The 141,395-nt window shown below is 48.8% G+C and overlaps 5 protein-coding genes across 6 annotated transcripts; 4 read left to right on the forward strand and 1 right to left on the reverse strand.

The window, feature by feature from the left end:
* The first annotated feature begins 1,450 nt into the window (after positions 1 to 1,450).
* Bicral (BRD4 interacting chromatin remodeling complex associated protein like) lies at positions 1,451 to 64,546 on the forward strand. 2 transcript variants are annotated; one of them, XM_028887177.2, is made up of 12 exons: positions 1,451 to 1,549; positions 28,723 to 28,768; positions 29,219 to 29,267; positions 29,356 to 29,424; positions 32,089 to 33,765; positions 51,609 to 51,714; positions 52,708 to 52,808; positions 55,058 to 55,116; positions 56,072 to 56,217; positions 57,195 to 57,289; positions 58,104 to 58,206; positions 60,896 to 64,546. In XM_028887177.2, the coding sequence occupies exons 2-12, from the start codon at positions 28,728 to 28,730 to the stop codon at positions 61,675 to 61,677; spliced, it is 3,228 nt and encodes a 1,075-aa protein (XP_028743010.1). In that variant the 5' UTR covers positions 1,451 to 1,549; positions 28,723 to 28,727; the 3' UTR covers positions 61,678 to 64,546. The 2 variants fall into 2 exon arrangements, with proteins under 2 accessions (XP_028743010.1, XP_037055900.1); XM_037200005.1 differs by lacking the exon at positions 1,451 to 1,549 and adding an exon at positions 14,932 to 15,598.
* A 27,670-nt stretch (positions 64,547 to 92,216) lies between these two features.
* Rpl7l1 (ribosomal protein L7 like 1) lies at positions 92,217 to 98,356 on the forward strand. The gene is made up of 7 exons (XM_028887214.2): positions 92,217 to 92,524; positions 93,373 to 93,481; positions 94,456 to 94,616; positions 95,504 to 95,641; positions 96,713 to 96,822; positions 96,989 to 97,208; positions 98,048 to 98,356. The coding sequence occupies exons 1-6, from the start codon at positions 92,484 to 92,486 to the stop codon at positions 97,195 to 97,197; spliced, it is 768 nt and encodes a 255-aa protein (XP_028743047.1). The 5' UTR covers positions 92,217 to 92,483; the 3' UTR covers positions 97,198 to 97,208; positions 98,048 to 98,356.
* Positions 98,357 to 100,827: 2,471 nt separating this feature from the next.
* C16_21H6orf226 (chromosome 16_21 C6orf226 homolog) lies at positions 100,828 to 101,575 on the reverse strand (the record flags this gene model as incomplete). The annotated part of the gene is made up of 1 exon (XM_037200065.1): positions 100,828 to 101,575. A coding segment is annotated over one exon (423 nt), but the record flags the coding sequence as incomplete, so codon positions are not given.
* Positions 101,576 to 110,693: 9,118 nt separating this feature from the next.
* Positions 110,694 to 119,262, forward strand: Ptcra (pre T cell antigen receptor alpha). The gene is made up of 4 exons (XM_028887233.2): positions 110,694 to 110,866; positions 114,782 to 115,102; positions 117,279 to 117,323; positions 117,991 to 119,262. The coding sequence occupies exons 1-4, from the start codon at positions 110,788 to 110,790 to the stop codon at positions 118,161 to 118,163; spliced, it is 618 nt and encodes a 205-aa protein (XP_028743066.1). The 5' UTR covers positions 110,694 to 110,787; the 3' UTR covers positions 118,164 to 119,262.
* Positions 119,263 to 123,900: 4,638 nt separating this feature from the next.
* Cnpy3 (canopy FGF signaling regulator 3) lies at positions 123,901 to 138,136 on the forward strand. Its single transcript, XM_028887218.2, has 6 exons — positions 123,901 to 124,127; positions 128,355 to 128,478; positions 132,629 to 132,725; positions 136,076 to 136,198; positions 136,619 to 136,736; positions 136,983 to 138,136. The coding sequence occupies exons 1-6, from the start codon at positions 123,992 to 123,994 to the stop codon at positions 137,201 to 137,203; spliced, it is 819 nt and encodes a 272-aa protein (XP_028743051.1). The 5' UTR covers positions 123,901 to 123,991; the 3' UTR covers positions 137,204 to 138,136.
* Positions 138,137 to 141,395: the final 3,259 nt, after the last annotated feature.

A 141,395-nucleotide genomic window follows, 5' to 3' on the forward strand; every position in this document is an offset into this window, starting at 1 on the left:
AACATAGTATGGCAGCTTTGACACATCTATTTTGTGAAGTGTAGTTTAATTACATGCTTATATAAGTAAGCAAGGTGTGTATTTGTACGTGTGCTGGGGTTGAACCCAGGGTCACACATTCGTAGACCATGCTTTACCACTCCCCGGACGGCCAACTCTGCCAGTAAGGTCTGCTTTTGTTTCCCACTAAAGGATGTAGAAACCAGACAGTATTTTAAAGAATTTAAATCTGGGATATATTTATCTAGAACTCACCAGACACATGTTTATCAACAAGACCTCACCAACTAACTTCAGATATCCTTAGAAGAATTTTTAGGCTTAAATCGGTATCTTTACACCTGAATTACATTCACGAACCATTCATATATCACCTATTTCTGGTATTTCTTTAAAACAGGTGACAAGAACCCTCCCCCCATAGCTATATTTTGTGGGTGTTGGTAATTAGGCTACAAAGAACTCTTATTATGAACGCTTATTCAAATGTTTTTCGTACTACTAGGTGGTTTAAGAAGTCTCAACAATTTGAAATTTAAAACAGGTGGTAATTATGGTTAGGCCAAGGGGTGCTAAAAGGTTTTGTACTTTCCTTTTTAAGATTGGGGGTTATTTAATGCAAACTTCACGAACACGAAGCTAAAAGATAGCAATATAAATAAAGAAGGCAGAGGGAGGACTCAGCTTCTCAGTCAATAGTTTTGTTTTCCTTTTTAATCTTCAGGTACAAGTTTCACAGGTAAGATTTCACAGCGTTCCAGAGTGGAAGGGGATATTGTAAAGTTGAGTAGGACACAAGGAACTTAGTTATCTGCCAAGTAACTAAGTTAAAAGGGATGCTTTAGTTTTAAAAAATATGCAAAAAAAATTTTTTTTTACTGTGCTGGCTCTAACTGGAGTTCTAAACCAATTTTTATATTTCCTTACCCTCCCCTCCAAGTTAAGCTAAAACTGGTGTGTGTGTGTGTGTGTGTGTGTGTACACGTGTGTGTACAGGGCCCCTGAGGAGAATCAGCTCACATCTTGTAGATGGGGGAGGAGGGAGGGTACACAAATAAACCTGTTTCTTGAATAGACCTCAATACATTTCAAAGTGTTCCCCCCCCCAAAAAAAAAAAAATCCAAAAGAAACAGAAATCAACAGGCTGGGAGCTTGTGTTTTTTGGTTTGGTTTTGGGTTTTGGTTTTTTTGAAAAAAAAATAAAAAATAAAAAAAAAATTTAATTTAAGAAATCCTAATCTTTTCTTTTTTTTTTTTTTTTTTTTCCACTAGGCAAGAACCGAAGTTTGAGGTAGACGAGCGGGCGAGCCGTTCGCCCGGGCGCAGAGCATGAAGGCCGGGCGGGCGCGGGGAGCGGGCGCCCGCCGCCCGGCGCGGGGGTGAGCGAGAGAGAGAGCGGAGCGCGTGTGGCCGGCGCCGCTCGGCCTGGAGCTCCCGCGCCCGCGCCCCGCGCCCCGCGCCCGCCGCCGCCGCCGCCGCCGCCGCCGCCGCCGCCCCTGGTGCGATGGCGCAGAAACCCCGTTGACAAGGCACTGCTTTTTCATGACGGTGAGTTTCCCTTTGAGTGTATTATAATTTTGTGATAAAAATTTCAAGGAGAAAAAAAAAACACAACCTCCTTCCTCTGCCTCTTTTTTCCTTCGGGGAGGGGAGAAGCGAGGGAAGAAGGAGAAGGGGGGGGGAGCCGGAGATAGATCTCCAGCCAGACAGAAAAGAAAGAGGAGCAAATTAAACACCGAGTTGCCAAAACCAGGATATTAGGTTTCAGCCCAGAGAGCTATTGGCTAAGGCTGTGTTTTTTTTTTTTTTTTTTTTTTTTTGGGGGGGGTGGGTTTGTGGGTGGGTGATGGTGGTGGTGGGTGGATGTTTAATGGACACGGAGAAAAGAGGAATCTAGTGTGGATGCCTCTCCCAGCGCCGCCGGGGCCCTGGGAAGACCAAGTTCAGTGTCTCGGGCGGGGGCGCGGGTGGACCGGGGGCGGCGGCGCCGGGCCGGGGGGCGCCGCGGCGGCCGCGTGGGGGGCCTGGCGCCTGCCCTTTTTTCCCCCCCCTTCCTTTTTCTTCCTTTTTTTTTTTTTTTTTCCCTTTCCCTATCCGCGGATGCAAATTTCTAGAGCGGGGAGTGGGAGAGCTCGGGGAGGGGGGGTGGGATAAAACAGGAGGGGAGGCGGCGGCGTGGCGGTTGGCGGTGGGGAGGGGAGGGGAGGGAGCCTTTTAATGACTCATTGATTGAGCCGCTTTCAAATTAGTTGTGTGCGCCGAGTGTGTGCGAGTGTGTGCCTTCCGCCCCCCGGAGCCGCCCGGGCGCCGCGGAGGAGGGAGCGGGGCTCGGCGCGGGGAGGACACGGCGCCGCGGCGGGGCCGCGAGCAGGGGGCGAGGGAGGGCCCGGAGTGACGGCGGCCGGGCAAGAAAAATCAGCTTCCCCAATCTCCTCCCCTCGCCGCTCGCACACCCCTTCCATCCCCTCTCCCGCTCCCTCTCTCCGAGGCTCTCTGGGTGTCGACCGCGTCTGCTCGCTTCCCGGCAAAATGGAGCCCGCGGTCGGCCCGGGAGAGGGGAGGGAGGGAGGGAGGGAGGCGGTGGGGACGGCCCGGAGCCGGCTGCTTTCGTGCCGGCAGCTCCGTCCTTTCCACGGCCCCTGCGCGCCGGGGAGAGGCCGGGGCCCGGGCCGAGGCCGGGGCCCGGGCAGCGCGGGGCGGCCGGCCCCCTGGGCCTCATCCCCGGCCTGGCCCGCGGCGCCTGCCCGCCCGCACCGGGTGGCCCGCCGGCCGGCCCCGAAGCACCGCGGAGGAGCCGCGGCCCCGAGCCGGGACCTGCCGGTCGGCTGGGCCGTGCGGGGCCCCCGCGGGGCCGGTGGGAGCCGGAGGACCGCTTTTGTGTTTTTGGTTTTGTTTTGGTCTTGGTCTCGTTTTCCACGTTCGGGGCCGAGAGGGGTTCGCGGCCCCCACCTTGCGGGGTCGCCCCGAAGGCAGCTTCCCGGGGTGGGGGCGGAGGGCGCTAAGATGGCGCTGGGCCTGGCCTGTGGCCAGGGCTGGTGGCGCAGTTGCTCGGCGGCCGCCATCTTCCCTGGCGGCGGGCGGCGCCCCGTGGGGAGGCCGGGCCCGGCGCCGCCGAGCCGGGGAGCCCGGGCGGATGGAGCCCAGGCCGCGGCCGCCACGACCCCAGACCCTGCGCGCACAGGGCCGGCAGCGGCGGCGGCTCGCTCTCGGTCAATTGTGTCAGGCCGAAAATAGTGCGATGCGGCCGGGTTCTTCACTTAGGGGCCCCCTCCCCGCGACGCCCCGCGTCCTGCCGCCTTTTCTCCCTGGACCTCGGCCCGACGGCGTAGGTCAGGGTTTTGAGACCCCCCTGGATTATTGGGGTTAGAGTCCGAGCTTCCAAAGCCAAGGTCGGTCGGCCTTCCAGTCACAGGCTCCTGTACTCTTCATTTTTTCCGTGTATGTTTAGTTGGTTGTGTTGTAAAACAGCCCGGAAAATATCCGGGTCTAGTCGTCAGATTGTGGGAACGTGAGGGTTACTAGTGATTTCATAGTACTTCAAAAATAGGAGAAATTCAAATAAGCTTCAGTGCACTTTTTCACTTTCTAAAAAAAAAAAAAAACGATTGTTTATATAGATAAATACCAGGGCGGTGAATTGTTACCGGAGAGCAGTCTGGAAAGGTCAGGAGGTATCGAGAGATGTAAATAGTTAATTTTCTAGTGGCTAAAAGCAACATAGTGGCGTTGGTTTTCTTTGTGTATCTGAATACAATGCTGTAAGTAGTGTATGTTAGGAGCCCTGCAGTAAATCCGGCCACATTGAACACTTGTATTCCAGAAACTGTTTGTGCTTTAAATACTTCCTGTTCATTCTTTCATCCCCAAATGCTGTTTTATTAATCTAGTTCGAGCCATTTTAAGCAGCAAGATTTGCATTCCCCAAAAAGATCCACACCCATGATTTCTGAATCTGAGCATCAAAATTAACCGAGAGATGTGTTAAATTACAGATTTGTTACCTCCATTATTTGTCAAAACCAGCTGTGTCCGTCAATAATGTGGGTAGGCAACTTGAATTTTAACGTGGTGCTCCCACCTCCAGAACTGAAATTCTGACCTGCTTCTCAGGGATAAGTCTAAATAAGAGTCCATTGTTCCAGAGCCCCCCCCCCCCATTTGGAACATCCTCTAACTAGACTGTACACTGTGTTGCTTTGTTTTATTACCGGTGATGAGGGCGTTGCAGCATCAGATTGAGGTCCATATTTTAGTTTGGGTTACTGCTCACATCGATTTTTAATTTTCCTTTCTTCCTGACATTTATGAAGTGATTGAAAACATTTTCTTATAGAAAGAAAGCTGCTTAGATATCCTGAGGCTTAAAAACCTTAGTACTAGAACTTGCTTCTGAGTCTTGTTACTGGAGGTTTTTTTTTTTTGTGTGTGTGTGTGTGTGTGTGTGTGTGTGTGTGTGTGTGTGTGTAGGATTATGTATGTGCGGTGCAGTGTGGAGGTCAGAGACCAGCCTGTTTAAGTCCCTTCCACCACGTGGGTTCTGAGGCTTGGACTCAGTCACTGAACTTGGCAGTAGGTCACCTCTTCCCTCTGCCATCTCTGCAGCCCTGTTACTGGAGTTCTTAGGGCAAGAGCCCTGTCTCTGACAGTCCCGACAGTCCAGACTCCCCGACACTGGTCATAGTACACCAATATCAGAGGCCAAGGGCGGTGACAAGCTTATTCCTTGTGGTCTCATTGGGAGTAGGAACTAGGGACAGATCAAGGGGCCCATGACAATGAGTACATCTTCCAGGTGCTGCCACTACCCACTGAACTCCACCCCAGCCAGCTTTGAGGTTAAACAGGAAGAGCTGGGTCAGGAAAGCGCGGGGTGGGGGTGGGGGGTTGAATTAAGGAGATCTGTTCAGGTGTTGTCTGCTTCTGACCAGTTCCTTGGGCTCCAGGGAGCCACCTCCCCACCAGTCACTGGCTTTAGGCGGTCCTACAGGCCCACTGCCCTGGGGGGGAGTTAGAGGCCCAGCCACAGAGATGCTTGTCAGTCTCCTTTGTTCCTGGGATTCGAGGTGACTCAAGGGGAAAGATTAAGGAGGTCACAGAGCCAGAGAGAAACCAGGTAGCCAGGTAGTTAGGCCAGAACCTGCCCCCCTTCAAGTCCACGTAGGCCAAACAGGCAAGACAGTCATGTAACTGAAAAAATAGCAAGACTTAACACACAAAACGCCAAAATAAGCCGGGTGTGGTAGCACACTCCCTTAATCCCAGCAGAGGCAGAGACAGGTGGATCTCTGTGAGTTCCCTGGTCTACAAATCAAATTCCAGGACAGCCAAAGCTGTTTCTCTATCTTTGTCTTGAAAAACGACAAAATAAAACAAAAAGCCAAAAGTATATAAACAAGTTTATTTCAAAGTCTAGTCTTTGGCCAATACCCAGCAGAGCTTTAAACGAACTGGCTTATAGGGAAAGAATAAGTTAGTAGTGTTAGTGGAAATCAAAACGAGATGTCTAACTCTGGGAATTTACAGCCGGGGGGGGGGGGGGGGGGGAGGGGAGGCAAGTCCTGACAGGGATTGGGAATGGCCATTTTCTCCAGTAAGAGTTTCTTTGAAGAGATGACCTGGGCTGAGACTTGGATGAGCTTGTTTTGGCTGAGCAGAGTGTTAGACCAATGAGGAAGAGGAGGGTGTGGGAAGGCTGCTTTGGGGCTTTGATGAGGCCATATGGGGACTTTGCACATGTCGGAATTGCAGTGAGAAGCCATTGCGGTTTGCATTAGAGCAGGGCTGTAGTGTGTGTGTGGGGGTTTGAACTCAGGCTCCATGCATGCTGAGGAGCAGTCACCAGGGAGCTACATGCCAAGTTCTTGGCTTTTGTTGTTTTGAGACAAGGGGTCACAGTACTGTTATCTCCCATCACGTGGTTCTCCTGCCTTGGGCTACAGGTGTGAAAAGGCTCCTGTCTTTATTTTATAGACATCACTGGCTGCTGTACGAGGCAGAATTAGAAAGTTTGCAGAGTAATATGCTGACTCTGGAAGAGAGGGAGGAATCTTCAGAATGCCTTCATGTTGGGGCCGAGGCTTGGGGGGCAGCTGGTGCCACCTGACATGTGTGGAGAAGGCTAGGACTAGGTGGTGAGGGGTGCTAATGGGAATTCATACGGAAGCTGTAGGGTTGCTAAGTATTGAGAGTCAAGGAGAGGGTACTGAAGTTGGGCTGTGTGTAGGTGGTAGGTGTGTCCCAGGACTAGCCAAGGTCATCACAGCAGTTTCCAAGAACAAGTTCTGAAGTCTGTAATGACTAGGTGATAAAGGACAGTAGTTTTTCCTGTTCGGGGAGGGGATGGCTGCCTTGATCAGGTGCTGCTGAGAAGTTAGGCGGTGGAGAGAAGTATCTGTGTGCCTTTGGCACCACGGGAGCTTGTGTGGTGTGGGGGTAGAAAGGCTAGTTGGAGTGTGTTAGTTAGATGAGAGGTGTGGGGAGGCTTAGTGGGAGACCGTCCAGCGAGCCTGGGGAGTGTGCATAGATGGGGTGGAAATGGTGGGAGGCAGAGTTACGCCTCCCTTTGTGTATATGATAAGAGAACACTTGTGCCGCGGTGTGTGGAGGTCAGGGTCAGTTCTCCCTCCACCTTTCACATGGTTCTGGGGATCAAACCCAAGTCAGCAGGCCTGGGCAGCAAGGGCTTAGCCTCCTGAGCATCTTGCCGACCCAGAAGTTCATTTTCACATAAGCTTAGAGTACCTACCCAAGAGGGAAGTCCAGTAAAGGGGCATAACTCGTGAGAAAGTGACGGAGCATTCCCAACCTAAGAACCGGCCTGTGGAAATGGGAGGGAGACAACAGGAGCGGAAGGCAGAAATGTGAGCAGAGATTCAAGAGCTCTTGTGTTCTCTTGGGTGTCTGTGTGAGAAAGTCAAAGCCAGGCCAAGAGCTTCCAGGAGGAGTGGATGACTGGCTTCAGAAGGAAACGTTCGTCATCTGGGCTCTGGGGCAAATGGGACCTAAGAGAGCCTTGCTGGGCGTGGTGGCTGCCAGGCTGGAGCGTGGGGTCAGGCATCTAACAGTGAAGAGCTCTGTACTGCTGGGCCATCTCTCCAGCCCCACATTTGACCTGATCTTTGTTTGCGCAGTCACATTAGGGGGAAGAGAGGGGTGGTAAAAAAGAAAGAAAGAAAAAGCATCTAAAGGGATCCAAGAGAAGTGAGTAAAGCCCTTTGACTCTTTGCTTTTTCTTTGAGTCAGCTGTTAAGTTTCTCCAGGTTCCTGGCCCCGGAACTGGCTATAGAGTAAGCATGGAGGGAAATTAGAAAAAAAAAAATGTCCTCACCAGTCGTGACTTGTTTAATTATCAATTTCTAATAAAGTTGTTAATTGAACACTTCCTGTTCTTGTGGCTTCTTTGGCTCACTGACTGCAAACACACAAACACTACATTAGCTCAGGAGTCAGGTAGGTGTTGCCCCTCAGCGTGGCTTGTCTCAGGTTCTCCAAAATCCACCTCCCTTGAATCATCGGGAACTCAACATTGTTCCTGGCTAGAGCTTAAACATTTCACAAAGAAGGAAATGGGGAGAGCAAGAAATATTGTTTGTTAGACTTTCATCCTGCGTCACACCCTGCGGCTGTTTAATAGATGCTCAAGTTGCTGGGTTCGGTGGCACATGCCTTTAATCCCAGCTCTCCGGAAGGTGAAGCAGAAGTTTGAGGCTAGTGTGGTCTGCACTGTGGCTTCTAGGCCAGACAAGGCTACATAGTGAGACCTTGTTTCAAAAACAAACAAGTAGATTGCTGAAGACTCCGGATGCTCAGGTTCTACCCCGTTTCTGCGTCAGGAAGAGAACAGGTGACTTAAGGCCCATTGCTGAGACTCCTGTATTATTACATCTTTTTTTTCCTTTTTCCGGAGCTGAGGACCGAACCCAGGGCCTTGCGCTTGCTAAGCAAGCACTCTACCACTGAGCTAAATCCCCAAGCCCACATTATTACATCTTGCAATTTGTGTTAAATGGAGAGTTTTGAGGTCTTACAAATTAAAATTTCCCTAAGCCAGGCACAATGGCACTTTGCTGTGGTACTGGCTGAAAAGACCCAGGGTCCAAGCTGTTTAGGAGGCTCAGGTAGGAAGATGACTTGAGGCCAGCCTGGACAACAGTTTAAAAAAAGTAAAATCCAGGCTGCTGAGATGGTTCAGTGGCCAAACCAGCTGCCTGCCAACCTGATAGCTTCATGGAAGGGAAGAGCACACTTGCCAGGACAGGCCCTCACGGAGTAATAGTGACTAGTTTTCATCCTGAGCCCTGGGAGGAGTCGGCTCTCAGCGGGACGGGCCTCCCCCTGGCCTGAGCCCCCACGCCCAATGTACGCGGTGCGGGATAAGCCCGGGCTTCAGGCCTGCTTGTCCACGGTCATTGCCAACCCTTACTATGTAGGTCTGGCTGGCCTAGAACTCAGTTCATACCAGAGACTGGACTCAAACACAAGTCCTCCTGCCTCAGTTTCCTGAATGCTGGGATTACATTGGTGCCTGATTGAAAGTCTATTTTGGTTTTGTGGTTTTGTTTTGTTTTTTAGGATTTTATCTTTTTGTTTTTTGTTTTGTTTTTTTTTTTTTTTTTTTTTTGAGACAGGGTTTCTCTGTGTAGCTTTGCGCCTTTCCTGGAACTCACTTGGTAGCCCAGGCTGGCCTTGAACTCACAGAGATCCCCCTGCCTCTGCCTCCCGAGTGCTGGGATTAAAGGCGTGCGCCACCACCGCCCGAGGATTTTATCTTTATGTTATATTTTGCCTGCATTTATGTATGTGCACCATATTCATACAGTGAGTGCCCTTGGAGGCCAGAAAGGTCCCAAGATCCATTGGAACTGGACTTACAGGCAGTTGTGAGCTGCCGTGTGGGTGCTGGGAACTGAACCTGGATCCTCTGCAAGAGCAGCCAGTGCTCTTAACCACTGAACCATCTCTGCAGCCTGGTTTTGTGGTTTTGATTTAAAGTTACATTTAGCTTTTAGTATAAATGAAGCAAACATTTGTATTTTTCCTTGAAGGCTGGAGTTTCCTAGAAGTGCAAATAAGTATACTTAGAAATAGACTAATTAATTCTTACTTGTGTTGATATTCTGATTGCAGATCTGTGAACATGTGACTTTAGAAATTGTGGAAGTCCAACCTGGGTTTCTCTAGGTGTGATCACACATGAGAAATAAAGGCTTACACTGAAATGTGCTTAGAGCTGCATCCGCTCTCCATCCCTCTCTTCTTGAGAGTGTATCCAGCCTAGGCTGGCCTCGAACCCTTGGCAGCCCTGCCTTAGCCCCCGGTGCTGGGATTGTAAACTTGTGTCAGCATACCTGGCTTTCCAGATAGCTTTTTTTTTCTCTTTTAAGCTGGGTGTGATGTCACACACCTTTAATCCCAGCACTCGGGAGGCAGAGACAGTCAGGTCTCTGAGAGTTCAAGGCCAGCCTGGTCTATATTAGTGAGTTCCAGGACAGCCAGGGCTACACAGAGAAACCCTGTCTTGGGGAAAAAAAAACAAGAAAGTCAAGAATTTTTGCGTCACAGTGTGTGCAGGATTCATTTTCTGTTACAGCATATATGATATACATGAAACAATATAACGGAATGGAAAGAGTAATCCCAAGAAAAATGGGGTAACCACGCTGTTTGAAAAAGAGGGCCTAGAGAAGCTTAGCTGAATGTGAAACTGCACAGTAGTGTCACGCACCTTGATATTTTATCACCTAAAATATGCGTGTCTCGGCCTGTGGGGATGGAGAGAACTACTTGCTACCCAGGTGGGTCAACCAGAGTTCAGATCCTCAGAACCCAAGCAAGCGCTGGGTGGGCGTGGTGGCCACCTGTAATGCTAGTTGTAGGAAGGTGAGCAGCCTGGCTAGTCAGATCGTTAGTGAGCTTTCAGCTCAGTTGAGACCCCACCTCAGTGAATAAAGGTGGAAAGCAGTAAGACTCCACTGTCCAGTTTACACATGCATGCACACGTTCATACCACACATATAACACATGCAAATAGAAACTAGCTTGTCTTTGATAGTGAGAAACTTTTAAATAAAGTCAGCTTGTCCATATGGATTCAACTGCTGGTGGGAAATATTCAGAAAAAGCTCACACTGACGCGTCATCTTTTAAGTACTACATTTAACAGCTGTTTACATAACAGTCCCTCTGTATTTGAAGTTGTAAGCTGTCTCGAGATGACTTAGGGTGTGTACAGAAGGGACTGAGGCTGTAGCTGAGTGGGTGGAGTCCTCGGGTAGTGTGCACAAAGCTCTGATGGAGGCGTCTCCAGCATGCGTCATCCAGGTGCACACCGGGAAGGGAGCTCAGAGCTTCAATCCCCTGATCATGGCAATGACTTGGATTTACATATATTCATCTTCAAAGTATTTTTAGCTCATGCCTTTAACCCCAGCACTTGGGAGGCAGATGCAGGAGGATGTCTCTGAGATCAAGGTTCTACATAGTGATACCCTGCCTGAAAAAAAATTTTTTTCCATCCTTTTAAGTTTACTTTTAAATAACCTAACTTTTCTTACACTATTCTGTAGGTTTTGATTTCTTGGTTGGCTAGTTGGTTTGTTACCAGGGATCAAACCATGCCAGGAAAGTGTCATATCAGCAGCTGTAACCCCATCCCCAACCGGATCAAATACTTATTTATTTGTATTTTTTGTAAGTTTATCTTATTTATTTATTTTTTATGTGCACTGGTGTTTTGCCATGGATGTCGGGTCCTCTGAAACTGGAGTTGCAGACAGCTGTGAGTTGCCATGTGGGTGCTGAGACTTGAACTCTGGTCCTCTGGAAGAGCAGTCTGCTGAGCTATCTCTCCAGCCCCTATTTGTAATTTTTTAAAATTACATTTTATTTATTTTTGTGTGGGTAAAATTCAAGAGTGGAAGTTAGAGAGCAACTTGTGAGTGTTGATTCTCCTACCGTTTGGGTCCTGGGGATTGAACTCAGGTTGTCAGGTTTGGAAGTATTATGTAGCTCACCTGGGACAGGAACTGAGGTGCAGATTTAACCTATCAAAGCAGACACTGGTCACCAGGTTTTCCCGGCATCCATCATCCCTACCTGTTAGAGCCCTCCTGACTGGCATGCCTGCTTCCCACCCTAGACTTCCTGTGGGCCTCCAGGCTGCTGCACCTTGTCCCCTCTCTCCTCCCTCCCCTCTCCTCACAGGCCCAGCTCAGTCAGGGTCACTCCACTCTGGACTCTCCCAGAGGTCCCTGCCTCAGGCCATGCTCTCCCTTCATCTGTGGTAAACCTTCTCCTCTCCATACCCAGGAGCGGTCATGTCCTTTCCTTTCCCTTTATTTATGTTTTCATTCATTTGGTGCTGAACCCAGGATGAAAAAAGAAAAAGGGAAAGAACATGGCTGGTCAGTGGTCCTGGCCGTGACTACTCAGTGATATATATACAGTGGTGGTACGGGTGAGGGCGAGGAGAAAGAGCCTTCATCAAGGTGGCATGGGAGCCTCTGCCCAGTCATCCGTTCATTCAGCAAACACTAAACAGGTTTACCAGGCACTCTTGTGGCCTTTCAGGGTGTTTCCAGGAATCACTAACCTGCATCTTGTACTCTCATGGGAGAAGCAGAAGAATCTGAGTTAAAAAAAAAAAAAAGTGGTGTGCTGTGGGGGTGATAGAGGTAGAAGATGTAAGAGTTGACCAAGTATCGGGGAGGCCCGCAGCTCTGGAGGAGTGGGGTTCCAGGCAGGCAGTGTGGAGTACGAGGCCTGCCCGAAGAGCATGCCCGGTGAGTCCTGGCCTTGGCTGCGAGTGGGGGCACCAAGGGTCTGTGTCTGTCACTACAGACATTTATTTTAGCATGAAAAAGCTAATTTAGCTCTTACAGGAGGGAATGGGGTTCTTTGGGGAACAGTTGTTTTGAGGGGCACTCTTTAGGTGGGACAGAGGACAGATTTTAAGGGGGAAGGGACAAAGGCAGAGGGACCTTGGTCTGTTCACCTCAGAGATGAGAACAGCTTTTACCAGAGATGTCTGGCGTGGAGCCTTAGCCAGGACAGGAGGAGCAGGAGGAGGAGGAGGGTTGTGTTAACCTGAGGAGATGATGGCCACGCAGAGGATTCACATGGGAGAAGTTAAGGTGAGGTGGAGATTGCTTGAAAGAGGCAGGTAGTGGGAAGCTTCTGTGCGGAGAGGGAAAGGAGCATAGGAGAGAGGCAGCGGCGGGAGCGCACTGAACGTAAGGCCACACAGCAGAAGCTTTTGCATATCACAAAGTCAGAATTTTCAAGCAAGGGAGAAACTTAAACAAAAATCACTGTAGTCAACAACATCGGGGAACAGACGGCCCTGAGTTCGTCCCACTGTGTCAGCTCTCTGAAGAAATAGACTTTCCCTTTTTGTGCGCTTTCCACACTTCCTGCGTGTAAGTGGAAAACATTGTGGATTTCACCCCCCCACACACCAGGTTCATGGCTGGTGAGGTGACCCCATGAATTAAGCACTTGGTGTGCAAGCATGAGGACTGGACTTGGGGATCCCCAGCACCCAAATAAACCCAGGAGGCAGGGGCAGTCCCCAGAACAAGCTGGCTAGCTGGTCTAGTTGACAGGCCAACTCTGGGTTCAACTGAGAGACCCTGCCGCGATAAATCAGTGGATATCAATTAAGGAAGACTCCTGATAACAACTTCAGACCTCCACATGTGCACGCACATGAGCACAAGTTCCACACACATGTGCACTCACACATGGAAACACAGCCATACATATACCCCATATACAAAGAGCAGAGAGCACAAATCAAACTCAGCACTGAAGACGATGCTCAGTCCTTTCCTAGTATTCTCGAAGCCTTGGGTTCGAACCCCAGCATGGCATAAATTGGGTGTGGTGGTGCATGTCTATAATCCTAGTGCTGAGGAAGTGGAGGCAGGAGGATTCTATATTCAAGGTCATCTTTGGTTATTTAGCAAGTTCAAGGCCAGTCTGTTGGGAGCCTTCAGGTGGTGTGGCAGAGACAAGACAAAACAGCTTTGGGAGTTGGGCGAACTGCAGGTACTAGTTCTGTGATGACTGAATGGTTCTCAACCTTGACCTAGCTTCACATCCCCCAAAGTGTTTAGAGATGCAGTTCAATGGCAGAGCACACGCTCAGCATCCCTGAGGCCTTGGCTTCAATCTGCAGAAGCAACAGGAAATGATTTGGGTAAATACTTTTCACCCCACCTCCTTTGCAGTTGAAGGGATGGAAGCCAGGGTTGTGTGCGTGCGTGCCCGACAGTGCTGTGCCTTACGCTGTACCCCGCCAGCCCTGTACTCACACCCTTGTGATGAGTCCCTCCCCCTGCCTCCTCCTCCCCCCTCTTTTTAGATTTGTTTCATTTTATCTGATGGATGTTTGGCCTACATGTATGTGTGTGCCACACTTTTATGCCTGGTGACCATGGAGGCCAGAAGAGGGTGTCAGATCCTTTGGAACTGGAGTTACAGAAGGTTGTGAACTGCCACGTGGGTGCTGGAACTAAACCCAGGTCCTCTGCAAAAGCAGCCAGTTAGTTAAGAGTAACCACTGAGCCATCTCTCCAGGCCTTTCTTTTCCCCTCTCCTCCTCCTCTTCTTCTTTTTTTTTTTTTTTTAGTTTTTTCAAGACAGGATTTCTCTGTGTAGCTTTGCGCCTTTCCTGGAGCTCACTTGGTAGCCCAGGCTGGCCTCGAACTCACAGAGATCCGCCTGCCTCTGCCTCCCGAGTGCTGGGATTAAAGGCGTGTGCCACCACGCCCGGCTCCTCTCCTCCTCTTCTTGAGGCAGGGTCTCACTATGTAGCCCAGGCTAGCCTTGAGCCTCACTCTCCTGTGTGAGCCTCCCATATTGCCAGCCTGTGCCACCATGCTAGCTCAATTCTTCAGTCTTATAAAAGATTTCCTCCTTATTTGTAAGGAACAACAAGGAGATTAATATGCCTAAGCCATTATTTTCTTTCTTTTTTTGTTATTGTTTTTCGAGACAGGGTTTCTCTGTGTGTATCCCTGGCAATCTTGAAACTTGCTCTGTAGACCAGGCTGGCCTCCAACTCACAGAGATCCACCTGCCTCTGCCTCCCAAGTCCTGGGATTAAAGGCGTGCGCCACCACTGCCCAGCCCAGTATTTTCTTAAACCAAATTCTCTGAATTTCTAGGCCTAAATTCTACTGTGGCCAGTAGTTACATGTGGCTGATAGCCCTGAAATGTGGTTGACAGCACTTTCCAAGTATAAAGTCCACATAAGAGTCTGAAGGCAATACAAAAACCAAGAATGCCAAGTATCTTGCTAACACGTGGATTACATGTTCTAATGAATGTCTTAGATATATGCTAGTCTGTTTATAGTTAATTAAACTTTACGTTTGGGGGCATTGAACCAGGGAGTGGCTCAGCTGTAAAACCACTTGCCCTGGGGCCTGGATTCCTGAGCTTGAGTCTGCACCCGTGCACAAGGCCGGACGTGGTGGTTTGTACACGTGATCCTAGCACTCCGGTGGCAAGGTAGGAAGAGGACAGGAGGATGGGACAGAAGCTCATGGGTCAGCTGGCCTGGAGTCTGCAGCGCCTCCAGAAGCAAGAGAGCCTCCCTCAGCAGGGTGAAGGCACTAACTGACTCCGTACGTTGTCCAGTGCCTTCCCCAGACAAGCGTGATGTCCGTATTCATTCGCTTGTGTAGCACACACTCACTGTCTCCTAACCCCTTCCCTCTCTCAATAAACAGAAACGTGAGGGCACTACCCGGGCGGTGGTGATGTACACCTTTCATCCCAGCACTCAGAGGCAGAGGCCGGTGAATCTCTGAGAGTTCGAGGCCAGCCTGGGCTACAGAGCGAGATCCAGGACAGCCAGGGCTACACAGAGAAACCCTGTCTGGAAAAGCAAGAACAAAAGAGGGGCACTGAGAGGTGGCTCAGAGCAGGCTATGTGCTTAGCATGTGTCAAGTTCTGGGTTTGACCCCAGCACACACACAAAATGGCTACTAGAGAATTTAAGCTTATACATACAGCTCTCACGTGTAACCTATTTCTGATGGGAAGGAGGCCACACCAGGCCTTCTGGGAGCTAATAGGTGAGCAAGTGGAGTTGGAGGAAAGGCAGGCTCTAGGGAAACTAACTTTCATCGAGCAGATGGGCACTTTGCCCTGTGAATGCCATGGAGAGGAGGCCTGTGGTGTGCAGCATGTCTCCAGTGGGATCTCTGCCATCCATTTGGTGTGCTGGCCTGTACCTGTAGTCCAGCTACCCAGGAGGCTTCGAGGAAGATCACTTGAGCAAAACCCCCATCTCAGAAGGAGGACGAGGCTTGCTCTCCCACAGTCTTCCACAGTTTAGACTTGTTGCTTCTCTCAGCCCTTCTAGAATTTTCTCCTAATTTTATAGTATTCCTTTTTCTCATAGATTTGACATCTTCCTAGCAAAAGCACCTTATATTAAGTTAGAGAGTTTTTTGAATTCTATTTTTTCAAATACTTTAAAGCATTTGTTTATTTTGCTGCACATAGAAGTCAGAGGACAGCAGGAAGGAGCCTTCTGCCATGGAGGACTTCGAGATTGAATTCACATGGTCAAGCTGGTCAGCAGGTGCCTCTGTCTGCTCTCTCTCTCTCTGTCCCATGATTTTAGATTTGTTTGCTTATTTTGAGGTAGAGTCTCACTGTGTCACCCTGTGTGTGGAGGTGGTAGTGTATCTGCAGAGGGACATCTGCTGGAGACAGGAAGGCAGTTGGGTTCAACACGACTAAGTAGCCAGTGTTGGAATGTGACCCCGAGTAGTTTATTTTAGGCATATTTAAGCACAGCACAATTTGGTGAAAAATTCCTGGTTGGTAAATAACTCAATCCTGTGTGCACAGTAAAGCTTAATATATGACTACATCAAAACTCTTTGTAAAGTACACGTGACATTTTCCATAAAGATGGGGGTCTATAAACTGACTACATGTGATACCTTCCTTAAAGATAGGTTCTGTAGATTGACAAGCTCACGCTAAGGGTCTGGGGGGAGATCCAGTGTGCTCTCTGCCACACAGATAGTGCAAAGGTCACCAGGCTGTTCACCACATCTGCTCCCAGCCTTCTGGGTGGAGAACAGGCTGTACACCCCTTCCTGAAGGGACCAGCCCGTGTGTTGAACATCCCTAGTTCCCTAGTACTTCTGTGTGCCTCCCACAGCTCTGGCTGGACCGGGACTCCCTGTGTCGTCCAGGCTGCCCTTGAGCTCTCAGAAGTGCCTCTGCCTCCTGAGTGCTGGGATTAAAGGTGTTGCCAACAGGCTCGCCTGTTGTTACTTTATTTAAGGCAGATTATTATTATTGTGCAACACAGGCCAGCCTGGAACTCATAACCCTTATCCTGGCCTCTGTCATGCTACATTACAAGCGTGCTAAATCATTTTTAAAACAGTTTTAAAGTCCTCTCATGTTTCTTCTTTAAAAATGGATTTTGCCACACATCATCCGTGAGTCTGCCTTTAGGAAGGAAATCCTTGGCGATGCCTTTCTAGAATGGAATTCTGTTAACATTTTTGGTTGTTTTCATAGGGCCTGTTTTTCTTGGAACACACTGCAAAACCAAAATATTTTACGTGTTACTCATTGACAGAGAGCACTAGGATTGGAGACTTTGCACAGCCAGCCAGCTCCCTAACCAAGGCTTCGTTTGGAAGGCAGTGTCATTTATAGGCCCCTGTTTCCAGCCTTCTCCCCTCTGAGGCAGGGTCTCTTGCCCAGACTGGCCTCGAACTCCTGGTCCTCCTGCCTCTGCCTCCCAAGTGTCAGAATTACTATTTCTGTAATAATTACCTTTGTACTTTTCCCGTTTTATTTTATGTGTGTGGGTGTTTTGTCTTCATCCGTTTTTGTGTGCCCTGGGCATGCAGTGCCCACAGAGTTCAGAAGAGGGCTTCCTTGGAACTGGAAGGACAGATGGTTGGGAGATGCAGTGTGGGGGCTGGAATTGAACCTGGGTCCTCTGCGAGAGCAGCCGACACTCTTAACTCTAATCATGTTTGTATGTATGTGCATGTAGTGTAGGCAATGTATATGAGTGGACATGTGCACCCTTGGGCACATGTGCAGAGACCAGAGGATGCCAACAAGTGTCTTTACCTGTTACCATCCACCTTAGTTTTGAGACCGGCTCTCTCTGAAACCTTGAGCTCACCACTCACGATTTTGACTGGGTTGGCTGCCCAACAAACTCGTGTTGTCTACCTGTGTCTGGCTTTTTTTTTTTTTTTTTTTTTTTTTTTTTTTAATGTGGGTGCTAGAGATTTGAATTCAAGTACCATTGCTTTTACACAAGCACTCTCACACACACTGAGCCTCCTCCAGCTCTGGAATTCTCTTAATAACTTAGCTTTGATGGTGTTTCAGTGAACTTTAGGCTAGGGTGGGCTGCTGGTAGTGATCTCCCTCCCTTTTTCCTACTTATAACTGACATCAGGTACAAGTGTCCCTATATTTTTTTAAGTAGAAAACCTGGAGCTGATGAGATGCCTCACTTAGGAAAGGCACCTGCCAACCCTGAGGTCACTAACCAGGACCTGAATGGTAGGAGGAGAGATTCTATGATTCCCTTGGGTTGTCCTCTTACCCTGACATGTGCGCTGTCGCCCATGTACAGGGATGTGTGGGCATGGGTGTGTGTGTGTGTGTGTGTGTGTGTGTGTGTGTGTGTGTGTGTGTGTGTATGTGTGTGCATGGGTGTGCACGCTATTCCTGCCCCACAACTACCAAGGCGTATCTCCTGTCCTGACACCTGCATCTTATTTTATTTCCCTTTGTTTTTTGAGACAGGTTTCTCTGTGCAGCCCTGGCTGTCCTGGAACTCACTCTGTAGACCAGGCTGGCCTCGAACTCACAGAGATCCACCTGCCTCTGTCTAGCGAATGCTGGGACTAAGGTGTGCACTCCCACCACCAGGCCCTATTTTTCCTTTTTACTATAGATGACTATAACTGTGAAAATATAATCATGCTAATTTCTAACGTATACAACGTCATTATTTCATAAGAAAGCCATGCATTTGAAGTAGAGTAAGGTAGAAAACACCAATTATTAGATATTGGTTTATTGATGTATTTGGTGACTTACTTAACCTTCTGCTTGCCCTGCCTATTTGCCAAGCATGATTTCACCTGCCACCTGGAACAGGATGACCTGCAGGAATAGTGGAAACAATGAGTTGTTGCCCTTAACAAGCAGCATGCCGGCTGCCTCGTAGGCTTCTGTAAAACCCTGCTTGCTTGCCCGCTCCGCCTTGGGATTTAGAGTATGAAATGAAACTAGAAACATGCCTGGGATGGAAGCCTTTCAGGAGCTGTCCTGGTTTCACTCCCCTGGACCATCCACTCTCCCCACCCTATGGATGAGTTCGGGGGCCTAGTCCAGGAAGATTCTCACAGCAAGTTCGTTCACCTGGAAAAGTTAGGGAGACACAGCCAGGAAATGTAACCCCTTTCATGATGCAAATGTTAGTGTTTGTGTGTGCACTGACTGCGTGGTGTGTGTGTGTGTGTGTGTGTGTGTGTGTGTGTGTGTGTGTGTGTACGCGCGCGCACATGCGAGCGCGCGCTGCCTGGGGAGCATGCCTGCTACAGTGCGTGTGTGGAGTCAGAGGACAGCTATGTGGAGTTGGCCCTTCCACCTCCTGTTGGCTCTGGGGATTGAACTCAGGTCTCCAGGCATGTGTGGAAAGCACCGTTACCCACTGAGCCATCTTGCCAGCCTCTGTAATGAGTCCCTGCATGCCCCTCTTCCCAAAGGTGACGAGCTCCTTAGAAGCAGCAAGCGTCCCAGGAGGTGAGGTCCTGTAGTTACAGACTTAACAGCCCAGAACCACCACAGGGCAGAGGGTGCGATGACCACGCTTTATCCTATACAACATTAAAATGCTCCTTACTCTGATGCTGGGATGGTGGCACGTGCTCTTGATCATAGCACTCAGGAGGCAGAGGCAGCAGATCTCTGAGTTCAAGACCAGCCTGGTCTACATAGTGAGTTCCAAACAGCCAGTGCGATATAGAGAGACCCTGTCTCAAAAAAAAAATAAAAGTTTATCTCATGGTTTCTATTGCTGTGAATAGACACTATGACCATGGCAGTTGTTATGAAGGAAAACATTTCATTGTGGTGGTGGCTTACAGTTCAGAGGTTTAGGCCATTATTGTTATAGTGGAAAGCTTAGCAGCATGCAGGCAGACATGGTGCTGGAGAAGGAGCTGAGAGTTCTTATATCTTGACTCACAGGCAACAGGAAGTGGTCTGAGACACTGAGCATGGCTTGAGCATATGTGAGACCTCAAAGCCACCCCCACAGTGGCACACTTCCTCCAAAAAGGCCACAATACTCCAACAAGGCCACACTTCCTAATAGTGCTACTCCTGTTGGGGGCCATTTTCTTTTAAAGCACCACAAAGTCACTTTGTAAGTAAATGGATATTGTTATGAATTATTGTGCGGGGGACCTCCGAGGGTATCTTGTGCATGCAGGGAAACATGCTGGGCAGATGTATGCCATGCCATAATTCACAACTCAGACGCTGCATCCACGTGGAGAGTTTATTATAATAGAGATGTGAAGGAGAGAGAGAGAGAGAGAGAGAGAGAGAGAGAGAGAGAGAGAGAATATATATGGCAAAACATCCATACACAAAAATAGGTTTTTAATTAAAAATGACTCAGCACCTGGTAATATAAATTTAACATGTACAGATGTGGTGGCCCAATGAGGTGGCCCTTAACTGTAGTCCCAGCCAATCGGGAGGCTGAAGCAAGATCATTTGAGTTTGAGGCCAGGCTAGATTCTAGAGACTGTTGTTCAAATTTCTAAAGATCTTATAAAAATAAAAACAAAAACCCGGACTCAGATATTGGAGTAAATGCTGAAAGATCAGAGAGACAAAGGAACAAGCCACAGCCACCTCTCACCGACTCCACAAATCCTCTGCCTCTGCGTACTCACCCAAAAGGCTCCAGCCAAAACGCCTCTCCTGGCCGAAAGGGCCGCTTCTGCCGAAAAGCCTCTAGTTCTGTCTCCTCACACCTTCTGTACCTTTCTCCACCCAGCCATCGCTTCCTGGGATTAAAGGTGTGTACCAGGCCTGGAGAGATGGCTCAGCAGTTAAGAGCACTGGCTGCTCCTCCAAAGGTCCTGAGTTCAATTCCCAGCAACCACATGGGAGCTAATAACTGTCTGTAACTCCAAGATCTGACACCCTCACACAGACATACATGAGGCAAAACACCAATATAAAAGAATAATAAGTAATTTTTTTTAAAAAAATGGTGTATAGCACTACACTCAGCTAATTAAAAAAAAAAAAAAAAAAAGGTGTATGCCACCACTGCCTGGCTGTTTTCTCTCCTAGACTGAGTCAATCTCATGTAGTCCAGGGTGGTTTTGAACTCACAGAGATCCAGATGGATCTTTGCCTCCTGAGTGCTAGGATTAAAGGTGTGTGCCACCACTGTCTGGCCTCTATGTTTAATCTAGTGGCTTGTTCTGATCCTCAGCTAAATTTTATTAGGGTATACAATATCACCACAAGAGACCCTGCATTAAAATAATAACAACAACAACAACAACAATAAACGAAAGAAACGTGTCTGAGTTGGGCAGTGGTGACACATACCTTTAATCCCAGTACTCAGGAGGCAGAGGCAGGCAGATCTCTGTGAGTTCAAGGCCAGCCTGCGCTACTGAACAAGTTCCAGGACAGCCAGGGCTACACAGAGAAACCCTGTCTCCAAAAAACAAAAAAGAAAAAAAAAGAAAGAAAGAAACAGGTGTCTGACATCCACTCAAGGTCAACGTAGGTTAAAGTAGCAGGAAATGCCTCTCATAGTGAGCAGATCATAAATGGAGACTTTGTGGAGGGAAATGGTTAAGTCACCACTATTTTACATAAGCTTTAAAGCTCAGACAGTGTGCAGCAGTCTGAGGCCGTGGTTTCTCTCTGACCTACAGCACCACAGAGAGGGGAGGGACCACAGGGGGAGAATGAGCTGTATTAAATGAGAGGACTAGTGCGGCCCAAAGACCTGAGTCACCTCTTCAGTGCACCCCTAAAAAGCCAAGCGCAGCGGCTCGTGCTTAGAATTGCAGCCCTAGAGAGGAGAGACAGGGAGAGCCTTGGGACCTCGTGGCCAGCCAGCCTTACTACTGGGCAAGCCTTAGGATAGTGAATGATCCTGTCAAAAAATAAACAAACAAATAAGTAAGGAAACAAAGACAGAGAGCAGTGTCTGAGGAACAACACCAAGGTTGTCCTCTGGCCAGCACACACACACCACACACCATACACACACACACACACACACACACACACACACACACACACGCACACACACACCACACACACCCCAAACACACTGCAACACACACCACACACACACACACACACACACACACACACCCCACACACACCGCAACACACACCACACACACATCACACACACACACCGCAACACACACATACAACACACCACACACACACATACACACACACCCCACACACACACCGCAACACACACACCACACACACACCGCAACACACACACACACCACACACCACACACACACACATACACACACACACACACCACACACACACACACCACACACACACACCGCAACACACACACAACACACACACACACACACACACACACACACACACACACACAGAGCTCTAAACTCCTAGAGATCAAAACAGTGTTTAAAAAGAAAAATACAGTAGGCAGAGGGCCAGGAAGGCAGCTCAGTTGGTAGAATGCTTGTCCGAGGCCCTGGGGTCCACCCCCAATACCACATGAACAGTTGTGGACATGCACACCTGTAATGTACACACACACAGCTCTTCAGAAGGGGAGGCAGGAGAATCAGAAGTTCGGAGTCATCCTGGGCTACAAATTGAATCCAAGTCCAGCCTGGTCTACATGACACTGTCTCATCAAAAGAGAGGGGAAGAAAGCAAAGGAAGCAAATAGAGAAACCACTCGGTGAGTTTCTAACACATGAGACACACAAAAGAGAGAACTGACACAGGGTTCCAAGTGTGAGTCCCTGGCACCACCAAAAACAAACCAACCGCACACACACACACACACACACACACAAACCAAAAATACAGGGTATAGTGGTTCACGCCTATAACCCCAGTCCTGGAAAGGCTGAAACAGGATGATTGCCAGGAGTATGGGCCAGCCTGGTCTACATAGTGAGTTCCTGCCTCCAAACAACAGCAGGTACTGGAGAGATGACTTAGTGGTTAAGAACATGGTTGTTCTTGCAGCGGACCCAGGTGTGGTTCCCAGCAGGCAGCATTAGCATTGATTGTAGTCAGTGGATTTATATATGTATATGTATATATGTGTGTGTGTGTATGCATGTATATATGTGTGTGTATATGTTTATATATATACTTACATATATACACACACACATATAATAGGAAGATAGGAGGGGAAGTGTTGGGGGAGTGGAAGGGAGGAGTTGGGGTGGATATGATGAAGACATATTATACACATGTATGAAATCATCGAAGAGTAAAAAGAGATGGACCAGTGGTTAAGAGAACTTTCTTTTTTGCAGAGGACCCTGGTTTGGTTCCCAGCACCCATATGGTAGCTCACAACCATCTGTTGTTCCAGTTCCAAGGGCCCTGATCCCCTTCTGAGCTCCATGGGCTCCTGCACACACACCACACTCACACAAGTGAATAAATAAAAATCAACCTTAAGGACTTAGCATTTAAGCACACTGGCTGCTCTGGCAGAGGATCCAAGTTTGGTTCCCAGCACCCACATGGTGGTTCACAGCTTCCGTAACTCTAGTCCTAGGGGATCCCATGCCCTCTTCTGAACTCTTTTGTTTGTTGTTTTTCAAGACAGGATTTCTCTGTGTAGCCTTGACTGGCCCTGTAACTCCCCAGTGTTTGAACGCATACACCACTACCGCCTGGCTTCTTCTGAACTCTTGGGGCACAAGTCACTCATATGGTTCACAGACATACATACAGGCAAAAATAATTTTAGACATAAAATAGTAATAATAATTTTTAAAACCTTAAAGATATTTTTAAAGACAGACTGTAGTGGCACACGCCTCTAATCCCAGCACTCTGGAGACAGAGGCAGACAGACAGTTTGAGGCCAGCCTGATGTACATACAAGTTCCAGGACAGCCAAGGCTACATAGAGACACCCTGTCTCAAAAGAAAAAGAAAAAGAAAGCAGGAGGCAGCAGCTGTCTGGGTGTCTGGGTGGTTTTGTTTGTTTTACTCTTGTTTATCTGTCGTCAACTGACAGAGGCTGCAGTTATCGGGAACAGGAACCTCAGTGAGAAAATGTCTCGTCATGTTGTCTGTGGCGCATTTTCTTGATTAATGATTGCTGGGGGGGGGGGGGCGAGGCCCAGCTCACTGTGGGTGCTGTCACCCCTGGGCAGGTAGCCTGGGTTGTGTAAGAAAGCAGGCTGAGCAAGCCACAGTGGGCAAGCCAGTGAGCACACTCCTCCATGGTCCCTTCTGCTCCTGTCCCCAGGATCCTGCCTTGATTTCTGCTCTCCATGATGGATTGTGATGTGCAAGTGTAAGCCGAAATAAGCCATTTTGAAATAAGCCCAAGTTGCTTTTGGTCATGGTCTTTATCATAGCTGAGACCGTGGGTAAAGGTCTCAGAGCTGAGAAACAGGATTTTGAAGACTCTGGTCCTGCCCGTCTGCAGCCCAGCAAGGTCTCTGGGTGGCGCCCCTGCTGCTGCTCAGCCCACGGCCAGCAATGAGCCAGCGCATTGAATTTCCTGCTTTGATGAGCTAGCCTGCTGTGGTGGCTCTTTGGTGGTCTTTTAATGTCATTGTCTCTAGGATGTATTTTTGGAAGGAAAGGAGCAGAGAGCTGGATGTGGCAGCTTGAGGTGGAGGCCGCAGGATCAGGAGTTCAAGTTCCCCCTTGGCTCCATGGCGAGTCCAAGGCCAGCAAAGGCAGCATGAAACCCTGTCACAGAAAACATCACCAGGCAGGGCAGGATAAGCGGGGAGACAGTTCCACTCATCTTTGCAAAGTTCACATGGTGAAGAAGTTGAAATTGTAGCCTTCCAAGGTCAAGCATTGTTTGTCCCCAACTGCCATCAGCGTAGAATTTCAGAAACACATGGATCTGATGCATTCGGCTAGTGGGCTTGAAATGCTGCTTTTGCTGCTGTTGTTTTGGGACTAAGTCTCTGGTAGCCCAGGCTGGCCTTGAACTTGGTATGTAACCAAGGATGACTTAGAACTCTCTGATCTTTAAATACTAGCTTTAATATTTTCTGACTTCGAAGCCAAGCTGCGCCCCCCCCCCGTCTCTCCCCCCCACTCCCCATCCCACTCCCCATCCCCACTTCCCCTAGGATCAGCCCTGCCACATAGAGCTGCTGTCGCCGAGGCGTCGCCATGCCCAGTCACCTGTCGTGGACTAAGAAACAGTTTCCACTCGTCTATTTGGGAGTCTCCCCTAGAGAAGGCTCCGTCTTTCATACAACACAGCCTTACAAAATTCACATGGTGTCGGTGGCCCATCCTGCCACTGTGGGGCTGTACGTGAATGTGGAAAGACCTCAACCAAAGTTCGGAACCAAGGAGGAATCCAGAGAGAGTGAGCCCACGGGGAGGGCCTGGGACGGCTCGTGGTCAAGTCCCTTTCTGACAGGCCTGATGTTTGATCCCTTGATTCACATGGTGGGAGGCAAGAATCACACATGAGCCATGACACACACATGCTATATACACACACAATCCTAAAGAAATACATTAGCTAGTTAAAAAAAATCAACTGGGAGCCAGAGAGATGGTTCAGTACGGAGTGCCTGCTGCTCTTTTAGAGGGCCCAGGTTCACCTCCCAGGTTAGGTTCCCAGCACCAACATGGCAGCTCACAACCTGGATCTGTAACTCCAGTTCCAAGATCTCTAACACCCTCTTCTGGCCTCTCCAGGTACACATGTGGTTGGCACACATACATACTTGTAGGTAAATACTCATACATATAAAAATCTTTAAAGCAATTAAGTTGGGCAAAGCTTTTTGTTTTGTTTTTATTATGGGTTGTGCACATGGAGGTAAGAGGGCAACTTTGTGGAGTTGGGTCCCCTTCCACCTTTCTGTGGGTTGTGTGAATGAAACTCGGGTCGTCAGGCTTGTGTGACAGATGCCTCAACCCACTGAGACAGCTTGCAAGCCCTTCTTTTGCTGCTGTTTGAGATAGGATCTCTGTGTAGCTCAGGCTAGCCTTGAACTCAGAGATCCACCTGTGTCTGCCTTAATAGTGCTGGGATTAAAGGTGTGTGCCACCATGCCCAGCCACTGGTCTTTAAAAAGTAGAATTCTCAGGGTTCCCTGACCATGAAGGCTCATACATTCTACCCCCCAGTCCAGAGAAGGCTGCCTGCCTGGTTGGGCTGTCTTTCCAGTCAAGTGTTTGGTGTGCCTCATTGGTTTGGTGGAGCAGAATAGACAATGACGTACATTCATCTCATGGCATAGTTGCACAGCTGGGCACACCTGAGACCCTGGCTTCCATCTCATTATCAAATAGGTGTGTATAATAGTTGTGTTTGGACTCCTCAGTGGGTAGCTTTGTCACCTCAAAGTCTGGGGTGACAGATAATCTCAGTGCTTCTGGTGCTAATGGGACTGAGTTACCTCACAGCATCTGTCAAGTAGAGGAGCTAGGTAAGGGTGTCAGCAGGGGAGGAGGGGAACTGGGAGAGGTGTGTGTGTGTGTGTGTGTGTGTGTGTGTGTGTGTGTGTGTGTGTGTGTGTGTATGTGTGTATGTATGTGTGTGTGTGTGTGTGTATGTGTGTGTGTGTGTGTGTGTGTGTGTGTGTGTGTGTGTGTTTGGAGGCGGTCAACCTTGGGTAACATTCCTCAGAAGTTGCCCACTTTATTTTTGAGACAGGGTCTCTCCCTGGGGCCTGGAGCTTGTGGCTTCTGCTAGGAGGGCCACCAGCCAGTGAGGTCCCCCCCCCCCATCTCTGTGCTCCTCAGCATGGGGGTGACCAGTGCGTGCCACCATGCCCAACTTACTCTGTGGGTCTGGAAATAGAACTCACCAGCTGAGCCATCTCCTCAGCCCCCTCACTCACAGTTTTCTTAATTAATTTGTATCAGAGCCTTAGGTACTTTATTTATTTCTGTGATGCTGAGATCAAACTTCAGCATCTCATGTGCTTCTTCTCATATGCTGGACCACTGACCCTATCCTCAACTCTAGAAATTCAGTTTAGAAGGACCATACATGATGATGTGTACTTAAAAAAAAAAAAAGATTTATTTATTATGTATACAGTGTTCTGTTTGTATGTGTCCCTGCAGGCCAGAAGAGGGAGCCAGATCTCATTACAGATGGTTGTGAGCCACCATGTGGGTGCTGGGAATTGAACTCAGGTCCTCTGGAAGAACATCCAGTGTTCTTAACCTCTGAGCCATCTCTCCAGCCCCAATAATGTGTACTTTTAACCTCAGCACTCTCAGGCAAAGGCCAGGGAGAGTTCAAGGCCAACCTGGTCTACATAGTGAGTTCCAAACCAGCCAGGGATACATAGTGAGACTCTGTCTCAAAAACAAACAGACCAAACATAAGGATAATAAGGATACAGGGATACTCCATTTAAATAGCCTTGTTGAAGTAAATAATACACGTTTTATAGGCCGAAAGATACATGGTAATTGGACAGTTTATTCCATGTGATTGTGATGTCTGGAAATGAGATGTGGTTTATGATTTGAGCTAATGCATGTTAGATATTGGGATTTATTATGGGTTTCTTTTGTGTGTATGTTTTCTGTCTTATGGCATTTGTTTGTTTGAGGCAGCTTTTTAATGTAGCCCTGGCTGTCCTGGTACTCATTAGGTAGATCGGGCTGTCCTTAAACTTGCATTAAGCCTCCTGCCTCTGCCTCCCAAGTGCTGAGAATACAGATGTGTGCCCCTGTGCCTGGCTTGTATGACAGATTGGCATATCCCTTTGATGATAGTTTTCCTGTTTCCTTCCCAGGCCTGTTTCCAGAAGTCATGTGTTCAGGAACATTCGTGCCAGCATGACCTCAAATGACTTAAGCCCGGGTCCCAGAGCCCATTTCCCATGCTGGCTGTTCTTAGTTTTGGCCATCAGTGTTGTCTTGTGTACAGGTCCCCTCTCTCCGCCCTCCTCACCCTGGGTTCTACTCAGCCGGTGTACTCAGCCCAACCACTCAGCAGCCCAGCAAACCCAGCTACCCCAGGAAGGCCCCTCAACAGGAGTACTTACCCTTCCATGCTCTTCCAGAGTAAAGAAAGTACCCTTCCCTGTGGGAGGGAGGGACTTCTACATCTGTTAGGCCTTGCGATTGATCTGGGGGAACCGAGGGGAGAAGGGAGTTTGAACAGGGAAAAACCTCTCCTTAGGACTCTCTCTTCCCTCCGCCGGCCCTGGGCATGCCCCTCCTCTGGGCATGTCTTCAGGATTTCATTCCTCCGTCCAACTGCCGTTCACAACTGCCCTTTCCAACTGCTCCAGAACTCTTGGCCCTGGCGTTCTGTGATGTAAATTATTCCACGCATGGCTTGAAATGGGTGAGAAGCAGGGTTGCCAGGTGTCGGATCACTAGTGTAAGTTGACTGGCTCTCGGGGGAGAACCTCTCCTAGAATTTGTTGAGTGGTTACTGTCTGGGCCAGAGCTGTGCTGGCCAGGCTTGGGGCTGCTGCGGGCAGGGAGGGGGAGCTCTGGGCTGGAGTCGGGGGAACCTCTGCTGGAGGTTTTCTACTTTAAACACTCTCAGTCCGCGATGGATTATTCAGCGTTGAACTTGGACAGTATTGCTGCACTGGGAAGCAGCCGGGCCCTGCGGCCAGAGCCCGGGCCGCCCGCAGCACAGCGCTTCCTGCTCTGTCCCCGGATGTGGGAAGAACCCGCTTTCTGCCTTCCTAGAGATCGCCAAAATACGTTGAGAAATCTAGATTGCTCTCCGTGTTCAGAAGCGTCTAGTCACATCACTGAAAGGCTTCAGAGTCTGTGAGAACTTTTCTAAAGCAAATTTTCTCTCCCCTTGTCCATCCATATTTGATGGAGTTACTCTAGAGTCCCATAGGGAGTCCACATGTGAGAGATTGCTGCCAGCTATCTTAGATTTTTCTAGAATCTTTTTACCCATAAGTAGAAAACAAGCTATAGTAAATCAATTGAAGTCAAAAACTTGTTCAAGTGACTGTAAATTTTATGTATTTTACCTTTATTTTTATTGGCTTTGTTTTTGAGATAGGGTCACATGTAGCCCAGGCTGGCCTCAAACTTGTCATGTAGGCAAGGGTGGCCTTGGCCTCCTGATCTTCCTGTCTCTACTTCCCAACGTCTGGGATCATAGGTGTGTACCACCAGGCCTGGCTTGCTTGCTTATTTACTCTTTATTTATTTATGAGCTGGGGTCTTGCTGTCCAAGGCTGGCCTTGAACTCTTGAACTCAAGTTCCCCTCTACTCAGTCCTACCTGAGTAGTTGGGACTACTGGCAAATGACTCTAGGCCCACCACCCACAGCATTTGTGGAATGACACACTTGATAAGGGGCTAAAGGAACGCTCACGCGTATGCCCGTTACTCTGACAGGAAAGCTCAGGCTGTCACATTGTGTCGCACGCACACTGCCGGCCGCTTCGTCAAACTCACTCTCGTCCCTCTCTTTGCAGTTGTCATGGATGATGATGACGACTCGTGTCTCCTTGATCTTATTGGGTAAGATGCTCTTCGGAACCCAGGGTGGACCACTTGTGTGAGGTTTGAGGATCGAAAGCAGCTCAGTGGGAATCTTGAAAGCTGCTTGCTGGGCTTTGAAACTAAAAAATAATAATTAACAGTGGTTACAGCAGAGAGATAAAAGAGAAAGCTTCACATATACGTGTAATTCAGTAATCCATTTCTGTTTGGTTAAGTCCCAAGATGCCAGGCCAGGGTGTTCCTTATGGTTAGAGGGCCGGCCTCCACAAACCAGGTCCTGAGTGGCATCCCTGGGACTGAGCAGGGGCTGCTTCCAGGAGGCAGAAATGAAGAAATGACATAAAATAGGGAGCTCAAGCTCAAGCTAATAATGTCGCTCTCTTTTTGCCTTCTTAAAAGCATCAGCAACATATTTAAGTATGATCAAGAGTGTTCATTTGTTTTCCCTCTCTTTCCTTTCTTTCCTAGAGACCCACAAGCATTGAACTATTTTCTGCACGGACCTAGTAATAAGTCGGTAAGTGACACTTGAGTATCTCAGACAGACTTCGCCTTTGTCTCCACACCCTGCCAGTAACCACCATGTTGAATTCGCCCCTTTGCAGAGCAGCGATGACCTGACCAGTGCAGGATACTCTGCAGCCAATTCAAATTCGATCTTCGCCAACTCCACGGTGAGTACTGGAAACAGAGCGCAGTTGTCTGCCTCAAAGAAATCTTGGAAACTTCAATTTTCTTTGTAGCATGATAAGAATCATTACCTCTCATTGCAGTTTACAAGAGAGGAAAATCTCTTAATTATGTCAGTGTTTTCTTAATTAAGTCAGGCTTATATGATTATTACCTCACTAGTTTCTTTTTTTTTTTTTTAACATTTATGTATTTTATGTGTGTGTGTAGGGGAGGAGGTGTCATGTTTTGCCCATATGTATATGTGCAGTGTGTGCATGCCTATATGTACATGCAGAGGTCAGAAGGACAACAACCATAAGTCAGATCTCTCATTCCCCCATGTGGGTCCCAGGGGTTTTGAACTCAGTTCTTCAGGCTTGGCGACAGGCGCCTTTGCCCACTGAACCACCTCTCTGGCCCTACATTTCAGTTTCTTAAGCTTCCAGCCTTGTGAAAGGACTCCAGTGTTGTATGTGAGGAAGGCATAGTAAAATGTGTTCAATCTTGTTTAAGGAAGCTGGTTTTTTGTTTTTGTTTTTGTTTTTTTGGTTTTTGATTTTTTTGAGACAGGGTTTCTCTGTGTAGCTTTGTGCCTTTCCTGGATCTTGCTCTGTAGACCAGGCTGGCCTCGAACTCCCAAAGATCTGCCTGGCTCTGCCTCCCGAGTGTTGGGATTAAAGGCGTGCGCCACCACCACCACCACCTGGTCGGAAGCTGTTTTTAATTATAGTTACTTACAAATAATTTTAATCTGAAGCAAAGAAAAAAATAATAACTAATGCTTATTGAGGGTGTAGCATGCACCTGTGACTGAGGACTGGTACAAACTGCACTTAGTGCTCACAGTACCTCCAGGAAGTGGTTTACCATTAGCTCTGTTTTGTAGACGAGGAGGCTAAGGCACAGGGAGTTTTTACTCAGCCTAAAATTACACGAGGCACGTAGCTGGGATTCTGACTCCGGCCCCAGCTTCTGGAGCCTGTGTTGTTAAGCTCTAGGAGAATTTAGACAGGGTGGGACCTGAGGAATCTTAAGATCACTGTGTGTAAGAGCTTAGTGGGTGGGGGCGCTTGCTGTGCCAGAGTGAGGACCTGAGTTCAAATCCCCAGGACTTGAGGACTAAAGCGCCAGGCCTTACTGCGAAAGTGCCTATCACCCCAGTGGGGGGTCTGCGATGGAAGGATTGCCGGGGCTTCCTGGCTGCCAGCCTGGCTCCAGCTTCAGTGAGACCCCAGTTCAAGGGCCTGAGTTAGAGGGTGCTGGAGCAGGACACCAGACATCTTCTGGCCTCCAGCCATGTGCACCAGGACCCGTGTGTGCATCATGCTACACACACCATACACATACACAAGAGAATTACTGCTTAAACTTGTATTACCTTAGTCTTTTCCATCACACTCTTCCACAGATGATGGTCTGCTATGGGACTGCTCAAATCTTTGTCCTGCTGTGCCCCTTCTGAGTCATGTTAATCTTGGGTGTATCTGTAAATCTCAGTAATGTCCTGTTTTCTCAGTAGGAAAGCACAATAACAAACTGTCTCACAGTGGTCCGTGGAAACCACTCGGTGTAGTCAACAACGTGGACTCACCACCATCATCACAGTTTTATGTCCCTCATCTGGAGAACTCCATGGCATGCAGAGAGTCTGTGGCCATGCTCAGGTCCTTCAAGTATCTCAGGGTATTATCTGATCACATTATACGAGACCTCTTGACCTGCTTCTGTGGCTTCAAAGCCTCCCTTCAAAGCACATGTCCTGGAGACTTGTGGCTCATTGTCCTTTTTATTTTTCTTGTGGTTCTGGAGATCCAACCCAGGACTTCACTCATGGTAGACAAAGGCTCTAACCACTGAGCTACAGTCCCACCCCTTCTTTTCTGTTCTCAAGGCTGGATTTCACCCTGTGTCCCAGTAGGCCCTCAAGCTCTCAGTGATTCTCTGACCTTAGCCCCTAATGTGAGAGGTAGAGGTGCCGGCCACCCTGCCTGACCTCCACCTTCATCCTGCCCTCGCTCACGTTCCCCATGAGTCTCCAAGATTTACTGTGAGGTGGGCCTGCCTGGTTTTCTGTCTAATCATTTAGCCCATAATGCCTCATTAGCTAGGGACTCAGAATTGTTAACTTTTTGCAAATCAAAATACTTGTTTTTTGAGGTGTGTGTTTGTTTGTTTGTCTGAGACAGGGTCTCTCTTCACAGTCCTAGCTGTCCTGGAACTGGCTGTGTAGATCAGGCTGGTCTTGAAGTTGCAGAGCTCCACCTGCCTCCAGAGTGCTGGGATTAAAGGCCTGTGCGCCACGCCCGGGTTCTCTATTTACGTGTGAGACAGTCTCACAGTGTAGCCCAGGCCGACCTCGAACTCTTGACAGTCCTGAGCTTCGGTTCTGAGACTCCAGGTGTGAGCTACCACATCTCAGCCTGCTTCTCACATGTTCCCTATAAAATAATCTGTCAAAGCAATGAAATACAACAGGACAAATAAGGCAAGCAGTTGGGAGTGAGTCGTGTCTTACGGGGGGCTGCAGGTTCCAGGCCAGCCTGAATAAGACCGGGGTGCTCTGGAAACCTATCATTAAGCTTTATTTATATTCATTCCAGAGTGAGATTTTACGGTTTCTTCTGAAGGTTCCATGTGCCTTGTAACATGCTGTTTCTGCTTTTCAGAACGCTGACCCTAAATCGTCCCTCAAAGGTGTAAATAGCCAGCTTGGAGAAGGGCCCAGTGATGGACTGCCACTTTCAAGTAGTCTTCAGTTTCTTGAAGATGAACTTGAGTCTTCTCCTCTTCCTGATCTCGGCGAGGACCAACCCTTTGATATTCTTCAGAAATCCTTGCAGGAGGCCAATATCACTGAGCAGACGTTGGCCCAAGAGGCGTACCTGGATGCCAGTATAGGCTCAAGTCCACAGTTTGCACAAGCTCAGCTCCATCCCTCTTCATCAGCATCCTTTACTCAGGCTTCTACTGTTTCTAATTACTCAGGTCAGACACTGCAGCCTATCGGGGTGACTCACGTGCCTGTTGGAGCATCGTTTGCAAGCAATACAGTGGGTGTGCAACATGGCTTTATGCAGCACGTGGGGATCAGTGTTCCCAGCCAGCATTTGCCTAACAGCAGCCAGATTAGTGGCTCTGGGCAGATACAGTTAATCGGGTCATTTGGTAGTCAGCCTTCCATGATGACTATTAATAACCTAGATGGCTCGCAAATCATATTAAAAGGTAGTGGGCAGCAAACCCCAACCAATGTGAGTGGAGGGCTCCTGGTCCACAGACAGACTCCTAATGGCAACTCGTTGTTCGGGAACTCCACCTCCAGTCCGGTAGCACAGCCTGTCACCGTTCCATTCAACAGCACAAATTTTCAGGCGTCTTTACCTGTGCATAACATCATTATTCAAAGGGGTCTCGCACCAAATTCAAATAAAGTCCCAATTAATATCCAGCCAAAGCCGATCCAGATGGGTCAGCAGAGTACGTACAATGTGAACAGCCTGGGGATCCAGCAGCACCATGTACAGCAGGGGATCTCCTTCGCCTCCGCAAGCTCCCCCCAGGGCTCCGTGGTTGGTCCACACATGTCTGTGAACATTGTCAACCAACAGAACGCCGCGAGAAAGCCTGTCACCTCCCAGGCCGTGAGCAGTACAGGGGGCAGCATTGTCATTCATTCCCCCATGGGCCAGCCTCACACCCCCCAAAGTCAGTTCCTTATACCTACCAGCCTTTCCGTCAGCTCCAACTCGGTACACCACGTCCAGACCATAAATGGGCAGCTGCTTCAGACTCAGCCCTCGCAGCTCATCTCTGGCCAAGCGGCCTCAGAGCATGTCATGTTGAATAGGAATTCTTCTAACATGCTCAGGACCAACCAACCCTACTCTGGACAGATGCTTAACAACCAGAACACCGCTGTCCAGCTAGTGTCTGGGCAGACTTTTGCCACCTCTGGAAGTCCAGTGATCGTCAACCATGCCTCTCCTCAGATGGTTGGAGGACAGATGCCCTTGCAGCGGGCATCGCCGACAGTATTACATCTGTCACCGGGGCAGAGCAGCGCTTCCCAAGGAAGACCAGGCTTTACCGCCATGTCCTCGGTGACCAGCATGTCAGGACCCACGCGGTTCCCTGCTGTTAGCTCGGCCAGCACTGCTCATGCCAGTCTTGGGTCCACAGTGCAGTCTGGGGCATCGGGATCAAACTTCACGGGAGACCAGCTGCCACAACCAAACAGGACTCCGGTCCCGGTCAGCGCGCCCCATCGTCTTCCAGTCTCTTCTTCCAAACCTACCAGCACTTTCAGCCACACCCCGGGAACGCAGCAACAGTTCTTCTGTCAGGTTAGTGCCGGTCACGTGGTTCGATGGGCAGGGAAGCCGGAATTTTTGTTGTATTCACTCAAATACCATTTTCTCCTCAGGTGAGACTCACTTATTAACTTGAGTTTCTCAGTTTATGGTTGACTGTACTTCCATCTTTTTTTTGTTGTTGTTTGTTTGTTTGTTTTTAAAGATTTATTTATTTATTATGTATACAGAAGAGGGCGCCAGATCTCATTACAGATGGTTGTGAGCCACCATGTGGTTGCTGGGAATTGAACTCAGGACCTCTGGAAGAACAGCCAGTGTCCTTAACCTCTGAGCCATCTCTGCAGCCCCTGTTCTTCCTTCTTAAGGAGAGCTCTCAGCCCATGGGGCATTAGAGTGAACACCTGGGATGAGACGGATTTGGGGCCAGTGAGATGCTCAGTAGACACTCGGTGCCAAGCCTGACGCCCTGAGCTTGACCCCTGGGACCCCCATGGTGGAAGGAGACACCGCCCCCCAGCGTTGCGCTCTGACATTGACACACGTGCTGGGTGTCGTACTGTCTGTCAGTGAGACGGAACACCAGGACCAAAGGCGGCTGAGGAGGAAGGGTTTGTGCGGCTCCCCTTTCTGTCACGCCCATCACTGAGGGAGTCAGCGTTGTAATTCAGAATAGACCTGGAGCCAGGAGCCAGGGCAGAGGCCATGGAGGGAGCTGCTTACTGCCTTGCTCCCCATGGCCTGCTCAGCTTGTTTCTTCTTTCTTTTTGCTTTTTGTTTGTTTGTTTTGTTTGTTTGTTTGTTTGTTTTGAGACAAGGTCTCACTACATAGCCCTGACTGTCCTGGAGCTCACTATGGAGACCAGGCTGGCCTTGAACTCACAGAGATCTACTTGCTTCTGCTTCCAGGGTGCTGGGATTAAAGGCGTGCGCCACTATGCCCAACTTCTTAGCTAGTTTCTTATACACCCAGAATTACTTGCCCAGGGATGGCCTCGCCCACAGTGGGCTGGGCCCTCCTACAGCATTTAATCACCAAGAAAGTGGCCCATAGACATGCCCCCAGGCCAGTCTGATGGAGGCCATTTCCTCAGGTGATTTCAACAGATGACTCCAACTTGTGTGAGTTGACAAAAAACTACTACAAAGTTGCACTTGTGTGCACACGCATATAAACACATACAAATAAGTGCAATATATATGTAAGACGAATTGCTAAACGGTCTTATTAATAAAAAACCCAGAGCCAGATCTTGGGGTGAAAACCGAGAGACCAGAGGAATAGGACCAGCCACAGCCAACCTCACCTCACCAACTCCTCAGCTTCCAGAGAGACCTGCTTCCTGCATACCCACACCCATATATATGCCTTTCTGTCCCTGCCATCTCACTTCCTCTCCGCCCAACTACATCACTTCCTCTTCCTGCCCAGCTCTGTCACTTCCTGTCTATCTATACAGTTAACTAGTGTTGGAATTTAAGGCATGTGCCACCACACCTGGCTCTGTTTCCAGTGTGGCCTTGAACTCACGGAGATCCCATGGATCTCTGCCTCCCGAACGCTAGGATCAAAGGCGTGGGCTACCACTGCCTTTGTTTGACCTCTATTTTAATCTAGTGGCTGACTTTCCTCTGATCCTCAGATAAGCCTTATTAGGGTGCACAATATATTGGGGGACAAATATATCACCACATACAAAATTTTTAATTCTTGAGTTTGAATCTAGGTTTTATTAGGTGAATGACATGCACCCAGTAAAATGATCCCTATAGACTTCATTCTTGTGAGTGAAGTGGGGTAATATCTCCGTGCCGTGGAGTTTACGGGAGGCAAGCTGTATCTTTCCAGGGCACTGTCCTGAGACACGTGGTTCAGTGGGAGCTGCTCCGTGGGTCAGACACGTGGTTCAGTGGGAGCTGCTCCGTGGGTCAGACACGTGGCTCAGTGAGAACTGCTCCGTGGGGTCAGACACGTGGCTCAGTGAGAGCTGCTCTGTGGGGTCAGACACGTGGTTCAGTGAGAGCTGCTCCGTAGGTCAGACACGTGGCTCAGTGAGAGCTGCTCAGTGGGGTCAGACACGTGGTTCAGTGAGAGCTGCTCCACAGGGTCAGACACGTGGCTCAGTGAGAGCTGCTTTGTGGGTCAGACACGTGCCTCAGTGAGAACTGCTCCGTGGGGTCAGACACGTGGTTCAGTGAGAGCTGCTCAGTGGGTCAGACACGTGGTTCAGTGGGAGCTGCTCCGTGGGGTCAGACACGTGGCTCAGTGAGAGCTGCTCCGTGGGGTCAGACATGTGGTTCAGTGGGAGCTGCTCCGTAGGTCAGACACGTGGTTCAGTGGGAGCTGCTCCGTGGGTCAGACACGTGGTTCAGTGGGAGCTGCTCCGTGGGGTCAGACACGTGGTTCAGTGGGAGCTGCTCCGTGGGTCAGACACGTGGTTCAGTGGGAGCTGCTCCGTGGGTCAGACACGTGGTTCAGTGGGAGCTGCTCCGTGGGGTCAGACACGTGGCTCAGTGAGAGCTGCTCTGTGGGGTCAGACACGTGGTTCAGTGAGAGCTGCTCCGTAGGTCAGACACGTGGTTCAGTGAGAGCTGCTCCGTAGGTCAGACACGTGGCTCAGTGAGAGCTGCTCAGTGGGGTCAGACACGTGGTTCAGTGAGAGCTGCTCCGTGGGTCAGACACGTGGCTCAGTGAGAGCTGCTTTGTGGGTCAGACACGTGCCTCAGTGAGAACTGCTCCGTGGGGTCAGACACGTGGTTCAGTGAGAGCTGCTCAGTGGGTCAGACACGTGGTTCAGTGGGAGCTGCTCCGTGGGGTCAGACATGTGGTTCAGTGGGAGCTGCTCTGTGAGGTCAGACACGTGGTTCAGTGAGAGCTGCTCCGTGGGGTCAGACACGTGGCTCAGTGAGAGCTGCTCCGTAGGTCAGACACGTGGTTCAGTGGGAGCTGCTCTGTGGGTCAGACACGTGGTTCAGTGGGAGCTGCTCCGTGGGGTCAGACATGTGGTTCAGTGGGAGCTGCTCTGTGGGGTCAGACACGTGGCTCAGTGAGAGCTGCTCTGTGGGGTCAGACACGTGGTTCAGTGGGAGCTGCTCCGTGGGGTCAGACACGTGGTTCAGTAGGAGCTGCTCCGTAGGTCAGACATGTGGTTCACGTGGCTCAGTGAGAGCTGCTCCGTGGGTCAGACACGTGGCTCAGTGAGAGCGTGCTTTACCTAGCTGGGGCCCTGGGTTCCAGCCTCAGCACAGTAACAGGCACCAAGCAAGCTAATTATTGCTGGTCCTCCTCCCACGCGGGAGGACTTGCTACTCAACCTGCTTCCACCCACACATCTACCTCCTCCGTCATCATCTCCACAGCCTTCTCTACATTCAGAAGTCTCTAGAACTTACATTGCTATATCAGTAATTGAGTGTCAATCTTTTAAATATACAGACACCGATCTGTGTACCTCTGAGGACTCCTGCACTCAGGTGTACAAATCCACACAGAGGCACACACATAGACTTAAAATAAAAATAGGGATGCTCAGCCATTAAGAACATTGGCTGCTTTTACAAAGGACTGGAGTTCAGTTCCCAGCACCTGCATGGCAGCTCCCAAACTCTCTGAAACTCCAGTCCTGGGAATCTGACACCCTCTTCTGGCCTAGATGGGCACCAGACACACAGGGTGCGTAGACATACACACAGGCAAAACACCATGCACACTAAAAAAAGACAGATCCTCCAGATCAGGAAAGGAGCCTGATCGTGCAGGCTTAGTTCCCAGTCAGTCCCATTTCTCAGCAACACCCTGACAACAAAAGAAGAAAGAAATCCTTTCGTTTAGTATGTGGAGTCCAAGGCCTTGGCTCATCTCACCACCATGCTTTAAAAGCTACAACAGATTCTCCTGTTTGGCTGCTGCTGTTTTTACCGGGTTGTTTCTTGACATACTTATTTATTTTGGGGTGGGACACACATCAGCTGTGAGCACCTGTGGAGGTCAAGGGGAAACTGTAGGAGTCCCCTCACCCCGGGAATGAGACTGAAGACCCAGGCTTGGTAGTGCGTGCCTTAACTGGCTGAGCCATCTCCCCAGCTCTAGTTTTACTACATGTATTTATTCCTGTGTGAGTGTGAGGAGGGAGGGGGTCAGAGGACAGTTTGCAGGGGTCACTTCTCTCCTTCCTCCACGTGAGTTCTGGGGATTCAGTTCAGTCATCGTCAAGCTTGGTAGCAAGCCCTTCACCTGCCATGTGGTCTGTTTATGTGTGGGGTGTTTTGCCTGCCTGCATGTCTGTGCACTGCTTCCCAAAAGCATGCCTGGTGCCCAGCGAGGCCAGAAGAGGGTATTGGAGCTTCTGGAATTGGAGTCACGGATGGCGTAGCCACCGTGTGGGGGCTGGGAACCAGACCCTGGTGCTCTGCAGGAGCAGCAAAAGCTCTTAACCACTGAGCCAGGGCTCCAGCCTCCAGCCGCACTTTCTTGCTGACCCTGTGTTTTGTGTTTTAAGACAGGGTCTCACATGGTAGCCTAGGCTGGCCTGAAATTTTCTATGTAGCTCAGACTGGCCTTGGATTTGAGCAGTCCTGTTTCTGCCTCCTAAGTGCTAGGATTATAGGCATAGGCACCATGTCCTCCTCCATCAGTCTCTGTCCTTATGTTTTAGAAAGGTATGAAGCAATTGTGTGTGTGTGTGTATGTGTGTGTGTGTGTGTGTGTGTGTGTGTGTGTGTGTGTGTGTGTGTGTGTTTTCTGAGACAGGTTTTCGGTGTGTAACAGCCCTAGCTGTCCTGGAACTTGCTTTATAGAATCAGGCTAGCCTTGAACTCAGAGATCCTCCTGCCTCTGCCTCCTGAGTGCTGGAATTACAGGCGTGTGCCCACTGCCCGGCAGAAGCGGTTCTTTTAACAGTGCCCCTGGGTTTGGATTGCTATAAGTACACTTGGAGTATCGTTTTCCGGGTTGTCAGATGCTGTGCCCTCCAGACTGTCAGTGTGATTGGTCCTGACCCTGGTCCTGACCCTGGTCCTGAACACTGGGTGCCCTTCTGCTGGGTATGGTGGTGCACACTGTGATCCCAGCATTGGGTGATGGAGGCTGGAGGGTTGATCAGGTGTTCAAAACTAGACATGGCTACATAGTGAGCTTGGGACCCCGCTGGGTCACCTGAGACCCTGATTTTCACACATAGAAATCCTCGAGGCTCCTTTCAGAGTCTGCACTAGCCCACCCTGCCAGTGGCCACCCTGACTTTCTCCAGTGCCCAGATGCTCTGCACTGAGAGTGAATGCACTCGGGTGGGCTCCTCCTCCTCACTGGGCTTTAGACCCACAGGCTCTTGTTCTACACAGTGGGCACAGGCTGGCTGATGTTGCTTTTATCCCAGTCTATCCCAGACCGGGCTGATGGTACCCTCCACATGGTCTGCTGTCCCTCTCGCCAAGCGTCCTTCTTGATTCGAATGCCCTTCACCAACAAAACACTTCATTCTGTATTCATTATTTGATTTCTCTGCCCCTTCCCTGGAATCAACACTTTGTTTGTTTGTTTGTTTGTTTGTTTGTTTTCTTCAAGACAAGGTTTCACATAGCCCAGGGTGGCCTCAAAGCTGTAGTGTGGTCAGGATAGCCCTGGATTCCTGATCCTCCTCCAAGCCCCACCTCCCAGGTGCTGGGATATAGGCATGTGTCACCACGCCTGCCTGGAATCTTTTTGTTGTTGTTGTTTTTGTTTTTCGAGACAGGGTTTCTCTGTAGCTTTGGAGCCTGTCCTGGAACTCACTCTGTAGACCAGGCTGGCCTTGAACTCACAGAGATCAGCCTGCCTCTTGCCTCCCAAGTGCTGGGATTAAAGGCGTGTGCCACCACTGCCCGGCTTTTTTTTTTTTTTTTAAAGATTTATTTTTTTATTATGTATACAGAAGAGGGCACCAGATCTCATTACAGATGGTTGTGAGCCACCATGTGGTTGCTGGGAATTGAACTCAGGACCTCTGGAAGAGCAGTTGGTGCTCTTAACCTCTGAGCCATCTCTCTACCCTCCCCCCCCCCCCTGTCTTTTTTTTTTTTTTTTTTTTTTTTTTTTTAAAGGAGAATCCTATTCTGATGGAGACAGTGTATCTAAAACCCAACATCTGGAGCTGGGAGTAAAATTGAGCAGTAGAGTACTTGCCAAGCAGGCCTGGGTCTGGTGACCTCAACCATGTACAGTTGAGGGGTGTGTGTGTGTGTGTGTGTGTGTGTGTGTGTGTGTGGTGTGTGTGGTGTGTGTGTGTGTGTGTGTGTGTAGAGGTGGAGTGCAACTCAGTTGTACATGCAGAAGGCCCCGGATTCCATCCCCAGCCCCACCAAACAAACTGAGCCGTGTGTGTTTGCTACTGATGTTCTCAAAGTGCTGAAATGGAGGTTGTGCACATATCAGGACTAAGTCAAGCCGGGCGGCGGTGGCGCACGCCTTTAATCCCAGCGCTTGGGAGTCAGGGGCAGACGGATCTCTGTGAGTTCAAGGCTAGCCTGGGCTACCAGAGAGTTACAGGACAGGCTCCAAAGCTACAGAGAAACCCTGTCTCGAGAAAACAAAATAAAATATAGTGGTTTCCAAAAATTTAGGGGAAAGCTGATAATTTTCAGTGTAAATGTAAAATCCTTAATAAACAGCTTGGGAGAATTATGAGTAAAGACAGTATGACAGATTAGAAACAGAGTCCCCTCCTGCTTATAAACCCCCAGAGGAGAGCTACTGCAGATTCAGGGCAGTCTGGGCCAAGAGTGAGAGACCCCGGCCCAGAGAGAAGCCAGCAAACATAAGCTGTGTAGCAGATGAAAATGCAGAGTGGTACCCAGTAGTCGAGAGCTTCCAGCCTGTGCCCACTGCACATCTCCTCCTGTGGACTTTAGATTCCTTATGACACAGCCTGTCCTTAAAAGCTGGATGACAGGAAATGACAGGCTGTTCATCACACTGCAAACACTTCGCTCCATTATGGAACTTGAAATAATATATATTGATAAGCTTTGGCTTTTTGGTTTTTTGTTTGTTTCTCTGTGTATCCTTGTTTTGGTTTTTCGAGACAGGGTTTCTCTGTGTATCCTTGGCTGTCCTGGAACTCTCTCTGTAGCCCAGGCTGGCCTCGAACTCACAGGGATCTGCCTGCCGCTACCTCCAGAGTGCTGGGATTAAAAGGCGTGCGCCACCCTGCAATCAGCTTTATTTTTGTCATAATCAGTTCTCTGTTTTCACCCAGAGCATGGCTATTTCCCTACCCCACCTCAAGTGGGAGGAGCCTATTGCTGACTCCCCAGTTTCTTGTACATAAAGCTAACAAGAAGCCTCTCTCGGCCAGAAAGATGCTCAGCGGTTAAGAGCACTTGTTACTCCAACAGAGGACCTGAGTGTGATTCCTAGCACCCACCTGGAGTTCTAAAAGATTTCAGAAAAAAAGAAACAACACCCACAAAGAAAGTTTTATCCTGAAGCTTCAGAATAGTTCTTGTGACTTTTATGCAAGAAGATCAGGGAAGTAGGTCACTGGTGTAATTCCCAGGCTGTTCCTGCCGTCTTTTTTCAGAAATTCTACCTGGAGTGAGGGAGCGAGGGACATGGCTTTGGGGGCAGCACGTGCTGTGAGGTAGTAAGTAGGTCACCTGCCATTTCTATCCACAGGACCCAGAGTGACTCCTGCTCTACAGTTACTTTGTAAATCTCCTGTAGACATCATGGGCTGTTGTGATGAACAAAAACACCATTATCCACGCATGTAGTGTTTATGCTTGTGAGAATTTAAATTTAGCAAGTGTTTTTTAAAGATTTATTTTTATTATTTTTCATTTTGTGCATGTATGGGTCAGTGTAGGCACATGAGTACACGTGCCTGAGCAAGCAGAGATCTGAGGTCCCCTGGAGCTGGAGTTGAAGGCACTCGTGAGCCACCCAGGGTGGGTGCTGGGGACTGAACCCAGGTCCTCTGCAAGAGCAGTAAGTGCTCCTCACTGCTGAGCCGTCTCTCCAGCCCATAATCCAGCATTTTAATAATAGAAATGGTTGATATTATGGGTCAGTGAGAGCTCAGCAGTTAAGCGCTTGCTGAGCAAGCCTGGCAACTTGAATTGACCCCCGAAACCCACTCCGAAGAGGAGTCCTCTCAGCTCCACACATACACACGTGCACACTGGCACGCATGTGTGCACACACTAGTAATATATTTTTAACTCGGCGTTGCATTCCGTCTAAGTACTTCATGAGCTTGGTCCCAGGCTCTCCCATGGGATGGGGAGGTATTGAGTCGTAGTTTCCTCCCCGGCTCCCCGGCCACCACTTGCTAGGGGTGTCCCATGGAGCCAGCTTCCTGTGAGTCTCATCCCCACTCTCTGTAATGGGGAGGCTCTAGAGCCGCAGAAATTGGAAGGCTGCAGCAAACTGTTCACCCATGTCTCCGTAGCCTCTAGTCTAGAGTATTTGTTTATTTGACCTGTGTCCATGTGTGCCTGTATGGTGTGCACACATACAAACACAAACACACTTTTTCCTCTGAACCATTTCAAAATCCTTTATAATCGAGTGACTGTAAATTCTTCAGCAGGCATCTCCAGAGAACAGGAACTTGTCGCCGTTCTGTGTTGTCGCTGTCAAAGAAATTTAGTGTTGACAGCAAAATAATGTCAGATTTCTTTGAGTCAAGACATTAATGCCATTTACAAGAGTTTTTTACTCAAAATTCAACCAGAAAATACTGTTTGCACATTGGTGGCTTACATCTTTAATCCCAGTGATTAAGAGCATCTTGCTGCTCATGCAGAGGAACTGAGTTCGATTCCCAACATTCACATAAGACAACTCACAACTGTTTATAACTCCAGCTCCAAGGAGCTCTGACACTTGTGGCCTATGTGGGCACCTTCACTGACATTATTCTCTCTCTCCCTCACACACACACACAATTAAAAATAATAAAAACCAACATTTTATAAAAGCCTTAAGGGCCTGCAAGATGACTCAGCAGGTAAAGGTGGGTGCTGCCACCAAGCTAAGCTCAATCCCTGGACCCCACACAGTGGAGAGAGAAAACCCAGGCCCACGGGTGGTCCTCTGATCTCCACATGTACACTGTGGCATGTGCTCCGTATCCCTCCACAAATGTAAGAAAATAAAACAAGTCCTTGAACAAAGTAGATAAAATAGTGTAATGAGCCTGGCTCTTCAGTCAGCTATTGGCTGTGGCCCCGTGAGCTCATGGCTGCTCCTGTTCATCTGGACCTCACCCACTGCCCTCCCCGCCCCCTTGCTCTTTTGAAGCTAACCCACGGTCTAGAGAGCATCTCTGACCCTGCTGTGTCCCTGCGACTTAACATGCCTGAGTTTGACTGTGGTGAGCCAGTGGAGCTGGGCCCTGCTTCGACACGTCTTCCGTTCGCAGGCTTGGTTGAGAATGCCCTGCCTCAAACCGAGAACCGGTCATCCTCCATGGAGCCAGCCCTGTGAACTGAAGCCTTAAAGCCAAAAGTAACCCCCAAGCTTGACACTGTCTTCTGAATGACTCAGAATTTAAGTCCGTGATTAAACCAGATGATTGGTATGAGAATTTAGCTTGTCAAACGAAACTATGAGAGGCCCAGATCTCTTCAGGGCTCCCAAAGCTTTAGTAGATTTCAAGTCCCTGGGAGCCACAGCCAGCATGCACCCTCCTCCGTGGCCTTGGCTGTGAGGTGCAGGTGTGAGCAGGCTGATTTCCCTACCCAGGTCTCCAGCCTGCCTCTCTCCAGTCCTACCCTCCTCTCTTACTGTGTCTGTAAGCTTGCTTTTTCTCCCATACTTTCAATAAGTCACCAGACCCTATAAAAAACCAGACCCTATAAAAAAAATTGTTTGAGGTGGGCGGTGGTGACACACGCCTTTAATCCCAGCACTCCGGAGGCAGAGCCAGGCGGATCTCTGTGAGTTCAAGGTCAGCCTGGGCTACAGACAGAGAAACTGTCTCGAAAAACTTAAAAGAAAAAAAAAAGAAAAGAAAAGAAAAAAATTTTTTGAGACAGGTTTTCTCACTGTTACAGCTCTGGCTGGCCTCAAACTCACGGAGATCCACCTGCCGCTGCTTCCTCAGTGCTAAAAAGTGTACCACTACACCCAGCTTTAAATTCTTCTCTGAAAATGTCTCATCCACTCCATGAATGTTGGAAATATTGACTAACCAGGACAGTGCCGGGGCTTAAGCAAATTCTTTTTTGTCCTTTCTTGGAGCCGCACACAGCTCTGCAGTGAGTCCCACACCACAGTGCGGGAGGGGCGCAGTGCCCACACGGCCGCCTTCCTCCTCCTCTGCTTCTCTCTCCGTTTCCGTAGTCAACTCTGCAGTGGGCTGTAGGGAACCTTCGTGGGAAAGCGAGAGCTGGGTGAGGAAGCCCGGCTGAGTCATCCTTGCCTGTCAGTGAGTGGCTTGTGGTCTCAGCCTCTCTTTAGTTCTCTCGGCCCTAAAATGAGGAACTTAGCCACACAGTAGGGTCATCGGGGAGCCTCTGAAAATGCGCATGCCTGGACCTTATCCCCATAAATTCTGATCGGAACTGCCTGGAGCAAGGACCTTAGGCACCGGTATTTTACAAAAGCTCCCCAAGTGACTTTAAATGCAGTTCAGGGTGGAGGGCACAGAGTTAGCCAATCCCCCAGCCCATTCTGGCCCTAATGGGACCTCATTAGACAAGTGTTCCTCATCAGTGACTGATGGGCCCGCTTCCAGAACACCAATCCTAACCCATCTGCCTGGTGACCTGGGCCAGGCCCTCTGGGAGCTTTCCACTCCTCGGAAGAAGCACGCAGGGCTGGCCTGCACTCAGGGTCCTCTGAACAGGCCAGACACATAGGTGGTGCCTTTGACCCAACACTGATGATATCCACAACCTGCCCTTTGTTGTGGATACCATTCACTCTGCTTCAGCCACCCTCCTCCTCAGGCTCCGCCCCAAATACCTACAAGTTCAAGGCTCTTTTGGTTTCCTCTCCCTGTCTTTTCATTTGTACTGACCGCTAAGTATGTGGCCCCAGGCTGTGTGAGGTGTTTTCTCTGATCACTGACTCAGCACTGAGTATTGCCACACGACAGTCCCTGGAATATAAAACCCTGTTCAGGAACCCAGAGAAGCCAGGGTTCACATACACTTTAAAACACGTGTCAGGTTTGGGCAAATTCTAACAAAATCGGACAGCACAAGACAGTGCTGGCTGATCTGGGACCTCCTGTTGTTACATTGTGTGTGTGTGGCCACACATGCATGCCACAGTGTGAGTGTGGGGTCAAAGGGCAGCTTGCAGGAGCTGGTTCTCTAACCCCCTGTGGGCCCCAGGGGTCACACTCAGGCTTGGCAGCAGGAGCCTTCCCTGCTAGGCCATCTCCCTGGCTGCTGATCTGTAAACTTCTAAAGGAAGGAAGGGGTAACAAGACAAGAGGGTCTAGGTGGAGAATGTTCCAGAAAGGAGATGTGAAAAGTCTGGGGAAGGAGAAGGTGTGTACCCTGGGGGAAGGAAAGCAGGTCCAGGTGATGGGAGGAAGGTGACTGGTGGGACAGGTGTGCATGTCCTGTGGGTTTCACAGGTCGCGTTCAGAGCCGTGTTGTGCCAGGTGTGAACCTTTAATCTCAGCACTCAGGAGGCCGAGGCAGGCAGATCTCTGGGAGTTCAAGGCCAGCCAGGGCTACACAATGAGAGCCTGTCTCAAAAACAAAACAAAACCACAAAAGAGCCTGTGTTGCTGGGTACGGTGGCACACGCTTTCGATCCCAGCACTCAGGCAGTAGCAGGCAGATTTGGTGAGTTCGAGGCCAGCCTGCCCTACATAGTGAGTTCCAAGACAACCAGGGCTACATAGTGAGATCCTGTCTCAAAAACAAACAAGTAAACAAGAAAGCCAGTGCCATAGGCCAGGCGAGGACACACACCTGTATGTGGTCCAGGCACTTGGGAATTGGCAGGTAGACACCAGATCAGGAGTTCAAGGTTAGCCTCGGCTACAGAGCCACCTCAGCTTGAAGGCCCCATGGGCTGTGTGAAACCCTGTCTCAAAAAACAAACAAAAATAGCCATTGTGTTAACCTAAATGTGAAATAGTGAAGACTCGTGTAGCCTTATGCTGGGGACATGGTGCGAAGTACACGGATTGGGAACGATGAAGTTAGAACTTGGGACTGGCTGCCATGGTGGAAGAGCAATACCACAAGATCCTAACGGTGACAGAAACAGGAAAGGAAGTTGCTGAGCTTCAGGTGTGATCGTCAGGTCTGAGGTAGCCAAAGGACAGTGGGTGTTAAATAGCCACAAATGTGAGGACCGAGAGGGTATTGATTGAGCAGCGTATAAATTGTGAGTGACGGTGACAGTGGGTGTGAGGACGGGGACAGTGGGTGTGAGGACGGGGACAGTCGGTGTGAGGACGGGGACAGTGTGAGGACGGTGACAGTCGGTGTGAGGACGGGGACGGACAGTGTGAGGACGGGGACAGTGTGAGGACGGGGACAGTCGGTGTGAGGACGGGGACAGTCGGTGTGAGGACGGGGACAGTCGGTGTGAGGACGGGGACAGTCGGTGTGAGGACGGGGACAGTGTGAGGACGGTGACAGTCGGTGTGAGGACGGGGACAGTCGGTGTGAGGACGGGGACGGTGTGAGGACGGTGACAGTCGGTGTGAGGACGGGGACAGTCGGTGTGAGGACGGGGACGGTCGGTGTGAGGACGGGGACGGTCGGTGTGAGGACGGGGACGGTCGGTGTGAGGACGGGGACGGTCGGTGTGAGGACGGGGACGGTCGGTGTGAGGACGGGGACGGTCGGTGTGAGGACGGGGACAGTCGGTGTGAGGACGGGGACAGTCGGTGTGAGGACGGGGACAGTCGGTGTGAGGACGGGGACAGTCGGGTGTGAGGACGGGGACAGTCGGTGTGAGGACGGGGACAGTCGGTGTGAGGACGGGGACAGTCGGTGTGAGGACGGGGACAGTCGGTGTGAGGACGGGGACAGTCGGTGTGAGGACGGTGACAGTCGGTGTGAGGACGGGGACGGTGTGAGGACGGGGACAGTCGGTGTGAGGACGGTCGGTGTGAGGACGGGGACGGTCGGTGTGAGGACGGTCGGTGTGAGGACGGGGACGGTCGGTGTGAGGACGGGGACAGTCGGTGTGAGGACGGTCGGTGTGAGGACGGGGACAGTCGGTTTGAGGACGGGGACAGTGTGAGGACGGGGACAGTGTGAGGACGGGGACAGTGTGAGGACGGGGACAGTGTGAGGACGGGGACGGTGTGAGGACGGGGACAGTGTGAGGACGGGGACAGTCGGTTTGAGGACGGGGACAGTGTGAGGACGGGGACAGTGTGAGGACGGGGACAGTGTGAGGACGGGGACAGTCGGTTTGAGGACGGGGACAGTGTGAGGACGGGGACAGTCGGTTTGAGGACGGGGACAGTGTGAGGACGGGGACGGTCGGTGTGAGGACGGTGGCAGGTGACAGTCGGTGTGAGGACGGGGACAGTCGGTGTGAGGACGGGGACAGTGTGAGGACGGGGACGGTCGGTGTGAGGACGGTGGCAGGTGACAGTCGGTGTGAGGACGGGGACAGTCGGTGTGAGGACGGGGACAGTGTGAGGACGGGGACGGTCGGTGTGAGGACGGTGGCAGGTGACAGTCGGTGTGAGGACGGGGACAGTCGGTGTGAGGACGGGGACAGTCGGTGTGAGGACGGGGACAGTGTGAGGACGGGGACGGTCGGTGTGAGGACGGTGGCAGGTGACAGTCGGTGTGAGGACCAGGAATGGTAAGCTCAGCTCTCAGGACCGGGACACGGTATGCATGCCAGAGGGAGCGCGCATGTGGGAAGTCAGGGGAGCCGGGCCTGAGCCGGGGTCAGCAACTGGGAGGCTCGCTGTTCAGTGCAGTCAGGTTCAGTGGACCGAGTCAGGTGTGGCAGCTCATGGCTGTGATCCCAGCACTTGGGAGACTGAGGCAGGGGCCTGCTGTGAGTTCAAGGCCAGCCTCGCTGTTCAACGATGCCCTTTCTGAAGAAAACATAAGGGGGTGGAGAGATGACTGAGGACTGAATTTGGGATCTCAGTGCCCAAGTAACAAGTCTCGTGTGTTCGTCACACGCTGTGACATCAGGGGGTGGGAACTAGAAGATGGCTCCCTTGCAGCCTAGAAACTCTAGCCTTGAGGTAAGAGGCAGGGTGATAGGAGGACAGCCGATGCTCTCCTCTGCCTCTGCACGTGTGCGCAGGCTTACACATGGTGTGTTTGCAGGACACACACACACACATACACATACACACACCACACACACCACACACACACACAACACACACACACACACACACACACACACACCACACACACACCACACACACACCACACACACCACACACACACACACACACACACACACCACACACACACACACACCACACACACCACACACACAACACACACACACACACACACACACACACCACACACACACACCACACACACACCACACACACCACACACACACACACACACACCACAGACACACACACACACACACACCACACACACACCACACACACACACACACACCACACACACACACACACACACACACACCACACACACACACACACACACACACACACACACACACGTGTGCGCGCGCCAATCGGTTTTGGGTGGTTTTGTTTTGCTTTGTTTTGTTTTTTTAAGTTTTTAGTTTTTCAGAACAGGGTCTCTCCACATAGCCCTACTGTCCTGGAACTCCCTCTGTAGACCAGGCTGGCCTTGAACTCAGAGATCCACCTGCCTCTGCTGGAATTAAAGGCTTGTGCCACCGCACCCTGCAGAATGGGTTTTTTGAAACGTCAAAGACCACTCCTAGTGACACACTTCTCCAACAAGGCCACACCTCCTCATCCTTTCAAATACCGACCCCCAGTGTCCAGGTATCTCTAAGCCTATCAAGGCCATTCTCATTCAAACCGTCACATTTTTTAAATGTCGACTCATCCTCTCTTGTCACCTGGAGCTCGTCCCACTGATCAAGTTGAATGGATTAGTCACTCTCTGCTGCTGTGATAAAATACTACGACCATGGCAACTGAAAGCAGGGAGAACGTATTTGGACTTAGAGTCCCAGAGTGTGAGTCTCTTATGGCTGGGGGAGTGTCAGTGACGGCATGGTGGCCCAGGCAGGGAGCTCAGGACCACATCTCACCCAAAGCATGAAGCAGAGAGTGAATGGATTAGGAGAAAGAGGCTGTGAATCTGAGAGACAAAGAGGCAGGTCCATGAGAGGTGCTGGAGGAGGAGAGGGGAGGAAACGATGCAGTTATATTTTAATCTCAAAAAAATGTGAGAGAGAGAGAGAACAGACGGAAGAGTAACCTGCATGCAAGCATTCTCAGAGCAGCGCCCCTGCCTCAGGAGACTTGGGTGGTGCCTGGGACTCAGTAGATGAAAGTCACCCTTATAGCTTGGAGCAAACTTTGTTTTTATTTAAAAAAAAAAAAAAAAAAAAATCTAGCATTCGCCAGCTTCATCTCCTACTGTATTTACTAGACACGACCTGGAACGTTCCCTGGCTATCAAACAAACAATGAAACAAAATGGGGTAGAACTGTAATGAGAGCCAGATGGAGTTCACCACGGGAGCAAGGAGAGGGGCTGGAGCCGGGGGGATGACCTGAGGGGGGCTACTGCACCCACATCGGGCCATTCAAGCCCTCCCGAAACTCACTCCAGCTCCAGAATAGTCAGCGCCGCCTTTGGGCCTCTACAGGCACTTAAACTCTCATGGAGCGTACTGGGCCTGTGTGTGTGTGTGTGTGTGTGTGTGTGTGTGTGTGTGTGTAGATACACATAAATTAACAAATAATAAAAATAGCCAACTGTGGTGGCACACCCCTTTAATACCAGGACTAGGGAGATAGAGGCAGGCATATCTAGAGTTCAAGGCCAGCCTAGTGTACATAGTGAATTCCAGGATAGTCAGAGCTACATAATAGACCCTGCCTTAGAAAACTAAAAATAAACAAGTAAACAAATAATAGTAAAAACAATCCCTAGCCCGGCGGTGGTGGCGCACGCCTTTAATCCCAGCACTTGGGAGGCAGAGCCAGGCGGATCTCCGTGAGTTCGAGGCCAGCCTGGGCTACCAAGTGAGTTCCAGGAAAGGTGCAAAGCTACGCAGAGAAACCCTGTCTCGAAAAACCAAAAAAAAAAACAAAAAAAAAAACAATCCCTAATGTCGGGGCCAGACCACCTTCCCCAGGAGAGATTCCCACCAGCAGTGCCCTGCCCATGCCATCCCATCTCTGCCCCACAGTATAACAGTCACAACAAGTGTTCCATTCCCCAAACAGAGGATGCAGTCTGTGCCACTGTGGTAGTTAGGTTAAAAAGGGTGGGGTTATAGCTCAGTGGCATAGCACCTGTCTGTCTTGTGCAAGGTTCTGGGTTCAAGTCACAGTATGGCAAAGAAGAAAACTGGGCCGGACGGCACACACCTGCGATCCCAGCTGCTTGTAAAGCTGAGACAGGAGGATCAGGAGTTCAAGGGCCTAGGACGGCGGCGGTGGCGCACGCCTGTAATCCCAGCACTCGGGAGGCAGAGGCAGGTGAATCTCTGAGTTCAAGACCAGCCTGGACTACAGAGTGAGTTCCAGGACAGCCAGGGCTACACTGAGAAGACCTGTCTTAAAAAACAAACAACCAAAAATACAAAAAAAAAAGAAAGAAAGAAAAAAGACAACGGATCATTTCCCACTCATTTACTGCACATGAGCTAACGTGGTATTGGTCCACTGTAGACCGAGACAAAGCAGTTCTCTCCCTCCTCTGCATGACTTATGAGAGCAGCATGGCATCGGGATGCTTAAAATCGGTTAGGGCATTGGTTTAGTTCTTTAAAATACCGGGAACTTCATTTTTTAAAAAAATTGGCCAGGTGTGATAGTCCATGTATTTAATCCTGCTCTCCAAGCAGAGGCAGAGAGAAGTCTGGGACTTCCAAGCCAGCCTGATGTACAGTGTCAGGTCAGCCAAGGGCTACCTGCCCCCCCACCCCAAAAAAAGAGAGAAAGAAAAGAAAATTGCACGAGCTTATAGATTTTAAAGGATATACTCTGAAACTCTCCCGGTGTGACAGAAGAATGTTTTTAGGGTTCTTTTTGTAATATCTAACTGGAAGTGACACCAAGCAAACATTATGACCTTTGGTTGAGGGACTGGAGAGACGGCTCAGTGGCTAAGAGCATGCACTGATCTTGGGGACCTGAGTTCGGTTCCCCAAAGCAGCGTTCTGTGGCTCCCACTGCCTTTAACTTCAGCAGCTCCTAGGCCTCTGGCCCTCTTCTGCCTCTGCAGACACTGCACTTTCAATACAGTGTAATACAGGCAGGTAATTTAAAAATAAACAATAAATCTTTAAAAAATGAAGCTCGTCTAGCGTTTGTTTGTATTTTCTTTATGAGACGGTGTTTGTATGATGGCCTGGCTATCCTAGAACTCATAGAGTTCCACCTGCCTCTGCCTCTTGCTCAGATTAAAGGCATTCGATACTTCAAATGGCTTGTGTGGCATTTTAAACTTACCTGTTGGGGCTGGAAAGATGGCTCAACAGTTAATAAAAGCATCTTGCTTTTATTGCTCTTGCAAAGGCCCCAGGTTCAGTTCACAGCAACTACATGGTGGCTCACAACCATCCATAACTCCAGCTCCAAAGGATCTCATGTCTTCTGGCCACCGGGTACACGTGTGGTACACAACACATACACATAGCAAAACACTCTAACACATTAAATAAATCTAAAAAAAAAAAAAAAGTGATCTGTAATCTGTACTTATAACGGTGACATTAACCTCTTTCTTGGCTCTTTGGTCTACAGGCTCAGAAAAAGTGTTTGAACCAGACCTCCCCCATCCCCTCGTCCAAGAGCACAGACAGCCTGAGGCCGCCACAGATCCCTGGACTCGTGAGCACAGCACTGCCAGGTCAGGAGCCTTTGCAGAAGTCGGCTGCAGTCTGCCCCGCCCTCTCTCGCCGCCTCTGTCTTCCTGAGTCTCCCCTGGTCTCTGAATTCGCCCCATCGTCCCTTTTCTCTGTACCCTTCCCGCCCAAAGACTGGAGCAGCGTGTTCCTGCAGCTGCAGGGCTCCATCACTTGTGAGGTAGAGCATACCGCTCAGAAAGAAAAGAGCACTTCTGAATTACGAGACATTGGATTGTATAGAAGGGATGAGCTCTGGTTTTGATGAGCAAGGCTCACAGACCTTTGTAATTGGCCCCATGTTCTCTGTGAGTGTGTGTTCAGAGGTCCCACTCTCCAAACTGGAAACATGGAGGTTGTATCCTGTCTTAAGGCACTTAACGCCTGCTGGACTCCATTCTCACTAAGAGTAAAAGCAGCCTTTTGTCTGCGACTTCATATAGTAACTGTTCTTACCGCTCCACACATGATCAGATGGGGGGGGCCTAGAGCGTCCTGCTGAGCTCCCCCTCTGGGCCTCCTTCCTGCAGGTGTAGTTTGGAGTTCTGAAGTACTGGCAGATTACAGGCTGAGGCCTATTTCTCAGACCATAGACAACTAAAAACTGCATGTGGCATTCACAGTTCTGTTTATTATCATGGATTAAGTTGGGTCTATTTGTTGCCTCCTCAGAGTTTAATAGCACCGACCTCTGCCTCCATAGCTAATAGATCAGAGTGTCCCCGCTCCCTTCCTCCCGACAGGGTTTCGTCAAGAAATCCCTTTCAAGCTGGGTATGGTGGTCCACACCTCTAATCCCAGCACTCTGGAGGCAGAAGCAGGATAATCTCGGTAAATTCAAGGCCATCCTTATCTACTTAGCAAGTTCCAGGCCAGCCAGGACTACATAGTGAGACCTTGTCTCAAAATAACAAAGAAAGAAGCCCCTTTCAGAATGCACATACTGGACCCGACTGTCTGTCTCTGATAAGCTCTGTCTTCTACATTCGTTCTAATAGGACAGGATTCTGGAAGCAAAGTTATGCCAGCATCCTTGGGGACCGCACAGCCACAGCAGGAAAACTCAGTTGGATCCTCCCCTAGCCAGACAACTGTGCAGGTAGGAGGCGGCTTGCATGTCTGCAGCGGCCCTTCGTGGCTGGAAAGGAGGATTGTGTAGTCTCAAGAAGATTGGTAGTTGGTGTCCAGCACTGTGCATGCAGCCAGTCTGTCTCCAGGGGCATGCAACCGTTCCCAGGAGGCCAGGCCTGGTCACATTCATGTTTCCAGGATGAATCTTTCTCAACTATTCCTGACATGTTTCTGGTGCCTCATGAATCCTTCATAGATCAAGGGCTGGAGTGTTGTGGAGCACCTGCCTAGTGTGTGCAAGGCCCTGGGTTTGCTATCTAGCAGTGGTGCACGCACGTTTGCACACACACATGCACACACAGACACAAAGCACACACCAGTACCCTACACATAGCAGACACTACACCAAGTAAATGAATGCACTCACCGGGGTGTGGGCTGCCCTGGCTGGCACTGTCAGCTTGACTCAGTGCATCGTCGGAGAGGAAAGCCTCGCCTGAGGAACTGCCCAGCTCAGATTGGTCTGTGGGCGTGTCTGAAGGGATTGTCTGGATTGTCCTTTCTGATGGGGGCCCAGCACACCATGAGTGATGCTGTTTTCTGGGCAGGTGACACTGAGCTAAGTCTAAGCTAGAGAACAGCCAGCAAGCAGTGTTCTTCATGGTTCCTGCCCTGACGTCCTTCAGTGATGGACGGTGGCCTGAGAGTGCAAGCCACATAAGTCCTGTTCTTCCCTAATTTGCTTTTGCTCGGAGATCTTACCAGAGCAACAGAAAGGAAGCTGGAACAGGGCTAGCTTGGGTGTAAAGTAGTTACCTAGTCTGTGCGAGGCCTCAGGATTGATCCCCAACAGTGACACACACACACACACACACACACACACACACACACACACACACACACGCGCGCCCACATATACACACATGCACACACATATACACACATGCACACACATATACATACATGCACACACATATACATACAGACATACACACGCACACGCATACACACACACACACACACACACACACACACACACGCACGCACGCGCACACACACACACGCACGCGCGCACGTACGTACGCACCCCAGTAGCTAACATATGCTGGACACATAAAAGCTGCACACATAGGGTTGGGGTTTGTAGTTCTTCTGTCGTTTATGGGACAAAGAACTTGGCAAGCAGCTTGAGGAAGGAGGGGTTTGGCTCACACTTGAGAGTGTAGGCCCTGGGGACGGCACGGTAGCAGGAGTGTGAAGCAGGGGTGGGGTTGTGTCTGCAGGCAGGAACAGGAATGAATGCTGTCACATCCTCCTTACTCAGCCCAGGACCCCAGGGCATGGGGTAGTGCCACTCAAAATCAGGGTCTCTCTTCACACCCTCCCTCCCAGGTGTGCCCAGAAGTTACTTTCTGAGGGGATTTGGGATCCTCTCCAGTTGATAGTCCAAAATGACCATCACGAGGGTGTAACTCAGTAGTTAGCATTTGCTTAACATGCGTACAGCCCGGGGTTCAGTCCCCAACACTGCACAAAGGAAAAATCACAACAGTCATCATGTCAGAAGTGGCTGTGGTACCACAGGTTTGTGACCAACCTGATCTACACAGTGCCTTCCAGGACGGCCAGGTGTACATAGCAAGACTCAAAAAGCAAGCAGTGTGTCTGTTCATTGTGATGGGAGGTTTGTTTGTATATAAGGACAAGACATGAATGCATGGAATAGCCATTTCTGTGGTCTTTTGACCTACCTTTGTGCCATATAAATCTCAAGGCATTTCACACTACTAGTCTTGAAAAGGAAGGGAAGCTATTTTGTGTCTAGCTTTCTAAGACCTTGGTTCTTCCTCAAAATTTGCTGATTAATAGCTTGCTGGAAATTACTGTACAGCTTTCTGTAGACTTAACCCTGGTACTCTTTTTTTTATTTTTTTTTTTTAAGATTTATTTATTTATTATGTATACAGCATGTATGACTGCAGGCCAGAAGAGGGCACCAGATCTCATTACAGATGGTTGTGAGCCACCACGTGGTTGCTGGGAATTGAACTCAGGACCTTTGGAAGGGCAGTCAGTGCTCTTAACCTCTGAGCTATCTCTCCAGCCCCCTAACCCTGGTACTCTTGACTACAAGGAAGTCGGCCATGATTGCTTGTTTGAGTTTTCAGCACAACGCATTTGAAGTCTTTGTTGATAGGTAACGGGAATCACTTGGAGCATAGCAGCCTTTATCTATAACTGTATTTTGTGATTTTTTTTCCCGTGTTCTGTTATTAGGTGGACGGTCATTCGGGACAGAAAAGGCCTGCCGCCAAACAGCTGACTAAAGGAGCTTTGTAAGTTGTGCTTCGGAAGGCCAATTAATTCTCAGTTTTTCTCAGGGTGTCTTAGGGTCCCTTGTTTTCATTAAACACACCACACACCTCACTATAATGGTGAGTTTGTTAACCTTTTTTAAAATGGGCTTTGAATGACTCACACCTTTAATCTCAGCACGTGGGAAGCAAAGACAAGTGGATCTCTGGGTTTCTGTGAGTTCAAGGCCAGCCTGATCTACACAGTGAGACCCTGTCTAAAAAACCACTTTTTCTTTTAAAGAAATTTGAGAGCTGGGGAGATGTTAGTTAGTTGTCAAAGGTTTGCTCTGCAAGCGTGAAGATGTGAGGGTTCAATCCCTGACCCATGTTCAACAAGCCAGGCACAGCAGCTAGCCCTCTAATCCCAGACTGGGAGGCAAACACAGGTGGAACCCTGGGCATCTCGGGCTGGCCAGTCCAGCCTGCTTAGCCAGTTGTTGGCACCCAAGAGAACCAGTCTTCAAAACACAAGGTTGAGGCCCATTGGATGACTCAGCAGCAGAAAGGTGCTTGCCGCCAAGCCCAGTGGGCTGAATTTGATCTCTGGGGCCCACACATGCAAGGGGAGATCGGACCTTTACATGAGTGCCTTGATGCACGGGCACACTCCCACAAGGGGTGGACGTGTGTCGGTGACTTTGAAAATCTCTTCCTGCAGTTGCTTTCATCAGGACCTGTAAATAGATGAGACAAAGTGCACTGTTTGCTCTTTGGCTCTTGAAGAGAATGCCTGTCTCTGTGAACAGCCGCACACTGATGCCTGGTGGGAACAATGTGTTCTTGAGGTCAGGGTCATGGGAATAATATACAGACTAAAAGTGTGGAGAATGCAGTGCCCCTGTGCTGTAGAAATGAACGGCATTGCTAATAAATGGTTTGACTAATCGATTTCCTGAGGTGGCCTTACCTGACCATCGCTGCTTCTCCTTCAAAGCATCCTGCAGCAGCTACAGAGGGACCAAGCCCACGCTGTGACACCTGACAAAAGCCAGTTCCAGTCACGGAGCGACACAGTGCAGAGACTGCTGTCCTACCACGTGTGCCAGGGCTCCACGCCCACGGAGGAAGACCTGAGGAAAGGTGAGCGCCACGGCCCTAGGGTGTAACTGGTTTCCTGCTTCCTCAATGCCCCAGCCCGTGGGTAGGGCTGTGACTTGTTCTTAATAGTCCATGACGGGATCTCCAGCTGTTGACAGGGGCAGCAGTGACGCAGTCCAGGCTGCCGACTGTGGTGGGATGACCTTCTCCCAGGTCCTTGCAGGGCACATGAACTTGACCCTGACTGTTGTACCAGGAACAAGTTAGCTCCCTGGGGTCCCAATGTAAGTGTCAGGCCTTGTCTGGACTTCAGGAAACTGACAAGATTAGGGACAGAGCCCCTTCTCCAGCCCAAGAACCCCACCCGTTCTAGCACCTGTACCGGTTGTCTGTCTAAGTCCAGTAGCGGGGATTTGGTGCCACCCCACTTTCCCTCCCCCACCCCAAGCCCTCCAGGATATCATCTTCCTCCACTCCCACTGGTCTTGATCCTTCCAGGGTCTCCTGACCCACTGGGGCTTCCGGGGAGTCTCAGGAGTGGCTTCCAGAGTCAGCAGTAAAGCGCTGTGAGGATTCTGAGGAAGGGTGAATTGGAAAATGGGACATTTCTCCAGACTGAAAGTCAAAACCCAGAGCTTGAGATCGTGACCCGCAAGGGGTTGTGGACTGGTGTGTGTCTTCCCAGGCTGACAATCGGACTTGACTTGTTCAGCTCTTTCTGTCTGCCCTGCTTCTGGGAAGGAACAGAGCTGAGGGAACCAGCTCATGAGCTGTCCAGTGCTCTTCCGTCGTGGTCTGCTCAGAGCAGCGATAATGGGCTGTTGGTTTCCCGGGCTGAGTTCCCCACCACACACAGTGCAGGGACGTCAGGCATCTGTCTGCAGCGTGCTTAAGCAGAGAAGGCTAATCAAGGGGGTGTCCGGAGGGTGTCCCGCTACGGGTAGGTTGTGGGAGTGTCGGTGCCGGTCTCAGGAAACAGACCCGCCTCTCTGATCGTTTTCTCTCTCTCTTTTTTTTAGTGGACAATGAATTTGAAGAAGTCGCCACTCAACTCCTCAAAAGGACCCAAGCGATGCTGAACAAATACAGATTCCTGCTCCTAGAAGATGCCATGGTAAAAGTGTGCTCCCAGCATGGCTGCCTGAGCAGTTCAGCTGGCCCCGAGGCACAGAGAGATGGTTCAAGGCCTTCCACACCCAGACCGTAGTTTATAAAGAGAGATGTTTGTGGTTGGAGGAAAACTTCACACTTAGCGATCACTGAGAGTGATGGCAGCAGATGTCTTTGACAACCATTTCTGATTAAAAAAAAACAAAACTTCTGAGCCATCTAATACGACTACCTCACAGGCATGGTGGCACACACTTTTAATTCCAGCTCTCAGAAGCAGAGGCAGGTAGATCTCTGTGAATCCAAGGCTAGCCTGGTCTACAGAGTGAGTTTGAAGCTAGCCAAGATTACATAGTGAAACCCTGTCTCTAAAAACCAGCTCAGGTACTGGTGGTGGCACACACCTTTAATCCCAGCACTAGGGAGGTAGAGGCAGGTGGATCTCTGTGAGTTCCAGGACAGCCAGGGCTATAAAGAGAAACCCTGTCTTGAAAAACTAAAATAAATAAGTGAAAACCAGTTCTATCATTTGAGAAAGGACTATTTACAGCTGGTCGTGGCTTGTGACTATAATCCCAGCAGATGGGAAGCTGAGGCAGGATGATCACTACAAGTTTGAGGCCAGCCTAGGCTACATGGGACTGACTGAAAACAGCAGCAAATGTCATAGCTTCCTTTGTGTAGCCCATGTGTGATGATGGAACTCTAGAGTATCTAGACGCCAAACTCTGACTTCTCGTTGCTCATTTAGTGCCCACACACAGTGGTCACTGTCCCTTGATAAGAGCATCTGAAGTGACTGGCTCTCTCCTTTTCAGAGGATCAACCCCTCTGCTGAGATGGTGATGATTGACAGGATGTTCAACCAGGAGGAAAGAGCTTCCCTGTCTCGGGACAAGCGGCTGGCGCTCGTGGATCCTGGTAAGAAATGTCAGGGTACAGGTCTGGGGGAACAGCCCTGATAGTCCCTGAGCAGTGTGGCCTTTGGGAAGGGAGAACAGCTAACGCAGTTGAGAGCGGTCGGTGACCATCCCAAGAGTGTCTCTGGTCTACAAAATCCAAATGGAATTTTACATTCCGTTAAATGACTGCTTTTCCCTGTTCAACTTCGAATCCTAGTCATGCTAATCTGTGAGAATAAAGAAGTCAGAGGCTTCTCGGTGTCTAAGGAAACCCCAGGGAAGCAGGGCACGGGGGTTGTAGTGCCTGTGCAGGTACTTTTCTCTGTCCCACCCCGTGAGCATTTTAGAGTCTCCAAACCTGCCCCCACTTGTGTTTGTTCTCGTTTGCTTAGACAGAGTCTCACTGTGCAGCCCTGGCTGTCCTGGAACTAACTCATTATGTAGACCAGGCTGGCCTCAGACTCACAGGGCCTGTCTCTGCCTCCTGAGTGCGGAGATTAAAGGTGTGCGCCATTACACCCAGCTCCAAATCTGTCCTTTTAAATCTTATGCTAAAAATTTTCTCTCTGCTCAGTTGCCCATGTTGCTCTCAAGTTCATGTGTCTAAAGTGATGCTCCTGCCTCTGTCCCCTGAGTAGCTGAGATTAGAAGCTGTAAAGTCATAAACACCATAGTAGTCCAGGGATCATAAATCTCACCTGTATTTATACCATCTAAAAATGGTTTGAGAAGTCACATGCTAGAAAGGATTTCATATTCTGATGTTCTTTTTTATTTTATTCTAGCATGTTTTTTATTTTAAAAATGTGTGTGTGTGTTTGTATGACAGAGAGAGAGAGAGAAAGAGAGAGAGAAAGAGAGAGAGCTCGAAAGGGGGCCCCCAAATGCATGTGCCCGTCAGACGACAGCTTGTGGGTCCCAGAGCTTGAACTCGGGTCATCAGACCTGGTGGCAAGCTCCTGAAGTCACTGAGCTGTTTAAGATTTAACTTAAATGTAAGTGTGTGTGTGTGTGTGTGTGTGTGTGTGTGTGTGTGTGTGTGCGTGCGCGCGCGCACAGGTATGGGTGCCCACAGAGGCCAGAAGAGGGTTTTGGATGCCCTGGAATTGGAGTCACAGGCAGTTGTGACCCCCACACGTGGGTGCTGTGAGCTCAGGTCCTCTGGAAGAGCAGCAAGCACTCTTAACCACTGAGCCGGCTCTCCAGCCCCTGGAGTTTTTATCTGATTTTAATCTTTAGAATAATATTTGACTACGTTACCTTGATAATTTAGTGGATTCATTTACCTGGGGTAGCTGCTTTGATTTTATTCTCCTCCAATGTCTTGTCTTTTTCTTTTCTTAATTGTTTAAACTTTTATGTGTATGGTTGTTTTACCTACCTGTATGTGTGTATGCTGCATTCATACCTGGTGCTCACAGAGCCCAGAAGAGGGCATCAAATCCCCAGGACCTGGAGTTACATTTGGTGGTGAGCCACCGTGTGGCTGCTGGGATCTAAACCAAAGTCCTCTGCAAGAGCAGACAGTGCTCCTATCTTTTTTTCCTTAAGTTTTTGTTGTTGCTTTGGTTGTTTATTTGTTGAGCTCTGCTGCTCAGACTAGGCCAGAACTCATGATATAACTCAGACTGGCTTTGAACTCATAGTAATCCACCTGCCGCAACCTCCCAAGTACTGTATTACAGGCGGGTCCACCATGCCTAACTCTTCCTTATTGGTACATAAATATCAAGGTTCTGCTTTAGGCCTGCTTTGGCTCAGGAGGTTTACAAATATAATGTGTGGACTGATAGGCTAATGGACACATCTGGAAGAAATACTGTGTATGTACCAGGAGCCTCACGTCCTTCTAAAGAGGACATTAGAGGATCTGTTTCTATCCCTTTCTGAGAGACTGAAATCTGTGCCTTTGGTAAATGAGCTTCTGATAACCACGCCACTCTGTCATCATTGTCACACCCTGAGGAAGCAGGCAGTGTCTGTCATGTGGAGCCCTTGTCACACTTTAGCCAACTCTGTCCCCGGGAGCTCCCGTTTGGAGGTGTGCTGTGTGCTCTGTGCTTTGGAGATGGAATCGCTTCTTCCTTAGAGCCTGCTGCTGTAGCCTCAGGTCCTCGCAAAGGCTTCCCCTGGCATTCCCTGGCTCCCGGAACCTGACGAGGGTGCGGCCCATACACTCGGACATGGCCCCTCCATGGCCGGTGTCCTTCCAAAGGGATGTCGTTTCCTGTGCCTTTGGGCCGTTAGTTTCATGATGGGGGGCGGGGAGATCTGGGGGAAGCGGCCCAGCCCTCACACCTGGCTGTAAGCGCCCTTATGCAGAGCCGAAGGGCGCCCACCCCCTTGGCACAAAGGCTGCTCTAAGGAACGAAGCAGGTTGAAGCCATGACTTTTATCCTCAGAACAGCAGTTAACCAAAGGAAAATGGAGGGACAGGCATGTCGCCCTCTTGGTGGAGCGCCTCCTTTGAGTGCACAAAACCCTGGGTTAAGCTCCCCGAGTAGAAGCTGGCCCCGAGCCTGGGCTGCTCTGAGAAGATGCCCCTTGGTTAAACTGTCTCTGCATGAGTCTGTGGAAGTCCTGGGCGGGCAGGCGGGAGGAGCAGAAGCCCTAGTGGCCAAGGGACTGCTCTCCGCTCCTAGTTAGGGGGCTTGTCGTGGGCCAGGCCTCACTTTGACCATTAAAGCTCTTTCCCATCTCATTCCCAGAGGGTTTTCAGGCCGATTTCTGCTGTTCCTTCAAACTTGACGAGGCTGCCCCCGAGACACCACTGGACAGGAGTGACCAGCATCGCAGCAGAACCAGCTCGCTGCATCAGGGGCCCAGGGCCCAAAGCAGAGACCGAGCCAAGCCGGGCATGGCAGAAGCCGCGAATCATGACCAGTTTCATCTAGTGCCTAACCACGCCGTGGTCTCTGCAGAGGGAACCATTGCTAAAAAGTCGGAAGGCCACGGGAGAACACTGAAATATGACAAAGGGGGCTTAGGCCAGTACCGGGGCGCACCTGAGGACAAGGGCAGCCGGAGGGACCCCGCCAAGGCCAGCGGGTGCTCTCCAGGCCCCGAGGGCCACCGCAAGACTATGCCCAGGCCGGACCATGGCTCCGAGAGCAAGCTCCCGGGCACGCTGGCCAGCTCGCACCTGGAGATGCCGTGCCTCGACTCCTTCCAGGACAAAGCCCTGAGGAATTCCCCAAAGAATGAGGTTTTACACACAGACATCATGAAAGGGTCGGGTGAGCCCCAGCCGGATCTCCAGCTCACCAAGAGCCTGGAGAAAACCTTTAAGAACATTCTGGAACTCAAGAAGGCGGGGCGGCCGCAGAGCGACCCCGCGGCCAGCGGCGCCGTGGACCTTGACTTCCCCAGCTTTTCTCCAATGGCTTCGCAGGAAAACTGCCTGGAAAAGTTCATCCCGGACCACAGTGAAGGCGTTGTAGAAACGGACTCGATTTTAGAAGCCGCTGTAAATAGTATCCTTGAGTGTTAGTAGCAGCCGCCCTCCCCAGACCCCGCCCCGGACCAGTTACATTCTCTCCCAGCAAAGCAAATGGAAACGTCTCCTGTCTCCAGCCTGCTTGGTCCTCCATCACAGGCTATCCTTTCTAATCTCGACCCTGTTCTTTTGAAGAGCAATACACGTCGTCGTGGCTGCAGGGAGACCCTCAGTAAACCCATCTCTCTCGAAGGCAGCCCGATAGGCCCCACACATTTCAAGTGTGACGAAAGTGCTTATGGCCATTGTTGTCGTTCGTTTCCTTGTTTTGTGGTTTGTTGGTTTTTTAGCACTGTCACTCGATGAGACCACAGTACACTTGGCCCTGGGTAAAATTTTGACAATCATAAGTCATTTCAAAAGAACAGACTTATTAAAGAAAAATCAAACAGGACTGATAGAAGCTACTTTTTTAAAGAATTTCTCACTGCAGCTCTAATCTAGTGGTTTTGTTTTTGTTTGGGGAAAAGGGTATTTGTGAAGGGAAGTCCGCATGACTCCTCCATGCTCTCTGAGCAGTGGGGGCCAGTTGCTCTGCCTGGAACCCCACGGCCCTGGCCAGCTAAGAGGGCTGTAGCATAGACGCAGAGCATTTGTAGCCCTGGCTCTTGAACATCCGAGTGTTTACTGATGCTGCTGAAGCAAAACTACCCTTGTCTTCAGCACATCCATGTTGACTTCCGTCTGAGAAAGATCTGTTCTTAGCCCAGGTATACAAGCTCTGCCGAGCTCAAGGGGGAACAGTGGGAACCAGTTCAAAGGTAGCAGCGAGCAGGCTGGGGAGGCTGCTGGAGCCGCCAGGGTCGCAGTGCATGTAACTTGAAAGAGTTTGCATTTTATAATCGGGTGAAGTCAGCATACCTTGTGTCTTTGTTGCTGAATTCTGTTTCGTTAACCTCTTTACGTCCTCGCCCTCAGCAAATAGCCAAGCCTCAGGAGTGCTGGCACCCAGAACTGTCTTCTGTTTTTTCAGTTTAAACTTTGGAAGGGGTCTCTGGCCTTCTTTGTGCTTCCTGTTTCTGAGAACAGTAGTCAGCACTGGCATTGGTCATTCCCGACACAGTAAACCAAGGGCAACAGCTGGCATGTCACCACGGAAAGAGAGGACCGACCCCCACGTGGGTGGCCCACGTTCACGGTAGCCAGCCTTCCCATTTCCCCTCGTGGGCCTGTCCCAGGGCATGATGTTTCTGTTACGGCTTTCATTCTCCACGTCATAACCATTGCAGGGAAAGTCAGGTCCCGGGCCGTGTTTCCACACGCTGCTCCTGCCACAGCACACCTGTCTCACCCTCTGTTCATCCCCCAGCTCTGTAAAGGCACCCATTGATCTCCACATTACTAGATCCCCAAATGGAGTTGTTCCCGTGGTCATCATGTTGAGTGTTTCTCTTCCAGACTGGCCTGCAGTGGAAAGGAAGGGTTTTGATTTTTTCAAACAACACAGCAACAGTCTAGGCATGTTGGCACACACCTGTAATCCCAGCAGTCAGGTGGCCGAAGCAGGAGAGTCACAAGTTCAAGGCCAGCTTGGTCTACATAACACACCCCTGTCTTTAAAACAAAAGAAAAGAAATTGAGCAACAGCAGACTGTATGTTCCCTCTTTACCCCACTGTCCACTACATCAAGAAGCCCTGTGAGACAGCCAGTCTTCCAGAGAGCCTTGCACCCTCTCCCAGCCCATAGCCCAGCCCGTCAAACTAGGAGAGCCTGGCTATCTTAGAGTTACCCTTTTTTCCTATTTGTGCCAATGTCCAAGATGCTGACTTCCCGCCTGTATTATAACACATTAGAAAGATGAGTTGTTTGCCAGTTAGAATTCTCTGTTTGGGCCACCCTGGGTTAACAGCCTGCCCTGATCCCTCTGATGTCACAGGCTCTTCTCATAGCCTCCTGGTTGCCTAATTCAAGATGGCCCCTGGACGCCTGCCTGCCCATGGCTACTAATGAATTACATGAATTATTGCAAATCAGTGGATCTTGAGACAAGAAAAGTCTCGTGTGTATTTGTTACCTCCTTCCTCCTCCTCCAACCCCTCCTACCCCAACCCTAGCTTTCCTATTTGTCAAAGTACAGGGCTTCTAAGCCCTAACATTGGTCCCACAGTGGAAAGCCTAACGTACCAAAATGAAACTTGTAAATTTTTGTGTCCTTGTATGTAAGTTTACTTTTTATGGAGGAAAGACTCTGGATAATGACAAATGAAGATTACAAAATGTATTTTACCCCTGTGATTAGGTTACACCACGCGGGTCCTAACTCATGGACGAGCGCCCTCTGGCGAAGGGAAGCACCTGCCCCAGTGGCCAGCATTTGGTGTTTAGGTTCATTAGTCAGTTGAGTCCTTGTGCTCAGTAACACAAATCACTTTTTCTTTTCTTTGTTTTTAATCTGTTTGTCGTTGTGGGAAAGTATGGATTTGTTATTACGCATTGATTTTCTGTGTCCTTAAGTACTGCCTAAAGATGAAGCGAATTTTGAACTGGCAATTACGAAAAGGAAATCCTTTAGCTCTGGAGAATTTAGTCGACTCTGTTAGATTAGGGAGGCCTCACAGGCTGGCCGGCGCAGAGGACGGTCACTCACTGTCAGTGTGGTGTGGGCTTTATTCGCTTAAATACTTCATTTGTATAGTATGTCTCACTTGAAATTGCTTTGTATACATTTTGTAAAAATATTTATAAAATGTTTTGTAAAAAAAAAAAAAAAAGTATAACAAATTGCAGTTTATTTTGTTATGTTGGATAAATACTGTTAAACCAGTCAGTACCTATATTGTTAATCCATGGTTAGGAAATGTTCAGTTGGAGATTACAAAATGAAACAACCATCGCAATACAGCCAAAGATCTGGGAAACTGCGTCACTCTATTGTCTTGATTTTGTAACTACGATTGGCTCTGTCCCAGACAAGAGGAAACGTTCAGTGGGCTTCTGTGGAGACATTGAACACATCAGAAAGCCTCCAGGGAGAGGACAGCCTCTCAACTTCCGCTTCTCCGCAGTGACAGGTTAAACCAAGTTGTGAGTGAAGTTGCCCCCCCCCCCCCCACTGCTCACCTGGGTCCTTAGCTAAGGAAGGAAAGTCGGGATCATTTCGGATGGCATCAGTGGGCCTGTGCAGGAGGGTGGTTTGGTTTTGTTATGTTTTTTCAGTAGTCATATCAAGGAGAAAGCTAAGGGGTGATAAGATTAACTCATTTAACACTCCAGAATGAACACCTTTCTCTTTGGTTCCTCAGTTAACCAGATTGTAGTGAGAACACTTTCTGGGGTCCTCTCTGTGACATCAGCCCTAGGAGGCCTTTCTGAGTTCCCTCACAAATGTGACTTAGACCTACAGATTTTTCTCCACTCTGGGGCCTTAGAATTTACCCTCACACTCCTTGGGGGATTTGGAAGTAAAAGTTGGGCAGTGTGTGCTGAGGAACCAGCTCAGTTAACAGAGTGCTTACCTACCTCGAGCTAAGTCCCGGGTTCGATCCCCACCACATAAACTCTAGGCATAGGGATGCCTGCCTGTAGCCCCTGTACACTGAAGCTGGAGGCAAGAGAATGAGGAGTTCAAGGTCATCCTTAGCTGCACAGCTAAAGACCATCCTGTGCCCCAGGAGTCCTGCCTCAAAAGTAAATAAATAGGCCGGTGGTGGCGCGCGCCTTTAATCCCAGCACTCGGGAGGCAGAGCCAGCCGGATCTCTGTGAGTTCGAGGCCAGCCTGGGCTACCAAGTGAGCTCCAGGAGAGGCGCAAAGCTACACAGAGAAACCCTGTCTCGAAAAACCAAAAAAAAAAAAAAAAAAAAAAAAGGGCAGACTGGAGACTGGAGAGATGGCTCAGCAGGTAAAAGCACAGGCTGCTCTTCCCCAGGACCGCAGTTCAGGCCCCAGCACCTGTGCTGGGTAGCTCAGCCATTTGAGACTCCAGCTCTAGGGGATTTGATGCCCTCTAGCCTCCGCAGGCTCTATTCAAATATAGATGCACAAATAAAAATGACTCATCAGAGCCTGTTGACACAGGTCTTTTTTTTTAATTCTTCTCTTTATTTTATGTGCATTGGTGTTTTGCCTGTGTGTGTGAAGGTGTCAGAAGCCTGGAACTAGAGTTACAGACAGGTGTGAGCTGCCATGTGGGTGCTGGGAACTGAACCTGGGTCCTCCGGAAGAATAGTTAGTTAACCACTGAGCCATCTTTCCAGTTCTGATACAGGTCTTTTATCCCAGCACCAGGGAGGCAGAAGCAGCTGGATCTCTGTGAGTTTGAGACCAGCCGGGTCTACATTGGCAAGTTCCATGTCAATAACAACCACAAAACATTATTTAGAAAATAATACAGGACTAGAGAGATAGGTCAACAAGTAAGAACATTGTTGCTCTTCCAGGGGACCTGGCTTTGCTTCCCAGCACCTACGTAGTGGCTCCCAGCTGCCTGTGACCCTCAGCTGCCTGTGACTCCAGTTCAGATTTATCCCAACCCCTCTTCTGGCCTCCAAGGACACCAGACAAACATGGTATACAGACATACACAAAGGCAAAATACTCTACACATAAAGTAAAAATAACTTTTTTTTTATGATTTCTTTTTTTTTTTTTTTTTTTTTTTTTTGGTTTTTTGAGACAGGGTTTCTCTGTGTAGCTTTGCGCCTTTCCTGGAACTCACTTTGTACTTTGTAGACCAGGCTGGCCTCGAACTCTCAGAGATCTGCCTGGCTCTGCCTCCCGAGTGCTGGGACTAAAGGCGTGTGCCACCACTGCCCGGCTAACTTTTTAAAGAAAATAATATTGGGGAGAAGCAGGGTTGGAGAGATGGCTCAGAGGTTAAAAGCACTGGATGCTCTTCCAGAGGTCCTGGGTTCAATTCCCAGCATCCACATGGTGACTCACAACCATCTGTAATGAGATCTGGTGCCCTCTTCTGGCATGCAGGGATACACGCAGGCAGAACACTGTATACAAAATAAATCTTAATAAATATATAAATAACACGGAGTTTGAGAAACAGTTCAGTGGTTAAGAGCACTGGCTGCTCTTCCACAGGACTCAGATTCAACTTCCAGCATCCATATTGCTCACATCCATTAGTAACCTCAGTCCCAGGGCCTCTGAGGACACTAGGCATGCAGTGGTACACAGACATACATGCATACGAAACAATCATACACATAAATAAATAAAATAAAAATAATGTAGTAAATCTTTTAAAAGGAAGGCTTTTCTTATTGCTCAGCTATGGCCAAGGTCTCCGTATTCCCTTGGGGCAGGCCCAGAGGCACATCAGGGCTTCTGTTAGGATAGTGAAGGCTTCAGTCTATGGTAGGAGGTCAGGTGCCAGAAAATGGCGTCCCAGCACTTCCCCTTACAGAGAGCAGCAGGTGGGCTACTGGGGGAAACATGGACAGGAAAGATGGAAACTTCACTGCAGCTGGGAACCCTGGCACAGCATTGCTCAGGCAGAACGGCCGCTGTGTTGTCCTGCAGGGACGAGGCCCTCGACTCCAGGGCATGGCTGTCTCAGCTCTGTTCTCAAGACAGAAGTAGGGCTTCTTTGGTGCCCAGCTGATGAGAGAGGTAACCAGCAACCACGTCTTGAGCAGCTCGTTGCAGCAGACGCAGTAAGTGGTACAGCTCTGAGGAGAAAGGTATCCTGGCAGTTGGGAGCCAGGGAATACCACCAAGTCACACTGCACACCAAACCTCACACAGAGTTACTGGGAAGACACAGAGGGTGGCTGCCTCTGACAGGAGAGAAGCAGCAGAATCTGGGCAGGAGGCAAGCTTTCTGTAGGGCTTCTTGGGGGCAGAGTTTTCCGGGGTAGAGATTTCCAGGGTAGGAACTGGTGCGTTTTCAACTCCTAAGCTTGGGCTTTTTACTCTGTTGGATGGAGCTTAGTTGCCTGTGTCTCAAGGGGCTGAGTCTGGCTGTTTCAGCCACTAGAGTGTTCTGTGGGAAGACCCTGGCAATTGGAGCTCCTAAGGGACAGATGGGGCTTGGTCTTACATCCCCCCTTGTTTGTTTATTATTGATAAGAGGGGTTGGAGAAGGGGGTGATATTATCCTTAGACTACTTCCGGTTGAATGGGTCAAGTTTGATCTTCACTGTCAAGGTATAATCAGGAGTTGCAGGCTTCTGCCTCCATAGCTGAAGTCCAGTAATCCTGTAACAGCAACTGAGAGTGGTTAGAGTCGGTAATCCAGCACTCAGGAGGCAGAGCAGGGGATCTCTGTGAGTTCAAGGCCAGCCTGGGCTACAAAGTGAGTTCCAGGACAGCCAGGGCTACACAGAGGAGAGAGAGAGAGAGAGAGAGAGAGAGAGAGAGAGAGAGAGAGAGAGAGAGATCCATATTGGACTGTCAATGATCCACTGGCCAGAGGCATCAAGCTGTTTTCTTACATTTTTGGAGATCCATCTGGAGTTGTCCAATCTCATCTTTGTTTGTTTCTCTGTGTAACAGTCCTGGCTGTCCTGGGACTCACTCAGTAGACCAGGTTGGCCTCAAACTCAGAGATCCACCTGCCTCTGCCTCCCAAGTGCTGGGATTAAAGGCGTGCACCACCACTGCCCGGCTCTTATCTTTTGCTTTATCTGACTGGTTGACTTAAAAGCAATATCGCCCCTGAGGAAAAGACAAAAAGCCCACCTCACTCTGCTTAAGTCAATCTAATCCCCCCAGTTTTGTATCGCCACAGCAGCCAGTGAGTCTGTTGGGCCCTGGAGGCTGTGGTGGTTTGGACACAAATGGCCCCCATAGACTCGTGTGTTTGAATGCTTGGCCAATAGGAAATGGCACTATTAGAAGATATGGCCTTGTTGGAGGAAGTGTGTCACTGTGGAGGTGGGCTTTCATATGCTCAACCTAGGCCTAGTGTGGCAGTCTCCTTTGGCTGCTTCGGATCAAGATGTAGGACTCTCAGCTCCTTCTCCAGCTCCATGTCTGCCTGCATGCTGCCATGTCCCACCATGACTATAATGGACTGAACCTCTGAACTGTAAGCCAGCTCCAATTAAATGTTTTCCTTTATAAGAGTTGCCCTGGTCATGGTATCTCTTCACAGCAGTAGACATCCTCACAAAGAGAGAGGGTAAGGATGGCCTGAGCTACCCATTGGAGATCCTAGATGAACGGAGGAGAAAACTGATAGTTAACAGCTAAGGGAGGTAGTTAGTCCTGCTGCTCCAGTGGTCACGCCAGCAGTTACACCCAGGACTAATTTATCTTCTGTCATAACTAAGAAAAACTATAACGATGACTATCTAGTCTCCAGCTCTGTCAAAGACCCCAGAAGAGTGAAATGTTACCTAACAGGACATCTGACTGTCTCAACAGTCACCCCAAGTTCTTCTGGAACACTGGGGCATCCATCTTCAGCCTACCGGCCTAGCATAGACTTTCCTGTGAAGCAGGAATTCTGAAGGACTGTCCCACCTTGTCTTGGCAAAGTTTGGCAGTCACCTTACTTGTTTCCTGCTGGCCCAGTTTGAACAGTAACCATCAGCAATTGAGGCAAGGGCAGTCTCTTTGCCCACATGGATAGCTTTTGCCATAAAGGAAACAAACTCCACATGGAGTTTCTTTGATGCCCATCATCCTCTTTGAGGTAATTAGTGCTGACAGGAAAAGATGTGTCTCACTGTCAAGAAAAGTCTAAGTTCTTAAGACATTTTAAATGCCACATTCTGTAGGTCTTTGAAGTGTTTGAATATTACCTATCTATCTGAAATATATCTCTTTATGACCTTGAAAACATAACTAAAATGACTATAAGTTTGCTATTATGGATATTAATCTGTATTTAATTATACATTACATTTTTAAATGAGCAGCATAAACATAATACCCTAAACAAGAGTAGAAATATACATACAGTATAACAAAATTAACTTTAAATTTGTATCAATAAATCAAAATCCATACCAGTGTAAAATATGTAAGATTAATAGGTTTTTTTTTTTTGGATTAAAGTAGATTCAATAATCTACCCTTTTATCCTACCATTTCTTTCTTTCTTTCTTTTTTTTTTTTTGGTTTTTCGAGACAGGGTTTCTCTGTGTAGCTTTGCGCCTTTCCTGGAACTCGTTTTGGAGACCAGGCTGGCCTCGAACTCACAGAGATCCGCCTGGCTCTGCCTCCCGAGTGCTGGGATTAAAGGCGTGCACCACCATCACCTGGCTTATCCATAACAACTTGTAAACAACCCCCACACACACCAAGCCATGAAACCATCTCTTAAAGGAGCAGTGCCTCTGCTCACTGCCAGCAAACAGAGTCCACAGGAGGCTGGCTGGCATCTCTCCTGACTCCACCCTCCTTCTTCCCATCATTCTCAGTTTGACTTTCCCACCTAACTTCCTGCCCAGCTACTGGCCTGTCAGCTTTTTATTAACCAAAGAGAGTAATGCATATTCATAGTATAGAAAAGGATTGTTCCACAGCAGATAAATGCTATAGTAAAGTTTATCAGTGACCCTGTCTCCCATCTGGGGTACCATGGGTCCTTAATTAGGATATAATAGATTCCCCCATTCTGCATAAAAGGTAGAATGCCTTCCTGAATGTGTATCATGTTTCCTACTGGACATAAGAGTAGCCTCCATAAGTCTCTGGCCAACGTCAACAGTGATCTCTAGTTGGATCACAGAAAGCAAGCATGGGACTGGGTGTTTTAGAAATCGATTTAAGGGTTATAGGGATTTGTAGTGCATTCCTGCTGAGCTCCTGGCCTGGCTCCAGAGAGCAGCACCTAGCCCTAATCCTTCCTTTGTTTAACCACACCTTTTGTTTCTCTTATCGCCCTATGTGAGACTTGTTTGAGAGTCAAGGATCAGAGAGTCTCCCAGGGATCAAAGGCCTATGCAAAACTTGGCTCAGGAAACCCGGAAAACCGCAGTACCTGAGAAATCAAGTGATTTGCACTTGGCGTTTGGACTCTGGGAGCTCCTTTTGGGTTGCTTTGAAGATACGGAAATTAACTGGCTAAACTGTAATTAGAGAGAAATAAAAGTGCCCTAAGCGAGGGGAAAAGGCTTTGTTCCTTCGAGGCTGGAACCCCCTACGTCCATGAAAGGCTAAATTCATTCTTAAGATGCCTCTGAGTCTTCTTTCCATGGAGCCGTGTGAACCCACACACCCCCGCCACGACACAGTGACAGGGATAAGTATCTGCCGGACTCCAGCTCCCACGGGGTTCAGGTCCAAAAGCAGAAGTGTGGAGTCGGCAAGACTGAGGGAGAATCAGGATGGCTGCCTGTTTATTGAAATTAGGCCACACCTTATATACTCTATAATTGCATCATAGTTTAACCACAAGCACTATTAAAGGCAGTGTTGGTTATGCCGCGGCGCTGCCGGCGGAGCAGCGTGCTGATTAAAAGAATCATAGCCATGGTTACTTATTTAGAGCTTTATTGGGGGAGGGGGGTGAGAGAGAGACACACACACAAAAAACGGGGGGAGGGAGAGAGGGGAGCCAATGGGAGGAAGGAGCGGAGAGGAGAGGGGACAGAGGGCCCACCCGCTTTTTAGGCTGGGAAGCCAGTAAAGGCTTAAATCCTTACAGGCAGATTTAATGATTTTGGCGTGAAAGCAGTTATCAACGTCATTACAGCATTTTTCTTGAAGCAAAAAACAGTAAGTTTGGGGCTGGAGAGATGGCTCAGAGGTTAAGAGCACCGACTGCTCTTCCAGAGGTCCTGAGTTCAATTCCCAGCAACCACATGGTGGCTCACAACCACCTGTAATGAAATCTGGTGCCCCCTTCTGGCCTGCAGGCAGAACACTGTATACATAATAAATAAATAAATCTTTTAAAAAATGAATTCATTAAAAAAACAAAACAAAGTTTAGTCCACTGTCCTCTGAGGTTCAGTAACCCTGCCCCAGTCCTCCTTGTGTTTCCTTCTGCAGTGTCTCAGCCCCTGTGGCCAGACATTGACTCCTGAGAAACAAACCTATAAGATCACGGTTTACCCTTCAAGGGGCATGACAGAGTGTTGGTACTATGTGTGCCGTTTCCTAATTACATTTCTTTGTGCCTTAGTCTTATAATATGACCCTCTTCCCCTCATAAGTTCCCGAAGGGGAAGGCCCTGACTCTTCCTTGTGTTGCATTATATCATACCATTCTGATTTCTTCAGTGTATGCTCCTGTAAATAACAGAGGGGGATCAAGCCAGTCTAACTTTGTGGTGATTTTGTGTGTGTACTCTAACAAATAAAGCTTGCCTGAAGATCAGAGGGCTAAGACAGCCACTAGTCAACCATAGAGGCCAGGCAGTGGTGGCACACACCTTTGATCCCAGTACTTGGGAGGCACACGCTTGTAATCCCAGCACTAGGGAGGTGGAGACAGGAAGTGATATGGTTGGACAGAGAGAGGAATATAAGGCAAAAGGGGACTGGAGCTCAGCCCCCTTTTTTTTTCAGCTGAGGAGCTGGCAAGGTAAGAAGTAGCTATGGCTGGCTCCTTTGTCTCTCTGATCTTTCAGCATTTACCCCGATGTCTGGCTCGGGGTTGTTATTGTTAAGACAATTAGAATTCCTGCTACATCTGGCATCCAACTCTTGGGGCACAAATTCATGAAATAACACTTGCTTGTGGCTTTGCAGCCATGGGCACAGGCTGGAGATCACAAGGCCGGAGTCACCACCCCTCAGGCTAAGGTTTTCCTTTCTTTCTTCAAGCCTCTGAGCGAGTTGAGATTTTTCTGCTGCGGCCTCTCTGCAGCAAACTCCGTAGGCTTTGGGCTCCAGAAACCACAGGAGTTGGCCACTTTCACACCTCCCCCACCTCCCCCTCACTCCCCCCCCCCCTGCAGTGCAATGGCCGTTTCTTTGGCTTCTTCTCTTCTGTGGGTTGTGGTCTTTCCCTGGACCCCCTCCTCGGGCTGCTGCCACACTAGGTGGCTGACTTGAAAACCACTCGGGCTTCTCCTGTTCTGTGCAGAGCAGGCAGCCCCACACTCCACTGTCATCCGGGTCGTCATGGTCGGCAGATTTGCTGAGGCAATTGGGAATTCTTAAAGGGAGGAATTAGTTAAAAGAGAGAGGTTTTCCCACATTAGAAAGTGGGAGTTAGGTCTCTGTATGAAAATACACTGGGCAGTATGAAAATGGAGCAATTAAATGAGAGGATAATTAATTTAGATGGGATTTATGTAATGTCAATTATAAATATTATCTGTTTGAACTTTTTTTTTTTTTTTTTCCGAGACAGGGTTTCTCTGTGTAGCTTTGCACCTTTCCTGGAACTCACTTGGTAGCCCAGGCTGGCCTCGAACTCACAGAGATCCACCTGGCTCTGCCTCCCGAGTGCTGGGATTAAAGGCGTGCGCCACCACCGCCCAGCTTGAACATTTTTGTTTTATCATTTTAAAAGTTGGTTAATATGAGTGCCAAGATAAAAGTTTTAGAAAAACTTATTAAAATAGATCATACAGATATTCAGACCCAGACAGAGGAATTTAAAGGAGATCCAATCCCAGCATTGTATTATAAGATTACAAAGGAACAGCCTAAGGTTTTCAAATACCCAACTTAACTTAGCCAATAACCTTATAGAAACTGCCAAATGATAGATATCCCCAAGGCTGTATAAGAGCTGAATGGAATCCTGTGCAAACCTTAGATTTGAGGAGATTCAAGGAAACAATAGTCTCATATGACATGTATTCACCTTTTATGAAACAAATGATAAACTTGTGGTCAGCTTGTAGTAGAATTATCCCTCTAAGTCTCGAGAGACTTGGTTACAGCAGTCTTGGAGCCTGGTCCTCAGTTACAATGGAAAATCTGATGGAAAGATGAGACTAAGACCATTGAACAATGAAGTAGGGCTAGAGGTATGGAAATCTCCCAAGACCAACTTCTTGGAGAGGGAGATTATTATAATGTGGAAAGACAATCTCTGTATGATGACCACACCCTGGCTTTATGCCACGCAGCAGCCTTGAATGCTTGAGACAGAATTGAAGAAGTAAGAAAGAGAACTGAGTAATTTACTAAAGTTATATAGGACCCAAAAGAAACCTAAACTGATTTCTTCCAAAGGCTGTCTTCAACAGTGAATAGAATGATACCAAAATCAGAAGCTAAGCAAATAATAATTGAATCTCTGACTTTTGAAAATGCTAATGCATGATGCAAAAGAGTAAATAAGCCATTAAAGGCAAGATCAGCACCCTTGGAGGAATGGATCCTAGACACAATATTGAATCTCATAACCATGATGTTGCTTGGATAGGAGAGGTAATTTCCAGAGGTTTGAAGAAAAATCAAAATGTCAAGTGTTTTAAATGTGGTAAACAAGGTCATCTAAAAAAGGATTATAAACAAAGCATCCTGGAAGCAATATTTTTCTAAGAATAATTCCAACAGAACACATGCAGAAGGTGTGGCAAAGGCAGACATTGGACTAAAAATGTAGATCAACAAGGGACAGTCAAGGTATCCCTTTGTCATCAGGAAACACCTTGAGGGGCCTGTCATCATTCAGGAAACTCCTTCCCAGAGCAATAAAGAACCTAATGCCTATTGTAAGAAACCATACTGCTCTGGATGGTAGGACAGCTATAAAAGAGAGAACAAAAAATTCAGGAGAAACCATAAAGCAAATATTTTAGCCAACTTCTATGAATGAACAAAGACTAAAATTAAAAATATGAATAAATAATGTTGTCGTTGAAGGTCTTGTAGACATAGGTGCAGATGTAACAATAATTGCACCAGAATCTTGACATTGAAATTGGCCTCTTCAGGAGGTAAATGTTCAGCTTTCAGGAGTTGGAACATTATCTCAGGTAAAACAGAACATAAGATGGGTAGAATGTATAGGGCCAAATGGACAGAGAGGAAAATTAAAGTCATATGTGGCTAGTATAGCAATAAATTTTTGGGGACATGATTTATTACAGAAATAGAATACCCAGATTAACATTCCTCCAATCTCAGAAACTATAAATTAATGTATGTTTCTTGGAAAGTTATTAGAAAGTGTTATAAAGAACAGTCATCAACCATTTAGGTTGTACAAGAATAGGGCACAACAGCTACTGATCTTTCAAAGACCCTAACAGCCCTCCCTTTAAAATGGTTGATAGACAAACCTTTATGGGTTGAGCAATGGCTTTAACATCTGAGAAACTGCAAGCCTTAGAATAGCTGCTAAAGGCAGCTAAATGCTCAACATATTGAAGAATCAACCAGCCCTTGGAATTTAATAACAAATCCTGTACTTGTTATTAAAATAAAATCTAGAAAATGAAGAATAGTAGTGGGTCTAAGAACTGTTAATAAGGTGATTCAGCCAATGGGCTCTCTACAGTCTGGAATTACTTTGCCTTCTCTGTTACCTAAAGGATGGCCTCTTGTAGTTATTGATTTAAAAGACTGTTTCTTCACTATACCATTACAAGAAAAAGACAGAAAAATTTGCCTTCATAGTGCCTACTTATAATGATTCTCAGCCTGTTAAGAGATTTCAATGGAAGGTTCTCCCACAGGGAATGTCAACCCACCCTGTGCCAATATTTTGTGCCTTTGGAAATGATGCATAAGCAATTTCCTCAATTTATAGTTTACCATTATATGGATGACATCTTACTAACTGATTCAAATGTAGAGACTTTAGAAAGAATGTTTGAAGAAGTAAAGAAAATTTTGCCTTGTTGGGATTACAAATTGCTCCAAAAAAAAAAAATACAAAGAGGAGAGTCTATTAATTCCTTAGGGTATAAAATAGGTCTGCAAAGTACTTGCCCAAAACATACAAATCAGGAGAGATTGATTGCAGACTCTTAATGACTTTTAAAGATTGCTAGGAGACATTTCAAATCTACAGCCCACTATTGGGGTAAAAAATGATGAACTGAATAATTTGTTCAAAACTTTGAATGGTAACAAGGACTTAAAATAGTTCAAGAAAATTTTCAGCTGAAGCTGAGAGAGAATTGGCTTTGGTAGAAAATAAATTACAGAATGCCCACGTGGATTGTTTGGATCCAGAGCTTGATTGCATTCTGTCTATTTTACCCTCTACTCATTGTCCTATAGGAATTTACTGCTGAGGGAAGATGTTTTCTTAGAATGGATCTTTTTATCACATAAACAGAGTAAAAAATTAAAAACTTGTTAGGAAAAAGTCTCTGGGTTGATTCTAAAAGGAAAGTTAAGGCTGAGGAAGTCACTGCCATGACAAGCAGTATGTGAAGATGCCGGTAAGCCATGAGCCACATAGCAAGGTATAGATTTATGGAAATGGATTAATTTAAGATATAAGAACAGTTAGGCGACAGGCCCGGTGGTGGAGACAAGCAGACACAGGTAGACCTGTGGCAGCGGCCCACAGAGGTAGACGGGCCCGGCGGCGGCGGTGGTGGCGGCGGCGGCGGCAGCTGACAGGGACATACAGGCCTGACAGGGACATACAGGCCCGGTGGCAGCTGGCAGAGACATACAGGCCTGGCGGCGGCCCGACAGACCCAGCAGCAACTGACAGGAACATACGGCGGACTGCAGAGGTAGACAGGCCTGGAGATGGAGACAAGCAGACGCAGCTTGGAACAGGGACGCCTCTAACACCAACACCCGTGGAAGAAGCTATCTCCGTGGGACGAAACCAGAACGAATCTGAACACTCCGTCTGAGGACAACCCAGGGCCCAGCTGCTGATCCTGCAAAACCCAACAACTTGGAGGTGTTGGTGAGACTACCCCGCTCAGCTGAAACCCATCTGGGAGAGGATTCAGATGCCTACAGTTGAAAGTCTGAAGAAACAAGATCAGCTGAGGAGTTGACGAATGAACAAAACGTGACCTGGAAACACAGAAGAAGGTGCTGCCCAGCCACCAAACCAGATCACCAGAATCATAAGTATATACTTCACCAACTGAGATCAGCTGCCCCTGAAGAAATAAACCAATAGCACCAATTTAACCAAGAACTCCTACTAAACCAAGACTAAAAATAAGAACAAGAGAGGCACTCTCAGACAGACACCACCTGTACCGCACAGAGGAAGAGATATGTAGACGCCAGTGCAAAAATACAGGCAACAACATAAAGACCTATATGGCAACATCAGAACTTAGTGGTTCTACACCTGCAAGACCTGAACATACCAAGACAGAAGAAACAAAAGAAATCAACCCTAAAAATGACTTTAAGAAGATGATAGAGGCCCTTAAAGAAGAAATAAAACATTCCCTCAAAGAGGGAATAAAAACTTCCCTTAAAGAGGAAATGAAAAACTCCATTAAAGAGGAAATAAAAAACTCCCTTAAAGAAATGGAAGAAAAAACGAACAAAAAATGGGAAGAAATCAAAGAAAGCCAAGAAAAAGCAATTAAACAGATGAAAGAAACATTCCAAGATCTGAAAAATGAATTTGAGACAATACAGAAACCACATGCTGAGGGAATGCTGGAAATAAAAATCCTGACTAAACGAACAGGAACTACAGAAACAAGCATAACCAACCGACTGCAAGAGATGGAACAGAGAATCTCTGACACTGAAGACACACTAGAGAAAATAGATTCGTCAGTCAAAGAAAACACTAACAACAAAAAAGTCGTAACACAAAATGTCCAAGAAATTTGGGACACCATGTAAAGACCAAACCTAGGAATAATAGGGATAGAAGACGGAGAATACCAACTCAAAGGCACAGAAAATATATTCAACAAAATCATAGAAGAAAACTTTCCTAACCTAAAGAAAGAAATACCTATGAAGATACAAGAAGCTTACAGAACACCAAATAGGCTTGATCAAAAAAAAAAGTCCCCTTGCCGCATAATAATCAAAACACTAAACACACAGAACAAAGAAAAAATATTAAGAGCCGCAAAGGAAAAAGACCAAGTAACATATAAAGGCAAACCCATCAGAATAACACCAGACTTCTCAATAGAGACTATGAAAGCTAAAAGGTCATGGACAAATCTTATGCAGACACTAAGAGACCACGGATGCCAACCCAGACTATTATACCCAGCAAAACTCTCAATCACCATAGGCGGAGTAAACAAAATATTCCAGGGTAAAACCAGATTTAATCAATACCTATCCACAAACCCAGCCCTACAGAAAGCACTAGAAGGGAAAAAACAAACCAAAGAAGCTAAACACATCCATGAAAAATCAAGCAATAGATAATCCCACACCAACATACACCAAAGAAGGACAACACAACACAACCACAAAAAATAACAGGAATTAACAATCACTGGTCATTAATATCCATCAATATCAATGGTCTCAAGTCACCTATAAAAAGACACAGGCTAACAAGAATGGATAAGAAAACAGGACCCATCCATCTGCTGCATACAAGAAACACACCTTAACTCCAAAGACAGACACTACCTCTGAGTAAAGGGCTGGGAAAAGGCTTTCCAAGCAAATGGACCTAAGAAACAAGCTGGTGTAGCTATCCTAATATCTAATAAAATAGACTTCAAACTAAAATCAATCAAAAGAGATCAGGATGGACATATTTATTTACATATTTATCACAGGAAAAATCCACCAAGATGAAGTCTTGATTCTAAACATTTATGCTCCAAATACAAAAGCACCCACATTCATAAAAGAAACACTACTAAAGTTTAAAACGCACATCAAACCCCACACATTAGTAGTGGGAGATTTTAACACACCACTCTCACCAAAAGACAGATCTACCAGACTGAAACTTAACAAAGAAATAAAGGACCTAACAGATGTTATGACTCAAATTGACCTAATAGATATCTACAGAACATTCCATCCTAACACAAAAGAATATACCTTCTTCTCAGCACCCCATGGAACCTTCTCAAAAATTGACCACATGCTTGAACACAAAACAAATCTCAACAGATACAAAAATTGGAATAACCTCAACAACAACAAAAATTATAGAAAACCCACAAACTCATGAAAACTGAATAATGCCCACCTGAAACATCAATGGGTCAAGGAAGAAATAAAGAAAGAAATTAAAGATTTCCTAGAATTCAATGAAAATGAAAGTACAACAAACCCAAACTTATGGGACACTATGAAAGCAGAGCTAAGAGGAAAATTCATAGCTCTAAATGCACACATGAAAAAGATGGCGCAATCCCATACCAATGAATTAACAGCACAACTGAAAGCTCTAGAACAAAAAGAAACAAACTCACCCAGGAGAAATAGACGCCAGGAAATAATCAAATTGAGGGATGAAATCAATGAAATAGAAAACAAGAGAACAATACAAAAAAATCAATAAAACAAAGAGTTGGTTCTTTGAAAAAATCAACAAGATAGACAAACCCTAGCCAAATTAACCAAAAGGCAAAGAGAGAGCACCCAAATTCACAAAATCAGAAATGAAAAGGGAGACATAACAACAACGAGGAAATCCAGAGAATCATCAGATCATACTTCAAAAACCTGTACTCCACAAAAATGGAAAACCAGGAAGAAATGGACAATTTTCTGGATAAATACCACATACCAAAGTTAAATCAAGACCAGATAAACCATTTAAATAGACCAATAACCCCTAAAGAAATAGAAACAGTCATCAAAACTCTCCCAACCAAAAAAAGCCCAGGACCAGATGGTTTCAGTGCAGAATTCTACCAGACTTTCAAAGAAGAACTAATACCAATACTCTTCAAAGTGTTCCACACAATAGAAACAGAAGGAACACTACCAAACTCTTTTTATGAGGCTACAATTACCCTGATACCCAAACTACACAAAGATGCAACAAAGAAAGAGAACTACAGACCAATCTCCCTCATGAACATTGATGCAAAAATACTCAACAAAATATTGGCAAACCGAATCCAAGAACACATCAAAACAATCATCCATCACGACCAAGTAGGATTCATCCCAGGGATGCAAGGATGGTTCAACATACAAAAATCAGTCAATGTAATACACCATATAAACAAACTGAAAGAAAAAAAAACCTCATGATCATCTCCTTAGATGCTGAAAAAGCCTTTGACAAAATCCAACACCCCTTCATGATAAAGGTCTTAGAAATATCAGGAACACAAGGAACATTTCTAAACATAATAAAAGCAATTTATAGCAAGCCAACAGTAAACATCAAATTAAATGGAGAGAAACTCAAAGCGATACCACTAAATTCAGGAACAAGACAAGGCTGTCCACTCTCCCCATATTTATTCAATATAGTACTAGAAGTTCTAGCTAGAGCAATAAGACAACAAAAGGAGATCAAAGGGATACAAATTGGCAAGGAAGAAGTCAAACTTTCACTATTTGCAGATGATATGATAGTATACATAAGTGACCCCAAAAACTCTACCAGGGAACTCCTATAGCTGATAAACTCCTTCAGTAAAGTGGCAGGATACATGATCAACTCAAAAAAATCAGTAGCCCACCTATACACAAATGATAAAAGGGCTGAGAAAGAAGTCAGAGAAACATCACCCTTACAATAGCCACAAATAATATAAAATACCTTGGGATAACACTAACTAAACAAGTGAAGGACCTTGTGGTGGTATTCTAATTGTACTGAAATGTGATTTTGATTGTATGTTAATAAATAAAGTTACCCGGGGGTCAGAGCTATTAGAGCCATAGACAGAGTGTGGCGGTGGTGGCACACGCCTTTAATCTCATAGATCTCTGTGTGTTCAGGGATACAGCCAGCATTGGAGGCATATATGCCTTTAAGACCTAGGGGGCTGTACATTCAGACAGTGACGAGGCAGTCATGTGTTTGGGTTTATAACCAATGAGAAGGCAGAACAACATACTATTAAAAAAAAAAAAAAAAAAAAAAAAAAAAAAAAAAAAAAAACGAACAGACAGGATATAGCTCTCTTTCGGGAAGCTGGGACACCGCAGGTGGAAGGGTGAGATTTTAGCTCTGAGCTCTGACCTCTCGGCTTTCTCTTTACATTGTTTCTGTGTTTCTTATTTAATAAGACGGTTAGTTACATCAACAGGACCTTTTTGATAAGAACTTTAAATCTCTAAAGAAAGAAATTGAAGAAGATATCAGAAAATGGAAGGATCTCCCATGCTCATGGATAGGTAGGATTAACATAGTAAAAATGGCAATCTTACCAAAAGCAATCTACAGATCCAATGCAATCACCATCAAAATCCCAACACAATTCTTCACAGACTTGGAAAGAAAAATACTCAACTTTATATGGAAAAACAAAAGACCCAGGATAGCTAAAAGAATCCTATACGATAAAGCAACCCTTGGAGGCATCACCATCCCTGACCTCAAACTCTACTATAGAGCTATAGTAATAAAAAACAGCTTGATACTGGTATAAAAACCGACATACGGACCAATGGAATCGAATTGAAGACCCTGACATTAATCCATGCACATATGAACACCTGGTTTTTGACAAAGGAGCCAAAACTATACAATGGAAAAAAGAAAGTATCTTCAACAAATGGTACTGGCATAACTGGATGTCAATATGTAAAAGATTACAAATAGATTCATATCTGTCACCATGCACAAAACTCAAGTCCAAGTGGATCAAAGACCTGAACATAAATCCAGTTACACTAAACTTAATAGAAAAGAAAGTAGGAAGGACTCTTGAACGCATTGGCACCAGAGAGCATTTCCTAAATAAAACACCAACAGCACAGACCCTGAGCACAACAATTAATAAATGGACCTCTCGAAATTTGGAAGCTTTTGCAGGGCAAAAGACACAGTCAATAAGACAAAAAGACAGCCAACAGAATGGGAAAAGATCTTCACCAACCCCACATCTGACAGAAGATTGATCTCCACAGTATATAAAGAACTCAAGAAACTAGACATCAAAATACTGAACAGTCCAATTAAAAAATGGGCTAAAGAGCTAAACAGAGAATTCACAAAACAAGAACTACAAATGGCTGAAAGACATTTAAAGAAATGTTCAACATCCTTAATCATCAGAGGAATGCAAATCAAAACGACTCTGAGATACCACCTTACACCTGTCAGAATGGCTACGATCAAAAACACCAATGACAGCCAATGTTGGAGAGGATGTGGAGCAAAGGGAACACTCCTCCACTGTTGGTGGGAATGTAAATTTGTACAACCACTATGGAAATCAGTATGGCAGTTTCTCAGAAAATTAGGAATTGAACTACCTCAAGACTCAGCCATCCCACTCTTGGGCATATACCCAAGGAATGCTGATTCATACCATAAAGATACATGCTCAGCTATGTTCATAGCAGCACTATTTGTAATAGTCAGAACCTGGAAACAACCTAGATGCCCATCAACGGAAGAATGGATGGAAAAAATGTGGTACATATACACAATGGAGTACTACTCAGCAGAGAAAAACAATGAAAGCATGAAATTTGCAGGCAAATGGATGGAACTAGAAAAAATCATCCTGAGTGAGGTAACCCAAACCCAGAAAGACAGTCATGGTATGTACTCACTCATAAGTGGATTCTAGATATAAAATAAAGAACAATCAGACCACAACCCATAGAACCATAGAGGCTATATATATAGCATGGAGGTCCCTAGGACGACTGTGGCTTATAATAAATTTCGGTTTTACTCAAAAAAATAAATAAATAAAAGGAAAGTTGAGATTTCATCAACTAGTAGGAATAGACCCAGCAGAAATTGTAGTACCTTTTACTAATGATGAAATTGACAAATTATGGGCAGAAAGTGAACCTTGGCAAAGAAATTGCAGTAATCTTTTGGGAGAGATTAACTCAAATATCTCAAAAGCAAGAGAATTAAATTTATAAAGAGAAGTAATTGGATTCTTCCTCATATTGTATGGGGAACACCAATTTCTGGAGCCCATACATTTTATACTGATGCAAAGAAATCTGGAAAGCGTTATAAATCAGAAAATTTAAGTAAAGTGGTTCAAAGCCTTTATGATTCTGTTCAGAAGTCAGAATTATATGCTATTCTGATGGTATTAATGGATTTCACAGAATCTCTTAGCATAGTTACTGACTCTCATTATGCAGAAAAACTTGTTTTACACATTGAAACTGCTGAATTTATTCCTGATGTGTCAGAATTAACTTTGTTATTTACTCAGTTACAAGAAATAACCAGGAATAGGAATCATTCCTATATATAAACACACATCCAATCCCATATGGATCAGCCAGGCACTCTAGCACACAGTAATGAAGAAATTGATCAACTATTGATAGGAAATGTGCTGGAGGCCTCAGAGTTTCATTAATAATAATAAAAAAAAAACACCATGTCAATAGGAAAAGTTTGAAAAATGATTTTTCCATCACTTGGCAACAAGCCAAGGAAATTATTAGGAAATGCCCACTTGTTCTTTAAACAGCCAAACTCTACTACCTGTAGGAAGTAATACAAATGAATGAAATTTGGCAAATAGATATGTTCCATTTTGTAGAATTTGGAAAAATAAAATATGTATACCATACCATTTATACCTATTCAGGATTTCAATGGGCAACTGCTTTGAGTTATGAAAAGGCCGATTCTCTAATCACACATTTGCTGGAAGCTATGACCATCATGCATATACCTGTACAAATTAAGACTGTCAATGCTCCAACATATGTCTCTAGTAAAATGAAACAGTTTTTTGCTTATTAAAATATAAAGCATATTTATGGAATCCTACAGGACAAGCTATCATAGAATCAATTCAAACTCTAAAGGACAAGCTAAATAAACAGAAGGGGATAGTAAAGACCTCCAGAAATAGACTGCATAATGCTTTATTAACTTTGAATTTTCTAAATGCTAATGATAAAGGTACAACAGCTGTACCTTTTCTATTATTGAATAATAGAAAAAAACTACAGAATTAAATCAGCCTGTATACTTTAAAGATGTGCTGATTTAAGAATGGAAGTCAGAAAATGTGTTATGGGGCTGGAGAGATGGCTCAGAGGTTAAGAACACTGGCTGTTCTTCCAGAGGTCCTGAGTTCAATTCCCAGCAACCACATGGTGGCTGAAAACCATCTGTAATGAGATCTGGCGCCCTCTTCTGGCCTGCGGGGATACATACAAACAGAACACTGTATATATAATAAATAAATAAATCTTTTAAAAAAAAAAAAAGAAAAGAAAATGTGTTATGTTTGGGAAGAGTGTGGTGATATTTGCTGCAAACCACAGGAAAATGTAATCAAATTCAGCTACTATCACAAAAGCTACTACTTGGAAAAGTCAAGGACTTCTCCAAAGGTCAAGCTGTGGCTTAAGAAGTCTTGGTAATATTTTAGCTTTTGTATATATATTAGCTGGTTCCTATAGTGATTTTCTTGCAGTGCTATACGTGATTTCAAGAACGCCTAACAGTGTAATTATCTAAAATACCTATCAAGCATCCAAGGCCAAACGAAACAACACCTGACTCCTAGGTCAGGAGGATAGCTTTATTTCTTGTGCAATTTAGGGCGAGACCCTCCTTCCTTACAGCCTTACTAATAGACTCCTAATTTCTTACCTAACTACTTCCAGGAATGTAGACTGAGCACATAGATTCCTCTTCTTGATATAATAACTGATCATTAGCTCTCAATTGACCTCCTCGTTGAACCACTCCATCTTCAGGTTGTAAAAGAAAGCCTGCTGGTCACTGCCTGAGGAAAATTCTTACCTGCCTTTATGACCCTGTAGGAATTCAAGCCTGGTGACCTGGCTAGAGGAGGAGGATTGCTATGGCTTGGATTTATAACTAAACACCTCAGAGACTTGAGAGGATTTAGAGGTATAAGGAGATGAAGAGAAAGAAAGGAGTGGAGAACTTGAGGATGGAGAACTGAGAGAGATAAGGAGGACTTTGACCAGAGAGAACATGTGGACAAGATGGTGTTAGGATTCTGCCGCTCCTCCAGCTGCGTGACCGCATATTCGCAGTTCAACAGCTGAGTAAGGGGTCTTATGTCTTACATCATCAGTGTGCTGTGTGGTCACACAGATGCACACAGTGCAGTCACGCAATCAGCACATGCGTGGTGTAGCTCCATAAGCCCACCCGGGCATGTGCAGGGGAATCCTTAAAAAGCCGGACACAGACTTCTCTCTGTTCTCTCTGTTCTCTCCTTCTCTCTCTCTGTCTCTCTGTCTCTGTCTCTGTCTCTCTTCACGTGTGTCTTCCCCAGGCCTGGTTACTCTCTTCTGTTCCCCCGGCTCCTCTGAAAGCTCTGATACTGGGTTTTGTCATGTCTCATGACCTTTTCACCCAGTAACAGTGCCGCTAACATTGGTGCCGTGAAAAGATAAGCAGCACTGGTTACCGTGAAAGGTCAGAAGGTCAGAAGCAGGAGGCACGACCAAACCCAGTATCAGAGCTTTATTGGGGGGGGGCAGACAGAAAAGAGTAACCAGGCCTTGGGGAGACACACGGGGGGGGGGGGGGAGAGAGAGAGAGAGAGAGACACGAAGTGGGAGGAGGAGAGAGCAGACAGAAGAGAGAGGGGAGGGGTCTGTGTCAGCCTTTTAAGGATCCCCTGCACATGCGCAGGCGGGCTTCTGGAGCTACGCCACACATGCACTGATTTCGTGACCGCACCACGCACATTTGCACAATCATGCAGCACACTAATGACGTAAGATTAAGACCCCTTGCTTAGCTACTGAACTACGCATGTGTAGTCATGTAGCTGGAGTGGCAGAATCTTAACATTCCTGACTTTTTGCTTATTATAAAAAAGCAGGTGAACAGGAATAGGGGCGTTGTTTCTCCTGGAAAACTTCTTCCAGCTGACTTGGTGGGCGTCGGTTGACTCTTGGGGGGGAGGGTTGGGAAGGGGGCTTCTGAGGTTGACAGGTGTCCTGGGGTCATTTGCTGCTTTGGGAATCGTCTGACAAGATGCTGTCGAGGTGGATTCAAGCCAGTTCCAGAGCTCACTGACTTGTCCAGGTGGATTTTCTGGAGCTCAGAAAAAATTTGAACATATTAAGAAACAGCCATGAGAAAATTAAAGTCTTGTGCTAGTGACCATGACATTGTAGTGTTAGTGTTTAGTTTCTGCTTACATTGGTTAGTGTTAGTGAGAGAGGAAGAGAGAGGGAGAGAGATTGAAACATGTTTTTAATTTTTACCTGAGATAAGCCTTATCAGAGACAGATTATTTTAAGGCACCTGTTTCCTTTATTAGTTTAGCATCCAGGAGACACAGGTGATCAATTACTGAGAGCAATTAACAGTAATAGATTGTATATTAAAGTCTGTTTTTGTAGAACCCAGACAGTTTTGGGTCTGGGAGTGTAAATACCTTTTGACTGGTACTGTTCCTTACCACCTGGGTATATCTGATGGTCCTTGGACTCCAGCTCTATGGTAATCCTGTAACAATTAGCTGAGTAGTTAATTAGAAGCGGGAACCAGGAAGAGAAAAGCCCGTGGGATGAGACCTCATTCTTCTGGAACTGGTGACAAGGCAGTGGATCCTGATGTCCTCTAGAACTTGAGAGAGAACAGGGCCCTGTCTGTGTCACTGTGCCTGAGGAGGAGAAGCACTGATGACCGGTCTGGAGTGAGGCACATGGGGGGAGCAAATGAAATGAAAGCTCCTACCTTAGCTGGGAAATCTTTTCCCTCTAAGTAACCCTGAGAGTACAAGAGGTGGGGTGGGTGGTTTTTGGTTGTTCAATGGATTATGGATATTTGTGATTGTTTAGGGTAGTTGGTTACAAGTTGTTATTGGTAATGGTTAAAAGAAAAAAAAACGGACAAAGGATATTAGATTCAGGGTTCTTATTTTGAGAAAGAAAAAAAGAAAGAAAAAGATATAAATATGATAGGATAAAAGAATAGATTATTGAACCTACTCTGAAAAGCATATAGGAGGATATAGAAATGATAGGATAAAAGGGTAGATTATTGAATCTGCTTTTAAAAAACAACTACTTGGGGCTGGAGAAATGGCTCAGAGGTTAAGAGCACAGCTTGCTCTTTCAAAGGTCCTGAGTTCAATTCCCAGCAACCACATGGTGGCTCACAACCATCTGTAGTGAGATCTGGTGCCCTCTTCTGGCCTGCAGGGATACATGCAGACAGAACACTGTATACATAATAAATAAATAGATCTTTTAAAAAAACTACTTGTTTTAAATATTTTACATTGATATGAATCTTTGAATACTGATACAAAATTGAGATTATTTTTGTTAGAACATACTGTACATACATTTCTAATCCTGTTCAAGGTATTATACCTATACATATCATTTAACAATCTAATACAAATTGCTAATCCTTGGAATTTATTATTACCAACTATTTAGGATAATAAGTGCTGTTTAGTAGTTAGTCACCTACTACAATCTAACTTGTAGTCATGTTAGGAATGTTTTCAAGGTCAAACAGATATATTTTAGGTAGACAGATGGTCTTCAAACACTTCAGAGATCTATAGAATTTGGCTCATCAAACAGAAGATGTCACACAGGAGCCTCGCCATGGCAGCCAGCCTCCTTAGGGACAGGGAATGCTCTGTTTGGTCTGATGCTGTTGATGGTATGTGCTTAATTTACGAAAAGTCACTGTGAAATTAAAAATAAATAAATTAAAAAAAATAAAAAAAGAATTTGGCATTTAAGATGTTCTAATAACATAGATTTTTTTTTGACAGTGAGACATGTCTGTTCCTAGCAGTACCAATCTACTTCAGAGAAGATGATGGGCATCAAAGAAATTCTATATGGAGTTTACTTACTTTGTGGCAAAAGTTAGCCACTGGGCAAGAAGTTGCCCTTGCCTCAACTGCTGACAGTAATTCTGTCCAAATTGGATAAGCAGGACACAAAATAAAGGACTGCTGAATTTTGCCAAGACAAGGTAGGACAGCCTTTTAGAATAACCTGCTTCACAGAAAAGTCTGTCATATATGTTAGGCCTGTAGGTCAAAGAGGGATAACCCAATGTTACAGAGGAACCTTGGGTGACTGTCCAGCAGCCAGCTGTTTCTGTCATTTCTTACATGTTTTTGGAAGTTGCTTGTTTGTACTTCCTGCTTACTCAGGTAATATTATTTTCTTCTTGGGTCTCTTATGGAGTTGAAAACTTTATAGTTATAGTTTTCCTTGTTACCAGATTCAGAAAAGAAGTTCACTAAAGAAGTGTAAAAGTGTATAAACTTGAGAGACATTAAAAGATCATTTTGGTAATGTAAATTAGAATAGAAAGTTAATTAGATACAACCTTTTGGTTCACCAAGATAGAATAGATATGAAGTATTTTCTCTGAATTTGTCTATTGTTAAAGGACTAGACATTGTTAATGTATTATTGCCTGTATATATTGTATATAGTTATTGTATTTATTGTATATAGTTTTTCTTATATTAGTTAGAACCTTCTTTTTTTATTTTAGATAAAAAAAGGAAAATGTGGTGATATTTTGTTAGTGCTCTAACAAATAAAGTTTGCCTGGAGATCAGAGTGTGGAGGTAGCCACTAGTTAACCATGGAGGCCAGGCAGTGGAGCCACACACCTTTAATTCCAGCACTATGGAGGTAGAGATATGTCTGCGCAGAGAGAGGAATATGAGGTGGGAGGAGATAGGAGCTCACCCCTTTTTGGCTGAGGAGTTGTCAAGGTGAGAGGTGGCTGTGGCTTGCTCCTTTGTTTCTCTGATCTTTCAGCATACCCTGATATCTGGCTCCAGGTTATTATTATTTTTAAGACCAATTAGAATTCGTACTACACCTGTCTTGAAAAACAACAACAAAAACAGCAACAAACAAATTGTAATTATTAGGACTGGAAAGATGACTCATGGGTTAAGAGTGAACTACTGCAGAGGACTAGGGTTCAATTTCCAGAGCCTACAAGGCTGCTCACAACCATTTGTAACTTCAGTTCCAGGGAATCTGATGCTGTCTTCTGAGCACTGCGGGCATCAGACACATGTGTGGTACACATACATACATGCAGGCAAAAAAAAAAACCAAAAAAACATAAAACTAATAAAACATTTTTTTTTTTTTTTTTTTTTGAGACTGGGTTTCTCGGTGTAGCTTTGTGTCTTTCCTTGAACTCACTTGGTAGCTCAGGCTTGGCCTCGAACTCACAGAGATCCACCTGGCTCTGCCTCCCGTGTGCTGGGATTAAAGGCGTGCGCCACTACCGCCCGGCTGTTGTTGTTGTTTTAAATCACTTAGGGAGGGCTGGAGAGATGGCTCAGTGGTTAAGAGTACTGACTGCTCTTCTAAAGGTCCTGAGTTCAATATCCAGCAACCACATGGTGGCTCACAACCATCTGTAATGAGATCTGGCGCCCTCTTCTGGCCTGCAGCCATATATGCAGGCAGAACACTGTATACATAATAAACAAACAAATTAAATAAATAAATAAATAAATAAATAAATAAATAAATCACTTAGGGAAAACCTTGCTGAGAAGGTCCTGGGAGCAGAGCACTGGGCAGGCAGGCCTTGGACGACATAGTCAGATGGAGGCCGGGCCTCACTCCCCCTTGGAAGCAGCCACCCAAGTTGCTCTCCACCTCAGTTTCTTTGCCCATTAAGCCGTACAGTCTGTCCTGGCCCTGTGCTTGGGGTACAATGTGGGGTGTAACTGAAGTAAAGAGCCAATGTTCCACTAATCTGAAATAACTTGGAGACAGTTTGGGCTTTTCTCTTTTGTTTTGAGGTTTAACTTGTCATCCACTGTCTGCCTCCTCTCCTAGTTTCCTGTGTCTGTCCTCCACCCCCAAAAACCTGCTCCCTCCCACGTGCTTTCTTCCAGTAGAGGCCAGAGGGAGGCTTCAGATGTCCAGTCAGCTGGAGTTACAGGTGGTTGTCCACTTGATACGGGTGCTGGGAGTGAATTCAGGTCTCCTAGAAAAGCAGTGCTCATTCTTAACGGCTAAACCATTACTTGCCGCCCCCCCCCCCACTTTCCGATGCTTAATTTTTTTAAATCCAAATCAATAGCTCTTGTTGATAACGTTTCCCCCAACTCCAGGCTCATCTGCTGATCTCTCTCTCTCTCTCTCTCTCTCTCTCTCTCTCTCTCTCTCTCTCTCTCTCTCTGTGTGTGTGTTAAGAGAATGTATTGGGATGACTTATAGGCTGCAGTCCAACTAACTCAGCAATGGCTAGCTGTGAAGGAAAAGTCCAAGAATTCAGCAGTTGCTCAGTCCCACAGGGTTGGATGTTTCACCTGGTCTTCTGCATATGCTGTAATCCCAAAGAAGTAGGCGCCAATGCCAGTGAAAGAATGGATGGGCTAGCGAGGTGAGGACAAGCAGGCAAAGAGCAAAAGCTTCCTTCTATGTCCTTATACCGGCTTCCAGCAAAAGGTGTGGTCCATATTAAAGGTTTATCTTCCCGACTCAAGATCTGGATCAAAGGTGTGTCCTCCTACTTCAAAGATCCAGACTAGAAATGGATTCACCCACTTCAAACCAAGCAGAAAATCTCTCACAGGTGTGCCCTCCATTTCTGGATTGTAGTTCATTCCAGATATAGTTGACAACCAAGAATAGCCATCACAGGGAGGAAAAGGTTTATTTCCCTCATGCTTCCATATTAACAGTGCATCATCAAAAGTAGTGTGAGCAGGAACTCGCGCAGGGCAGGCTGCTTACTGGCTTGCTCCTCATGGCTTGCTCAGCCTGCTTTCTTATAGAACCCAGGACCACCAGTCCAGGGGTGGCACCACCCACAATGGGCTGGGTAGACCCTCCCCCACTGATCACTAATTTTTAAAATGCCTTCCAGCTGGATCTTATAGAAGCCTTTCTCAACTGAGGCTCCCTCCACTCTGATGACTCTAGCTTGTGTCAAGTTGACATAAAACCAGCCAGCACCCTGTCTCGAAACATGCCCCCCCCCCAAAAAAAAAAAACCAGCCAGCACAGCAAACAACCAGGAAAACTTGAAATACCGTGAGGTAGACCACAAGGAGGGTCACACTCTAAGGAAGACAATGGGCGCAGAGATGGGACTGCAGATGTAACTCTGCTGAGGGAGACAGCAGTTCACAATGGAGCGGAATAGTGTTAGGACATGGGAATGACCGCTGGTAGTGGAAAATAAAAACAGCCACAGGAGATTTCAGGACCTGAAAACCCATATGGCTGCTTATAGTTGCACAATCTCCCACAATTTAATCATTCTCTAATAGATTTCTATTTCCTAATAGAAACGTCAAGAGCAGAACTTTTGAGAAGGTAAAAAGAGTGAAATCCCTAAGACTGCTCAGTATCAATGCCACATCCTCACTAACGTGTCTTCCCTAGTACTAGCACACAGGGTCAGAGCGCAGTGTCGGGGGAGGAGGGAGGGGCAGGGAACCTGGAAGGAACCAGTATCGGGTTCAGAATGGTGGAGAGGTGGCTTTCCTGTGAGAACTTAAAAGTCCCATTCAATTAGTGGGGAGTTGTTGGCGACACTGAATTCCTCTTCCCTTGACAATGTCAATTAGATAGGATCTAACTTTTATCTACAGAGAGTTACAAAATATTGTTTTACCTTTGCCCACTGAATGACTTGCACTTTGGTAAGGCTTCTCTTTACAAAGACACATGGTTAAGGAACTAAGAGGAGGAACTAAGGTGGCCTCAGGCCACCATCCGTGACAACACCGTGTTACTGCCCCTTTTGACGTTCACACTTGTTTTTGAGACAGGTCTTACTATGTAGAACTGGTTGGCCTTGGACTCACAGGGACCCACCTACCCCAGCCTCCTGAGTGCTGGGATTAAAGACAAGTGCCAACATGCCCAACATCTTTTATTTTTATTTCATGTGTATGCATGTTTTGCCTGCATGTATGTCTGTGCTGCTGTGTGCCTGGTGCCTGATGCCAGAAGAGGTCATGGAGCCTTTGGAAATAGTTAACACTTGGTTGGGAGGCACCGTGTGGGTGCTGGAAACTAAACCTGGGTCCTCCAACAGCTGAACCTCGCTAGCCCGTTACTCCCCTTTGATATTCTTCTAGTAATGAGCGCCTGGCGATGGCATTAGCTTTCTGAGCGGGCTAGTTCCTTAGTGTGGGCCAAAATGATGCCCCAAGCCGCAGGAACCTAACAATTCCTTGCAGATCCTCACTGTAGTGAGGTGGTGTAGATGAGACAGGGAGGAAGTCTTGTGTCCTCAAAGAGCACTCAAAAGGTGTGGGATAAAGTCTGTGGTGACGGCTGCCAGTGCGGTCCAATACTGCATCGTCCTAGCATCAGTGAACGCGCTGTGCTAGACCCGTGGCCATGGGAGTCCACTCCGCGAGCCTTACACACGGGAGGCCGAGATGAAAAGGAGGAGCAGCGTCAGGGCTGGCTGCTCACCGTCAGTGTGCTGACACCATCAATCTCACAGAGCGAGATTCCTCCAGCGGTCCCGGGGAAAGGCTCGCACTCCGGCATGGGTGAGGGAGCCGAGGTGCAGAGGGAGGGGACGCAAAGGCTCAGAGTCCGAGACACCACCTTTTATTCCCCCAAAGCCTCCACAAATAATCCCCTCCGAGCGTGAGCACCAAGTCGGCCTCTCGAGCCTCCGTGGAGACAAAACACGAGTCCGTGCCGGAAGTGCAGATGCATTGTGGGAAGCGTTTCCGGTTCACAGCCGAACGGCCGCCTTCCAGACGCCACAGCCTCACTGAAAAGGGCTGGATTTTGATGAATGTCATAGACTCTAGGAAGCTTGGAAGGGGCGCGAAGGCAGCTGGAGTCCTCTGGCTGGATCCAGGGCTAGCAAGACCATTTCCCGGAAGTTCACAGCCGCTAGGGGATCGCCGGCGGCCAGGGTCCTCCAGAGTGGGCGAGAGCGGCGTCTCTATGATCAAGGAGCCATCGAGCGGGCCTCTCTGTCCGCCCAGTCAGACTGCGCATGAGCGGTAGCGGTGGCCTCGGGAAGATGGCGGAGGACGGGTAAGTGTTCGGCCGCTGGGGCTCCCGAGCGGGCTGGGTATCCGATGCCATCCGGTCTGCTCCGGCTCCGGGGATGCCGCCGGGTGCCGTGGGGTGCGGAGAGGAGAAGGGGTGGGCACGGAGATGCTGTGGCTGGGGATTGCGCGGCGGCCGCGACCGAGGCTCGGGTGTCCGGAGCGACTCTTGAGACCGCGGGCGGGGAAACTCGGGTGCGCAGAGAGCGGCTGGGGAGAGCCGGGCTCGCCGGCCGGCCGGCCTGGGAGTGCATCTCACACTTAGGAAATCCAGGCCTGGGTGTGCATCTCACACTTTGGAAATCCAGGCCTGGGTGTGCATCGCACACTTTGGAAATCCAGGCCTGGGTGAGCATCGCACACTTAGGAAATCCAGGCCTGGGTGAGCATCGCACACTTAGGAAATCCAGGCCTGGGTGAGCACCTCACACTTAGGAAATCCAGGCCTGGGTGTGCATCTCACACTTAGGAAATCCACGCGTGCCGTGATCGGACGGCTCCCCGGTCCCTCCCTCTTCAAGTCTCGCCCCACCCCACCCCGGCTGTAATTCTCCCGGGGGATCTGAACCGCCCCAGGCGGTCCCGGATGTCACCGTGGTTTCCTCGCTGTCGGTGTCTGTGACAGGCTACGGGTGTGGAAGCCCTGCGAACCTGCACGATCCCAGGGACCAAAGGTGTCCTTGTTTTCAAGGCCCTCGGGACGAATGAGCTTTACAGGTGGACTCCGGACGATCTGAAAAAGACTGACGTGTTCCTAGAAGATCCTGACTCGGCTTGGAAAGCCATTGAATGTTCATTTCGTAATTTTCCTTGATGTCGATTTTTCCTTATCAGGGAGAGAAAAAAGATCCCTTTGGTTCCGGAAAACCTCCTGAAAAAGAGGAAGGCGTATCAGGCTCTGAAAGCAACCCAGGCAAAGCAGGCCCTTTTGGCGAAGAGGGAGGTAATTCTGGGGAGCAGGGGGTGGGGGTAATGGGGTTTGGGGTCGATGCATTTTATTGAGCATATGTTGAACTAGATTTGTTAGCAGACTCTCCCCGACCCCTCTTTGTTCCCCTAAACAGTATAGTCCAGGTCTCCATTTAAGCAAAGATTTACCTAACATCTTTCTGTGAGCAAAATGCAGGAATAGCATGTAAGGGAAAAGTGAAGAGTTTCTGAATTCAAATTAAGTGGTGAAAAACCAGATTTGGCAGGAAAAACATTTTTTTTCCTTCGGCAGGGCCTCTCTATGTGTATCTCTGGCTGATCTGGAAATCCATGGAACCAGTCTGGCCTCAGACTAGCAGATCAGCCTGCCTTGACCTCCAGAGTGCTGGAATTAAATTGCTAACTGTGGCATACTAGTAAAATTCCAGCATTATGAGGGCTTGGGGCAGGAGGGTGGAGAGTTTTAAGGTCAGCTTGGGCTATATAATGAGAACTGTCTCAAACCAAAAGTATCCAACAATTTTTATTTTTATTCTATTTAGAATGATGTGTATATGTGGACTGAGTATATATGAGTATATATGTGAGTATATACAAGTTTTTTGAGGACAGAAGAAAGACCTATTATATTAAATGATGCCCAATACATTGTTTGGTATCATAAAGTAATTGTTACCAACATATAAATTAATTTACCACAAGCTTTTCTTCATAACATCTAAATTTTCTTACCTCTATCTTTGCTTGTGTTCCTCATGTTTCCTTATATAATGGTAAAAGTTTTTTTGTGGAGCCAGGGAGCAGGGTTTCTCTGTCCTGGAACTTTGTAGACCAGGCTGGCCTCACAGAAATCCGCCTGCCTTTACTAGACTCCCAGTGCTGGGATCAAAAGTGTGCGCCGCCACCACATGCAGCTAAAAGTGTTTCTTTTTCGTGGCTCCTTGGGTTAATTGTGGAAGAGATGGTGATGCCTGTCTTCTGCCTTAGGGGAAAACAAAAGAATTCAGGTTTAAGCGACTGGAATCATTCGTACATGATTCCTGGCGGCAGCAGCGCGACAAGGTGCGTGTCCGGCGACTAGAAGTGAAACCTCGTGCATTGGAAGTACCTGATAAACATTCCTTGGCCTTCGTTATACGCATGGAAAGGTAGGGTCCCAGTGTCTTCTCGGAGTCCCTGAGATGGGTGACCTGTTGTGTTCGCTTTAGATGTCTGTGTAGGGAGATAGGAGGTAAAGCCTAACCTGCTACAGCAAATTGTGCCGGGTGCTGTTAGGACAACAGGTGGAATAAGGTCTGTCTGTGATGCAGACTCTCAGGTGAAGTCCGGTTTGTTCGGGGGGTACTCTTTCTAAAACAGGAACAGCAACTTGACACAGACACAAAAGTAGGCAGAGTCCAGGCGTGGTGGCACGTGCCTTTAATCCCAGCGCTGAATCAGAGAAACAAAAGACATGAAGGGTTCAGTGTTGCTGGGGCATATATCCTGGTGAAGGGTTTGACAATACAGGATAAACAGTGCTAGGAAGCCAGCCGTGTCCATACTTAGCAGGATTTTGTATTTGTTCCCATCAAATACAGCTGTGTGCTTCTTGATATAAAACCTCTGAGATTTAAGTATTTACAGCTCTGCCTCTTTTAACCTTCCTGCCGCTGCCCATAATCTCTTTCCTGGATTTGGATTTCCCTCCTTCTGAGGTCAGCCTCAGGTCTGCTCTAGAGGCGACAGTCAAAAAGAACTCTGAATGTGTTCCTTGCTCTTACACCCACCCATTGAAGTGATTCGGCTTCCTTAGACAGACACACAGTACTGTATGTAGCCCACCCACCCTCCTGCCCTGCCATGCTAGCCCGCCATTCAGAGACTGTCCTGTAGTATCCAGGAATTGTTCCACATAATGGGAAAATGATCTGTTTCCAGTCTGCCTTCTGAGCTCTAAAGTGGATTCTGTGTATCTAGTAAATAGTCGTGTGTCTCAGAATTGCCAGACAGACTAGCACAGACTGGAGTCAGACGCTGACGCTGTTCTCTTCAGGACAGAAGGAGTGAGTCTGTTGGTACAGAAGACCATAGCAAAACTTGGCCTGAAGAAGTTGTTCAGTGGTGTCTTTGTCCATGTCACCCCTCAGAGTGTGAAAATGCTGTGCACAGTGGAGCCTTACGTGACCTGGGGGTGAGTATAGTTCTCCTTGTGAACTAATTCCCGTGACTTTGAGTGTTAAGACATATGCGGTATTGCTCTCCAAGATTGGTGTTGTGTTGGGCATTTTGCTTTGGCCTGTCACCAGACAGAGACCCTTGGGGGATGAGGAAGGCCAGTGATGCTGCTGACGGTCCCAGCAGAACCATTTCAGGGCTATGCAGTTGTAGATTCAGACTAAGTGGAATGAGTGACAGAGATCAACACCCGAAGCCAGAGTGCTGGCGGTGCCCGTGTGTCAGTGTGGACTTGGCTGAGTGGTGGCCCGCACCTGTTGTCCCAGACCTTGGATTTTGTCCCAGACCTTGGAGAGCTGAGACAGGGAGGTTGCTCTGGACTCAGGGTCAACCTGGGCTATCCTGTGAGACTCTTTTTCAAACCGAATTTAGAACTGAGTGTGGTGCCTCAGGCCCAGAATCCTATGCACCAAAGACGGAGACAGGAGGATTGCGCAAGTTTGAGGCCAGCATAGGCTACAAGAATAAGACCTGGTCTCAAAGAAACATCCTAATGTCTAATTGTGTGCTCAGGCCTGCTCTGGGGTTTTCAGTTGGCTGGTGGGTTGGTTTGCTTTTAGCTTACTTGAGTCAAAGTACTGCTGGACACAACCCAAGCTCATTTCAGACTCATTGCAGCCCGGGATCCTCCAGCCTCAGCCTCTCGGGTTCTAGCTTGACAGGCATGAGCCACTGTGCCTGGTATCCACCCCCGTTTTTCATCCTTCCTGTCAATTATTTCTCCTGAAAATCCAGCTGAAATGTGACTGTTGTTCACTCCCTGGTTGTGGGAAGTTGGGGTGGGAGGCCGGTTTTTTTTTGGTATTTCAAGACAAGGTTTCTCTGTGTAGCTTTGCGCTTTTCCTGGAACTCACTCTGTAGCCCAGGCTGGCCTCAAACTCACAGAGATCCGCTTGGCTCTGCCTCCTGGGTGCTGGGATTAAAGGCGTGCGCCACCACCGCCCGGCGGGAGGGCCCTTAAAATCCTCTCAGCCAGCTGCAGAACTAAGGCCAGTGTAATGCAGGATGCTGTGTTTGCCTTATATAGATTTCCAAATCTGAAGTCTGTCCGGGAACTCATCTTGAAACGTGGCCAAGCAAGGATTAACAATAAGACTGTCGCTCTGACAGACAACACAGTGATTGAGGAGCACCTGGGTGAGTGCAGCTGTGGGGTCAGCTGGGTGGAAAGCCAGGTGTTGGCAGCTGTGGTGTGGGGTCCAGGGCGTATATATCATCGGGCCCTGCAGTCCCAGTTGCCATGTGATCACTCCTGTACTCTGGCTAGATGAGGGACAAAGGAATCATGTCCTTCTCTTCCCAGGGAGATTTGGTGTCATTTGCCTGGAAGACCTCATCCATGAAATTGCCTTCCCGGGCGAGCATTTCCAGGAGATCTCCTCATTCTTGTGCCCTTTCCACCTCTCCGTGGCCCGGCATGCTACCAAGAACAGAGTGGGGTTCCTCAAGGAGATGGGTTCTCCTGGCTATCGGGGTGAACGCATCAACCAGCTCATCCGCCAGCTGAACTAGACTGGGACCAGGTGAGGCTGTGCTGCAGACTGCTCGTGCGCTCACTCTCTTCCTCCCCCCCCCACCCCCCCCACTCCCTCGTGTGTGTGTGTGTGTGTGTGTGTGTGTGTGTGTGTCTGTGTGTGTGTGTGTACACAGCACAGTGCTCATGTGGAGGTCAGGGACAGCTTGGGGTGGAGGTTGGTTCTCTCCTCCCATATTGGTTCCAAGGATCAAAGTTGAGTAGTTCGGTCTTGGTAGCAAAACCGTCTTTGTAACTGAGCCATCTTGTCAGCCCCTGGCCTGACTTTTCATGGGCCATGCTTGTCCATTTTAAGTCCCTCTGTGAGCTGGAGGTGTAATTAGTGGTCGAGAACTAACTACAATTGCAAGTTCTTAGTCCCTGGCCTTGCTAGAAGAGTAGTTCTTCCTGGGTGTGCTGGTACTTGAGAGTCCTGTTAAGATAAGCATGTTGATGCCGGGCAGTGGTGGCGCACGCCTTTAATCCCAGCACTCGGGAGGCAGAGGCAGGCGGATCTCTGTGAGTTCGAGGCCAGCCTGGACTACCAAGTGAGTTCCAGGAAAGGCACAAAGCTACACAGAGAAACCCTGTCTTGAAAAACCAAAAAAAAAAAAAAAACATGTTGACCTGTCGAAGGGTCAACGCCTGATGAGGACATGAGGCTGTCCCTGTTAGGATACAGGCTAGAAAACATCTGTGTTGCTGTGGACATTTAGCCTGCAGTGGAGGAGGAATCCCATCATAAAGGACTTTGTTGGCTGTGGTGGGGAGAGGACCCCACCCTGGGTGCCGTGAGTCTGTCGCTCTCGGTCCAGGTGGTTTTGATGCAGCTGTGTTTTCCTCCCTTAGGATTCCCAAAGACACGGTGCACTGGAAGAGTGCTTTTGTATCTCAGTATCTTCAGAGAAGATGATTTCTGCCTTCACACTGGAAGGAAGAGGCTGGGAGAAAGACTCGGGTCCGAGCATTGTGAACCTCACCACAGCCCAGTTCCATGGAAAGTGGCTGCCCTGCTTCGTCCTGCCTGGTGTCTTGGTGTTTAGTGTTGGGTGGGCACAAAGTCCAAACACCCTTCCCACCGCTTCAAGACTAAAGCAATGGACCAGACCAGGGCCATACTTGAGTTTGGAAGAAAAGAGTCTTGGTTTTTACTTTTTATTTTATTGTTGTCAGTGCAGGTGACTTTTTTTATTTGTTTGTTTAAGACAGGGTCTCACTGTGTACAATCCTGGCTAGCTTTAAACTCCATAGCAATCCTCCTGCCTCATCCTCCTAGGTGCTAAGATTACAGGTGTGTGCACCCCCAGCCTGGGAACTTACTCCTCAGACATGAAATGTGGTTAGGAAGTGACGAAAGCAGTGTGCGGTCTTGTGCTGTGAGGCCATGGTGGACCTCGGTGTCAGCTTTGGTCAGGCTTGCCTGTCCTGAGTCGGTGTGGTGCCGTTTGAACCCTGACCCAATGTTTAAAATGGGGGTTGTCTACGCTAGGAAGACACATGCCTCCTAACCATATACACACTCCCATTGTGCTCAGAACTCCACGCCCTCTTGGCCCCCGTGCCTCTTACGTGAGGACAGCCTGCTTTTATGAGCATTGATCGAGCATTCTGTGCTCGAAGAGACTAAAGTGAGAAACTGGGCCTTGTGTTACACCCCCTTAATCCCAGTGCTTGGGAGACAGAGGCAGCAGAGATCCTGAGTTTCCTGCTCTACAGAGTTCCAGGACATCCAGGGCCACACACAGAAATGACTCAAAAATGTATCCGGGAATTGCCCATTAAATTTCACCCTGGCTTTCAGGATGGCCTTGGGAATTCCCCTATCAGACTTTCCTTAAAACCCGCACCAGGTGGTGGCGCACGCCTCTAATCCCAGCAGAGACAAGCGGATCTCTGAGTTCGAGGCCATCCTGGTGAGATCCATGACAGGCACCAAAACTACACAGAGAAACCCTGTCTCAAAAAACAAACAAACACATTCCAGGGGTCCACTTTTTTAACTATTGTTTTCCCTTGAGATTTCCTGTAACCTTGGCTCACTGTGAAAATGAGTTAGAAATAATGACAAGAGCCAAAGCCGCGTGCTGGTAGCACTTAATTCCAGCACTTGGGAGGCAGAGATAGGCAGATCTCTGAATTCATTCCTGCCTGGTGTACAGAGCAAGTTCCAGGACAGCTAGGGATACATAGTGAGACCCTGTCTCAAGGGGGAAAAGGAAAGAAAAATTTAACAGTGCCTCAGAACATGCCAGTTACAAGGTCAGTGGATTCCAGAATCTTCCAGGGGTCAGTAGCTGCTGTTGTAGAGCATTGGGAGATGAGGTAACCAAAAATGCCTTGCAGTCACAGAGAAATGCTAAATGAGGCGCCCTAGGCAGTGTCAGAGTGCTTCCCTAATAAGTGTGAGGCCCTTTAAATAAGGGGCACGGCTTCCGTTTCTGGCCTGAAAAGTGGAGCTCCTGGATGTCAGAATTTAAAACAACTTTTAAAATAATTGTAAGTAAAAGACTATTTTTAGATGTATTGTGTGTGTGTGTGTGTGAGTATGTACCATGAGTGTGGCCCAGAGCAGCCAGAAAATGTGTGGTGCCCTAGAGCTGGAGTTAAGGGCAAAATGAAAGCTCGAAGGTCTGGAAGCGACTCCAGGTCCTCTGCAAAGCAGCAAGGGCTTTTAACGTCTCCAACCCAAAGTTAAAGTGTATTTAGAGCCTTGGGCGATTGTGCTTGCCAAGTGGATGGGTCTTCATGAGTTCAAGGCTACCTTGATCTACACACACGTTTCAGGGCAGCCAGGGTGACATGGAGAGACTGCCTCAAAAACCACAAGTGACGGGGCGGAGAGAGTTTGAGGCCAGCCTGGGCTACAGGCTGAGTTCCAGGAAAGGCTCCGAAACTACACGGGAGAAATCCTGTGTCACAAAGAAAAAGACCACGTGATATCCCTTCTAACTTAACACGTCCCAAACAAGTTGTAGGACTCTAAAGTGCCCAGTCTATTTTAGTCACTAAACTACATGGGTAGACCTAAGGCTGCTGACACTGCCGTTCGGGTCTTCGTTTTAGAGAGTGCAGTGAGCCACTGGACCTGTTGGGAAGACTGCCTGGGAGCCTGGTGTGGTGGCGCCTGCCTCTAATCCCAGGCAGAGGCCGGCGTCTCTTGAGTTCAAGGCCAGGCGGGGGTATGTAGAGAGACCGGGTCTTAAACAAGATTTCAGGGAGCCCAAGCATAGCTCGGTGACTAAGACCTGCTCAGCCCGCCCCAGCCCCCCATCTGACACCGCGCACTCAGTTACACACAGTCTTAGCATCGATGCTGTGATTCCCAGCACTCTTGTGTTCCAGCTGTGGAGATGGCTCCGTAGCTAAGGCACCTAATGCCTAGCCACAGCTTGGTTCTGCGACCAGCATCGTGGGAGGAGTTGGTTCCAAGAGCCAGGACTTCTCGGGTTTTACTGCCGCTCAGCTTTTAATGAAACGGCCCAGGCGGTAGTGGCCCACACTGTTAATCCCGGCACTCACAGGAGGCCAGCCTGGACGGCCAGAGCTACAGAGGACATCTGTCTTAAAGATTTCACTTGCTGCATCATTCCAGAACCGACTTCTATCATCAAACCCAAACAACTGCAAAATTAGAAATGACCCGGCTCTCGGTTTACTTTATCAGTATCATTAGAAGGTGGCCCTGGAGGTTACTGCCCCAAGTGAAACAGACCGCAGGTGGTACAACAGGCTTTTTCAATTACACGGACGGACTAGAACACGGTATGCAGTTGAAATTCAGCGTCCAAACCCAAAATTCCTGGGCAACGTTGAGTCTCCCTGGAAGACCGGGTCCGGTTGAGACAGGTCAGCGCAGATGCAGAAAGATGAGTAAGGGTGGCAGCTGTCCAGACTCTCGGGTTCTTGCAGGACCCAGTCCGGTCCTCCGGATCTCGGCCGTAAAAGCCCTCGAGCTCAGGAATCTGCTGGGCTGCCCCGGGCCGGCTCCCCGACGGTCGGGGACTGCGTGCGCGCGTCTAGGGCGGCGGTGCGGGCCGATGCGGCCGAGCCCGCGTCCTCCCAGGGCTTGGGCCTCCGCGGGAGCAGCGACGCCGTGGGCTCGCCGTGGGTCGCAGTGATGTGGCGTTTCTCCAGACCCGGCAGCTCCTGGCCCTTCTGGACCAGCTGCAGGAGCTGCGCCAGGGTCACCGAAGCCGGAACCGGCTCGGCAGACGCCAGGGCTCCGCCTGGACTGTCCACACGGCCCCGCACCTCCATGTCCCGCCACCAGTCCACCCCCGGGACCCGACCGCGAGCACTTCCGGGCGGTGTGGGAGCAACCACCTTCGCGGGAAGGGGAGGGGAAACCTCAGACCGTACCAAACGGTGTAGCCCGGGTTAGACCGCCAGAACACCAGCTCTTCAGGCTGAAGCTGCAGGCTCCGTTAATCCCCAGCTCTCATCCCAAAATGTGGGATGTGCTTAGAAGAAATTATAAAAGAAAAAAAAGTGATGGACGAGTCAAAAAGTAGAGTTTTATGCCCTCTGGGACAAGTGTGCCGAAGCAGGGCTGCAAACACACACTTCCCTTCCTCACGTGCAGCCGCGCGCTCAGGCTGCAGCAGGACCGCTGAGTGTCTTTGTCCTGGAGACCCGGCCTCGCTCTGTGGTCCCCAGCTCGAGCACTCTCTCCACATCTATTTGTTAACTGTGTACTAAGCATCAAATCCCAGGGGTTTTGTTTGTTTTTGCCGCTGTTTGGGTGTTTTGTTGCCTGTTTTGGCTTTGAGACAAGGGCTGTCACCGTCTCCCACGGTGTCTGCTGAGCTATATATACCTCCTGGCTCCGATTTTCGGGTTTCTGAAGTTATCAAAGCTAGCCTGAACAGAAGGCAGTGACCCATGCCTGTAATACCATATGCTAGGGCCGTGGAGCCAGCCTGGGCTACATACTGAAAGAGGTAAATAAGAGTAAGCAGCTTAATCTGGCACACCCCAGAAATCAGTAAGTAATGCGTAATTGGCGTAATTTAAAACCCAGCGTGTCTGCCCTCACTGTGAGCAACCCCAGGAAACTCACTAAGTGAAAAACAAAACAGGGGTGAGGGCCCGGCAGGTAGGCTGCAGCTTATCCCCAGCCCGGGTTTGTTTTCAAGTCTTATGTAGCCAAGGCTGGCCTTGAACTCCAGATAGAGTCTTGATTTTTTTTTTAATGTGTGTGGGGGGGTGGTGAGTGTTGGTTATGCCACGGCGCTGCCCCTTGTGGCTGGTTGCCGCCCGCGGCGACCATGCCCGCGTGTGCTGATTAAAAGGAACCATAGCCATGGTTACCTTTTTAGAGCTTTATTTGGGGGGGGGGGTGAGAGAAACAGAGAGAGAGAGAGACAGAAAGAGAGAGAGAGACAAAGAGAGAGAGAGACAAAGAGAGAGAGACAGAAGGGGGAGGGAGGGAGAAGAGCCGATGGGAGGAAGGAGCAGAGCGGAGAGGGGACAGAGAGCCCACAGAGGGCTCACCCTCTTTTTAGGCTGGGAAGCCAGCGAAGGCTGATGACGTAATTAAGGATCAAATCCTTAAGTGAGGACACACAGTGTACATGCATACGGAGGTAGATATCAGGAATCTTCTAGATCATTCTTCCACCTTATTTAATGAAGTAGAACCTCTCAATCAAACCTCGAGTTTGCTGGTACGGCTGGCCTCTTTAGCCTGCTTGCTCTGGGGAGCCCCTGTGTCTTAGTCAGGGTTCCTATCACTCTGACCAAACAACATGACCAAAACACAGGTTTGTTCAGCTCACACTTCCACATTGCTCTTCATCACTGAAGGAAGTCAGGACAGGAACTCAAACAGGGCAGGATCCTGGAGGCAGGAGCTGATGTAGAGGCCATGGGAAGAGCTGCTTACTGGCTTGCTTCCCCTGGCTTGCTCAGCTTGCTTTCTTTTTTTTTTTTTTTTTTTCTTTTGGTTTTTCGAGACAGGGTTTCTCTGTGTAGCTTTGCGCCTTTCCTGGGCCTGCTTTCTTATAGAACCCAGGGCCGCCTGTCCAGGGATGGAACCACCCACCACGGGCTGGGCCCTCCCCCATCAATCACTACATGAGAAAATGCCTTACAGTTGGATCTCATGGAGGCATTTCCTCAGCTGAGGCTCCTTCCTCTGACGACTCTAGTTTCTGTCGAGTTGACACAAAACCTTGATGGAGAGCCTGTGCTCAGTGCCAAGGGCTGGCCCACAGGTCCCTGCCCTGGAGACACCACAGCCTGCCAGGGACAAACGTCATGGGAGTAAGGGCTTACGACATCCTCTCCATGTAGTTCTCACATAAATAACATGGTGTGGCACATAGGTGATGTGATGTCCATGTTACCTGCCAGGTGGAGTAAGGAGTCCGTGAATGATAGAGACTTTCAAGTGTATTTGGTCCAAGCCTGGGTCCAGTTCCCACCTTGGCACTGTGAAACTTTGGGGCAATTCTTTTATTTCTCTCAGCTGCAGGCTTTCTGTCACCCAATTGCCCTGTTTCCAAGATACCCCTGCTGTTAGCTAGGATCCCAAGGGCTGCTTGATGAAGGCCATTATTTTTTAATTTTTCCTTTTATTTTCGTTTTATGTGCATCTGTCTGTGCACCACATGCATGCAGTGCCCTCAAAAGCCAGAAGAGGGCGACAGAGTCCTTGGTTAGCCATCCTGTGGGTGCTGGGACTTGAACTCTGGTCTTCTGGAAGAAGATGCTCTTACCCACTGAGCCATCTTTCCAGCCCTGAGGGCCATTGTTAAGGGTCCTCAGTGACCTCTCCTGTGGCCCCTACAGGCCTTCTTTCCGTCCTGCTTCACCCAACTTCTTGGACCCAACACCCTCACCTGGTTCAGTAGGCTCCCTTGTCTTCTGGCTTCGGGGTCTGACAAGGAGGTAGGAGAGAGCAGCAGGAGGAAGAGAAGGCCAGCAACACGTTTCTTTGTTTCCCCTTTTCCGGAGGATCACATTGGCGGCAGCCCCTCCACACCGCTCTGATTTGAGGGCCCTGACACCGTCCCCAATGTACACATGACTCCCTCAGGTGTACACTGCCTCTGGGAATTCCCTTGTCCACATCTGTCACATCTGTCAGTGGACTCTGCTAAAGCCTCCTTAGGTTTTTCAGTGTCTTGTGTCTTTCGTGTCTTTCCTCACCAACACTAGACGTGGTTCCTCCAGGGCAGACCTGAGACAGGGCATGGGGGGGTGGCGGGGTTAGGGTTGGACCTCCCACGTTTCAGAAGGGACAGCATGTGCCTAATGATCTCATTCTTTGTAAGGAAAGAGGGGACAGGTGATGGGATTGATTCTGCATGGCCACGCTGCTTGTTCTGGTGTTGGGGGGGGGGCGCACAGGGGGTCCTCAACATCTGCCGGCATGTGAGGATGCACCCGGGGCATCTTGATGGCAGCTGGGGATGTCACCCTGGCTGAAGGCTGGCCTTGAGATGTCACTCTAAGATCACCAAGTTCCAGTACTGAGTAAATGCTCAGCCCTTCCAGGAGATGCCCACCCCTCTTCTCTTTAGAGGATCTCATTTTATAGCCCAGGATGCCTTGAACTTGCCAACTTCCCACCTAAGTCTCCAGGCCTGGGAAGCTGGCAGGAACTCCCACACCTGGCCTCCCAGCTCTCATTTGCAAAAGTAAGAAAGGAAGTTAGTGAGGGCGAGGCGGGCCCTGAGAAGGGTCAGAGATGTCACATCTGTATCCACATAGCTGCATCTGTGTCCTAGATCTAGATAGATATGCTGCACAGTGGCAAAAACGAGACCCTACTCCAACAATGTGGGAAGAACTAACTCTGGGTATAAGTTGTCCTCTCACTTCCACACATGCGTTGTCATATGTAATACACACATACATACACACATATACATGCACACATACACACATACATGCACAAATATACACACATGCGTGCACACATATACATACACACATACATGCACACATACACACATACATACACTCATATACACACATACATGCACACACACATACACGCACATACAAACATAAATGCACACACACACACACACACACAGATAAACTCAGAAGGAGCTGTAGTTGACTTGACAGAGCGTTAGTGTGCATGAAGCTGAGTTCCACTCCCACCACCACCTAAACCAGGCACAGTGGTGTCTTCCTGTAATTCCAGCGCTTGGGAGATGGGGGCAGAGGGTCAAAAGCTCGAGTTAAAGGCAGACTGGGCTCCATGAGACCCTGTCTCCGGGGGTGGGGGGGGAGAACACAGGACCCTTGGAATGTTAGGTTATCCAAGTTCATTTCATGGATGCCCAACCAAGATTTGGGATTTAATATGTTGGCTCAGCCCCTGGGAAGGGCACTAGTAGTCTGTTGTTTGGTTAATTAAAGCTGTAAAGATTTAATAGCAGCCCGCAGTTAAGAAACTTGAAATGCTAGAACTGCCCTGGCACCCTGGAGAAGGAATCAGAATTTTTTGGTGATGAGAATGGTGGACTGGGCGGACTTTAGTCCTAGCCACACATCGGAAGGGTCCAGAAAACATTCCCCTGACTAAGTCATCAAGAAATGTAGGGGTGAGCCACATGTGGCGGTGCATGCCTGTGATCCTAGGTTGAGGCAGAAGAATGATAGTCTAAGGCCAGCCTGGGCTACATAGCAAGATGTCTCAAGGGGGGGTCGATGGAGGGAGGGAGGGAGGGAGGGAGGGAGGAGGGGGAGGGAGGAGCCTGAAGAGATGGCTCAGAGGTAAAGCATCTGCCCAGCAAGCATGAGGACTAAGTCTGAACCCCTAGAATCCTACTAAAAGTTGGGTGTGGCAGCATGTGTCCAGATTCCTGGTGACCCTAGGCAAGATGGGAGGTGGAAACAGGCAAATCATGGAAGCTTGTGGAGCCAGCTTGGAGCAACAAAAGAGAGACCCTGTCTCAAACAAGGTGGAAGGCGAGGGTGGACACCTGGAGTTGTCCCGACTCCATATATGTTCTGTGCAAGCAGGAACCCTCACTCACACACATATGTGTACACGTGTACATACATTCGTCATATGTGTAATAGGCAATGTACATCACACAGAGGAAGAAGAGGGAAGGGGAGGCTATCAGCATCCTAGCCTTGCTCTGAAGACGAGTCAGGTCAGCAGCACTGGACTCCCTGGTCTGAACAAAGTTAACGTCATCCTGGCCATGTAGAAGCCAAAGACAGGTAGAGGGTCCGCCTAGCACAGCTGAGCCCCTTCCTGGCTTGCTAGAATAAATACCCTCGGGAATGTAGCTTGGTTTTCCTCAGCCTAGGTTCCTCAGATGGAAACGGGCAGCTAAGGCCCTGGGCAGGGGTTGTCAGCTGTCTGGGTCTCATTGCCAACCTGCAAGTGACAGGCTTATGCTGGTGTGCCCTGGGCGAAGATCTTGAGAACAGCGAGACTTTGGGGCCAGGGAGAGCTGGGGCCTCAGGAGAGAGAAAACAGATGTGAGGACAGGCGGGGAAGCCAGTCCAAGAGGGAGGCAGGAGCTGGGGGGGAGGGGGGGTGCAGTCACCAAACCAGCCCACCTTTCTGTCCCCTGAAGGCGTCCCCAGGGGCCTCTCCCATCTGCACTGTGGTCACAGGGCCCAGGCAGCACTCCCCACCCCCCAGGCTGGAGAAGGCAGAGGCAGAGTCGTTAGGGACACCTGCCACCCATCCTCCCAGGGGGGAAGCCACCACGGCTGCACCTGGGCACAGCAGGGCCTGGGAACGCGGTGGAACGCGGTGGAACGCGGTGGAACCCAAGCACCCAAGGCCAGCACCTGCGCAGGCCCAGGACAGGGCAGGCGAGCGGCCACTACAACTGCCCTTGCGGCACAATGGCACACGTCGGGTGAGGCTGGCACAAGAGAAAGAGGAGGAAGAAATAAAGCTCTGCCCAGAACAGACACCAGCGTGTGATAAGGAGCCTTCAAGGGTCGGGAAGTGCTTGCTATTCTGCGAGTAATTTGGGGCAATTAATTAGTTCTTTGTAAAACCTGTGTGCTTTACACAAGCCAAAATTACCTCCTATCAGGGAGAGAAGGTGGAGTGGGTGAGATTGAACTAAGCGCTCTCAAAAGAAGACAGTTGTTTTTGGTTTTGTTTTCCTTGCATTTTTTTGAGGCAGGGTCTCAGGCTGCAGTCATGCCTGGCCTGGAACCCTCTGGCATACTGGGGTAGCACAAACTCCCACCCTGTGCTCAGCTCCAGTGGAAAGCAGAATTGAGAAGATATCAATTCTCTAGCAGGGGAGGGCTTTCTGGGTTTAAAACCTATTTACTGGTCCCTAAAAAAAAACAAAAAACAAAAAACAAAAAACAAAACTACAGATTTGAAAAAAGTGGGCAGGCAATGCCAGCATTCTGGAGGTGGTAGCCTATGGATCAGAGTTCAAGGCTGGTGTGGGACCCTTTTTTCTTCTTTTCTCTTTCTCTTCCTTTGTTTTCTTTTTCTTCCTTCCTTCCTTCCTTCCTTTCTTTCTTTTTTAAACAGGGTTTCTCTCTCTGTGTAACAGTCCTGCCTGTCCTGGAACTCACTCTGTAGACCAGGCTGATCTCAAACTCACAGAGATCCGCCTGCCTCTGCCTTCTGAATGCTGGGATTAAAGGCGTGCGCCACCACATCCCGTCAAAAGACCTTTTCTAAATAGATAAGGCCTTTATGCTCCATGTTACCAAGCATTAGGAAAATGGAACAAAATTATTCTAACAGGACACCAGCCCTTAGGTCCCCAGCCCTAGCACAGCTGGGGTCTCCATGATGGAAGACCCCTGGTCAATTCAGCATGTAGACAGCACCACATGCCAAAATGAAAACAAAGGCCTACTCCATCCAAGTCCACAGTTCTGGGAAAGTCTCCAATGGACTAACCTTGCTTTTTGGCTTCTGTAGTTCCTCTTCTGGCTACTTGTGCTTGTTAACTGAAGTATGTCAACCCAGAACATGGTTTTTTTGTGCTTAAAAGCTCACCCTGAGAAAGGCTCACCATTACACTGGGATCCCCAACACTCAGTATAGGTGCTGGCCAGCAAATAAAGACTTTCTATTGGCTTAAACCCATGTCCGAGCAGTCTTCTCTGGTGAATACCTCACCACACTGTAATTAGATCTCCCTCGTGCCCACCCACTTAGGATAGCCATCTAGACCTAGGAAATCAGCTGCTCGTGGCTGCAAGGACCTGTAATTCCAGCACTTGGGCGGTCTGAAGCAAGAGGATGGAGAGTTGGAGCCATCTTGAAACCCTGTCTCAAAAACATAAAAGAGAAAAAGAACAGCTGGAGAGATGGCCCAGTTGCTGAGAGCATTTGCTACTCTTCTGGAGGACCAGAATTTGTTTTTTGATTGCTGGTTTTTGAGACAGGGTTTCGTGAATCTCAAATTCTCTTTGCACCTTGAACTTCTGATGCTTCTGCCTCCACCTCAGAGCTGTGACTACCAGCACACCACCTTACCTGGTTTACGCAGCTGGGGATCAAACCTAGGGTGCTGTGGGATGTCTTTCTGTACTCTGTGAATATGTGTTGCCCTGATTGGTTGATTAATAAAGCTGTTTGGCCAATGGCGAGGCAGAATAAGGTTAGACGGGACATTCGAACTGAAGAGAAGAAAGAAGACTGAGAGGAGATGCCAGCCCACCACCCAATGAGCAACAAGACGTCAGCAGACCCGTAACACCACGGCCACGTGGCAACATATAGATTAATAGAAATGGGTTGAGTTAAGTTATGAGTTAGCTAGCAAGAATCCTGACCCATAGCCATACAGTTTGTAAATAATATAAGCCTCTGTGTGTTTACTTGGGACCAAGTGGCTTAAGGGTGTGGGTGGGAGAGATCTCATCCGACCATGGGGCCGAATAGGGCTTCACGCATGGCAGGCAAGCACTTTACCAGCCTCCTGCTCAGACTCTATGAGGCCATTGGGGGCAACACAGCAAGACTCCATGTCAAAAAGTAACTACAGCCAGGCATGGGGGCTGCAAGCATTTAATCCTCGGCAGGCAGAGGCAGGCAGATCTCTGTGAGTTCAAGGCCAGCCTGGTCTACGGAGCTCCAGGCCAGCCAAAGCTACACAGTGAAACCCTGTCTCAAAAACAAAACAATACAGTGCTGCCCGCAACCTTGGCCAGAGACGTTGCAGCAGCAGCAGCAGCAGCAGCAGCAGCAGTGCAGAGACTCAGGGCTGGCTCAGCTGAGCAACTGTTGAGTGCTCAGCTCCAAATGGGACATCTCCATCACCACCCCCTCACCCCACCCCGCCAGGCTCCAGAAACATCATGTGGAGAAGGAGCTGGGAAGAGTAAGAACGGAAGCATGGGGAGGAGCACTGTGAAACGCTCTCTTCTAGACGACAGAGGGCTTTGGTGCTCATGAACTCACTGCGGCTGTGCCAACTTGCACACAGTTCTGACAAGATCAGTCAGCGGTCCAGCGACTAACCGGACTCCGGGTTAGAGAAAAAAGGGAGAAGTCATAAAGATTATAGGGAGAGCTGGGGCATGTGCAGGGGAGAGGGGAGGGAGAATTAGGGGTGGATCCAGGTGTGGAATTGTCAATGAATGAATATATATATATATATATTAGATGTATTTATTTATTTATTATGTATACGTATATATTATGTATAGATGGTTGTGAGCCACCATGTGGTTGCTGGGAATTAAACTCATGACCTCTGGAAGAACAGCCAGTGCTCTTAACCTCTGAGCCATCTCTCCAGCCCCATGAATAAATATATTAAAGAAATAACCCAGCACTTGGGAGGTGGAGGCAGGAGGACCATTCTTGGCTACATAGCAAACTCAAGGCCATCTGGACTACATGGGACCCTACCTCAAGAGAACAAAAATAGTGGCTGGACAGACGGCTTAGCATTAAGAGCACATATTGCTCTTGCAGAGGTCCTGAGTGTGGTTCCCAGCGTCCACGTCAGGTGACTTCCACCCCTCTGTAACTCCAGCCCCAGAGATCCAGTGCCTTAGACAGACACATGGACATAATTAAAAACAGTGTGTGACTGTGTGTGTGTGTGTGTGTGTGTGTGTGTGTGTGTGAGAGAGAGAGAGAGAGAGAGAGAGAGAGAGAGAGAGTCAGGATCGCTCGATGTAGCCCTGGCTGTCCTGGAACTCAACTTGTATTCAAACTCACAGAGATCTGCCAGTCTCCGTCTCCCTTAGGCATCAGGCACATACTTGGCACATAGACATCTATACAGACAAAATACCCACACACATAAAGTCAAAAATAATAATAATAAAAAAGTTCAACCTTGGCTGTGCCAGCTGTGACCTTGGGCAGGCCACTCAGTCTCCCTGAGGCTCAGTTGCCTCGTCTGTGAGTTGAAGCAGCTGGAGGATGACATGAAGGGCTGTATGTGGAGGTCCCGCCATGCACCTGGGGTGGGCACCCAGCTCCTGGGATGGGAGTGGCACCTGAGTTCCCTGACACCCTCCTCCCCGGAGAGGTCTGAGAACTAGGGGCTGGTAGGGAAACGGCTCCGCTCGTGGCAGAGCAGCTGACGTACAGCTGGGCCTGTGGCCTGCGAGGGAGTCTGGGGAGCCTCCTCCCCCAGCCCACACCTCAGGGCTGGAGCTGGATCATGCCTCTTCTCGAGTGGGCCATGGCTAGGACATGGTTGCTGCTTTTCCTGGCTCTCAGGGGTCAGACTCTGCCCACAGGTAAGTCCCTCTTGCCTCCCTCTTGGCTGCCACTGAGCCATCTCCTGGTACCAGCTGAGCCTCTCAATGATGCTGGGATCCATGGCCACCTGGTTCTGAGGCCTCATGTCCTCCTCCAAATGGAGTGTCAGCAGGGCCTGCTGTCCTTCTAGGAAGCATAGAGAAGTGAAGGCATCCTTGGTCTGGTGGTGTAGGCCTGTAGCTCCAGCTAGTCAGGAGGCTGAGACAGGGGAATCCAAGTCAAGGGTAAAAGGAGAACTATGGGTATGTATAGCTCAGGGTAGAGCATTTGCCTCGCTGTCATGCGTGAGGCCTAGGTTCAGTCCCAGAACTGAATCATATAAGAGAAAAAGAGCAAGCTGGATGGTATCCCATAGAAGTTGGAGACATGGAGCCGGGGCTGTGTTGTGTGATGTGGGGTGATGCACTGTGGGCAACATTGTGAGCTTCTGGGCTGTCCTTCCTGCCCTCAGAGTACCCTCTTCCAACAGGGACCAGGGTGTCTCAACTTCACCTTCCAACTCAGGTGAGGTCCCGAGGTGTCAGCAACTTCCCAAGAGTTTAGCCAAGGATCAAGACGAGAGTTCCAGTCCATCTGAAGCATGGACACATATGGTGGGGAGGCCTTGGACTTCTGAGTCAGGGAGTCTACTTGATCTAAATTCACCCCTGGTGTGTCGTGGGGACTTCCTTCATTGGTAGAAGATGCAGCAGGAGGCCTGAGCTCTGGGAAGGAAATACATGGGGTATGGAGGGAAAACCTGGGAGGCTTCATAGTGGAGGTGGAAGCTGATTCGGTTGAGGAGGCTGAGGGTCCTGGGGCTCACTCCTGGCCTTCTCTTGTCCCATTGTTTTCAGGGCTTTAGGAATATTAATATAAATAGTATTTCCAAAGCTTACCTAGCAAAGCCTTATATTACTATACTCTTCACAAAGATTCTCTTGGGCCATTACATTGTCGGGACATTTTCATCTCAGTCAGCTAAGGGGACTGAGTCAGGGGCCAACCTCAGCCCTGTCTAGGGCCTGATCCCTGTGTCAGGACAAAACTTCAGGCACTTTTCAAGGCAAAGCAGACTATGAGACCCGGGGTCACAGAGGCTCAGATGCTGGCTGCGTATCTGCTCGGGGCCCTCGGCCTGTCATGTGGCCCCCTAACACCTTCAACTCACCTTCCACAAGCTCTCTGGCACCCTGGGGCGTCTCTTTACCTCGGCCACACAGAGTTCATAGTGTGAATTTATTTTCAGTTGTTAATATTTGAGATTCTATTTATAATTTTAAAAATCCTATTTAAAAAATAACCTTTAATTGTGTCCTGAATGGGTCATCTTTACTGAAAGACTGAGACGAGAGTGAGATGGCTCCGCATGCAAAGGCATTCCCCGCCAGCCTGACAGCCCGAGTTCAAGCCCAAGTTCAAGCCCTGGGACTTCCATTGTGGAAGCATAGTACAGAACTGATTCCCAAAGTTGTAGTCTGGTCTCCACAGACACATGCCCCCCCTACACACACACACACACAGAGTAAATTATTTTTTAAAGTTTTATTTATTTATTATGTATACAGTGTTCTGCCTGCATGTATGTCTGCAGGCCAGAAAGGGCACCAGATCTCACTACAGATGGTTGTGAGCCACCATGTGGTTGCTGGGAATTGAACCTGGGGCCTCTGAAAGAATAGCCAGTGCTCCTAACGGCTGAGCCATCTCTCCAGTCCAGTAAGTGTTTTTTAAAAAGAGAAAAAAGGATGTCGGGCAGCAGTGGCACACTCCTTTAATCCCAGCACTCAGGAGGCAGAGGCAGGCAGATCTCTGTGAGTTCAAGGCCAGCCTGGTCTACAGAGCAAGTTCCAGGACAGGTTCCAAAACTACACAGAGAAACCCTGTCTCAAAAAACAAAACAAAACAATAATAAGAAAAGGGGGCACTAGAGAGATCTCAGCGGTTAAGAGCCTGGCTGCTCTTCCAGAGGATCTGGGTTTCATTCCCAGCACCCACGTGGTGGCTAACAACCATCTGTGATCAGACCCCTATCATCCCAGGGAATCTGATGCCCACTTCTGGCCTGTCCAATACCTCATGCATGTGGTATACAGACATACTTGCAATCAAAACACTCATACATAATAAAATAAAAATAAAATCTAAAAAAAATAGAATAAGACTACATGCTGGGGGTGTGACTCTGTTGACAGAGTTTAATTCCCTGCAACTCATTAATCCCCTGCACACATCATGGTATTCATATGCCTGCAATCCCAGGACTCTGGAGGCAGAGGCGGGAGGATCCAGAGTTCAAAGTGGTCCTTGACTCCATTGGGAGTTTGAGGCCAGCCTGGGCTACATAGTAAGACGTCTGAAAAGCAAACCAAAATAAAGTAAAAAGGATCCTATTTGACTATGGTAAAAAGTCAACCATTTACTAACCTCCATTACTCCAGATCATTCCTGTATCTCAACTGATAGTCCATCCTCCCATCCCACCATGGTGCTGGGGACCAAACTCAGGGCTTCGTGTGTTAAAGACAAGCACCCTGCCTCTGAGCTTCCTCTCTTCCTCCTTTTATTTTAGTTCACATTAATTTGTAAGTTTCACATGTGCATGCCTGTGTGGGGCAGGAGTGTGGCCGTCAGAGGACAACTTTCAGGAGTCAGGTCTTTTCTTTCTTCCACCATGAGGGATCCTGGGATTGAACTCAGATTTGGCAACATGTTTACTCAGTGAGGCCTCACGTCAGCTTCCACCTCCCTCTGACACCTCATGACACCTCCCACTGTATGACAGGAGGCTTAGCTCTCTGCCTCATGTCCTACAGCTCCCCCACCCCTACCCCTGCCTCAGCCTCCCACGTTCTGGGTTACAGACACGGACAACCACACCACACTGAGGTAGTCTTTCCAAGGGAAGGCCCAGGTATACTGAAGCTCCCTCTGCTCTCACTCCAGGCCCTGCCTCCCCAGAGGCAGCACAGCTTGGTGCTGAAGCACTTGTTTGTGAAGCGAATATCTTTCCCACAGGACGGAGTTCCTCGAAAGGCCTGCCAATGGTTTCCTCATGTTATATACCCAGCACCGGATAGATGGGTAGACATTAGGAAGAACGGTGGGGTGGATGGATGCGTGGCTCCAAGGGCTGTGGAGACGGCTCAGTGAACACGAGGACCTGAGTTCGAATTCTCAGCAGCCACGTGACTGACTGTGCATGGCTCTTAGGCACGCCTGCAATCCCAGCACTGTGGACGCAGAGACAGGAGGGTCACGGGGCTCGTGGATGCAGGCCTAGCTCCAGGAGCAGTGAGAGACCCTAGCCTAAGGGAATAGGTGACATGTGATAGAACAGGTCAGCTAATGTCCTCCTTGGGCCTCCATGCGTAAAACACACACACACACACACACATACACCACACACACACATACACCACACACACACCACACACACATACACCACACACACACACACATAAACATACACACACCACACACACACACACATACACACATACACCACACACACACATACACCACACACACACATACACCACACACACACACACACATAAACATACACACCACACACACACACACACACACACACCACACATACACCACACACACACACACACACACCACATATACCACACACGCCACACACACACATAAACATACACACACACCACACATACACCACACACATACACACACACACACACACACACACACACACACACACACACACACACAGGAAGAAGGACACGAAATGAGTAGATTCAGGAAAGGAAGGGGTAGACTGAAGAATACAATGATGAATGGAGGGCAGCGTGAGACAACAGAACCCGGAACTCCAACCTTCAGGAAAGTTCCTGTCTGGAGGCACGAACCGATGGAGCCAGCACAGACACCCTCCTCTCTTGCAGGCACGGCCGCCATCCCCTTTCCTTCTCTGGCTCCACCCATCACACTGCTGGTGGATGGGAGGCAGCAGATGCTGGTGGTCTGCCTGGTCCTCGATGCGGCACCCCCTGGCCTGGACAGCCCCATCTGGTTCTCAGCCGGCAACGGCAGTGCACTGGACGCCTTCACCTACGGGCCCTCCCCAGCACCGGACGGCACCTGGACTAGCCTGGCCCAGCTTTCCTTGCCCTCTGAAGAACTGGAAGCCTGGGAGTCCTTGGTCTGCCACGCCAGGCCTGGGGCTGGGGGCCAGGGCCGGAGCACGCTCCCCCTCCAGCTATCAGGTGGGGATGCAGCCTGGGGTTCGGTCCCTTTCCGTACCCTGGAGTCAGAATGTGCTGGGGAGGGGAGGGAGGCTGCAGGCACCAGGCATGAAGGACACGTAAGGGGAGACCCTGGCTCCTGGGAGAGGGGTTTTGAGGCCGTGAGTCCTGGGACTGACAGCTGTGATACAAGGCTCAGGTTTGCTCTTCAGCCTGTATCCCAGCATTTGGGAAACAGAGAGACAGGAGGATCAAGGCTGTCCTTGACAAGTGAGTTCAAGGCCTGTTTGGGTTACGTGAAGCTCTGTTTCAAAACCAAAATTAGCCAGGCGGTGGTGGCTCATGCCTTTACTCGGGAGGCAGAGGCAGGCGGATCTTTGTGAGTTCGAGGCCAGCCTGGTCTACAGAGCAAGCTCCAGGACAGGCTCCAAAGCTACACAGAGAAACCCTGTCTCAAAAAAACAAGAAACAAACAAACACCCCCCCCCCAAAAAAAAAAGAACAAAACAAAAGCAAATCCAGGCTCTGATGTGTGATTGCTAAGAGATATTAATAATTTTTAATGGATTATCATAAGTGCATATATCATATGTTTTATATATAATCTATATAAACAGTTCATATATACATAAACAAATCCTGTAAGACCAAACAATAATTAAAGAATAAACCCCTATCACTGGGCAGTGGTGGTGTACACCTTTAATCCCAGCACTTGGGTGGTAGAGGCAGGCAGATCTTTGTGAGATCGAGGCCAGCCTGGTCTATTGAGTAAGTTCAAGGCCAGCCAGGGCTACAGAGTGAGTTCCAGGAAAGCCAGGGCTACACAGAGAAACTGTGTCTTAAAAAAAAAAAAAAAAAAACAGAAGAGCCGGGCGGTGGTGGCGCACGCCTTTAATCCCAGCACTTGGGAGGCAGAGCCAGGCAGATCTCTGTGAGTTCGAGGCCACCCTGGGCTACCAAGTGAGTTCCAGGACAGGTGCAAAGCTACACAGAGAAACCCTGCCTCAAAAAATCAAAAAAAAAGAAGAAATTCATCACTTTTACCAAGTTTATTCTGTGCCAAGCACTGTCCTAAGTGCTGCTTCATTTCAAAGTTTGTAAAGATTATTATTTTGAAGTGTGTGTGTGTGAGTGCATGTGTTGACACAACTAGACACTGGATGTTCACCACCATCCACCCCCTTCCCTCCCCACCCTCCCCCCACCCCCCAGGAGCTGGAGTTACAGGCACTTACCAGCCTCCTGACAAACAAGGAGGTTGGGAACCGAACCCTGGTCTTCTGGGAAAGCAAGACACACTTTCTTGTTTAGTTTCGGTTTGTTTGTTTTTTGAAACAGGGTTTTCTTTTCTTTCTTTTTTTTTTTTTTTTTTTTTTTTGTTTTTTCGAGACAGGGTTTCTCTGTGTAGCTTTGCACCTTTCCTGGAACTCACTTGGTAGCCCAGGGTGGCCTCGAACTCACAGAGATCTGCCTGGCTCTGCCTCACTAGTGCTGGGATTAAAGGCGTGTGCCACCACCGCCCGGCTTCTTCTTCTTTTTTTTTTTTTTTTTTAAGACACAGTTTCTCTGTGTAGCCCTGGCTTTCCTGGAGCTCGCTCTGTAGACCAGGCTGGCCTCAAACTCACAGAGATCCCCCTGCCTCTGCCTCCCAAGTGCTGGGATTAAAGGTGTGCGCCACCACTGCCCGGCTTTTTAATGAGGGTGCTGGGTTCCAGCTCAAGAAAGCATTTACCAACTAAGCCACCTCCTAAGCCAAGCAGACTAAGCTGGTCAAGGGTCTGCCTGTCCCCACCTCCCCAGCGCTGGACTATAAATATGGGCCACGTGCTCTGTTTCTGTTTTTCTTTCTTGTTCTTTGTTTCCTGTGTTTGTGTTACCAGCACTGACATGATGGGGCCATTTGGGTCACCTCAGTTTTATTACCTCCCAAAGAGGGTAGCTTCCTGAAAAAATGCCCTGCCTTCCAGCAAGAGCTGTAAGAGAATGGGCTCCCCGTGGGAAGGGACTGAGGTGCCTCTTAGGGGACAGAACTGTCAGGCAGGGAGGCGAGCAGTGCTGGCTTCTCAGGACTTGCCAACAAGCGGGCTCAGAGTTTCCACATATGTCCCTATGCCCTGCAAGTCGGCTAGGGCCGGCCTGGCCTGTGAGGGGCCCACCCATCCCATGTACTCACTTCCTTCTTCTTGGCTCACAGGGGACGCTTCCACAGCCAGGACCTGCTCTCAGGAACCTCTTAGGGGTGAGTCAGGTGGTGGGGTAGCATGGTGGTTGGGAACAAGAGTCTGAGTACCTGTACCTGGCAGGTGGCATGGTTGGGAACAAGTGTCTGAGTACCTGTACCTGGCAGGTGGCATGGTTGGGAACAAGTGTCTGAGTACCTGTACCTGGCAGGTGGCCTTCAGCTCTAATTTGACCGTGGGTCTCCTGAGGTTGCAGTTGGCTGACTGAGGAGTTTCTAGTTAAGGGATTGCTTTGCTAAGGGCTAGCCTGGGCTTCCCTGGGATACGGTGGGGTTTTCAGATACCATGCTAATTCCTGGACCCCGTGGAGCAGCACAGACGAGCGCCAACACGTGGAGCCTGATGGGTAGGGGTGGCTGGTGGGCTCCGGATGAGAGCTTGTGCATTACTGAACTCCCTGAGGTGGTGAGGAGGGCACTGGGCTAGTAATCACAACACTGTTTCCTGCCCAGATATTCTGAGCAATTTACTCTTTACATTAAATGCTCCTTCCTGAATGTCTGCCTCCCTTGCCAAATAAAATAAAATGAGGGATTATCACCAGTAGAGACTAAGGTCAGCCACCGGGAAGGAATGTCCCTGGAGGAGGAGACAGGTGGAGAATGGCCCTCCCTGTCCCTTGGGCACTCTGGGCTCCTGGGGACTCCTCCACTTTTTCTTCTGCAGGGACTCCGGGTCAGTTCCTGCAGCTGAGTGCCCTGCGACTGCTTCTCTTCAAGCTGCTTCTGTCCGACGTGCTTCTGACCTGCAGCCGCCTCTGTGTGCTGGCTGGCCAGCACCCACTGCCGCCACCCCCACGCGGGGCCCTGCGTCCCACCCACCGCATCTGGACATCGTAATGAGAGACACAAGCCTTGGTCTTATCCAACCCTCTGCGGTTCTTTGCTGAGCCACGTCAAGATGGCGACACTGGACACTCCTGCCGTCTGCAGCGGGGACACACAACCCTGGCTGTGAGGAGGCCGCTGGGCCCGCAGCTCAGGACTGCCCACTCCGTGTTCCTTACTCAAGTTGTGGAACTTTTTTTTTTTTCCTGTATGTGGTCGGCCTCTTCCTGTAAACGGGGCTTTCTGGGACTGGTCTCTGCCTCCCTCACAGCCTGAGGTTCTGGAAGGCAAAGGACTGTGTCTCTCCCATCAGCGGGGTAGGAGGGTGAGCATGTGCCCCGGTGTGTAATCAGGCACAATACAGAAGAGCTTAGGTGACACAAACACATGGCAAAGCTTTTCATCTGTGTGCCCGAGGGAGATGGTGTGCCAGATAAAGAGGAAGCAGAGATCTGGGAGGGCTCCCTGGAGGAAGAGTGGGAACCTGGAAACTGCCTGGTGGGCCTGGGGACTGGGGAGGGGTTGTAGGGACACGATCTACTGTGCTGTCAGTCACTGGGCAAGGGTCCTCTCCGCTCCCTTACCCTGCCTGGCACAGCTTCTCTGGGAGGGCAAGGTGGAGTCAGGGAGCCAAGGAGGTAGTGCTCATCTGCTGCTCTTGTCCAGACTTGAAGGAAGGGTGCAGAGCCAGGATTCCCGGGCGTCAGGATCACATCCAATGCTAGCAGCATAAGACAGTAATTGCAAACCTCCGCGCTGCTAATTAAAGGTCATTATTCATTTGACAGGTAGTAACTCAGCATTTGCCGGGAGCCAGGTACTAAAGAGGTTTGGCTTTGTTGATCTTCCCTTGTTCCCCAAAGAGAGCCCTCACATGGACCGAGGATGAGGTTCCCACAGTGGAGAAGGATTTCTTTTCAGTCGTGTGTGTGTGTGTGTGTGTGTGTGTGTGTGTGTGTGTGTGTGTGTGTGTGTGTGTAGGAGCCCATGGAGACTAGAGGTGGAGCTGGAGTTATAGACGGTTGTGAGCCACCTAATATGGGTGTGGGTACTCAACACAGGCTTCTGGAAGCCCATCTCCCCATCCCTTGAGTCGGTCTGTCTGTCTTTCCTTTCCTTCCTTCCTTCTTTCTTTCTCTCTCTCTCTTTCTTTCTTCCTCTCCCTCCCCCATTCCTCCTCCTCCCTTCCTTTCTCCTCCCTCTTTCCTCCTCCTCTCTCCCTCCTCCTCCTCCTTCTTCTGCATCTTCTTCCACTTCTGCTTCTTCAAGACAGAGTCTTGGGGCTGGAGAGATGCCTCAAAGGTTAAGAACACTGGCTGCTCTTCCAGAGAACCCAGGTTCAATTCCCAGAACCCACATGGCAGCTCACAACTGTAACTCCAGCTCCAGGGGATCCGGGACCTGCACACAGACATAGATTCAGGCAAAACACCAATTCACATAAAAAAAAAAAAAAAAAAAAAAAACCCACCGAGTCTCACTACACAGCCCTGGTTGTCCTCAAACTCACAGAGATCCACCTGTCTGTGCCTCCTGAGTGTTGGGATTAAAGGCGTGTTCTGACAATCATACCCAGACTGAGACTCTTAATCTATGTCCACTGTATATATTGAGGCAGAGTCTCTTGGTTGAACTCTGAATTCTCTTTTTCCTTTGAGACAGGGTTTCTCTGTGTAGCTTTGGAGCCTGTCATGGAATTCGCTCTGTAGACCAGGCTGGCCTCAAACTCAGAGATCTGCCTAGCTCTGCCTCCCAAGTGCTGGGATTAACGGTGTACGCCACCACTGCTATGCTAAAGATAATTATGGGCTGCCATGCAGTGCTGGGGAATTGAACTCAGGGCCTTTGCAAGAGTAACAAGTACTCTTAACTGCTGAGCCAACTCAGCAGCCCCTGAATTCTCAACTAAATCTAGAGCTCACAGATAAAGACTAGTCTAGCTTCACTGGGCTCTGTGGATCCTGTCTGCACAGAACACTGTAATTACCAGTACGATACCATTCCTCGGCGACATTTACATGGGTTCTGAGGGTCTCAGTTCTGGTCTTCATGCTTGTGTGGTGAGCACGCTAACCACTGAACCATCTCCCAGCCCATCTCCTGCCCTCTTTCTACGGATCCTTTGGGGAGCAGGGGCATATCTCTAGAGGTGAGGCTGTCCCTACCTCCTTAGGAGTTGATTTTTCCTCCATGGCCAAGTTCAGGAGGGGTCCGGGTGTAGCCTCAGTTTCTTTAAACATTGTCCTTAGCCAGCTACCAGTGCAGTCTTTGAACCAAAGCTAATTGTTTGCCTCCGTAAATGTCCCCTCAGCAGCCCTTGGTCCGGAAGCTGAGTTCCTTGACTCTCAACCTTGTCCTGCTCCAGTCCCTTAAGTCACCACTGTGGATGAATAGTCTCCAGGAGGGCTTCCAAGTCTTGTGAGTCAAGGACAATGGGCAGCTTTTGAGCCTCCCCAAGTCTAACAGAGCCTTGAGAAAGTAGAGACACCCTAGAGGCTGTTCCAATGCGGTGTATTGTGATGTTCCATGCGCCATAGTCCCATCTAGCCAAAGTGCCCGTGAGTGGTACAGCTCTGAAGGGAAAAGTCATCCTGACAGTCAGAAGCCAGGCTGCTGTGGGATGTCCTTCTGTAAACTGTGAATATGTGTTGCTCTCATTGGTTGATAGTAAAGCTGTTTGGCCAATGGTGAGGCAGAATAAGATTAGGCTGTACAATCAAACTGAAGATAGAGAAGAAAGGCAGAGTTGAGCAGATGCCAGCCAGCCACCGAGGAAGCAAGACATATAGAAAATGAGGTAACAAGCCACAAAACATGTGCAAAGCATAGATAAGAATTATGGATTAATTTAAGTGTAAGAACTAGCTAGTAAGGCTGGGCGGTGGTGGCGCACACCTTTAATCCCAGCACTCGGGAGGTAGAGCCAGGCGGATCTCTGTGAGTTCGAGGCCAGCCTGGGCTACCAAGTGAGTTCCAGGAAAGGCGCAAAGCTACACAGAGAAACCCTGTCTAAAAAAAACAAAACAAAACAAAAAACTAGCTAGTAACAAGCCTGAGCCACCGGCCAAGCATTTATAACTAATATAAGCCTCTAAGTGGTAATTTGATATGTGGCTGATGGGTATTTGGGAGTTGCTGGTGGGACAGAAACTTCCATTTACACCAAGGAATACCACAAAGTCACACAACACAACAAACCTCATACAAGAGATTTATTGGTAGGGACACAGGAGAGTGGCTGCCTCTACTTGGGGGAGAAACAGAAGTCTGGAGCGGGGCTAGCCACTCTCCTGGAGGGGCTTACAGACACAACTGCTTTAAACAGGACACTGAGCCAGCAGAAGACCTGCTGGGCTTGGAGAGCTTCATAAGCACAGCAAACATACCTAGACTTGAAGAGAAAACAGGGCTTTATGGGTGAAGTTGTATTTGTGAACAGCTTCCCGGAGAGGCTGAGCTCAGAGTCAGTTTAAAGCAATGCCAAGAACGCAGAGAGTCCTTCCAGAACCAAGGCCACCCTCTGGTCTTTTTGCCTTCAGCTTCCAAGACTTGGAATCAAAGTGCTGGTCCATCACACCTAACTGATATCGCTCACTTTTGTGTTTGGTGCCAGATTGAGTCCAGAACCTCATGCAGCCACAAGGTAACCACTCTGCAGCTAAGATCCATGTTCAGTCAGGGAATTCTCTTTGTTTAACAAAGAGCTAGTGCCGGACACCCTGATGTCACTGTCACAGAGGCAGAAAGGAAATGGAAATGTTCAATGCCAGGTTCCTGCCTTCTCAGAATACAAAGAAATAAAGAGACTGAGATCGGCACGCTAAAAATGCTGGAATGTTTTCCTTCGGCTCCACACATTTCAAGGGGTTTTCATTTTGGAGACAGGGTCTCCTGTAGCTCAGGCTGCACCCGACTGTGCAGCCAAGCATGGCCTTGAACTTCTAATCCTCTCCTTCTGCCTCCTGAATGCTGAGATTACAGGCTTGCATCACCACCCAGCTGCACGTTTATGCCAGCCTGGAGATGGAACACCAGGGATTTGTGCGTGCGAGGCAAGGGCTCTACCACTGAGCTACACAGCCCTAGCTTGTTCATTCATTTTTAATCCCCCCTTATGCCAGGGTGTGTGTGAATGTTACAGCTCTGAGGGGAAAGGCTTCCCCAGTGGAAGTGTTACAGCTCTGGTACAGTGTGGGGGTGTGGGGGTGTGTGTGGGGGTGTCCCCAGAGCAAGCGTAACAGCTCTGCTCCTGTGGGGGAAGGTTTCCCGGTGTGTTACAGCTCTGAGCAACCGGGAGCCAGGGAAGCTAAGGAATACCAGAGTCACACTGCACAGCAAACCTCACACAAGAGACTGGGAGGCCAAAGCAGGAGGGTGGCTGCCTCTGCTTGACTGCGAAGCAGCAGGGAACCGAGCAGAAGGCAAGGCTTATACAGGGTTTCTTGGGAGCGGGCAGAGCTTTCCAGGTGGCCTGGTCTCGGGGCAAGCTCAGGGATTGGTGAGATTCTTTTTCTTGGCCCTAGGCTTGGGGTCAAGTCAGGGGCAGGGTGTTCTTTCCTTGGCCCTTTAATCCTATATGGTAGTGGTGCAAGCCTTTAATTCCAGGGAGGCAGAGGCTATTGTATCTGGGGTGGAAAGAAGACAGAGAGGCACTTTAAGGATGATTCTTTAGCCCTTCCAGCTGCAGGGGAATCAGCCTTTGGTGGACTCAATTTCCATAAACCAACACCTTAGATAAGTCTAAGCTCCCCAAAGAGACAATGCCAAATGCAAATTCTCAGTTAGGAGTCTCCCCACAACCAAGTTCTGCATAGGCTTTGCACACTTAGGAAACTTTCAGACAAGATTTACATGTTTCAAACGGAAGGGAAGGTACGGGAGACAGAGACAAAGGTAGCAGTCAGAAAAGGAAGATCAAACCATCAATTCATGAATTGATTTGCGCTTCCCAATAGGCAAGGTTCACAGAGATGTAGGAGGTAGGTAATTGTCATCAAACAAATAGCTTTCTGGTCAGAGAAGTCACTAATGCAAGGTTAATGGGCATCAGAGCTGTTGTGAGTCCCTAGGCATGTATTAGAGTGGGTGGCTGCAATAATAAAGTTTAAAAGCAGGTGTCTAGTGAAGGGTTGCAAAGAAAACCATGAAGAGGGTTGACGAATCGCCTTAGCAGGCCAGAGTTTGATGCCCAGGACCTGCATGGTGGAAAGAAGCAACTGATTTCAGTCGTTCCCCAACATAAAATAAAAACTTTTTTACACCTTAAAAGAGAAAGGCATGATGCCCGGTGTGGAAGCACAGGCCAGAGGCAGGTGGATCTCTGAATTTGGGGCCAGCCTGGACTACAGAGTGAGTTCCAGGCCAGCCAAGGCTACACTGAAAAACCCTGTCTCGAAAAACAAACAACCCCAAACAAAAACTATCAAAGATAGACCGCTCCACGTTATCCAGGCTCAGAGCGGCCAAACCCGGTCCATCTGCTCCGGAGGACCAAGATGCTCCAGGCTCTCCAAACCTCCGTTAGAAGGCGGAGAGATCGCTATTGGTCGCCGCAGCCACCATCCGCTCTCTGATTGGCCCAGGTGGAAGAAAAGATCGTTTTTTCCCCATTCGCTAAAAAGGCAAACGCCCAGCGAACCCATTGGCTGCGTCGCCGCGGGGCCTCGGTCCGTTTCGAAAGCCGCCCGAGGCCGCGCGCGAGGGGGCGGGCCGGTGCTCGCTGTTGCCGTGGTTACACGGAGGCACGTGTGCAGTCCCGGAAGCGGCCGGGGGAAGCTGCTCCGCGCGCGCTGCTGGAGGAAGCGCCGCCCGGTCCGCTCCGCTCGGGGTCCGGCTGGGCCATGGAGTCGATGTCCGAGCTCGCGCCCCGCTGCCTCCTGCTTCCGCTGCTGCTGCTGTCGTTGCTGCTCCTGCTGGGCCCGAGCCGCGCCCGGGCGGAGGAGACCGACTGGGTGCGATTGCCCAGCAAATGCGAAGGTGAGGGGGCGGGGCCGCGGGGCGTACCCCGGCCGAGGGGCGGGACGGGGCGGGGCCTGTGGGCCAGGGTCCTGGGCTCGGGGTCTCACTGACCCTGCCCTGTGCTCGGCACTGCTAGGTGCTGGGCCTCTCGGATAAACTGCATGTCCGGGCTTCGAGGCCGGCCGAGGCGCAGCTGCTTATCTAGCCTGGAGGTGGGGGTGGAGGGAAGGCTTAAGCCTGCTGTGAAATTAAGAGTTGGCCAGGAAAAGGAAAGTGCAGAAAACCCACTCCGCGAAAACCACAGAAGCAGAGGCAAATGAAGGGCGAGTTTGAGGAACTGAAAAGGTCCATATGACTCAGAAAAGGAACGCGAAACATTCTTCGTTGTGCCTTCACTCCAACCTAATGTGTGTGTATGGTTTTTTGCTTCTTGAGGGCAAGGACTTGGTTGCAGGTATTTATTGGCAAACGAACAAAAAAAGCTCTTGGAATACATACGATTACATGTGTGTGGAGAGGAGGCTCCGAGGATCAAGAGGTCACTTCGGGGAAGCATAGAGCCCAGGAGAGATTTAGGTGAAGGAGGAAGATTTTATAAATTGAGAGGACCAGGAGTGGAGGCAGGAGCTCAGCTGTTGAGGATCTCAGACCTCCCTTTGTCCTGCTCTTCGTTTTTCTGGCTTCTTTTCAGGCCTTTACAGCCATCCCCCCCCCTGTCCTCCCCCTTCTTCATCCTAGCTCGAAGCTTTCCCCAAAGTATTCTGGAAATCCATTTTATGTTCATTCAAAGCCTGCACCAAGCCAGATCCGCACCAGGCCAGATGTTCCCTAAGTACTGGGAAGTGGGACAGTTGGTTTGAGACGGATAATCCTTCCATTGAGCAGTTAAAAGTGAGAATGGGGGCAGGAGATATGGCTCAGTGGGCAAATGATTGCTGCACATGTCTGAGAACCTGAATTCAGATCCCTGGGACAAATGTAAAATGCCAGATGCTGCAATGTCCGTGTGCCTGTAATCCCAGCGCTGGGAGACATACCCAGGAGGACCCTAGACATTGCTAACCAGCCAGTGTAGCCAGATCATCGCTCTCCTGGTTCAAGTGAGAAACCTTGTCTGAAGAAAAATGAGGTGAAGAGCAGTATCAGAAAGCACCTCTGGCCTCCATGTGTTTACCCACACGTGCATACACACACATACACTATAATACACAGGATTTTTTTTTTTAAGTGAGTCAATGAATACACAGGAGATTTTTGTTGTTGTTTTTTGTTTTTGGAGATAGTTTCTCTGTGTAGCCTTGGCTGTCCTGGAGTTCTCTCTGTAGACCAGGCTGGCCTCAGACTCAGAGATCCTCTTGTCTCTGCCTTCTGAGTGTTGGGATTAAAGGCATGCGCCACCACTGCTTGGTGGAATTTTCTTTCTTAAGTAGACTCTCTAGACTCTTCAGACCTCACTGGAAGGGTACCTGGTAAAGGTTCTTACTTGTAATTCCAGCACTCAGGAGACAGAGGCAGATAAAGCTCTGTGAGTTCAAGGCCAGCCTGGTCTACAGAGTGAGTTCCAGGAGAGCCGGGGCAACACAGAGAAGCCCTGTCTTGGAACAAAACAAAATCAAAACAAAACAAAAAAAGAGTCCCGTCTGTACCAGGATGCTTTCTGTCTCTTCCTCTAGTCCTGGGGTTTTATTTCCTTTTATTTTTATTTTTATTTTTATTCACAAGCTCATATCTTTTCCTTAGGAGAGCTTCATAGACCCAGAAGCATAGAGTTGGCAAGGGTCTTAGAAACCATCAAGCCCAAACTGATTTTGTAATCAGTGAATATTAATTTTACAAAGGATTTTTCAGTCATGGAGTGGTTTGGCAAACGTTGACCCTTAGGCTCCTCTTCATACTGTATTTATTTATGTTTATTAGTATTGCGCCTTTGCTATTAATCGCTGACTGTTATCTGGCTCACAGAGCCTGCCTTCGGGCTTAGTAGTCTGAGTGGAACAGGCCTCAGCACAGAGGAAGGAGAACCTGCCCAGAAAAAGTAGGCTGCTGTCCATGAGGGTCTGGGGTCTGTGCCATGAGTCTCCCCCAAGTCTGGCTCTGAGAGGGCTCCTCCCCGTGGGGTGGTCTTGAAGAAGTAACTTCTGGAAGAGTGGGAAAGCAGGTGTTACTTGATGGGTATAAGAGAAGGGATGTTCAAAACCTTCATTTTTCCCTCCCTTCTGGAATACCCCATGCTGAGGCTGTGGGGAGAATGGGGGAGAGGAGCCAGAACATGAATGATGAGTTTGCAGGAAGTACAGAACGGGTGGGGAGGGAGCCAGACGGTTCAGGATGGGGAAGCAGGGAGGTGAGAACCTTGGTACACTGGAGACTCTGAAATCACCAGCTTGTAATTGGGACGTTTGTGTTCCAAGTTCTCCAAGCATCAATTAATGGACTTGTTACATAAAATTACACCAAACAAGCCTTCAGGGTAGTGTCGTCATTATCTTGTGTGTGTGTGTGTGTGTGTGTGTGTGTGTGTGTGTAGCCTGCAGATGAAATTCCATTCAGACGATCCCACATGAACTCCATCAGCAATAATTATCAAGCATTCAACATGTACAGGGCACCAGACCAGGACAACACAGAAGAAATCCAGCGACAGTGCTTACCCTTGAAGACCTCTGTGTCTGAGCTGGGTCTTCCAGGGATCATAGCCATCGCACTGAAGGCATCCCAGTGAAGGCAGGCGCACATGGGACAAGTTCAGAACTTTCTTGGGGTGGACACTTAATGGAGTGTCAGGAGACTGGGTCAGAGAAGCCTCTAGAGAGCATTAACCCCTTTCCCAGGGCCGTGGGTGCATCACACTGTAGGTGCTGACGCTGAGGGTGGTGGTTAACCTCCTGGTTAATTGTTAATACCCTTTGCTCTTTGACAGTGAGCAGAGAAAGGTGGGACCATGTTTTCCATGTCCCTGTCCCCAGTGCTCAGCACACAGCGGTTGCTTAATACCTGCTTGAGCAGGGGAGGACGAGGAAATGCATGCACACAGACAGGCCTCTCTGGAACAGAGAAACGACAGCCAGAGAGAGCTGGTGGGGGAATGCGTGAAATCAAGAAGACTCCCACTCATTTCCCGAGTACCATGATTTCTTTCTGGTTATACAGAGTTCCTGTTCACAGGCAGTACATGATGACGTATGACTGTTGAGATGGATTATTAAATGTAGATATTGCAGGGTAAATCATTAACAGTTGTTGAATGTGAGGAGAAAATGAAATTTTTCATCCTCTTCTGTCAGTGTAATGTGCATGAATATTTTATTTTAAAACTTTGTTTACATTTATTTATTTGTTGGGCGGCTGGAGGGGTGACCGGGGGCAGTGTGTCTACGGAGCTCAGAGGACAGCTTATGCGAGTCTGTGGTCCCGGGAACGGAACTCAGCTCACTAGGTGTGGTAGTGACCCCTTTACCTGCTGAGCCACCTCTCCAGTACATTTATTTTTATTTTATTTTTGAAGATTTATTTTGTGTGTATGTACTTATCTACAAGTATGTATGTGTATATGTATGTATATATATGTATGTATGTGCACCTCACTCATGTAATGTCTGCAAAGGCCAGAAAAGGGCGTTGGTTCCCCGGAACTAGAGTAGCATGGTGGTGAGCCGCCATGTGGGTGCTGGGGACGGAACCCAGGTCCTCTGCAGGAGCAGCCAATGCTCTTAACCATGGCGCGCTCTCTCCAGCCTCACCGATTCTTTACTTAATGAGACATAGATCTCAGCGTGGAGCTCTGGTGGTCCTGGAATTTGTTAGATACAGAAGGCTGGTCTTGAACTCACAGAGATCCTCCTGCCTCTGTTTCCTGAGTGCTGGGATTAAAGATGTGTGCCACCATGCCTGGCTATGTTTTGAGAGTTTTTTTTTTTCCTTGTTTCTTGTGTTGCCCAGGCTGGTCTCAGATTTACAATCCTCCTGCCTCAGCTTCCCAAATAGTTCAGATTAGAGATATTAGCCATTGTGCTTTTTTTTTTTTTGGGGGGGGGGTAAAGTGATGGGAGTTGAGTTATACAGATAAAGGCCGGGAATGGATGTGCATTAATGAGCTCTATTTGTGGCCTGGAACTAATTTCCAAACTGAATATTGGTTTGGCCCAGGCTAGGAGGGGCACCCTTCTGGGTTTGTTTGGCTGCATGATGGCCTCCCAGAAGAAGCTGTGTGCACTCAGCAGGCTGCTCCGTGTTTACCTTCTCCAGTGTGCAAGTATGTCGCAGTGGAGCTGAAATCAGCTTTTGAAGAAACCGGGAAGACCAAGGAAGTGATTGACACAGGCTACGGCATTCTGGACCGGAAGGCCTCTGGAGTCAAGTACACCAAGTCGTAAGTGAACGGGGACTTGGTGGCTGGCCTGCCTTTGTTTCGGGACTTGGGGGGTGGGGTTGGGGGGGAGAGTGCTGAGTGAGGGATGAGTTGTGGCTGCTGTTTTCCTTCCATGCAGGCAAACCCACAACAGAGACTTTGGTCACAGTAATAGACTCAAATTTGCCCTCTGCTTCTGCCACTAAAGTTTAGGGGACCCTCTTAAATCCTTTCTCTGTGCCTCAAATGCCTCATCTAAAGAAGTGAGACTGCGCATGAGGGACCTGGCAAGTTCCTGATGAATCCCTGAAGCCATAGATCTCACAACCAGTGTAATTTATAAAAAATATTGCCCGGCAGTGATGGTGTGTGACGTTAATCCTGGCGCTTGGGGGCAGAGGCAGGGCACTCTCTGAGTTCAGGCCAGCCTGGTCAGCAGATCCAGAACCAGGACAGCCAGGGCTACAAAGGGAAACCCTGTCTCAAAAGAAAACAAAGTAGCCGGGCGGTGGTGGCGCACGCCTTTAATCCCAGCACTCGGGAGGCAGAGCCAGGCGGATCTCTGTGAGTTCGAGGCCAGCCTGGGCTATCAAGTGAGTTCCAGGAAAGGCGCAAAGCTACACAGAGAAACCCTGTCTCGAAAAACCAAAAAAAAAAAAAAAAAAAAAAAAACCAAAAAAAAAAAAAAGAAAACAAAGTAAACAAAACATTGCTAACATGGGATTACCAGAGGGTTTTTTTTTAATTAATTATTTTGGGAGGCAGGATTTCTCTTTGTATCCCTGTCTGTTCTGGAACTCACTCTGTAGAACAGGCTGGCCTCAAACTCACAGAGATCCACCTGCCTCTGCCTCCTGAGTGCTGAGATTAAAGGTTATGTCAGTTGGATTACTTTTATTTTGTGTCAGACTTTTATTTTGCCAGATAAAAATATAAAAAACAAAAACAGCTTATGTCAGTTAAGATCATCTTTTCAAAATGATATGAGGTGGCTGGAGAGATGGCTCAGCAGTTAAAAGCATACATTCCTCTTTCAGAGGTCCAGGGTTCAATTCCTAGCACCACATAGCATCACACAGCTGTCTGGAACTCCAGTTCCAGGGGATCCAGCGCCTCCTCTGGCCTGTTTGGGCACTGCATGCACATGGTGCACAGACATGCAGGCAAAACACCCATTCACATAAAATAAAAATTAAAAGAAATTAGAGAAGCCCTGCGGTGATGGTGCATGTACACCCTTAATCCCAAGACCTTGCTCTTGGGAGGTGGAAGACTGTTGCCAGTTTGCGGCCGCCTTGGTTTGCCCTGAGAGTTCGAGGCTGCCCAGAGCTACATAGGGACAGAACAGAAGCCCAGACAAACAAGATACGTGCTGAGCATGGTATCTCAAACCGGTCATCCCAGCAGCTGGGAGGCCGGGGCAGGACGGTGACAAATTTAAGTTTATGCCCTACTTGGGCATGATGGTTAGTGTTAATTATCAGCTTGACAGAATCTGGACTCCCCTGGGATGGGCTTCTGGGCATGTCTGAGGGATCACCTAGATGAAGGTTTGTCTCTGAGGACGCCTGTGGAGACTTACCTTGATTACAAACCATTAGTTATGTGGCAAGACTTTCTTTTTTTAAATGAGACAGGGTTTTTTCTGTGTAGCAGCCCCAATTTTCCTGGAACTCCCTCTGTAGACCAGGCTGGCTGAGAACTCATAGGGATCCTCCAGCCTCTGCCTCCCAAGTGTTAGGATCAGAGGCGTGCGCCACCACACCTGGCCATATTTTCAGTTTTGAATGAGTGACTTATTAAGTATACAGCAAGCCAAAATAAAAGAATAAGTAGCAGATAGATGTATAGATAGGAAGGGAGGGAGGGAGAGAGGAAGGATGAACGAACTGCATTAAATCAGGTGTCAAAGCTTCTAGAAGAAACTGACTGGGGAAGCCCTGTAAAGCAGCCAGTTGGAGTTCTCCATCAGAAGTCCCTACAGACTAGTGCCCCTCAAGCAAGGCTTCCCAGTAAATGACAGAGATAAAGTCAGGGGAGCTGAGACGGTCAGCTGGGGTTCCCAATTGAGCGGCTTTCTGTCCACGCATAAGCCAGTCATGGCTGACCTCCCTGCTTCTCTTTCCCATTGTGGCTTTTTTTTTTTTTTTTTGGCCAGGGGATAAGCAGTGATATGATAGCATCTGTTGGAAATAGTTTGTCCTCAGTGTTCAAGGGCACAGAATCCAGAATCACCCAGGAGATGAGACTCTGGGCATTGCCCATTTATTGTTTTCTCCTCCCCGCCACAGAGTTGGGGGACCAGCCCATCCCCAAACAAGATGCCTTGAGCACACTTTGAGGAAAATATGCTGAAGGGGCGGCGGCGGTGTGTGTGTGTGTGTGTGTGTGTGTGTGTGTGTGTGTGTGCAGTAGGTGGGACAAACCTGTTTCCAGAGTTAGCTTCTCAGTGAGCTCAGACAGCACAGGGTGATTTATGAATATAATGGTCATTTCACCGTGATTGGGGCTCATATTGTTGTCTAGATACTGGTCATTGTTTGCTTTGTCTGTTTCATGTTGGTTTTACTAAAAAAAAAAAATGCAACAACCAGGTAGGTGAGCCTTCCAACCAGATAGGTAAGCTTTGCCATGCTCAGCATAGACAGGTCTGCAGGATCCCAAAGGAGATGATGAGGTCGGGACCCAAGAGGTGCAGACAGATGACTTGAAAGAAATGGTTTTCTGGGTGCAGTGGTGCACCCCTTTAATCCCAGCATCCAGCAGAGGCAGGGGAATTTCTGAGTTCAACACCTGCCTGGTCTGCATGATGAGTTCCAGGCCAGCCAGGGCTACACAGTGAGATCCTTTCTCCAAAAAACAAGAAGAAAGAAAGCAATGATTAATAGGAGTAGGGGGATGGCTGTTGGGAAAGTGCTTTTGTGCATGAGGCTTTGACTTTGGTCCCCAGCACCTACCGGCAGGCGGAGTAGTGTTCACTTCTGATCCCAGTGACCGGAGGGCTGGCCAGGAGGGATCCTGTGGCTTGCTCCATACCTAAGTCTAGTCCAGAGGTGAGCTGCAGATTCAGAGACCCTGTCTCAAAAAATAGAAAGTGATCAAGGAAGATACCTGATGTTGACCTCTGGCCTCCACATGTGTGTATGCATTCATGTGTACTTGTACATACATGCACACACATGAACATGTACACACATATATTTAAAAAGATAGCTAACAAGTTGTTTCCGGGGAGCACTAAGAAAGACCTGTTCATGATATCTTCACTAAGGCAGGGCGGTGATGCTGCACGCCTTTAATCCCAGCACTCGGGAGGCAGAGCCAGGGGGATCTCTGAGTTCGAGGCCAGCCTGGGCTACAGAGTGAGTTCCAGGATAGATTCCAAAGCTACACAGAGAAACCCTGTCTCGAAAAAAAGAAAAAAAAAAAAAAAAAAAAAAAGTAAATAAATGGTATCTTCACTAATACTGACAAATTAAAAGTACTACTTTTAAAAAAAGACCGACACATTTTGTTTTCAGGAAAAAGGTTTGGGGTGCAGAGCACCTGTCTCCCATGCGTGATATCCTGGATTTGACTCCCAGGACCAAGGGTTTTTTAAAAAGGGAGAGGTGGAAGGGTGACGCAGCAGTTAAGAACACCTGCTGCTCTTCTGAGGACCTGGCTTCAGTTCTCAATACACATGTCAGGATGTCAGGCAGTTCACCGAGATCCAGTGCCTTCTCCTGGCCTCTGTCAGCACCTGCACAGACGTGACATATGTGTGTTTACACACACACACACACACACACACACACACACACAAGTAGATTCTTTTTAAGTAAAAACAAATAGATTGGATTGGGTGAGACTCAGTGGTAGAGCTTCTGCCTGGCCTGTGCAGGGAACAGCTTTGATCCAGGCTCTATAGATGCCCCCCACTCCACACACACACAGGTCCTTCCCTTAGATCTCTTAAAACCTCGTCTTTCTGGTCTGTGTCCCAGCTTTTCAGAGCCCCCAGGCCAGGTGACCTGTCTTCCTTCCAGCCCTGCCTTCCCGTTGGTGAGATGTGCAGGCGTCGGTCGGTCGGTCGGTCGTCGGTCGGTCGGTCGGGCAGCAGGACTGGAGGACAGACCGATACTCCGAGGGGTTGGGAGCAGAACTCAGCTCTGTACTGCTGTCTCGGCAGGGACTTACGGTTAATTGAAGTCACTGAGACCATTTGCAAGAGGCTTCTGGACTACAGCCTGCACAAGGAGAGGACTGGCAGCAACCGGTTTGCCAAGGTTGGCTGTGTGTGTGTTCGCCTCATTCCCTCTGGGGCTGGGCCCGCGTGAGTGTGTCTGCTGGTGTGTGTGTGTGTGCCTCATTCCCTCTGGGGCTGGGCCCGCGTGAGTGTGTCTGCTGGTGTGTGTGTGTGTGTGTGTGTGTGTGTGTGCGCGCGCGCGTCATTCCCTCTGGGGCTGGGCCCGCGTGAGTGTGTCTGCTGGTGTGTGTGTGTGTGTGATTGGTAGGGCATGCCTGGGGACCCTCCTTCCTTTCCTCCCCGTTCTTGAATAGCTGTCTGTACTCCTCGCTGAGCACTGACTGCAGTGGTCTGCGGTGTGTGTATGATGGCCGGGGCTTGCCCCAGGTTCCCCCTCCACGTCAGGAACAGGCAGAAGTGCCGCGTGCTGGCAGCTCACGTGGGTATCAAAAGCACTAGGACTCGGCAGGATTCTCACAGCAGTGTGCCAGGGAGATGTTAGAAGACAGGCATGATGCACTGTAATCCCAGCACTTACTTCCAAATGGAGGCAGGAGGATCAGGAGTCAGGAGTCCAAGGCTAGCCTCAGTTACATAGTCGGTTTGAGGCTGGCCTGTGCTACCTGAAATCCTGTCTTAAACAATTAAAAAAAAAAAACAAATCAATGATTGTCAGTTTGTCCCGTGAGCCACCCAGATCCACCTGCTCAGGCCTGGAGAAGGAGCTGGTAGGTTCCTATGGGTCTTGTGTTTTCTGTGCCTGCCACCCACATTTTCCTCCTAAGTTTCCTTCTGTCTGAGGACGTCAGGCGTAGCCTCTGAGACCCCTCAGGAACTCAAGCTGAAATCTTAGGTTCGTCTTTAAAACTTACATGGATTTAGTTAGTTGATCCATGATTCCTTTCATAAAAGTGTTTCAAATTATTTTCTCCTGCCCAAGTGCTGTGCCACATACCTATTTGTCCCAGAATTTAGGAGGCAAGAAGACCTGAACTTTGAAGCCAGCCTTGGCTACACAGGTGACAGAGAACAGAAGCCAGAAAGCTGGTGTCTGAGCACTAGAAACCTTCTGTTAGCCAGCAGAACTAGGGCTATCCGGGCTGCAGTTCAGAACAAAAGGTGAGCTGGATGAGGGGTGCACACTGGTGATCCCCACACTCAAGAAGCAGAGGCAGGCGGCTCTCTGAGTTCTAATCCAGCCCAGTCTACACAGCAAGTTCTAGACCAGAGGGCCACATGATGAGATTCTGTCTCAGTCAAAAGTCCTGCTTCCTCACACAGGAAGCAAGGCAGGGTGGATTGGCTGTCCGGTTCGTTTTTCACGGTACGGGGCTCTGAGCCAGTGCTTTACACGAGCCCGGCCAATCAATGCTCACATCGCCGAGCTGTACCCAGCCCCTGTGTGTGTGTGAGTTCTCCGGGGACAGGCGCTCGCTGGAAGCCAGTCCAGTTTGTTCCCAGCACAGACGCTTCGGGCCTCTGCTGTGCTCTTCCTACACCTAAAGACAAAGCGAGGAAGGACATGGAGTGGTGATGGGCCTGGGCACGGGGCGGGCTCCTTACACTAAAACACTTGCTCAGCAGTGAGGAGCACTTACCGCTCTGCTACAGGAACCAGGTTCGATTCTCAGCACCCATGTGTTGGTTCACGACCATCTGTACTGTGATGGTTCATGACTCCTGTGGGCACCAGGCATGGCTCACAGCCATCTGTACTGTGATGTTTCATGACTCCTGTGGGCACCAAGCATGCACACCATGAAGACAAAACACACAGAAAATAAAATTAATGAATCTGATTTAAAAAAAAAAAAAAAAAAAAAAAAAACAGTTTTAAAAAGCCAGGCGTGATGGTGCACGCCTTTAATCCCAGGACCCAGGAGGCAGATCTGAGTTCAGATCTGAGTTTGAGGCCAACCTGGTCTACAGAGCAAGTTCCAGGACAGCCAGGGCAACACAGAGAATCCTTGTCTCAAAAATAAAACAAAAATGTAAGAAGAAACACTTGCAACCCCTTTCATCCAGTAAATTTTTATGTCACCCTGGGTATTTAGGTACATCAAATAAGTGTAGACATCGGACAGTTGTTAGGCTAGGGAGAGGGCTGAGTGAAGTGTAAGGACTGAGTTTGGATCCCCAGTACCCCATACAGCCAGATGCAGTAGGACGGGCCTGTTACCCCAGCGTTCTGTAGCACAAAGGGAGGTGGGCACAGGAAATCCCCAGCAGCTCATGGTCCAGCCGATTGGGAGCATGCGGTGGCAAATGAGAGAGCCTGTCCCAAACAGTTGAAGGGGAAGACCAGTACCCAGGGCTGCCCTCTGTCCACACGCACACCCACAAACACACAAGACGCACAAAGATGGGAAACAGAACTCGGCGTTGGCTGAACGTTTGATGCCGTAGGACACAGCATCTTCAGAGTTGACTTATACTTTGATTCTGTGGTCATAAGTGCTAGGTCATAAGCATAAGGTCACCTCTGCTTTATGTACATGTGTCCAGCAAGGCAGGAGTTTGTGTAGAGCCATTGAAGAACTTTGGAATCCTGTCCATGGTTTTACTGAATGCTTTTTATGAAACTCAGGTCAGGTTTCTTTGAAACTCAGCAGTTTTTAGTCATTTATCTCTTTGTTTGTTTATTGTAAGGAAGAGTCTCTCTATTATGTAGCTCCAGCTGACCTGGAATTCACTATGTAGACCAGGCTAGCCTCAGTCTCTCAGAGATTCACTTGGCTTCGGTCTCCTAATGCTGGGATTAAAGTGTATGCCACCACAACTGGCTTATTTTTATTTTTGTTTTTAAATTTTGAGACAGGGTCTCACTATATAACCCTGTCTGGCCTGGAACTTACTGTGTAGACCGGGCTGGCTTTGAACTCACAGAGATCCACTGCTTCTGTCTCTGTCTCTGTAATTCTGGGATTAAAAGTGTGGGCTGCCACTCCCAGCCTCAAACTGCAATTTAAAAAAAAAAAATCAAACATTGTAACATAATACAACCAAAAAATATTTATTTGATACTTGCAAGATAAAGAATGATGATAAGGAAATGTTTGAAGTCTTTTCCCCCCAGAATTAAACCATCTTGTTTGCATAAGAGTGTCCAGCCACATTGAAGGGATGGAGCCAAGGGCATCTTATTTCCTGGGAGGGAAATCTAAATTCACAGACCAGAGAGCAACAGCAGATAGCTTTGAATATAACATCGGTGAGGGCCAGGTCAGGGTGTATGTAATCAGGCTAGCCTGAAAGAGGGGGAGAGGTCAGGGCCAAGGGTGCGAAGCCCTGGACGGATGGACATCTTTGATGCAGCTTCTCAAGACACCAGTGGGAGGAAGGCAGGAAGTAGAGATGGTTCTGCATTCTGTGTCTGGTTGCCTCTTCCAGGGTATGTCGGAGACCTTTGAGACACTGCACAACCTAGTCCACAAAGGTGTCAAGGTGGTGATGGACATCCCCTATGAACTGTGGAATGAGACCTCGGCCGAGGTGGCCGACCTCAAGAAGCAGGTTAGAGCCTTTCAGCCTATTACACTCAGTGGGGTGGGTAGGGCTGGCTGAGGAAGGCTACCAAGAGCCATTCCTCTGTCTGCCTGTCTGTCTGTCTGTCCATCTGTCTGTCCGGCCATCCATCCATCCGGCCACCCACCCATCCATTGTGGGTGGGTTCTCACTATGTAACCCTGGCTCACCTGGAACTCACTCTGTAGAACAGGCTGGGCTCAAACTCACAGAGATCCGCCTGCCTCTGCCTTGAATACCGGGGGTAAAGGCGTGCGCCACCATTTCTGGCACCTTTTTACTTTTGCCTCAGTTTCCCCAGGCGAGTCATACCTGCCCGCCTATCTCTGTGGGTGATGGTGTGGCCAGGTGCCCTGGGAGAGAGCCGGGTGCCTGGTCTTTGCCAGTCCCCGGTGCTGTACTTCACAGTGTGACGTGCTGGTGGAGGAATTTGAAGAGGTGATTGAGGACTGGTACAGGAACCACCAGGAGGAGGACCTGACTGAATTCCTCTGTGCCAACCACGTGCTCAAGGGCAAGGACACCAGTGAGTGAGGGCGGGAGGGGGCGGGCAGTGTCTCCATCGTCTGCCCACCCTCAGGAGGTGGGTGGCAAAGCTGGGGAGTAGAGGGCATCTTGCCCTCGGGAGCTTGATGAGATAAGGTGAGGTCGTGGCCCAGAGCCGGAGAACTGAGTCTGGTGGCCACAAGGGAGCGATGTGGAGATGGGCGAGAGGCCCCTCCCGGCGGCCGCCAGCGAGCTGCTTCGGGAGCCTCTCTGCACCTTCCCTCAGGTTGCCTGGCAGAGCGGTGGTCTGGCAAGAAGGGGGACGTCGCCTCCCTGGGCGGGAAGAAAACCAAGAAGAAGCGTGGCAGGGTCAAGGGCTCCGGGGACGGCGGCGGCAGCAAGCAGAGGAAGGAGCTAGCGAGCCTGGAGGGGGACGCCAGCCCCGAGGAGGAGGAGGGGGTGCAGAAGGCGTCCCCCCTCCCACACAGCCCCCCTGATGAGCTGTGAGCCCAGCGTAGCGACCTCGAGTCAAGACCCCCGACTTCAGAGCTAAAGAGCATGGGACGCGCCTCCAGCAAGGATGGCTGCTGTCCAGCTTCAGGTCTCCTACCTTGGCTGTGCCCTCTTCCTGCCCTTGAGCAACAGCAAGAAGTGGACTGATGTGGGGGTGGGAGACCCCACCCCCAAAGGGAAGAGGAGGAGGGTGTACAGAAGGCAGCTCTCTTCCCACACAGCCCCTGTCGTGAGCTCGGGGTCCAACCCAGCATCCCCAGACTGAGACCCCAGACCTTGAAGCTGAAGAACACGAGGCACATAAATCGCCTCCTCCAGCGTCAGGTCTCCGACTCGCCTGCACCCTCTTCACCAGGATGGACGCAGCCTCAGGAAGGACTTAGCAAAGCATGGCAGCCACACTTGCCTCCCCCTCCACCAAGCCTTCTCTTCTGCTGGGTCCTTGGTCAGGTCACGCGTTTCAGAACTTCCAGGGTGAGCTCAATGTGGTGTGGCACAAGGGGCTGGGCACCAGACCTGGGGCCACTCCGGAGCCTGCGGAGAGGGCACCTCACCTGACCCCACGGGGAAGCAAACTGCAGCCAGAGCAGCGCCCCATCTCCATCCTCCTGAGGACAACTCGCGCTCTGCCCAGCCCTCCTCCCCAGGGCTACCAGAGCAAACACCTTTTGGCCTTTTGGTTCTGGATCCTGGGTCCTCTTCAGCCTCCAGAGTGTCCCCTGGTTGCTCTTTTCTGCCTGTCTCCCCCAGTCCTGAGGGCTGGGAAGTGATGAAGCTGCCACCCTCGTTGGAGGCTTAACCTGCCAGGTACTGGGAGGAGCGGGTGCCAACAGTGCCCAGGGTTGGTTTGGGTTGAAGCAGTGGTTCTCATCCTTCCTAATGCTGCAACCCTTTAATACAGTCCTCATGTTCTGGTGACGCCCCCTCCCCAATCATAAAATTATTTTCGTTGCTACTTCATAACTGTAAATTTACTACGGTTAGGAATCTTAGTTTTGGATTTTTGGCAATAGAGGTTTGTCAAAGGAGTCACGACCCACAGGTTGAGGACCATTGGGTTAAAGATGGCATGGGGTAAGATCTGGCATGGTGTCTGACCCTCATAGAGCAGCCCCATGCTTCCCCAGGCCCTTCCCACTCTACTCCCCGGTGCCGCCTGTGCACTGTGTCCTGGGCACCTGGCTGCCCTCCTTCCCTCCCTCTCTGCCCCAAGGCTTTGCTGTCCCTGTGTGAAGAGTGGTTGCCGTCACCCCTCCTGCCGAATTCTGCCCTTGCCTGTTCTTGGACCTTGCTCCCTAATTGATCCCATTTGCTCCCTCTGGTCTTCCTAGTAGGACTGGACATTCAGTCTCCTAACCAGGCCTTGGTTAAGCCCTGTTCTCCCAGGCAGGCAGGAATAGGAGGGCCGCCTTCTAGGCAGAGCAGGCAGGAGCGCACACACCTCTGACTCTGTCCTAGGATGGGATGGAGTGTGTATCAGGGCAAGGTTGGTAACTGCGATGTTGCCAGCTGTTCGAGCATTCACTCCCAGCTTTAAGACACCTGTGACGTGAGTTCCGTGAAGATGGGCTCAGCCAGCGAACCTAAGGCCCTCCTGTTAGTGAGAAGAGCTGGGCTCAGACTCCACTGCCCATAGCTATCAAGACTTACTTCCGTACCTGGCACTCAGAATAATTCCTATTCAGCAGCTCGGGTTTCTTGGCCTTGACCTACCACTCTTGAAAATACCAAGACAGTTGATCCCAGCACCTTGGGAGGCGGGGAGGTTGCAGTTTCAGATCCAACCTGGATGAAGAGCTAGTTCCCAACTCAGACCCTGTGTGTCACAGAAGGGCGGGGAGACAGCACATTGTTAGGGAAAGTGTCCGCCAAGCCCAGGAGAAGCCCTGTGTTCTTTTGGGGTGGATCGGTGGCAGGGTGCAGGCGGCCCTGGGTTCAACCCCAGCACTAGCAGAAAGGAAGGCAAGAAGCAGCTGCTGCTTGAAAAGCGTCCCCAGAACTCAGCCCTGGCCAGACTATCCACAGACCCCATACTCCTGAGCTGATTGGGGTGTGGTACAGAGAGGCTCCAGCACCCACCCAAGCTCCTGGGATGAGGCCCCTTTCCTCTGAGGTGGGACCCAAGTGTGGAGAGTGAAACAAAGTGGAAGTCGTCTTTGGTTGTTGGGGCCTAGAACAACCTTCTGAGGGGTCCCGTTTGGTCTAGCTGCCTGTTCCTCTCCAAGACTGATGAGCCCAGTCGTAAGGGGCTGGTGGTCAGGAGATTTCAGTCTAGAGTCAGGACTTGTCCTGGACTTGGCTCTGAGATTAGGGGTTGGGTAGGGAGGGGGGCTGGAGCCTGGGGTTAGGAGTCAGGGAATCTAGTTCATCCTGTTGTTAACCTACAGCACTTCAGGACATATCTTAACCTGTCCACAGAGCATCATTGATCTAAGAGTAGGATGAAGCAAAGCCCTGTCAATGTCCAGGGGTGTTGGCCCAGCGACCCAATCCTAGTATGGTCCAGACCTGAGGGCAGTGTGAGGATTGCCACACTTTGACCTGAGCTCTTGTAGGAACGGTTCCCTGCCTCCCAAGGACCTGGTATCACCCTCACTGCTCCCCTGCCACGGCCCACCCCAGCAGGCCGACCTGGCCCAGTGCAGATAGGCAGAGGCAGGATCTGGCTGCCCAGGCTGCTCTTTCCACCGTTTATAGAAACCTTTGAGTTTGGGTGTTGGCAACACTTTCATAACTTCCCACCCCAGCCACATTAGCTGGAGCTGGAGCTAGGCCTGTTTCCTCTTCAGAAACCTTTGATAAGAGTGGGAGAATGGCCTGGAGTGCTTAGTGCTTATTGGGTGGGTCTCCTGGAGACCAACTGGACTCTGTGTGCATGCGTGTGCATGTGGATGTGTTTACGGGTCTGGCACAGGCTGACCTAGGTAGGATTTACTAGCCAAGGCTGGCCCTGAAGTTATGAACCAGCTGTGCCACGAGCACGCACCATGTCCTGTTCCTGTGGACCTTAAGATGAAGCTGGGTGGAACCCACACCACCATTTGGAAATAAAGGAGCAGGACCCTAGTGAAGTCACTCTGTGACTTGACAGTTATCAGTGTGATACCATCAATTGACTGGAGCTGGGGATCAAGCCCAGGGCCCGCCGTGCGAGGTGAGTGGTTTTGCCCTGAGCCACATCCCCTTACAGTCGTTCTATGGTGGCATTTCTCCAGCAGCTTTTAAGTCCCTGAGCACTTCCCAGACCCTCCGGCACATTCAAAGAGTGTTAAGGGATCCCCTGCTCTCTTAAGTACTCTTTTCGGTGGGGGGGGAGTGGGAGAGGTGGGAGTGGGTTTGGGTAGGGGGGGGAGTGGGTGAGGTGGGAGTGGGTTTGGGTAGGGGGGTGGGTGGGTGAGGTGGGAGTGGGTTTGGGAAGGGGGGTGGGTGGGTGAGGTGGGGGTGGAGTAATGAAGGGAAAAATGAAAATGTGTCCTACGCCGCTTAGTTTTTCAAATCTATCCAGCCAATCCTGCATGAGGATCGCCCTGGCAAGCCATGACTATACAGCAAGACTTTGTCTACACACACAAAAAACAAAACAAAACAAAACTACAAAGTAGATCTGGTGTGGGGGTGCACACCTTTATTCTCTCTACTTAGGGAGCAGGGGCCAGCAGGGGCTACATAGTGAGACCCTGTCTCAGAACAGAATTAAAAAAAAAAAAAGACACTGGGTTCAACAACACCCTCATCCCCAACATTACTAAATAACCTTCCTATCCCCACAAAAAAAAAGTTCCCAACAGCACAGAGGTGGTCACATGTGCCTTCCTGAAGAGAGTACACAAAGTCCCGCTTCCTTTGAGAAGGCAATGGTTTGCTTTGAGGCAGTATCTCACGCTGTAGTCTAGGCTAGGCTGGAACTCACTTATCAGGCTGCTCTCACAGTTGTGGAATTCTGCTCCAGCCTCCCAACTCTAGGATTCAAGCCTGAGCCACCATGTCCAGTTAATCCACCATGTCCAGTTAATCCACCATGTCCAGGTTAATTTCTTTTTTTCCTTTCTTGATTTTTGAGATGTTTTCACTTTGTTGCACAGGCTGGCCTTGGATTCCTGAATTCACATGATTTCCTGCCTTTGTTTCCTGAGTAGCTGAAACTGTACAGGTGGGTGCAGGGGGCCCATCACGAATACAGTCATTT

This window comes from Peromyscus leucopus, chromosome 16_21 (genome assembly GCF_004664715.2).
Source record: "Peromyscus leucopus breed LL Stock chromosome 16_21, UCI_PerLeu_2.1, whole genome shotgun sequence".
Lineage (NCBI taxonomy): Eukaryota > Metazoa > Chordata > Mammalia > Rodentia > Cricetidae > Peromyscus > Peromyscus leucopus.

Bases quoted from the DNA above. Each gene is read 5' to 3' on its own strand.
- Rpl7l1 (XM_028887214.2), top strand. From the start codon at position 92,484: ATGAGCGGTAGCGGTGGCCTCGGGAAGATGGCGGAGGACGG. The intron at 92,525-93,372 runs GTAAGTGTTCGG...TTTCCTTATCAG, and splicing joins GGGAAGATGGCGGAGGACGG to GGAGAGAAAAAAGATCCCTT. The intron at 95,642-96,712 runs GTGAGTATAGTT...TGCCTTATATAG, and splicing joins GAGCCTTACGTGACCTGGGG to ATTTCCAAATCTGAAGTCTG.
- Ptcra (XM_028887233.2), top strand. From the start codon at position 110,788: ATGCCTCTTCTCGAGTGGGCCATGGCTAGGACATGGTTGCTGCTTTTC. The intron at 110,867-114,781 runs GTAAGTCCCTCT...CCTCTCTTGCAG, and splicing joins GGGTCAGACTCTGCCCACAG to GCACGGCCGCCATCCCCTTT. The intron at 117,324-117,990 runs GTGAGTCAGGTG...TTTCTTCTGCAG, and splicing joins CTCTCAGGAACCTCTTAGGG to GGACTCCGGGTCAGTTCCTG.
- Bicral (XM_037200005.1), top strand. From the start codon at position 15,553: ATGGAGGACTTCGAGATTGAATTCACATGGTCAAGCTGGTCAGCAG. The intron at 33,766-51,608 runs GTTAGTGCCGGT...TTTGGTCTACAG, and splicing joins AGCAACAGTTCTTCTGTCAG to GCTCAGAAAAAGTGTTTGAA. The intron at 58,207-60,895 runs GTAAGAAATGTC...TCTCATTCCCAG, and splicing joins GCTGGCGCTCGTGGATCCTG to AGGGTTTTCAGGCCGATTTC.
- Cnpy3 (XM_028887218.2), top strand. From the start codon at position 123,992: ATGGAGTCGATGTCCGAGCTCGCGCCCCGCTGCCTCCTGCTTCCGCTG. The intron at 124,128-128,354 runs GTGAGGGGGCGG...TACCTTCTCCAG, and splicing joins ATTGCCCAGCAAATGCGAAG to TGTGCAAGTATGTCGCAGTG. The intron at 136,737-136,982 runs GTGAGTGAGGGC...ACCTTCCCTCAG, and splicing joins GCTCAAGGGCAAGGACACCA to GTTGCCTGGCAGAGCGGTGG.